The sequence below is a fragment of the Salminus brasiliensis genome, chromosome 4 (assembly GCF_030463535.1).
Source record: "Salminus brasiliensis chromosome 4, fSalBra1.hap2, whole genome shotgun sequence".
NCBI classification, from domain to species: Eukaryota; Metazoa; Chordata; class Actinopteri; order Characiformes; family Bryconidae; genus Salminus; species Salminus brasiliensis.
In genome coordinates, this window is record NC_132881.1 from 20,900,696 (window position 1) to 21,044,353 (window position 143,658).

Genomic DNA, 143,658 nt, shown 5'->3' on the forward strand with positions numbered 1-143,658 from the left:
TATCCTTATCGACTCCGACCTGAACTAAAAAAAACCCCTGAAACAGCTCGAAACAGGCTGTTGTGGCTAAATCGCGCTGAGTGGTGGTTGGGTCTGGTTGGCAGCCGTTGGACAATCTGAATCTGAATGCCACGGTTTTGACAGCCATTGTTTGCGAAGACGTCCCTCTCAGCCATTTATTTAAAAGCATTAGGCAAGAAAGGCTCGTTTTTCGCATCGATAGCGTAAATGTCGTCTCTTTTCCTGAGTGTGTGGCGGTGTTGCATTGTCTGTAACCATCTTATAAGCCGAATTACGTAATTGGAGCGTCAGCCTGCTGCTGCTTTACTACGAGCGGAGCGGCGAGACCGCAACGGTCCCTATTGTTGTTGCCTGCGGGCTGTGACAGCGGAAAAACGCACACATCGCGGCTTCATTTCGGTGTCCGCCTCTTAGAAATCGCTGTGAAGCTTTTTACTGGGGCATTTTAAGGCGGGCATGAGATGTGGGGTCGTCTGTGTAGGGGAGGGTGTTTGAATAAGTTGTCCTCAGACAACCTCAGACGTTGACTGAGGCAAAGGAGAGCCTAAACGATGCCCTTGTAAATTAGCTTAGCATCTTGATGCACTTTCATTGAAAGCCGACGAGAATAACGACTCTACTTCGTTCGTCGTGTGTGTGTAAACTGCAGACTGTAGCATGGTGGCCTAAAAATCACCTTTTGGCCATTTCCTCATCATGACCTCGAGGTGGTCAATATGGGGTTGGAAATGTTCATCATCAGGTGGCTCCATGGGCCCACTTGTTATATCTACTCACATCTTCACTAAGTTTACTTTGTCAGAATTCATTAATGTGTGTGTCCATGTTAAAGAAAGTCATTATTGCTGTCCCCTTCCCCCCAACAGAAAATAAATTGGTGTTCCTACTCCTTTTTCAAGAACACAATGTCGCAGGGCCAGAACTTCCTGCCCAAGTTCCTGTTTGTCAGCAACCTCCTGAAGGCCGTGAAGATACGCGAACGCGTGCCCAACGATGTGGTGAAGCCCTCGTCCAGTGGTGGCCTGCTCCATCACCTGCGGGGCATGCACCGCTACACGCTGGAGATGATCCGCATGAGCCAGTTTCCGCAGGCCTTTGGGGAGGTTATCCAGGCAGCCATCTTGGACCGGGCCATGCAGACCTCCTTGGAACAGGAGAAGAGGCTCAACTGGTGCCGAGAGGTCAAGAAGCTGGTGCCACTTCGGACAAATGGTAATGTCTTCCTTTAGTTGATCTTGTAGAAACAAGCTTTGGCTGGCATGAGCATCTGCTCTGGTGGCTGTTTTCATTGTGTTGGTTGCTGTCAAACCAGCTCAGAGAAGATCATGTCTGTTCACTGACTATCAGTGTGATTCTTTGTTTAACACTGGTAATCTGGTCTGCCTTTGAAGCAAGGCACGTCTACAGAGCAAACTGCTCACATTTCAGATCCAAAAAGAAAGACTTTCAATAAGTCTGCATCTAATAAGGGTGTGTTTGTAAGTCACTTAGTGTGTCCTTGTCACTTGTGCAGATCTTTCAAGTAAAGAGGCTGTCTTTGTTTACCTTTCACAAATCCCTTTTTGCCTCATAAAGAAATGATGCCAATTTGTGGGCTACTAGGCCTAACCTATTCTCCTTTCCCTTGCAAAAGCCTGCTTACTACGCTTACAGTTCTATCTGTGGTAAATGGTGTTAAGAGCAGGACTGTCTTGCCGATGGTTTGTATACTAATTGGGGCAAGGCAAGATCCAGGAGTCTAATGTGGAGGTAAACTGTGTTGTTTTTTTTATTTATTTATTTTTTATTTATTTATTTTTTTCTGATGCGTAAGCATATTAGACCTGGAGGGGAAATCCTATACTGTCACACTGAGCCCCCTGAGCCCCCCCCTCGTTTTTTGGGTGTGATTTGATTTTAAGAGGCCCTGGTGATGCACTGTTCACGGTGAGCACTTTATGAGTTGAACATTTCTGCTGTTAACCTGAGGTCAAGCTACGCTGCTTGCATAGGATGAGTAATTTAACAAGAGGAAGCTTCTGCGTACTTGCCCTTTTTGCTCCATTGTACAGTCACTAATGTTACAGTAACCCCACCTGAAGAGAAGTGTCATGAAAGCTTGTGTTTTACAGAAAGTTGCAATGAGACGTAGGCCAACATGTACTGTTCACCACTATTTGTCATGACTGGAACTTTTCTTAATACGGTTCCAGTAATGGGGAGTCAATGGTGTTTGAATAGTTTTAAAGATGTTCTGAACATAAACATACATAAAATTCTTTAAACTTTTGTCTTTATGATTCTCGCATAGGCCTGTAGTTGACATTTCTGCTAGGTGACTCCTAAAAGCAGTTGTTTTTTATGCTTTAGAATGTATGTTACTGGCATAGAGATATGGACTTGGTGCGACTTCCTCTAAATGAATTTGAATGGAGGCCATTGGCTGCTGATTACTAGAATTCATCTCATCAGGTGACGCTGGGACATGGGTGAGGGAGAGCAGGACAATTCATACCAGTGTCCATGCCGCTGACTCATTATATTTTGTGTTCACGTCCTGAAGCTGCGACTGAAATGGCGATCCATGCTGATAAGGATGTGGTTGTGACCGAGGGTCTGGGTATTTCCAAAAATCTGTTCCATGCGTTTCATATCATTTTCTTTTTTTGCCTCAGCCATTAAACAAGCCACTATGATAATTGATTTATATGGCACAAGCCAAAATATAATATGCCCATTCACAGACACTTTTTATGATACGTGACATGTATCACGATGTTTAATTCTTCCTGCATTTCATACATCAGAATTCCTAGTCATGCCGTATTTAAAACAATATTGTCAAAAGCTGCACTGTCAAGTTCCACATATTTACAGTAAATCCAGTTAAATGAGACTAATGCTGTTTTTTTATGTCACATGCTGTTGCTTAAGTGTTATTCGCATACTGATGTACACAAAATGTTCAGGAAATTTGATCATAGTAACTAATATTATCATTATTTCCCACTCATCACCCTAGGCTAGTGAAACATGTTTAGAATAATATGAGTTGTTCCCATCAGGCGTGGTTAGAGTTCTAGTAAGGCGAACAACATTGGTTTATTGGGAAAATATAATTCTCATTTTACCCAATGTGACACTTTGTTGTCGTCTGTACTGTCATGTATCCTAAAGGGTGATTGTCTAGTCATGTAGAAAATTTCTCAGTCCTTCAAAAACATTTTTTTCTTGAAACAAAGGCCTGTTCCTCTTTGTTCACGTAAAGAACTAAAAAAAAAATGGTGAAAACGTGTTTAATTTGTTCGCAGTGGATTTTTAATTATCATATTAATAAGTAAGACGCTACCAACCATGTTAATACTTGTCTGATCTGCAAGCACTAGTTAAACAACCCCAGTTTATAGTGATCTTCACCTGCTCATCAACAGTATTGGTTGAATGCTACACAGTGAGGTTCCATAGACCTTAAGTTTAGTGAAAAATCCCTGTACGTTTGATACTTTGATCTTTGTGTTTGGCACTGGTGTAGTCTCTACCTTTTGATTTGAAAAGAAACTAGAGTCCCTCATCATCTTTTAACTGTTGGTTGTTGGTGAAGTTAGAAAAGGTACAGACATTCCTGTAGCATGAGGCTCCTCCTCTTTGGAAAGTCCAGCCATTCTGTAGCACAGCCCTGCTGTCTCAAGAGCAGACCAGGGGAAGAAAAAAGTTGAAGTGCTGGCCTTACGGCACTTAATCAGAGAATCGCGTACAAGGGAAATTCCTCCCTGTTGTGTTACATACTTGTTTTAGAGCAGCTTGTTACCAGGGTGCACACACACGCTCAAAAGTTGCACAACACTGAAAAAACCCTGGCCTTAAAATGGAATCTAGGGCTTAACTCTTCTGCTGTTAACAGGAGCTTGGTGTTTTGCATGTTAAAAGTGTTTAAATTGTCTGCAATTTATGCTACGTATGTATTTTCCTTTTGTCTGACCATGCTTTAACAGCAGATATGACTCAACCTTTGTGCCGTGTTTTGACTTTTTGAGCAATTAGTGGTTTCAGTAATGAAGCTAGTACCACTACATATGATTTGTTATAAATAATGGTACATTATTATCACCATTGAACAAGACTGTTTCATAGACTACTTATATCTGTGCTTTGTGTTTTATGTACATAATCACTATGCTCTTAATGTCATAAGAAGAAATAAGTATTTCATAGATACCTTTTTGGGTTTTTTTGTTTGTTTGTTTGTTTGTTTGGTTTTTTTTTAAGTGGAGGTTTTGATTTTCATACGAATTATCTTTACTGACCCCAGATGCCAAGGTCTTATTCTTCAAGTATTATTCTAATTCAGTCATAAATGATTTTTAGTACTTAAGCAAATCTAGTGCCAGGCCTTTTAATTGTTATACTAACTTGTATCACAATTGAAAGTGTAATACAGTAGTGCCCTATGGACTGTACACTCAATTTCACTGTAGGTAACCATGACAGGTGACACTTCTGTACTTGCAGAAAGTCATATTTCCTCTTTTAAGAGCTATATGGCCCCATGTAATGGATACCTCAAAAGCATCCTAACAGCTTGGTGGAAATTCCCCAGTTCATTTTTGTCTCTCTGCCTGACCAAACACCTAACCATTTCTCATATCTCTTGCGGCCTCTAAAATCTTTATTTCTTAGCCACAAAGCACAATGTACATTGATGGCTGTTATGGCTCATGTATACCTACAGGCCTGGTACCTTTTAAATGACTTCAAATTACTTCTTACCACTTCTTTGCTTATGAGCTACCTCTTTGGGTTTTTTAAAGGGGAAAAACACCCTTCTGAACTGGAGGTGGCCTACAAAAAGACAGCATTCAGACCGCTACCTCAAGTATGTTTGCAGTGCAAAGACTCTGCTGTGCTCTTTTTGCTGCCTTTGATTCTTATCAGATAAGTTGAAGGGTTGGCTGTGTTCCAGTTGTTTTTTTCTATGGTTGTAGGGTTCTAATGAATGGGTCAGTTTTATGGGATTGATGATTATTTTTAAATCTATAATTACCATCACAGAGGCCCCATAATCAGTAGTGTTCAGTGCATCCCTGCTCTGGCAAAGGCATATATTTGTTTAGATAGTATGACTTGTGACCCACTAATACAAGTTTACATCTGAGTCCAGAAATATGGTTGTAAGCTTTGGGTATTCAGATAATGGAAATTTGTTTTACTGTGTTTCTTTAGGCGATGGGAACTGCCTGCTTCATGCTGCCTCACAGTACATGTTGGGAGTGCAGGATACTGACCTGGTCCTGCGTAAAGCCCTTTATGCCGTGCTCAAAGAGACAGACACCAGTAATTTTAGAGCACGCTTTCAAACAGAGCTCCTACACTCCCAGGAGTTCACCCAGACTGGCCTACGCTACAGTACCAAGGTAGCTAATTGCACTCTCGCAGTATACATAAAACTGAGCAGCACTCTGTGAACTTCGAACCATTTACCTGAGAGCCAGAAAGTTGTCTGTTTTCAATCCCCCAATTGCACTGTAGATGTTTTCCTGGAGCACATAGTTTCATATACCAGGAGTGAAGTTATGGAGAAAAGTTCAAGAGAAATGCCTTTTTATCTTTCCAGAACTGGGAAGAGGAGTGGGAGAAGATAGTTGATATGGCATCTCCTGTGTCCAGCAGTAATGGCCTACAATTTGATTCCCTGGAAGACATTCACATCTTTGTGCTATCAAATATCCTGCGGAGGCCTATTATCGTCATTGCAGGTACATACTTTTCGCTGGGCTACTATTTTGCTGCAAGTGAATGAAGGAAAAAAGATTTCTAATTCTCGATCATTGAACTCAACAGATCAAGTGCTGAGGAGTATGAAGTCTGGTTCGTCCTTTTCACCACTCAACGTGGGTGGCATTTACCTGCCTCTTCACTGGCCCCCAGAAGAGTGTTACAAGTATCCTATAGTCCTCGGCTATGACTCTCAACACTTTGCCCCCCTCATAACTGTCAAAGACAGTGGCCCAGGTATATCCTGCAAACGCGTTCAGCCCTGTGGCTGGTGACTACATTTCTTTGCATGTTTGAATCATTTGTAATATGTTGTTCTCTCCCTTCAGAGTTTCGAGCAGTACCTCTGATAAATCCTGGTCGGGTAGGCTTTGAGGAGCTGCGTATACACTTCCTGACTGAGAAGGAACAGCAGCAAAAGGAGAGGCTGTTAAACGACTACCTGATGGTCATGGAGATCCCAGTCATTGGCCTGGGCTACGATCCCACACAGATGATCAGAGCAGCCAGGTATGAGACAGTGACATAGTTCTGTGGGAACCACTGGTCAATTTTGCTTAGACTGTAATTATATTTTATTTGAAATATACCAGTGACCATTCATTGATGTGTTGAAGTTGAGGTTTAGCGCTTTATCACTTTTAATGCTGAGGGTTCTAACCTTGGTCCATCAGTACCACTAACTTGCATTTTTTGGGGGTCAAAAGCCCCAAGGGCTGATCCAGCGAATCTGCTAAACAACCATTCCTGAGTTGGAGCAACAGAAAGTCAAATATGCTAAGCAGGGACACTGCAGCGCCAGACTGTCCACTGCTGACATGATACCCATAAACAATTTTGCAATCATTTTCTGTTTTACCTGATTTCTCCATTTAGGCTTGATGAGGGAAACCTACCTGAGGACATGAACCTTATGGAGGACTACCTGCAGCTGGTCACCCATGAGTACAAGCGCTGGCAGGAAGACAAGAAGTCTTTGTGGACTCCTCAGTCGCAGCGGCCTCCCCCGTTTTCCGTCTCTCAGCTGTCCCTCATCGAGATCCGCTGTGCCACACCTCGCTGCACCTTCTATGTTTCTGTGGACACGCAACCACACTGCCATGAGTGCTTTGAGAAACGTCAGGCTGGCAGGAAGCTGGAGGCTGTGGCTAACCCTGCCAATTCGTCTTCAGACACTGAGGGCTGCGGTAGATCAGCAACTTCAGACCGATCTGTGATACCCAGCCCTCGCTCTGCTCCGCCTCCACCTCCAACAGCCCCGAGCCTAAGCCTGTACAGTGAGACCCATGCCATGAAGTGCAAAACAACTGATTGCCTGTTCACACTCAGCGTGGAGCATGATGGCCTGTGTGAGCGCTGTTTCGCTGCTCGCCAGAGCCGTTTAGCCGGCAACGGGCCGCCCCAAGGACCCTCCCATCATGGCTGGGCACACACCCAGTGGGGGGTGATTGGTGGCAGGGAGCGAGAGAAGGAAAGAGAGCGCGAGAGAGAAAGGGACAGCGAGCGCTGCAGTGTGTGCCGACAGGAGGCCTTCCGGACATTCAATGGCCTCTGCCCGCCCTGCATGCAGAGGACAGCGGTATCTGAGCGGGGTGACTCTCAGCAGCCGGAGCCGAGGATCGAAGGCTCTGTGTGGACGCCGATGAGGGATCCAGAGCGTTCTGGCACAGCTGTCCATGGCTGGCAGACACAGACAGCGCGGCAGTGCAAGCGCTCTGGCTGCCAGTTTTTCGGGACACCGGAGAAGCTGGGATTCTGCACCATATGTTACGTGGACTATCAGACCAATCACCGTAAGTGGGACCACGGACAGTAATGTTGCTTAGAATGAATTAGAGCTTTACCATGATGTACACGGTTACTTGACCACTATCGCAAAGCAAATGCAACAAGGCAGAAGAGAGGTCATCAATCCATTTTGGATGTGATAAAATGAAACCATTCAAACTATGCCACGGTATTCTGTACTGCTGCAAGCAGAATTTTGTGGAAGTATATTGCCATCATAGTGAACCATCATAATGACTGTAACACCCCTAGCCAATAAAACCCTAAAACAAAAGCAAGGCTGTGGTAACATGTTTTATTGTAAGTTGTAACAGGGGAGCCTTGGTGAGTGCTAAAATAAATAGTACTGTTAGAGTATATTTGATTTTATTTAACTTGTTCATGCAGAGGCAGCTCCTGCGGTGGTGCAGCCCAGACACACTTCGGAGGCAGGCTTCCAGAACCTCCGGTGCCGGGGCCAGGGCTGTGGTGCAGTGGGCAAGGCCATGCTGGAGGGCTACTGCAACAAGTGCTATGTGAAGGAGCAAAGTGCCAGACTTAACCAAGCTGCTAGCAGAGGCTCCAGTTCCCCTCCTCTTGTCACAGTGAGTCACCCTACTGTACACCACTGCTTTTTGGTTAAGCTTGAGATTTGTAATTAAGAATAAGGTATTGTCCAAAACTTAGCTTTATACAGAAGATGAACTTTCAAGTGGAGCTACGACTAACAGCAGTAGTACTTGCTACCATAGTTTTCTTTCATTAGGCATGGTATCATGATAAAGATAATTGGAGTCACATGTGTTGGGCTCAGGCAAATCACTAAAATGTGCAAGAAACGCTAATGTAATACTTGGCATGTGAATGTTCTAAATATTATAAACCTTTGCCTGATCACATTTTCTCCCCCCCACCCCCTTTCTTGCCACACAGCGGGCCTCGAAACCCCGTCCACCGGCAACACTCAACCAGGCTCAGTGCCGGCGCAGTGGCTGTAAAAACCTGTCGCCTGGTTGCACTGACCTGTGCCCAGACTGCCTGAGCCGTGGGCAGCGTGAGGGCAGACGCGCACAGGCGCCCAAAGAGAAGAGCAAGCAGCGCTGTCGGACGCAGGGCTGTGACCACTACGCCAACCAGGAGAAGCAAGGCTACTGCAATGAGTGTGACCACTTCAAACAAATCTACCGAGGCTGACCGAAGACAATATTCAGTCCAAAAACAAAAGGGACTAAAACCTTGCACATTAATGGGCAAAAAAAGGAATCCTGCGGCTAACTCGCCCAGCTGTTTCTGGGTGGGGTTGAAGAACCTGCCGGTGCTGTTGAACTGGTGATTACCTCTCAAGCAAAGTTTTGATCATTTTTGTATCATGTGTATAGGACCAAGGTTGGGGGTGTTGACATAAGAAAACTGATGATACACTGGCATCCAGTCACATACATCTGTGGTATTTCTGATTTCTATTGAACAGGGTAGTAGATTGTAAACAATTTATACATTGCCAACGAAATTAGGCGAGAGCGACTTCAAAGAATTCTTGATTTTCATTTATTTTGTTTTGTTTTTTTACCTGCTTTTTTCTTGATTGTGAGCTGACAATACAGCGCAATTTGACCAAAGTTACTTAAAGAATGATTATGACCAAGCCAATGTACATCGCCACTGTGGACTGCAGTAAGCCAGTGGGGCCTGTAGAAAATACAGGAGAAATAGCTACAGGGTTACAAAGGTCTGACAGACAGCATTTGGTAGTTTATTTGATACTTCATAGGTTAAGTGCCAATGAGAGTTTTGCAAAGCAGTGCTCCAGTTTTATTTCCTGCTGCGCCATTTGATGTCTGCTGGCAGTACGGACCTGTTGCCTTTTGAGATTGATTTTTATTTAGTTGATTTCTTTTGTCGTCATTGATCACGTTGCGTGTCCTGCTCGCTCTTGAAATGATTATTCACCTGATTTTGCCTTGCTAGACTTCGTTCAGTATCTTTTTTACTTGCTATGGCACTGGACTATGTTGGATGTGTTCTAACATTTTTGCGTAGCTTAAAAGAAAAAAAAAAAATCCGAAGTGCAATAACATTGGTTTTCCACCACACCTCCTTAAACGAGAGCATGTGACCACTCACAAAAGAAGCAGTCAAAATAACGATGAGGGGAAATGCCACACCAAAAAAAAAAGTGCAAAGGAAATGTCAATAAGCAGGAACCATAAGTGAAGTGAAATCCCCATTAGGAATAACATGGAGTATTTAACCAAAAAAAAAAAAAAAAAGGAAAAAAAAAAAAAAAAAAGTCATCCGAAGGTAAACACACCTGTGTGTTGTGCACACCCTCACTAAATCTGTGAATATCCGTCTGCTTTTTCTCGCTTTCTCTCTCTTTCGCTCTCTCTCTATCTCTATCTTTGCAGGGGTGCTTAATTCCCTTGGCTGTGCTTCTCTGCTACATTCACACAATGCCTCTATTGCGTCTATTTGACTATGGCTCTCAACGCTCGCAATAGGTATGAGCATGGAAAAGTCATTGGCTACTGTGGCTTTGCTGAGAAAAGAACTTCTGTGTAATACATTCCCATTCCTGATGTCTAATATTGTGGTAACACAACTTGTGGTGAGACATGAGAAATAGAACCATGTGGGCCCATACGCAGACATATGCTTTAGTCAAACGATGCATTTGAGAACTATTTGCAGTCAGATCGTGAGTAGGAATCTGAGTGTCTGCTCATCTACTACTGGATCTGAATTCAGTTCAGATGATCACAAATTTGCACAATACTTAATAAGCTGCTCTGTAATTAGTTGAGGTACGTCTGACTTCTGACATAGTGACATTCCAACTATAGACCTAGATGACTAAATGAATTTGTGCGAACTTTCATATAGAGTATTGTATGAAAACTTTTTTTTGTTTGTTTTTGTTTTTTTGGGAGGTGAGGGAGTTGTTTGGTATTTATTCACAGCAAACATTATCTGTATTGTGTTTGAAGAATTATTTATATGTTGTTCTGAAATAAATTATTTTTATTAGGAAAATATACATTTGCTGTTTCTTGCTATTCCTTATAGTGTTTTAAGGGGATATTCTGTAGCATTGTTCTTTTTATCAAATGCTGCTTTTTACTCTAATTATACATCTGGTGAGTGTGGCTCCTTTCTTAATTCATCAGTCCACAGCACCTGGTTCCAAAATGCTTCTGGCTTTTGCATATTTCAGATGTTGGACCATGTTATTCTGCTAGAAAGAAAACATGGTTTCAAGATTAGCCTGATCGTGGTTCAAACTAAACGTACCTAACTTACCATAACTAAATTTTCCAATTATACAAAAGTGCACTGCATAAGCCCAGTTCTATTAGCACTGACCTAGAGATACATTCTGCGCCCATAATAAAATTAGTAATTCCTACAATACAGAAGGCTTTGGCAAAAGGAAGCCTTTTCTTAAGAACCCCTAACTCTGGAATAACCTCTTCTCTGAGTGCTGTGAGTGATGCCAGTGTTTTGAGGTGCTCCCGTGTCTGTGTTACCTTCTCGCTCTCCTTTTAGTTAGGCTATGTTGGTTAGATTGTGCCAGTCGCTAGCCACACTCTGGAATGGCTTAAATTCTCTGTACTCTATAAATCCATGCAGAACTAATTCTGTCTCTTAACTTTTTTCCAAGCAAACGACTGCCCACCTGAACGGCCTGACACTGATGGAAGACTGACCGTCTCGCCACACGCCATTACAGACTACACTGAAGTTTAAATGGACTATGAATGTTTTAATTGCTGCTATTAATATTTTTATTCTTACTCATCATTACTTTTATATTTTATATATATTATTCTTACCACAACTTTGATTATATCAGCACACTTGAGTATAAGACTGTTGTGGTGTGGTGCTGTGGTGGTGCAGTGACCTAATAATTTAAAAGTGGCTTCGACCAGATGAGCATGGCCCCCCCCAAAGTTTCCTTCTCCAGGTTTAAGAGAGTTTTTCCTTGCCACCGTCACCTTTGGCTTGCTCACTGGGGGTTTTATGTTCTGTGTGCTTTTGTTGTTTATTTCTGTAAGGCTGCCTTGTGACACTGGTTGTAAAAAAAAGTACGGTACAAATACACTTTGATTGATGAGTAATTGGTTAAGAGCAGGAAAGGAAAACTCTATTAGCCCAAATTGATGTGGGGCTTTACTTTTTTGGCAAAACAACTGGTATTAAGGCACATGGTATGCTTGTTTTTACAGTATTTTTTGTAGTCATATACTATATGACTACAGTATTACTTTAACTTACTGCAAAGATAAAAATACACTATTATAGGTCTTAATTACTCATTCACTGTTTTGAGTACTATTTTGGGTCCACAACATATTGATGTTATATGTGTACAGACAGTACAATCAATAAAAACAACACAGCCAAAAAAAAAAAAAAACAATTACATCAAACAACTGCCATGCTCAAATATATATTATCTGTATACTTATGTATGCTACTGCAGCAACATTAGATACAAGTCGATTTATTTAAAATATATAAACTATAATCTATGCATCCTCCATCCCCTTTGTCCTGCTCAGGAACACAGTGGGTCCGGAGTCTACCCAGAATCATCAGGTACAGGAGGGCACTGAGTTATTGATGACTGGGTTGTGAGTTTGATACCTGGGCTGGCCAACCTGCCACTGTTAGGCCTAATCCCAGGCTTTTGGACCTGTGTGGTGTGAACATACTCTACCTGCTGTGCTAATTAAAATATAATATGTAGATGTATAATTTGAGATTTGATTAACTCACTCATCCATACAAATAATATACTTACATTAACAGGCATCATTTAATTAAGCTTAGTGTAAAAGATGGTATATTCTGCTCTCATTAAGCCTAGATAATCTGCTGTTAGCTCTGCTGGCCTGGTCTACTCTAATGAGGGCAGAATATAGTCTAGTCATAATGGATACACTTTTTAATTAGTGAAAGCCTGAGTGGCAGCTGTAGTTGCAAACTTTATCAGTTTTCAAATTCAATGTAAGATGAAAATGTGTAAAAAACCTCAAGTGTTCATGGTAGCTATGCATGTTTCTAGCATGTATGGCAATATTTATAGTCAGACGTTAAACAGAGGTTATTTGCTATAACATTAGTAATCACTTTAACAGCTGACACCAACATTGTCAATAGTTTGAGATTGCCCCCAGCAAAAGCAATCTAGCCAGGTGAGAATGAAACAGAACAGGGAAATGCCATGAAAAAGGTTTCATTTTAGGTTTGATGGGTGTCTTTACTGTAACGTGTCCAAAAAAATGTCATAAGTGATGACAGTAATATGTCTGAAGACATTCTGAAAAGCAGAGGAAGTCAGAGTCACGACAAACTGGAAGGTGGCCGAGCTTGTGTCACTTGCCTCAGGAAGTTTTGTGACCGCGAATTACAGCACATATCCTTTGTGATTTTTTTCCCTCTTCTCTTTGGCATTTCTGTCGGTAATTTATGTCACTCTTTCTAACAATTCGATTCTGAAAGTCGGCCCACGGATCCAAGTTGTTAAAAAAAAAAAAAAAACACACACAAAAAAAGCAGGCAGCCCCCCTTCCCATGCGACCAAGAGCTTGCCACTGACTCACAGCTGGAAGGAAAGTCTGTATCAGAAGGCGTGTGTGAGAGAGGGAGGGGATATTTGTTGTGAGGGAGAGGTGACATTTTGAAGGTGAGGGGGAAGAACCGGCAGCTACGTGGGCGACTTGCAGCCCACAACCTGCCTAAACTCTCAAAATAACACAGCATGCAAAGCAAGATATGCTAACGCAGCTAACATGCTACTGCACTGCCACGTCCGGTACCAGTCAAGAGATCATACACACATCCTTGTGAAATGATATCCTTCTTTACCTTTACGTTTTTCCGCTGTTTAACACTCAGTACATAAAATGATTAAAAGACACAAATGCTTAAATTATCCAGTAACAAGAAACATATTTAAGCCCCTGCCCACTTACATTGAAGTTATAAGGAGTGTTTCAGCTTTTTCTATGAGGCACAATACAAACAGCCAGTCAGAACAGTCATTTATGTATTTCATTAGCTTGAGTTTAATACATTTTTTAGGATAGAACAGCAGCAAAAAGGGTGGCATGGTGGCACAGCAGGCCGTATGTGTGCTGCACTGCTACAGGGGTTTCCTCCCACCTTACAAATACACACATGGAAGGTGATTTGGCTATGCTGAATTGTCTGTGAGAATGGATGGTGCCCTGTCCAGGGGGTATTCATGTGCTATTCCTTGTGCCCAGTGATTCCAGGTATTCATAGAAAAGCAACGGGATGCTCTGGAGCAGCCACACATGAGGCTAAGGTCACCATGTCCAATGCTAAGTTTCAGCTAGAGCGCTATAAAGTCCACCAGCATTGGTCTGTGAAGCAGTGGAACTTTGTTGTAGGCTGATGGCACTCCATCCAGTACCTTTGGAATGAGTTTGAGTGGCGTTTGTGATTCAGAACAAATAATCCGTACCTTGACCTCACTAATGCTCTTGTGGCTGAGAGCAATGTCCTGGCATGTAGTGTTTATTTTAGAGGAAATGTTGGACAAACTGGTGTCTGCATAGCTTTTTACGTATAGGGCTGGTTTCCAGGCAGATTAAGCCAAAACCTTTTTAAATCTAATGATTTTTAGAATAAAAAGCATTTCCAACCACGATTCACATTTGACACAGCAATTTAGCCTTAGGTTTAGGGACAGTGCTTGCCCAGAGTACCGGCCCATACTGTATGCACAATGTTTTGACAGCTTCTCCAGAAACCCATGTAAATACTGAAAGAATGTAATTGTAAGATGAGATAAAGTGTCATTCCCCAGTTCTCTATAACATTCATGACACATTTCATATGCACGCGTCACAGGCCAGGGAAAGACCTTTTAGTTTTCCATAGACCAGTTCTTACTAAGTTCAGTGGACATTCCCTATCAACAATATAATTCAGAACAGATTCCTATTCATTCCTTATTTATAACCAGGCCTGGTGCTCTGCTGTGTCATTCCCCAAATACTGGGAAAGGAAAAAACGTTAAGACTAAAATGAACACTCAGGTGTTAAAATATGACTATGAAAATATGAATGAATTATTAATGGTAAGAGGAAGTTTAAATAGTAATCTGCTTTAGTAATTACAGAGAAATGTTAGACACCATGTTCAATGCATTACATGAGTTTAGGGGTAGATCATGAATGAAAAAAATTATTATTAGCCATTTTCTCACAAAAAATATCTAACTTGACTGCTAAATGAACTAAAGATACACAGTTTGGCAGTGAGCGAAAACCTTTTATGAATGTAATAAAGACCTCTTATAGCTCCGATATTTATTCTTGAACATTATAAATAAAAATATGAATAAATACAAAATACTACTGTAAATGTTTGATACACACTATTGAAAAGTTTTCATTTAAACATTGTTACAGCAACTAAAAGAACAGTTACATATTTCAATATTGCTGCGAGTTTACTGTTCGCTGACATCAAATCATGAAAGAAATAACACATGGGTGGCTTGTTGTCCAATTATCTAATTGACCTTCTCTCAGCCATGTAAGACATTCCACATTAGGTGTAGTGTTTAAAGTATTAATTATTTTTAGACCCACTGACACCATTCTCTGTGGGCCTTTCTGGATTGTATCAGACAGGTTCCTAAATCAGAAAGCCCCTTAGAGGAAGCAGAGTGTGCCCAACAAAAGTGAAAAATAAAACCTAAACCCAGGTTGGATACCACAGGGTTTTAATGCCCAGTGATGCGCAATCACTGAGTGTGTGGAATAGAAAGGGAATTCCATAAGTATTACTATTTAGTGATATTCTCTTTGTCTACCATATCTGATGAGTCAGGAAAAGTTCCAAAGTTGATCTGATCACTCATGGTGCATTCCAGGAAAATCTTTACTCAACACTTCCAGTCAGGGTCTTAAAACACTGGGCAACTAAAGGAATATATAGGTTTTAGGAGAAACTTCTCTGAGAAACTTTGGAGTAATAGAAAAAATGGTCTAAAAAGTTGTTTACTGAGTTGACAGTTACATAACGCCAAGTATGACACTTATGAATTTTTTATGACAGAAAAAAATTCAGGTATCCATATATATTTTAATTACTAATATAAGTTAATTAGGTCAATTCATTAGTTTCAAGACTTGAGCAATTGAGATATCTCAGCAGTGTGTGGAAAGCACCTGAGGTCTAAAGTTCATGGTGCTGTTTCATGATAAGAAAGTGAAAGAAAAGACCCCATCCATACCCTAACCAAGTACTTACTGCTGTTACAGTAAGTCCACACACACACATCCTCATGTTCTCTTAATCCCTCTGGAACAAAAAAATGTAATTACATAAAATATATAAATAACAAAGCAAGATCACTATCGGACAGATCAAAACCGAAAGTTTCTCACGTGCTGAGCAGCCTTGAGAGTGAGGATGGGAATAGGAGTGATTTGCGTGCGGGTATCTGATCCGGGGCCCTTCTAGTAGTCTTAGGGGCTGCGCTGACTCATCCTCTATTGAGCAAGCCGGATCCCGTAAATTTAACCAGCATTTCATTCTGATTCAAGAAGGGCAGCATGCACAGAGTAGTGGGGGTTGTCCCCAGCGAATACGGCACTTTTAGAGCTGAGATCGAGTCAAATGAAGCTTGGCTGAGAACCCCCACGGTATGAGTGAGTGAACTCCAGTACAGCTAAAGTGGGGGAGTGCACTTGGGGAACATTTAAGCCCTTGAAGGGGAACCACTTGTAAGTTTTGTTTTTTTTTGGCCAACTTTTCAGCAAGTTACCTTTTGACTCACAGTCCCAACAGCCAGACATTAGAAGCCTTTGAAGAATGGCAACAACGGTAGAGTTCCCTGGTAGACTTTAGCACTGCCACTAAAGCCCTATATATATATATATATATATATATATATATATATAAAACTCACAGCTTCATTTACAGCTATACATCTCTGAAATGGACCTTTACATTTAGGCACCTTCTGTGTCAGACAGGATGTGGCCTGACAACTCACTGATAAAGTGTAAAACAGCCATTCCATCTTATGTGATGAGCAGCTTATCAAGATGAAGCTAAACTATTAGGAGCCAATGGATTTTCTAGGGGCACCTTTGCAAGAGTATAAAAGGAAATCACAGGAAAAAAGAATGTTAAGGTTCCTCTTGGAGAAAAAACCTTGTGCTTTGCTAACGGTGCTACAAAGATGCCAACTTGTTTGATCATTTTTGAGAATCAAAAAAAAAAAAATCCAGTCATGAGAGGACCAGAAAGTATGCTAATTAATCGCAACTTCAGCAAAATAGCAGATAAAAACCTAGTGTTTAAAAGTGGTATTAAAAAATCATGTTTTTCTTGATGCAAGAAAGAAAAGCTCTACATGGAGCCCTACAGCATGAACAACTCTGTTTTGAGCTTTTCATATTGATTCTCCTTATTTGTGATGACATCATGGCCAGACACCTTTGATGATATCATACACCCTGACAGGTTTGTGTGTCATGGCACTTTAGGAGATGAGATGCTGCCATCTTGTGGCAACATAAGTACTGACACTGACAAGCATTTACATGAGATTTGCACTGTTTTTGTTTACAAAAAGGATTCAAAGTAACACAAGACATACAGAACGCTAAAGTGAGACAGAAAAAGGTGCTGCAGAGAAATATCTGGAGCTGAGAAGAGAGGGTTCATGTAGAAAAATTCTATTTTTAAAGCACTGACACGCGGCTGTGAGCAGAGATGTGTACTTAAAATATTAAATATGTTTCTGAAAACACTGAAAACACTTTCCCTCCACATGAAATTCTCATCACAGACAAGCAAATTAATATTCAGCGTATTTTGTCTCTTTGGAGTCGGTTTAGGAGTCAATACCAATTTCAAGTTTTATTTATTGGCTTGGGGAAGGGTGGGTAAGTCATTCAGTGAGCACAAGTGTTTGTTCAGCATTCAACTATTAAACGTACTTGTGCCAGTGTGCGCAGAAGGGGAGCTCAAAAGTAGCACGCAATGCAACAAAAGTCAGGGAAGTGAGCAGGTATCTGTCCTAGGCTTTAAGTCAGTTAGGCCCAGCTGTACTATCTCTTTTGTTAATTTTACTTATGTTTATTTTTAGATCTCTGTAATGCTCAAACAAATTTGCAAGTACATTTTAATGTAAACTTTAATATTTTAACAGACATTCATTAGAACTTTTTCACTGAATTGTTTGATCTCTGATACTGTGGTAAATTACGTTTCCAGTACAAAAACTGGTTAGTTGCCAAGTTAATTTAGAACATTTCTATTGGTCTATTCATCCAGAATGACTTGCACAGTGTACAGAGCAGCTGCAGGGTTGAAACCATGGAGAAAACGAAAAAAAAAAAAAAAAATGGAGATCCATGGTTTTCATTGGGCAGTAGCATTATATATATATATATATATATATATATATATATAACATATATATTATATTCATTCATTACACACAGACTGATATAGTTCAAGTGTTTATTTATTTTAATTTTGATGGTTACAACTGACAACTAATGAAACCCCAAATTCTTAGAAAAAATTGAATATTACTTAAGACCAATACAAAAAAAGGATTTTTTGAAATGTTGGTCAAATTAAAAGTATGAACATGAAAAGTATGAGCATGTACACCACTCAATACTTAGTTGGGGCTCCTTAAGCCTGGATTACTGCTGCAATGCGGCGTGGCATGGAGTCGATCAGTCTGTGGACCTGCTCAGGTGTTATAAGAGCCCAGGTTGCTCTGATAGTGGCCCTCAGCTCTTCTTCATTGTTGGGTCTGGCGTATCGCATCTTCCTCTTCACAATACCCCAAAGAAAATCTTAAGGTCAGGCGAGTTTGCTGGCCAATTAAGAACAGGATATCATGGTCCTTAAACCAGGTACTGGTAGCTTTGGCACTGTGAGCAGGTGCCAAGTCCTGTTGGAAAATAAAATCTGCATCTCCAAAAAGTTGGTCAGCAGCAGGAAGCATGAAGTGCTCTAAAACTTCCTGGTGGATGGCTGCGTTGACCTTGGACCTCAGAAAACACAGTGGACCAACACAGTGGTGAGACGCTTCTGATGCTGACTCTTGTTCAAGAGTGGCTTGACACAAGAAATGTGATAGCTGAAACCCATGTCTTGCATACGTCTGTGCATTCTGGTTCTTGAAACACTGATTCCAGCTGCAGTCCACTCTTTGTGAATCACCCCCACATTTTTTAATAGGTGTTGTTTCACAATCCTCTCCAGGGTGCGGTTATCCCTATTGCTTGTGCACTTTTTTCTACCACATCTTTTCCTTCTCTATGCCTCTCTATTAATGTGCTTGGACACAGAGCTCTGTGAACAGCCAGCCTCTTTAGCAACAACCTTTTGTGTCTTGCCCTCCTTGTGCAAGGTGTCAATGGTTGTCTTTTGGACAACTGTCAAGTCAGCAGTCTTCCCCATGATTGTGTAGCCAACAATTTTCTGAGATACTGAATTTGAGGTTTTAGTTGTCAGTTACAACCATCAAAATTAAAAGAAATAAACACTTTAAATATATCGGTCTGTGTGTATTGAATGAATATAATATAAAAAGTTTACATTTTTGAATGGAATTAATGAAATAAATCAACTTTTTCATGATATTCTAATTTTATGACCAGCACCTGTATATATAATCTGTCCAGCAGACAAAGAACCACTGCTGGCCTGTGGAGGTAGTGCCGACACACATACACGTATATACACATACACACAGAATGTTTTAATGAATATGCCCCACAGGCATTAAATATACACTCCTGTAAAAAATTTTTTTTACATATTTGAACATATGGACATTTAATCTTCATTTGAACAACACTGAGAGATATACTAAGACTTAACCTCTTGAGACCCTGCTTACTCATATGGTGCCATCATATTTCTGCTTCTTTGCACCATGATAATTACTTTTTTAAAACTTTAATCCTTTTGTGAGGACATTGTTTTTTTGCAAAAACAACTTCTTATACAAAGACTAAGTTTAGTTTTTATACTTGTTATGTCCTACTAATCCCAAATAGCTATGAAAAATGCAAAAAAAAAAAACATAGAAATGAAAAATGCACACCAAGCAAACTAAAGGTCTCGGGAGATTAACACATACAACTGCAGAAATATTTTATAAACATCATTGGTAAAATGTCATTGATTAAAATGCACAATTCTTGTGAGGAAGCAGTTTGGATACCCTATGTCCCATTAGCTGGTATTTCCCCCTTTGGCTAAAATAACCACAATTAAATGTTTCCCATATCCATCCCCTAGTCTTTAACATCAACTGGGAGAAAGACTTTCCTACTCCTCAATGCAGAACTCCCTTCCCAGAATCATCTGAAGAGAGTTCTTTGAATCTGGCCATGGCGGTTTAAATATTATATTATATCAGAGGAGACTTAAGGAAAACGTAAGACCATCTGTTCAAAAACTGAAGCTGAAAGATCACATAGCTGAAAGAATTCTACATTGAGGAGTGGGAAACACTTTCTTCCAGTTGGTGTCAAAGACTGGTGGATGGATATGGGAAATGTCTATTAAAGTTATTTCAGCAAAAGGGGGGAAATGTAAGTTATTAGGTCATAGGATGTCCAAACTATTAATTACATTTTACCAATGACATTTTAAGACATTTCTTCAGTTGTGTGTTAAGTGTTAAGACATATTACATCTCCCAAAATTGTTCAAATGAAGACCAAATGTCAATTTATTAAAAACTTAATTTTCATAAGGTGTCCTAATTGTTTTTATATAGCTGTATATTCAAACAACCAACTGTCTCTCTTTCTCACTCAGAACAATCTACAGGACCCTAACCAGTCTGGCTTCAAAGCAGCACACTCTACTGAAACTGCTTTCATTGCAGTTACAGAGAAACTCCTAAAGTTAAAAGCTGCCAAACTGTCATCGGTTCTGATCTTTCTCAACCTCTCCGCAGCTTTTTACAGAGTGGACCAAAAGATCCTCCTGTCTATCCTTGCCGGCCTTGGAATTGCCTGCTCTGCATGACGATGGTTTGCATCGTACCTGCAGGGACGCTCATACCAAGTAACATGGCAGGGGGACACGTCCGCTCCTTGTTGTCTCTCCACTGGCTTTCCACAAGGCTCGGTTCTTTTGCTCTACACTAGCTCTCTTGGTAAAGTGATATCCTCTCATAGATTCTCTTACCACTGTTACACCGATGACACTCAACTCATCCTTTCTTTCCCACCGTCTGACACACAGGTCTCCACCCGCATCTCAGCGTGCCTCGCTGACGTCTCTTCTTGGATGGTGGCTCACCACCTCAAACTTAACCCCAGCAAGATGGAGCTGCTGTACCAAAAACGATCTTGCCGTCTCCTTTGAGAACTCACTGGTCACTCATTTACATTTACATTTACGGCATTTAGCAGACGCTCTTATCCAGAGCGACTTACAAGGTTACTCATATTACAGAGGTGGGCCAATGTAGTGTTAGGAGTCTTGCCCAAGGACTCTTATTGGTGTAGCGCAGCACAGTCACCCAGACCGGAATCGAACCCTGGTCTCCCACATGGTGTTGTTGTAACGCAATGATAGGTGGTGGTGTTATCTGTTGCGCTACTCCTTCTACAGAAGCTCAAAGCCTTGGTGTGGTCATGGATGATCAGTTATCATTCTCAGTCATGTTGCAAAAGTAACTCAGTCATGCAGATTTCTCCTGTACAACATCCAGAAAATAGTACGGCTCGGCTTGATACGCCATCCCTCAAAATCCACGGAAGACAAGCGTCCAGGCTTTTTTTCTGTCCTGGCACCAAAGTGGTGGAACGAACTTCCCCTGGGTGTCTGAACGGCAGAGTCACTCGCTTGCTTGTGCGAATAGTAGAGTGGTCACCTTATTGACTTGTGTTTAGTAGTGTCTAAACTGAATTTTTAGCCTATTCAAACTAGCTGAGTTTATTCTTAAGTAAATAGCAAAGCACTTTTGTAAGTTGCTCTGGATAAGAATGTCTGCTAAATGCCTTAAATGTAAATGTTCAACAGAGTCTCATCCTTGTACGTGTTAAACCCTTATTAATCATCCGTTTCACCAAACTGATCCATTAAGCAGTCCCCCTGTTTGGTTTGGGTGTGTGTGTTGTTGTTGTCGTCCAGGTGGAGTGAGCGCAGCTGGCAGAGTGTGTGCAGGTGGCTGAGGTCGCAGAGGGCGGTTGTCAGACAGATGGAGTTTGAGCAGACCGGCCTGAGCGCTAAACACCAACACCAGCTTCTGTAAACCCTGCAGACCCTCCACCTGCACCATCTCATTATGCTGGATGCATCTGGACATATATAAATGCACAGATACAAAGAGCCACACAAAGGCTGTGTCCAGAACCACACACTCCTGCGTATGGATGAATGTGTTACTAATGGTGATGTTTACACACTGTTTAGTACCTTAGTGTGCAGTTTAAGACACAGTCGTAGTCTCACACTTAGACTGAACGGCTATTTTACTACTACCACAATCAGCTCCATTCTGGTTAGCCAACCACAAATCCCATGTCCATGTTCCTTAAAAATAATAGCACAAATTTAAAGAAATTACACTGCAAAATAAAGGATTAGTTAGCAAATGAGGCCTGAAATCCTGCTGAATGTAAGAATGTAGAATGGAATGCTGCCCACCTCCTATTAACTCTGTGGTGCTACACTCTTCACAGCAGTAGTTATGAACTATTTGGATCCCTTTCATATGGGACCACTACAGAGCTTTGAGGTTGGTCAGTCTGCTGAGCTGAAGCTCACTTGTTGGAAATGTTGTTCTAGCCAGGTGCAGAACCTCACGCAGGGCTTCACTACAGGGGCTGGGAAGCGGGAGGAAAACAGGTATACTCAGTACAAACAATCCTAGAGCCAGGATAATATGGGGTTATGCTGCCACCTTGTGTACAGAACAAGATATGCTGTAAAATCTGAAAATAATAGTTTATGGAACTGCTATGTTTTCTATTGTTCTGGTGTGTGTAGGCACAGATTTATGTATATGTGTGTGTGTGTGTGTGTGTGTGTGTGTGTGTGTGTGTGTGCACGTTCAGTACCTGCTGTTGCTTCTGTTCTGTTGGCCTTCAGCTTTTGGGCAGAAGCCACCAGATTTTGTTTTAAAATATCCTGGTATTTCAAAGCATTAATGATGCCATGCACCCTAACAAGGTTCCTAGGGCCTTTGGAAGAGAAACAGGCCCACAGCATCACTGATCCTCCCCCATATTTCACAGTGGGCATGAGGTGCTTTTCTGCATACTCAGCTCTTGTGTTACGCCAGACCCACTTAGAGCATTTGTTGCCAAAAAGCTCCATCTTAGTTTCATCTGACCAAAGCACACGGTCCCAGTTGAAGTTCCAGTACTGCTTAGCAAACTCCAAACGTTTGCGTTTATGATTGTGAGTGAGAAAAGGTTTTTTCCGTGCATGCCTCCCAAACAGCTTGTTGGCATGCAGATAGCACCTGATGGTTGTTTTGGAGACTTTGTGACCCCAAGAAGCTACTATTTGTTGCAATTCTGTAACAGTGAGCTTTGGAGACCTTTTTATTTCTCATCCTCCTCACTGTGCGTGGTGGCAAAATAAACTTGCGTCCTCGTCCAGGCTTGTTTACCACTGTTCCAGTTGTTTTAAACTTCTTAATAATTCCTCTGACAGTAGATATGGACAGGTGTAGGTGAGTGGCTATTTTCTTGTAGCCATTGCCTGACTTGTGGAGGTCAACACACATCTGCCTTACTTGAATGGTATGTTCCTTTGTCTTTCCCATGTTGAAAAGAAATGGCCTCTGTGTCACGTCATATTTATACCCCAGGGAAACAGGAAGTTGTGAATTACTAATTAAATGTTCCTACATACTCTGATCAACTTCGTAAACTACTGTAGAATTGACAGAAATACTTTAATTACATTTATTTCCTAAGAAATGTTAGGGGTGCCAATAATTATGGAACAGGTGATTTTATGAAGAATAATTATTTCTTAGTCAGGGATTTTTTTCCCCTTAAAATTCACTTGAGTTAAAGGTTGGATTTTACTCTTTTTTCCATCGTGGTCCTATATTATTTAGAAAAAAACTCAATTTATTAGAAGCTAAAGAACACATCTTAACCAGGGGTGCCAATAATTATGGAGGGCACTGTATATACTCACAAATGATAATTACATTACAAACCTAGTGAGCAACTTACTGTGAAATAAGATAAAGTGCCTATACAATGTATTGAAACTCTTAGATGTTTTGCTCTTTTATTGCATTCATATATGAAATCATGGTCAATATAATTTGGCTTTAAATGATGATGAACAGAGGTCCAGAGAACTGGTGCTAGTAGTTAGTGAAATGGAGATCACCTGAGTGCAGTGAATGTGTCTCAAGTGACTGTATAAAGAAAGTCTGAAAGGTCCAGTTACTGGTTGATCAGTATTTCTGCCTAGCAATACACCATGAACACTCCAGGCAACAAAGAGAAAAGGTTACTAAGCAGTATAATGGATGGATACAATGTGAATGCAAGTTGGAAAAAAGGTAAGTCCTGTTTTCTTTTACACCACCTACAGCACCTTACAAAAGTATTCTTGGTTTTAAATCTCGAATGTAAGTAATGCTTCTGCACAAAATAGTTTAAGTTGGTAAAATAAAATGAGAAAAAATATATAGATGTAACTATTAAAAAATGTGTATATGTATTCACCCACTTGGCTATGAAGCCCCTAAATATTTCTGGTACAACCAATTACCTTCAGAGGTCACATGCTTAGTGAAATGAAAACCACCTGTGTGCTGTCCAAGTGTCACATTTCTGAAAGGCCCCAAAAACTGCAACACCATTATGCAAGAGGCACCACTAACCAAAAAACACCATGAAGACCAAGGAGATCTCCAAACAAGTCAGGGACAACGTTGTAGAGAAGTACACGTCAGGGTTGGGTAGAAAAGGAATCTCTTATGATCCCCCAGAGCACCATCAAACCCATTATCATCAAATGGAAAGAACATGGTACCACAACAAACCTTCCAAGAGAGGGACGCCCACCAAAACTCTCAGACTGGATATTTTCTCGTATCTTATTGAAGCAGTAAAATTTATTTCTTAACACCTGAATGTCATTTTTAGATGCATATTGCATTGTGACTAATATCAATAACATAAACTAACTGTAACACCATACTATGACTAGGGAGAAGTGGTGGCTTAGCAGAGCACAGGGCTGTTGATGACAAGTGTTTGATACCTGCGCTTGGCAAGCTGCCACTTTTAGGCCTTCTTGAGCTCTCTGCTCCACAGGCGCCACAGCAATGGCTGCCCACTGCTCAGGGCACATGTGCTCACAGTCACTGTGTGTTTGATCACTAGTGTGTATGTGTCTCTGCACTGCATGGACTCTGTCCAACCCAAATGGTAAATATGGTTGTCTTGTTTATTTTAGAATCTGCTTACAGTATTTAAAGACCCGGGTTCAGCAGCCTTCGCTTATAATTTTCATCTTTGCGTTATAAAACAGAATCATCAGTCCCAGTTTATTTAATTTGAACTGTGTGCTGGTTTATGCATAATTACGCTGTACACGCTAAACTCATGCACAAATATACAAATTACTGTTTCACTCATTTCTAATTAAATTACTCAGTTAGTCTCATTTAAAAAAGGGCAAATTATGCATAATATTATGAACAGCTCTGACATTTATATGGGGTTTAACAATTTTGTCCAATAGGTCATTTGCAACAAATTGATATTCTGCTCTAAAATGTGCAGAAAAAGCCTTATTTAAGTCTGTTTTCTGTAAAGAATATGTTCACCCCTCAAAGTTTGGGCACCCCTGATAATGTTGATGATTATTTTCTTTATAAATCATTGCTTGTTCGGATCAGCAATTTCAGTAAAATATATCATATAGCAGACAAACACAGTGATATTTGTGAAGTGAAATTAAGTTTATAGGATTTACACAAAATGTGCAATAATTATTTAAACTAAATTAGGCTTTGCACAAGAAGAGGCTGTATGTGAGAGTAATGCGGAAGAAGCCTTTTCTGCGCAAACGGCACAAACAGAGGCGCTAGAAGTATGCTAAAGCACATTTGAACAAGCCAGCTTCATTTTGAAATAAGGTGCTGTGGACCGACAAACCCAGACAAACTGTTGCTACCCACAGTAAAATTTGGTGGCGGTTCCATCATGCTGTGGGGCTGTGTGGCCAGTGCAGGTACTGGGAATCTTGTTAAAGTTGAGGGTCGCATGGATTCCAGTCAATAATCAACAGATTGTTGAGAACAATGTTCAAGAATCAATGACAAAGCTGAAGTTGCGCCGGGGCTGGATACTTCAACAAGACAACGACCCCAAACACTGCTCTAAATCTAAAGGCATTCATGCAGAGGAACAAGTTAATCTGCTATATGATATATTTAGTTGAAATTGCTGATCCCAACAACCAAAGATTTATAAAGGAAAATAATCAAAATTACCAGGGGTGCCCAAACTTTTTTATATCACTGTATATATAAAAAGTCAACAACCTGGGGTGTCCAAACCTCTGTATATAACTGTAGAGTATCTTTACAGCAAATTGCCGTTGGCATTTTCACCTAAAGCATAAAGAAATGTTAATGTTGATGAAAGCAACCCAAATTTCTCTTTTGAACATTTTTTTCCCTTTATTTTGTCGTTTGAAGTGAATGTTTTTCAGAAAAGTTAAACATCTCAGCAGTAAAAACATTGTTAGTATTGCAATTTATCTCAAAGGAAATGCCAGTACAAAAACTAGGAACCCTAAACCCCCTAAATAAACTTATCACACAGCATCTTTCTATACATATTGTGGCGGTCATGCAAAACCTCAAAAAAAGGAAAGAAAGAAAAAAAAAAAGTCAGTGTAAAATTATTTTAATCCAAGTCATTTTTAAGCATTTCTATTGGTCCATTTATCTTGACATTCTGGCACAATGTAAAGAACAACAGCCAGATTCCAAATAGGTCAAAAAGTGAAAAACTGCAAAAGGTACTTGTGCAACAGCAACAATGTATAGGTTTTCTAATTATGTCAAAAAGGCAGTTGCTTCAACAACATTAAAAACATTCATCAGTTCATTAACAATCTCACAACCTCAGACACACAGTCTATACAGCATTTGAAGACAAAAAGAGCACTTTGGTGATGCAAGTCAGAGAGAAACCACCATTATTAATGACCTTGGATGACCTGGGGCCAATATAAGAATCTTAATGGTGTGCCGAGTTGATATGTTTCTAAAATGTACTTGTATTTTTAGTACACATAGCACTTGCTGGTAATAATGTTATTCTTTGTAGGCAGACATGAATATTCTATCCACCAGAAAGAAAGAGGCCTATACATCAACTACATAATTAGTTAGTATTTAGCCAGTTACTCAGGTGAGTACACTCAAAGGTCTCAACCCAGACCTTGCTCAAAACTGAAATGCCAGCATGTTGAGATGTTTTATCCCCACAAACTAAATTGAAGTTTCTTAAAAACCCCAATCAGGAATTGCAGACAAAAAAAAAAAAAAAGTTTTTGGTACAGGGACAATGTAGTGCTTCAAATGTAGGCCTCACAAAGTCTATAATACTGCAAATATCTTAGCAATGCTCTCGTTTAGTAAACTCAGATGCGATCTTCGGCAGATTGTGGACCTGTTGTGACAAATTCTTAATTGGGGCTTTTAATAACGTCATATAGTCAAAGTATAAAGCCTTGGAAGATGTTTTTGGAAGGCGACACTCAAACGGTGTGATCTACAGAGAGATGTTTTTCTTAGGATGAAGTGTAGATGTATTTGGTCTTTTCCAGACCAGTGAGGTAGTCTTCATAGTTGGGGAGGCAGCAGAAGAGAATTCCACAGCCCATCATGAGGATGGTGGCTCCCCACCCAAAGCCATACGCCCAGGTATAGTCGTAGTGGCCTTCGAAGATGCTCTCATTGAACTTCACTGGATAGATGATGAGCGCGATGATCTGGAGGATTACTGTAATGACATAAGTGGTGTGGTCAGTTGGTCAGGTGAACTTTTTAACCTCATCACTATCTGAGGCATGTGTTGCATACAGTCAATTCCTATGGATAATCATTTTGTATTTAGAGGAGAACAGAAAATCCATTAACTCTAAATCCCCCATTATAAAATAAAATGGGGGTTTAGGACTTCTATTATGAATGTATTTTTAAATACTGAAAATTACTCTATACTGGTAATCCACCATAAGCTACAGACAGAGATTAGGTTGAAAAATGCTGGAGTATTCTTTAAACTATAAGCCCTCATGTGTGAGCCCACACCTAAGTAAAGGCATAAAAACTGTAGATTTATACAGTACAACAATAGGAAGGACACAAGACAAAATAAAGATTTTCTAATTCCTGCAGTGTCTCAAAGGAAACTCCATTGAAAAAACACTTCCTAAATGGATTTGGCCTTTAATAAGTAGTATAGACTGGTTAGCAGAGTTGAGTTCTACACCACAGGGGAAAGGGAATTTTAATTAAAATTGTAGATGTTTCTGCAACACGTTGTAAATAAGTTAAAGCATTGTTCTGTTTTACCAAATCTACTGCTGACGCACTATATGAACAACCGTATTGAGTCACACCTCCTAATTATTGATTTCATGTGTATAATTCCCAATGTTACAGGTGTCTACAATCAAGCCCCTAGCCATTTAGTGTGCCTTTACAATTATTAGTGAAAGAATGGGTTGTTCTGCAGAGCTGAATTTAAGCATGATACTGTTGCATGGTAAGTCAGTTCTTTCCATATTTCACAATCAACTGAGTGGTCTTACTGAAAACTGCAAGTGTGCGCATATGATCACTAATAACAGCCACACATCCGTCACCGCAGGGGAGGGCTGTCACTTGGCAGAAAGTCTGGGGTGTTTGCGTGAGTAAGCGCCTCACCCTGCTTGGGCGTGTAGCTGAAATTCTTTCACATAGACGTGTGGCTAAACAAAAGATTAGACACAGAGTAATGTCTCTTCCAGATCTCCTGCTGGCTCCAAAACACAACTCCAAAGTCCCATAAAAAACTAAAGATGCCTTTAGGAAGCCGGTACATTAAATGTAGCAAATCAGATTAAGCCAGGTCTACAATTCAGCCTGATAAGAGATAGAGCAACAGTCAGAGTATGCCAAGAGGGCAGGTGTCTTATTTTACCAGGCCTGACTCCCATGCCTGTGTGTAGGCCGGTGAGAAGTGCGCGTATGTGTGTTTGTGCCTGTGGGGGTGGGGTGCTGTTTTCACTTGCTCTATCTGCCTGTCTGCTCTCTATGCTCCCACATGAATCACTTAACAATCCACTCCCAGGCCTCCATAGCAACAGCATTACAAAAGCTCAGGGCGGTGCTTTAAGGTGCACAACTCACGTAAATTACTCCGAAAAAGCTTCAGGCTAGTCTGTGGCGTTCAGGCATGCACTGACAAAAGCTTATGCTACCACTTTCTCTTCATGTCCTTCACTTGAGATATACTGAGAGTTTGGAAACTCTAACTTACATGTAGTTTGCCTTTAATTACATAGAATTGTCCAACAACAAAGCGGATCAGCTAAGGCAAGATATTTGGCGTAAATAAACTAAAGACGGAATCCCACCTTTAAAGGTGCACGTATTTGTCACTGTACACTGTACAGCGAAATGTGTCCTCCGCATTTAACCCATCTGGTAGTGAACACACACTTACACACACACACACACACACACGTGTTAGGGGCAGTGAGTACACACACACCCAGAACGGTGGGCAGCCAACTCCAGCGCCTGGGGAGCAGAGAGGGTAAAGGGCCTTGCTCATGGGCCCAACAGTGGCAGCTTGCCAAGCCCGGGAATCGAACCCACAACCCTGTTATCGATATCCCGGTGCTCTAACCGCTGAGCCACCACTGCTAAGATTTCTGCTAATACTATGTAGCCATATACATGATTTTTAAGGACACTAATGTGTTTTATGGTCACATAAGCAAGTCTATTTAAGTTTACTTAAAAACTTGCCATGGTTTCAGGCAAGTGTGTGATTTAAACATGGTTTATACAATGCTAATGTTTGAAGCTTCCATTACTTGTTAGCCCCATATCATCAGCACAAACCTAAAGGAGCAGAACATGTATGCATGTTTATTAATGTGCAGATGTCGGTGCCTTTTCAATCATACATTAATAAGGGACTTGGTTGTGGTTTACTGTAGGCCCACATCAAATTGTACTGAATTTGCCTCTTGAGAACATGCATTTTAAAATCATAGAGGCTCTTACCGGCAACGATGAGGAGGAGTCCAATGAACGGCAGAAGAGGAATGTTGAGAGTGCAGCAGAGCGCGACACAAGAGATGATGAAGGCTACAATGAGGATGATTAGGCCGATGATCATTAGCGCAGCAACAGCCTGGGCCCATGCTAAGGGAGACAAAAGCGTTTAAATGTAGGATCAACAATTACTGCTCTAAATGTAATTAGTCAAATTGTTTTTTTGCAAAACAGTTAAAGTAATGTTTTCTACCTGCAATTGTTAAGTGATTGGGTGTATATAAAGAGCCTTTTCAAAAGCTTTGCATTTTAATTACTAAGGATGCAGCACATGTAATGTATTAACAGTATCACATTGTCATTTTTAGCAGTGTTAATAGATAAACACTGTAAACAACATCTGTCACAATCTTCATGTTGTTCTTTCAAATATAAAAAAAAAAAATGCATAAATATTTTTTCCCCATTTCATCAATGTCACCCACCACTAACCCGAGGTCACGCCACAAAAAAAAAAGAAGAAGAAAAAAGGTAGTGACATGATTAATCAGACTACAGTGACTTGTTATGGCAGGGCAGGGTGAATCTGGTTGTGCGTTCTGATTGTAGGTTGGCTCTCAGCTCTGCCGCCTGTGACTCAGGATGACGACACGTGAGAAAGAGAAAGAACACTGAGCATCTGAGAACATTAGTTCCACCCTATGATCGTCACCTCCACTTTCACCCTATGATCTTTTCTGAGGAAAAGACAAGGCAAACACAAACAAGGACCTGACTGATAATACTGGTTGTACATTAATTAAAACTGGGACAGCAGCAGCTTTTCACAACTTCACAGCGATGAAGCTTCCTCAGCACTGGGTGATACCCGGCAAGCCTGTAGGGTGTGTTTAGGTTTGGCTAGAGCATATCACCACACCCTGCCAAAGAACTTTGGGAAACAAAGGGTGTGACGGATGTCAGCCCTTCACATTTAAATGATTAACTCTGAGTATGGGTTTTACATACAATACAAACCTAGTTATTTTTTTTTTTATAAAAGCCATTAAATCACAGGGAAATGTTTTTAGAGGTCACGCATTCAGTTTGGGCTGGTCAGCTGTTGCTGCAGCTTCAACTTAAGACAAATATGGGTGACCTGAGAAACCCATTGACAGGCAATTTATTTTATTTATTTATTTTTGAGTATGTGTTTTAAATGACTAACTGACAAAATGGCTGACTATACCTTGAGGCAAATTGTTAGGCATGCACACACTCATCTGTGTACGACATAAACTAACAGGCCTAGCTACCGGTTGAACAAGTTCTCTGGCACACAGGAAAGAGGGTCTGAATCTTCACTGAAATACTTGCGTTTCTTGAATTGATTAGAAAGTAACTTGACAAAATGAACAATTCTATCAGCAGCATAAAAAAGTACAGTTTGGACGCCACACATCAAAATTCGGGTTAAATAAACGGTGTTTACAGTGTATGTGGACTATATATATGTATATAGTATAATATGCTATAACATTAAAAACATAACATTTTCATATGAAACGTCCGGACAACCTCACGGCTACAAATGACGAGTTTGTTTTCTAGCTATCTAGCTAATAGCTAGCTAGCAAAACATTCGACATGTTTATTAGTAGCCATGTATTTTAAGATGTATGGTCATTTCTAAACCTATTTTAGTTTTTAATATCTTAAGTAATTTCATTTGAATTGAATGTAACAAAAAGTTACATCTAATAATAAGTAAAACAATTATATAAGTTTTATATCAAGTCTGCCTGATACACTAAAATGAAACATTTAGAGCGCAGTTTGCTTGTCAAATTATTTTACATTTTATTCGCAATCTAAATGTTAAGTAAATAAATAAAAAACTGTGTGTGTGGTTTGAGCTATGCTAGCTGGCTCTACACCTCCGTCCTGCAGTGACTTCGTTAGCGCTAGGGGGTTCTACTCGTTGAGCCATGGTCCCATAGCCCACACCCTTTTCAAGGTGTATGGCAGCCTTCCGTTCACTGACATATAAGGTAAGTAATACCGAAGTTTACCCAGTCAAAACTGTTGAATACCGTAGCGGTCTCGCCGTAAGTTAGTAGTAACTAGCTAGTAGCTAACTTACAGTACTCCATAAGCGACTTGCAGGTCCAGTTGTCGTTTCGGCCTCGGCACTGCTCCCACATACTTGCGTAGTGGGACTTGGCGTTCTCGTCCTCGACCCATCCGGACTGCGCGGCGATGGCGATTATGTCAAAAATAACGGCGAAGAGCAGAAGTAGTGGTAGAATCCACCGGCATCGTGGATAAGCAATTCCGCAGCGAAACATTTCTGAAAGGAAGAGTAGTGTACGCTCACCGCCCGGAATTCAAAGTCCTTTCTGCGGCTCTCCCAACACAGCCAGACTCTAAACTATAGGACCGAGGAGCTCCACCCACGTGAAACCTGAGCAGGGCAGGAGCCAGTGTGGGAACTCCCCTGTTAGGAGGGGCGTTTTTCCGTTTCTTCCAAATGTTTATATCCAATACATGTCCAAATGTTTGTGGACGCCTGATTATCCAACGCTTAGAGCTTCTGTTCTAGGAAGGTTTTATTCTAGAGCTGAACAGAGAGTCTAGAAGAGTTGAATGATTTCTCTGCTCTAACATAACAACTACACAGGTGAGCTGAATCAGTTTACAGAACTGAGCAGCTCTCCAGTCCCGCACTAGAACTTAGAAAATTGCTGTGAGGATTTCATTGCATTCAGCCACGATTAGATACTGATGCTGGGTGATTAGTTCTGCACGACAAACACTACTCCTGCTCACCTCAAATGTACTGGAGCTTCATCATAGTTCCACTGCTTCACAGCCTAGTGCCACACAGGCATTTGACATGGAGAGCTCGGGCTTATGTGCAGGTGCCCCAGAGCGTCCCATTGTATTAGTGGTTTTCAATGGACTAAATACATGCTGTGTGTTCAGCTGAACACCTGCATAAAAACATATAATAAGTAACGATAATCTTTACAGTGGCAGTAACAGGTACCACGGGTAGTGATCTCTCCAACACAAAAATAGCCATTTCTTTTACATCACAAAAACACTTTGGTTTGCTTTGGGAAACACTGATATCTACCATTGCACACAGAACACAAAATGTTTTAAAAGAAGTGCAGGAGTGCCAATATTTTCAATCATGACTATACACATATATAGCTTTATGGTATGTCTAATAAAAAATATGTTTTAGGTCAAACCTTTTTGTAAAGAAGTGTCACAGCCATCAGGCAACAAATGTGGAATTATTTAATGCAAATAACTGTCTGTGAAGTGGCGTTTAGGGCATGACACACACTCCTATAACCACCACTGTGTGCAAATCCTTCTCCAGAACAAAGAATTTCATACCAAACCACTCTGAATTTTAAACATTTATTAATGCAGAACTGTAGAAACAACTTTGTGATTGGACTCAGCAGGCCTGTCTGGTTGCTTCTGTAGTATAAATCTGTACTATGAGGTAGTTTATGCTAGTGGTGAGACAAATATTTGTGATAAGTTGGAAGGTTTTTACCTTATCAAAGCTTATTAGCTTTGAGTGAAACATATTATTGCAAATAATATTAGGCCTAGCTAAAATAATCACCAAAAAAGGTTAAAGGTTTCTATGCATAACAAAGCATTGCGTAGTGCGAAGCCTGTAGTTTCACAGTGTAAAACTGCATTCTGTTGTTTCCTCACTCTTAATAACTGAGCTATGAACTCACTATGCTAGAACAATATTCCCTGCTGAAGACTGGTGAGCAGGGTGTGACTGACCCACCCTGTTACTAACTTTCATCAACACTGCAGAGCTTTAGTTTCTCATTACTGTGGTTACTGTGAATACTAGCCTTCCTCAAATACAGCTTTAAAACTGGTTAAGACAACACACTGACCGTTATACGAATCTATTCTAGTAGAAGAAGTAACAAAAGAACAGGGAGATATGGATGAAAAGGTGGTGAAAATCTGTGAGACCGGAGTGAAATCTGCATTGTTCTAACTTACACAACCTACACAACCAGACAGACTTGATTTTCACACAGCAGTGATGGCTGTGCTGCATCATTGCTGCTTTGGAACAACCCTTCCGTTTTGTGCATCATGTGTTAGGAAGAATGCCATAGTCATCAAAGACATCATATTTTGTACTACATGAGTATCTTTGTTTAATCTCACCTGTAAACTTGATGGTACTGAGTCCTTCAGAAACAGTTCAGTCAGGATTTTAGCACAGCACTACAAGCATACTAGTTAGAACCAAGCTGAGCCGAATGTAGCACACTCCTAAATGGTAGATCAGCACGCCCTCTATCAATTAGGCTGTGTTTGGGGAAGCTGGGCCCTGAACACTGATGAAGCTGCGGTTTTGGGAAGCAGCCTTTGTGTTTGCGCATGCGGTGTTATCGTTTACGGCGCTGACCGATCTGTGCTGCACATGTTCTGCGCATTAACGATTTTTGTACAAATTCTTCTTTAAAAATGACAGAGGGGGAACACTTAAATCTAGAGGGCAAGGACCGTTTCGTATTATTATTATTATTATTATTATTATTATTGTTATTATTATTATTGTTGTTGTTGTTTAAATACAACTAATTACAGGCATATGGGATACACATGCATTTCGAACAAAATTAATTAAACAATACAGTTTAAAATGGCTGAACAAACCATTATTGTAAATTATTATTATTACTATTATTATTATAAGTAGTAGTAGTACAAAAAAGAATGCAGACTCAAATTTACTTGCATTTAAACTGTATTAAAACATTACATAGCCTATTAAATTGTCTATCTAGTTATCATTAAATATAGGGGGGGAAATGTGGTTGATTGGCACCGTTTTCACTCATTGTATATATTCAGCATACAGTACATATAATAACCAAACAGGCAACAAATTAAAGGTGAACATCTTAAATGAACAGCCAAACAGTTGACAGCAATTCTAAACCCCTTGCTCTATATTAAATTTTTCCTTTATGTTATTGTATGAGTGTCTCAATTACATAAAAAATCTAAGTTCATACATACATACAATTTTCAGGTTCAAACCCAGAGTTATTTACAAATATGTTCCATATTTGTGACAGCTCCCCATGGTGTTTCTGTATAGAATTATATATATACAGTCATGCCTGAAAGTATTCATACCCCTGGCAAAGTTTGACTTAAATTTACTTTTATTTAACCAGAAGTTATATTTTTGCCTTGAAACGACACAGGCATCTCCCAGGAGATAACACGATGATGTACAAGAGGCATCATTGTGGGAAAAAGTATTTCTCAGCTTTTATACACATTTGAACAAAAAGTGGCATGTCCAAAATTATTCATACCCTTTGAAAACTGTCACAGTATATGGGAAAATCCAAAGTTCTATACCATTCCAAATAGTCCAAGCTGTTTTAAAGCATCCTAATTACCCTGATTCATTGGGAACAGCTGTTTTAATCAACTCAACAGGAGAAAAACAGCAGCTCTCTGCAGTTGGTTTGTGGACAGTCATGGCTAAGACAAAGGAGCTCACTAAGGACCTGCGGCTGTGCATTGTGGCCGCTCACAAGTCAGGAAAGGGCTATAAAGCCATATCAAAATGTTTTCAAGTTCCAGTGGCTACAGTGCAAAGTATTATTAAAAAATACAAGAAGTTCCGCACTGTGGAAAATCTCAGAAGATGTGGTCGGAAGCCAAAAGTGACACCTGTGCTGGCCAGGAGAATAGTGAGAGAGGTGAAGAAAAATCCAAGGATCACCACCAAGGCCATCCTGGTGAATCTGGACTCTGCTGGTGGCGACATCTCAAGGCAGACAGTTCAACGGACACTGCACACTGCTGGGTTCCACGGATGCAGGCCAAGGAGGACACCACTTCTCCAGAAAAGGCACACAAAAGCCTGCTTGACTTTTGCAAATGCTCATCTGGACAAAGAAGAAGACTTCTGGTGTTCTGTTTTATGGTCAGATGAAACAAAAATTGAATTGTTTGGCCACAATGATGTGTGCACCATTTGGCGTAAAAAAGGAGAAGCCTTCAACCCTAAGAACACCATCCCCACTGTCAAACATGGTGGTGGGAACCTAATGTTTTGGGGGTGTTTTTCAGCCAATGGACCAGGGAACTTGATCGCAGTAAATGGCACCATGAAAAAAGAGCAATACATCAAGATTCTCAAAAACAACATCAGGCAGTCTGCAGAGAAACTTGGCCTTGGGAACCGGTGGACATTTCAGCACGACAACGACCCAAAACACACAGCCAAAGTGGTGAAGAAATGGTTAGCAGACAAAAACATTAATGTTTTGCAGTGGCCCAGCCAGAGTCCTGACTTGAATCCAATTGAGAATCTGTGGAGGGAGCTAAAGATCAGGGTGATGGCAAGGAGACCCTCGAACCTCAAAGAGTTGGAGCTCATCACTAAAGATGAATGGGCAAAAATACCAGTGGAGACATGCAAAAAGCTGGTCAGCAATTACAGGAAGCGTTTGATTGCTGTGATAGCCAATAAAGGCTTTTCTATTAATTATTGAGAAGGGTATGAATAATTTTGGACATGCCACTTTTTGTTCAAATGTGTATAAAAGCTGAGAAATATTTTTTCCCACAATGATGCCTCTTGTACATCATTGTGTTATCTCCTGGGAGATGCCTGTGTCATTTCCAGGCAAAAATATAACTTCTGGTTAAATAAAAGTAAATTTAAGTCAAACTTTGACAGGGGTATGAATACTTTCGGGCATGACTGTGTGTATATATATATTAATTATGTCATATAATTCTACATAAATTACTTCCCATACAAATAACACATGAAGTTCAGTGGCAATTTTGCAAAACTTATGCACCTTATACACACCAAAATCGGTTGCAGAAAGGCTGACGGTGAGTAAACAACAAAAGCATGTAACTGCAATGGGTTTGGGAATACTTTATTTATTAGATGTATTTTTTCAAATAAACTATTTGACATACATAATGAATCAATTACAAACTTCTGGGAATAAATACAGATAATTAAATAACCGTTGTTTGCACACTTTCTTTGCACATTAGCTGCATATACATCCATGCAGTAGAAGTAAAACCCGACAACTGAAGTTAAACAACGTAAACAATGTCTGCCAACAGTGTTGATAATTCGTGTACATTCATCTTAAATACAATTAATTGTTTACTAATTACGATGTTACTCAAAAGCTCCAAAAACCAACCCATTTGTTTCTGCTCCATCGGCAGCGCCTCCTAGCGTCTGGAAAACACCGTGCAACGTCACGCTGCCCGACATTTCTAATTTATTAAGAAATCCACCAATTTACAGGAATGGACATTTAAAAGTTGGTAAACTGCTAATATTATAAAACCGTTGACTGAAGAATAAAGGTTTGTATAAAAATTATTTACGCCACCGGAAAAAAGAAACTATCAACTTCCGCCCGCCATGTTGCAGTGATACAGCGAGTTTCGAGAGATTTGAAGTTGCGGTTTCAGTCCAGCTCTGATCAAACATGCTTTCCACGCAGCAATTTGGAGATAATGGGAAAATGAAGGAATATCACTACACGGGACCTGTAGAGCACAAGTTTTCTCCTTATGCCTTTAACGGAGGGTAAGAGATGCCGAGAGTGGACTGAATACCGGTATTTCTGTTCGCTGGGCTCAGTCTCAGAACTGGGTTTAGTGTGAAGCTTTTTGAGAGAGAGAGAAAGCTAGAGATTTTAACAAATCCAATTGGTGAAAGGTTTAAATAAGTAGCTAAAAGGTACCATACGCTAATGATAGCGAGTCGAGTTCGTTGAGAACTGGATCTGTTATTGTAGCTAGAGATAGCTAACTAGTGTTTCTGCTACAAATAATGGAAGCTAGCTAGCTAATATCCACTGTTAGCTTCAGTGTGTGTGTGGCAGATAATTCTTAGTCAGCCTAATTTCTGCACTGCAAAACAGCAAGAGCAAACTTCAGATACCAAACGTGTCTTGGCCCGTTTGCAGCCTGTGTGATAAGTTTGAAATGGAGTGAAATTTAATCATTAGCTAAGCAGATCGCTTCATAGCCATAGCCATAGCTTCTTAGCCAGCTAGCTAAGTTAGCTAACTAACTCTGTTTTGAATGTTGTTTAATGAAGGTTTACATTTGTTGATCGTTCAGTTTGATTCCTAGTTAGATGTAGCTATTAGCTATATGGAGGCGTTCAGTCAGAACCACATAACGTTAGGTAACCATTTAAACTTGTACCGCAGGTTTGCGGTAGCTGTTCTCAGCTTGACAGATAGATAACTAGTGCTAGCTAACTTGACAACGATAGCTTGAAGTTCTGCAGATTCATCTTTCGTTTTTTTTTTATTAGGGGCAACTTATAGTCTTATACTGTTCTCCCTTGTATTTAGTATCTTACTTCATATTATAAACTTTGTGTTTGCAGAACTGTGCTGGCGGTGGCTGGTGAGGACTTCGCCCTTGTGGCTTCAGACACACGTTTAAGTGAGGGCTATTCAATCCATAGCCGCGATTCCCCAAAATGTTATAAACTGTAAGTGAGCCCAGTTTTTGTCCTTGCTTATTACACAGAACAATATTTTGTGCAATGGAAAAACGCCTAATATTCCTTTGGTCCACTTTCACAGGACGGACACGACAGTGATCGGCTGCAGTGGATTCCATGGTGACTGTTTGACGCTGACCAAAATCATTGATGCAAGACTGAAGGTAGGATCACTTTCACCTTCAGAACTGTGACTGGTGTGATTTAAAGGCATCAATCCATGAGTTTCACCACTTACCTTACCTAAACTTTTACTCCTTACATGGTTCTCAATGATGGGGGCTCCGATTAAGTTTAATGATTTAGCAAGGGATAACGGTTGGCTTTGACCAATGCAAGATATCTATAGGTTTGTTCAAGCTCTTTTTTTCTATATTAGGCAGCATGTAAACAGTCTACTGTGAAGGCTAGCCGACTAAACCAGAGCATCTTCAACATCAGACAGGCAGCTTTATATTCTCCTCAGTATTGGATAGGTGGTGCTACTGTTATGACTGTTGGTCTATATGGAACCATGGCAACTCAAAGATCGATCCTTGTGTTTAATTGGTTTTGTCAATTTTCTGTGCAAACTACAGTCAATGAAATTGTAATGTAACAAAATACATTACCGAAGGATGTTTGCCCAGTGTTAAGTTTTGGTTTATTGATTTTTAGTTGGAAGTTGGAACTTAAGATCTTAATTTGGTGTTATTTTATGTACCTGTTGGCTTCCCCAAGTTCCCCATAATCTGCTAATATGGATGATATAGAAAGGTCTTTTCTGCACCTCTCTGTGTGAGTTAAGAGAGAACTCTTTGGGCAGCTTTTTTCTTGTCTCCTTAGCTCAGCTATAGCTCTCTGCCATATATGTTTGTTGGCAGGTGAGGGGAAATTTGTCACATTACACCAAGCAGTCATGTATAAATGCACATTCCCTAAAAAGTTTTTATTTTTGTTTTGTTTTTTTTTTTTGCAACATTTGACAAACAAGTTATCTGCTTAGAAAAATATTACTGACAATTTCACTTTTCATAGCCTATATTGTTTTGTTTTTTTTAAAGCTACATAAAATGGTTGTAAATTGTGCCAAAAAATGATGTGTAGTCTCTCTTATTTATTTGTTTATTTTACAGATGTACAAGCATGCAAATAACAAGAACATGACGAGCGGAGCCATTGCAGCCATGCTGTCAACAATTCTGTATGGAAGGCGTTTTTTCCCGTACTACGTTTACAACATAATTGGTGGCCTTGATGAGGAAGGTAAGCTCATGGTGGTCATGGTTTGATCGTCAGCTTTAAAAATCCTAGCTCTAATACACAAGTTTTTTTGTGTGTGTTTGTTTTAATCTTGTCCTTTTCTCATTCAAGGCCGTGGTGCAGTATACAGTTTTGATCCAGTTGGATCTTATCAGAGGGACTCTTACATAGCTGGGGGATCAGCAAGTGCAATGCTGCAGCCCCTGCTTGATAACCAGGTAAAACAAGAACTTGGTTAACACACGAAAGAAAATCTTTCTAAAACAGGTCATGTAATTTAGGGCATTCCCTTGAAGTCACTGGTGGTGTTGTGGCCGTGATGTGATGAACACTGGTCCTTTGAAGTGACTGCCGATGTTAGTTCAGTGACAACAGAGCTTAGAGAATCATCACGTCTGTCTTTGTGTAAAATTCTTAACGTTTGTAAAAACTGTTTGTCTGCAGACATGTATAGATGAATCAAGCTCTTTTAGCCATTGCTTCGTGCAGCTACATTGTAGCTGTGCAATATATTGTTTCAATTTGTATAGATAAAAATGTAATACATTGACAGAAAGCAAATGAGCAAGTTTGTTTGAGATTCCTTAATAACTGTGCACGTGTATGTGATTATTTATGCATGCAGTTTGCAAAGTGTTGACATAATAAGTATAAGTGTTGCATATAAGCTTCCATTGCTTGTTGTTTATAGAGCCTGCAAGACTAAAGATCCTACAGTTTAGGGCTCCAACATGTCTTAGGTGATGGACTGGGTTTTGTAGATGTAGGGCTATGTAGAACAGTTGAAAAGAAAAAAAAACAGCACAGTTGAAAGAAATCATGTTAACAGTATTGTTTGAAGCTTTTGGAAGTACTAGCTATTTACCTATACCTATATTATTATAATGATAATTACTATATACTAATTAACTAACTATATACTGTAATAACAATAACTTTTCAACAGCTGATGTTCACCAGGTCACTCTTGCTGAGTGCTGCCCCTCTATAGTTGATGTCAGCTATTCTAATTTCCCCTGTTATTACGTTAACTTATAAATGTCATAAGTAGTGTAGTAATTGATTTACTATTTAGTCTGCATAACCCTTTAGACTTCTCTAGGTGTTTTTAGCGTGTGTAATTACAGACCTGAGTAGACTTGAATTGACTTGTCTGTTGCTTTATCTGATAAATGCAAATAACACCCACATAGACACACAGCTGTTGACTGTGTACTGCGTTTCATTGAATTTGCAAAGTGCCACTCAATACCATACACCAATAGCATTTGTCTAGTTGATTGACAGTGACAAACTTTATTCATACAGCTTTGAAGCGTCAGTTAAATTTCACTTGTCCCTCTATCAATCGGCACATTTTTTCCAGCTGTAACATTCTAAATACATAAACTGCAAATATGTTTGTCTTACTCAGATTGGATTCAAGAACATGGAGAACGTGCAGCACGTGCCTCTGACCCTAGATAAGGCTGTGCAGCTGGTGAAGGACGTGTTCATTTCTGCTGCGGAGCGAGACGTCTACACTGGAGATGCTCTAAAAATCTGCATCATCACCAAGGAGGGCACCCGGGAAGAGCTGCTGCCGCTCAGGAAAGACTGAGGAGCCTTCTCTTCCATGCCAAAACTAGTCCACTTCGGTTTCCCTCAAATTTTCGTGCTCTGGATTCTTCATTCTGCTGTTCTTTTTATATTCTTACAAGAATAAAAAATACTAAATAGAGAGTCTCAGGGTATTGTCTCATGTTTGCTTATGTGTGTGTGTGTGTGTGTGTATGAATATATGTATGTCAGACTAGAGGTGTGGTATATTTATTAATTAAATAGTGGTTTAATGTTAATTCGGCATGTTTTTATTGATTATAAGGTGGCTGCAGGTTTTCATTCCAATCCAGCAGAAGTGCACCAGGTTTCACAAGTCCTGATTGATTAGAGTCTTGGCTGGTTAAAGCCGTTATATAATATAAATGGTAGTTTTAACCATATTATTTCAATGTATTTTTGAGATTTTGTTTCATTTTACTGGACAACAATGTTAAAAATAGGAAATCTCAGTCATGAGCAATAATTAATAATTACGCTTCATCTAAACAATAACGCGCGTTCCCATGGTTACAAAATCGCTCTGTAACTAAAGCAAGCTATCCATAAACACTAGCTAGTGTGTGCAGAGTAAACCCTGTTTTAAACGGTCAACAAAAAGTCCCTTCTGAAGTCCTATGTGAAAAGGCAGCTTTCTGAAGAATGGACAACTGTGATTTAGACAAGCTCTCAGTGAACGGCGCCCAACTCTGCCCTTCTTTCAAGCCAGACATAACACTTTATACAGCGACTGTTCCGAGCAGCATAAACAGCGTGAAGCTCGATCTGCTCACAAGCGACAGTGGAGCTTCGTGTAAAATCGTAAGTATACTAATGTAAACCTAATAAGAAGTGTTTTAGTCGCAGTTACAGCTGACTTCACCAGCACTAACTCTCTATACGCTATGTTCGAGTTATTTGGTGATGGGTCAAGGACAGTGAACCTGAGTGACGGTTTAAACCGAATAGACATTGAGGTGATAGCTGAGGACGGCACAGGAAAGACCTACAGCATCGAGCTGACCAAACTGTCGGCCAGTGAGGCGAGCCTGAGAGCTCTGGCCGTAGAAGAGCATCACCAACTTCACCCTGTGTTTTCTCCAGACCTTTACGAGTACTCGTGTAAGTGTTTCCCGAGGTGACAAATCCAGGTCCTGAAAGTAGCTAAATCAATTCTGGTGTTTTTCTGCATTTTTTAAAAATAAAAACATAGTTGGTATATTTACCAGATTACCTAGATAAATCAGTTGGTCTGTTTAGGCGCGGTGAGTTTTGACTGTCACGTCGTCACCATCCAAGCCCAAGCGCCTGACCACAACATGCAGGTCACGGTGAAGGAGGCCTGCAGCTCCGGCTCTGTGCCTTTAAACGTTGGAGACACGTTGGTCACTGTGCAGGTCACGTCGCCAGATGGCACCAACTTACAAGTAAGCAACAGAATAAAGCTCATCCTAACTAGTAAAGAGAATTTTGAACCTGAACTTGAGTGTTCTTATGGAAGCTCATTCCCACCTATTAATTATTTGTATAATTTTTTTTGTCATAATTATGAGGGTCTAACAAAGTCACTCAAAATATCAAGAAAGTATCCCGAAATAATGACATTGCAATTAGAAAAGATTAGAAAAAAGATCTTTTTTTGTGTATACATTACATGTGTAATGCAAGGGCATGCCCTCTACTGGTTGAAAAACTACAAATATAACTTTCATCTTCCTCTTCTATCTGCTTTGGAGTCATCTACTATATATATTTTAATTCTATCCATATTTAATTCATATTTTCTTTCCTAGTTTAAAATAAAATCAGCTCTAAAACCCTTTTGGATCAGCTTGTGGTATGATAACTGATGCTAGTTAAAACCTGTGTTTATGTCAGTTGTCATAAAAGGCTTTGGCGTCTGAGGTGTCTTGTAGCCTCATAAACACTGTCCTTCAGGAAAATGACAGTTAATTCTGTACTATTAAGTGCCTAAAATACAAGGTACAATTGTAAATACACTGCAGTCCATAAGTTATTGTACAATACTATTTCTTTTGTTTTATAGGTAATGGCCAGAAAATTAAAGTACTGTCAGTACTAATACACGGCTATACTGCCCTATATATTCTAATATGTATATTTTAAAATTAACCATATTTCAGATGTACATTTCTAGTTTGCTTTGACAAAAAATAAAGTAAAATGGGTTCTAATACCATTTTAGATAAATAGATAAAATAAAATTTTACTATATATTTATGTATAGATAATTGAACTGTTGGTGGTTTGTTTTTTTTGGACAGCTGAATGTCACTGCATGCACACAAAGGCTAAATAATGGCAAACAGCAAAAATGCCACTGTCCAGTTCCTTGTAGGTTGCTCTGTTAGGTTGCTGTGTGCTGGCTGATGATGACTTTTCATGTTTTCAGGTGTATACAATAACGATTACTCGGGAACACATTCCTTTTCCAGTCACCTTCTGTGATGTGAAAGACCAGATGATGTTTGAATGTCCTGTATCTTTAAATGCCTTTTACAGGCCTGTGTCAATAAATCAAAGGTAGGAAAACCTGTAATGACACAATTTGGTAAGTAGACAGTAAAATATGACAAACTACATCAGTACTCAATAAATGCATTACTATAAGGCTATGGTTGCTATGGTTAAGTACAGGTGTAAAAGATTATTCCACGAACAATACAACAACTTTAATTCAACATTTAATTAAACAGTGCTTTGATCATAGGTGTGTATATTGAGTATTTTACAGTGTCTCAGTTTGACATGTTTTCATGCAGTGACCCGAAGGCCATCTTCTCATCTCCATATATTGACATGCTGACGCAGAGATCAAAGGTTCATCCGTTTACTGAGTGTCCACTGGGGGACTCATGGAAAGTTGCAGAGACTGAGCTTGACAAAAGGATGTCCAGCGCATTGGTCAACTGTTTCTTTGCACATCGTGGTATGAATACCATAGTTGAAAAAAAAAAACCTCTGCAAAACTGTAAAACTGCAAGTGAAACATGTTCAGTGAAGCAGTGCTGACAGTGTGAATAATTTGCTCAAGGAAATTAAATGATAATTTAGCAAATTGTTGTGTAGGTTGTAAAAGTGTGCTGAAACTTGGAGAGATCGGAGCACATGCAAATGATTGTCCTTACAAGCCACCACTTGCCCTGAATACAAAGGCCAGTATTAAATATTTACATATTAGATGCAGACATATTTACAAGCATTTGACATTAAATTAAATCTGTTTTGTCTTAATTCCTCTGGCATCCGTCTACTTCTAAATAGGATGTCACTGAAACAAACTGGTACAGAAAACATTTCACATCTTCAAGTTCCTGGGAAATTGAGACAAAGCACTCTCTTCAGGTGGGGCAGAGGTATTTTTCACATCACTCTTAAAAGAAACACTCCTAAAACCAAAGGTGCTTCAAGTGGAGCTATGACATAACTAAATTTTGGAAGAAAGAGCACGCCTGGGACTCCTTCTCCTGGCCCTCAAGCCGCTAATATACCCTCGCTTCTCAGTTTAACTCTGTGTTGAACAAATGTTGCACCCACCTCCACCCCGTCTACTTCCATCACTCACCAGTGGGGGGCAGGGATCCTACTTCTTGCGCTGACCATAGGAAAACCGACCCGACTCCAAGCCACAAATATATTCCCTCCCGCCCTCTTGTTCCATTTCAGGGTGTGGTCTGCCCTAGCAAAATGGTTCTTTGAGCGATGACCTAGAGTGATGATGTGTAATCTCTAGTACCAACTTGGTTCTTTATGGAACCAAAAGTAGTTCTTTCTCATAGCTCTTTTCGACCAAATAAACCTTTCAGGATTCTTAGACCCTTGCTTCTATCCAGCAAACCCCAAGGAACCAGTTGAAGCACCTTTAGTTTTCAGTGTGTTTTCGGGACATTTCCAGCTGTTTCAAGTTAACATACAATCAGGACATATCTTGTTGTTCTTTTAGGTTCAGAACTGGGAGAAAAGACTCCAGACAGCTGTAGGCGAGGGCAATGTAGACGACTTGTGCAGTCATGCTCAGAACTTTGTGAGGTTGTACAAAGAACGGATTCCCAAAGCTGGTATGATGCTTTTCAGAGTCACCAAGTCAAACTAGCACACTTATAAAAGTAGAGAACCACTTTTGGATCCTTAAAGATCCTTTCTATGGAGAATGACCCACAACCCAAATACTACTTGCTTTGTGGTGGCCTTATGGGGTCTTGGCCCTTGAAGAAAAGGGGGGAAAGAGGTTAACAAAGTATGCTGAGACAGGTGGACTATAGTCTGTATACAACTACAAAGTGCTCCTATATGGAAAATGGAGCTGATCTAATGGGCAGAGTTCATTCCAATCCAGGGGTGGTCATATTCTGATATGACTGTGTATTTGATTTTATAATAGACTTTTATCTTGGTCTGTTTTGTCTGTTTTATTTCTGTCTCTAACATGAGAAGGTTGTTGTGTTAGATAGCAATACAAATTTAAATACACCAGTATTCACATACTCATGAGGCTTCAGATGTTTTAAATGCTGCAATGCCTTACCTTTGACATATACATTTGTCACAATGCACCAGTCATTGCGCCCATGAAACATTCACCTAGCTCTTTGTGTGTGTGTTTGTGTTTCCAGTGAAATATTGCTTTTAAATTATGCAGGTGACATTATGCAGCATGAGACAGGTCAGACTCCTCTGGATTGTTTGAAACAAGCAGCCATCCACTATGCTACTGCAATCAAATTTAAGCCTCAAGATTCCCAACTGCATTGCCTGCTTGGAAACACTCTAGAGGAATACTATTACGCTTCAGAAATGTATGGCCTAAAAATGAAGGTAAATGAAAAGCCAGCTATAATTTTCTAGTTGATATGAGACAATTAGACACATGATGTGGCATGACATTTCTCTCTTAAAAGATTAAAATCAGTCTAAAACAACACTTCCAGGTTCCAGGTTTGTTAAGTACATCTGTGTTGTGTCTTCACTAGTTAACCATTTTATCAGGTACACCTACAATACAGCAGCAGTTTTTTTTCAGTTTACAGTTACTGATTTTAATACATTTGTTACATTATTAGCCGATGAGTCAAATCATGTGTGCTTCAGCAGAAAAATGAACAAACAATGCTGAAATTCAGCCCCCCAGGACTGGAGTAGAGGATATATATAAACTGTGCAGAACCTACAAAGTCCACTTATATTAATATGCAAAAGTTGTGGCACCCCTGTACAAATTATATGTGTAAATAACTCATATTCTCTGCAGACATTTTTACGCATAATTTAATGCACAGTTATTGTGTATTTGCTTGAATAGAAATCCAAGACCCAGGGGTTTCTGCATTGTGCCACAAGTAGCTTAAGCCAACAACTTTCTTCTGACTATTATTGGGTGCACATGAAAAAGGGCCAGTGCATCAGATGTTCTTACATGGTAACGGATTACCCCCTAGGAAGAAGGTGACCAGGATCTTAGTGAAGCCCAAGCAACCGGGAGGCAGGATGAGATCCTGGCCATCTGCAAGCTTCATGGCTTCTTAGGAACACCTACGGTAGAGAATCAGCTGAAAGCCCTTGACAAGGAGTTCCAGTTGCTGAAAGAGCAGGGCCAGTCAGGAAAGGCTGATTATATCCAGACCCTCTTCATCTGGCTGTCCAAAACAGCTAGAAAGGTACCTTTGCCACACCACTTTTGTCATATTAAAATGTAGACACACAATACTGTGTTCCAGAACTAATCATCTGAACTCCGCTGAAGAACAACAATGCACTTTTACAGTGTTGACTGCATTACTGCAGCATTTTTTCTGTTGGCTGTACTGTTACAGGAATAAGTTTTGTCAGTTTTGTCTGGCTACAGTAGGGTTCACAGGGTTGACTGTTGTTACATCAGTTACAGTGTTCCCTACTGTTACAGCAGTCACAGTGTTGACTATTGTCACATCATAGTGTTTCCTACTGTTACATCAGTCACAGTGTTGACTATTGTTACAGCAGTCACAGTGTTCCTTACTGTTACAGCAGTCACAGTGTTCCTTACTGTTACATCAGTCACAGTGTTCCCTACTGTTACAGCATTCACAGTGTTGACTATTGTTACTGTGAGCAGGCAGCATGTACTGTCAGCCACCAGCAGGGAGCCTGGCCAGCAAAGTATGAAAACTGGTGGGGTTGGAGCAAAGAACTCCAAGCCCCAGAATCCCCAGCAGTAATCAACGCTGACCAGACCCATCTGTGTGGCACGGTATAAATACGCCCAGCCAAACACAACTCCCTGTTGCACCTTTGTAGAGGGGTGAATGATAACAGTGGGTTTAAGTTGTGAACAGCAAAAGGCTGAAGTTAAAAGAGAAAAGCATTTGAGTTGTTGTCTTTTGTTTGAGTAAACATCACTCCTGTTTTTTCCTTTGTTTTCCTGCCGTTTTCTGTGTTGCTTATGCACTGTGTGCAGTGTTTATACTGCAACCTCTTACAGCTGTGGTGGCACAGTGGAAATACACTGGTCTCCCACTACCAGGGTTGGGAGTTCAAGCACACACCATAAGAGGGATAGTTTCTATTAATAATAATAAAACAAAATTTAACTGCACTTGAGTCCAAACCCCACAACACACCGTAACAGTTACAGCAGTCACAGTGTTGACTATTGTTACAGCAGTCACAGTGTTCCCTACCATTACAGCAGTTACAGTGTTGACTACAGTAAACTGCAGCCACTGCAGTCATAGTGTTGACTATTGTTGTTGACTAAATGTCACTGTGTTGAAAGTCCCTTGAGAGTCCCTTGTTGCAGCAGTAACAGTGTTGACTGTACTTTTATAGGTCAGCAAGGCTGGAGTGTGTGATAAGGAGAGCTGGCTGGACAGAGCCTTTCTGAAGTACATGGATGCCTGGTCTCTGAGTCCAGAGAAGTGGGAACTGAACCTTCATGTGGGCCGTCTGCTGCTCTTACAGGGGAGGAGCAGAGAGGCAATGCAGCATTTATACACTGCACTGGCCATCACACCCTCCCAGGCAACAATTAGGTCAGCCCTGTTCCTTTCTATACACTAAATTTCTAGTTTAATAGGTACCACTATTGTGTATCTACATTTATTGGTCATTTAAAACAAACTCTTGCCATATAAGGTGATTTACAATTACTCACTGGAAAGGGACCACCATAGGATCCCCTTGTGAGTCTTCGTTCCTCCCAAGGTTACCTCTCTCTAACTTTGATGTGATTTTCCTTTCCACTGTCGCCTTTGGCTTGCAGTGTATTTGGCACAGCAGCACTGTGTTCCCCTGTGTGTATAAACCAAATAAGGTTTATACAAAACCCAAGCATTATTTATCCCAGGTTCTACACAGGCTTGGCTGTCCTGGAGCAGCATGAAGCTTCAGTGGAAGATGAGAAGCATGCGATTTTGTTCCTCCAGCAAGGCCTGGAGCATGTTATGGGCCAGTACTTCACCCATCCAGACCAAGACATGTAAGGGATATAAGCATTTCAGTCTTTCTAAATAGATTTAAATAAGGTATTTGCAGCTAACCTCATTTTCCTCCACAGAGGACAGATGCAGAATGTTGGATATGCTCTGTCCACCGTGAATGTCCAGTTTCTAAGAGGTTGTCTAAGTCTGGGAGCACTGCTGTCCAAACATTTCAACTCAGAGCAAATAATAAGTCCAGTAATGGTATATCACATGTAAGTAGCAGCAACAGGTATGAAATATACAAGTAATACAGGGTTAAAGTTGTTCATGCTTTTTTAATTGGTTCCTTTTCGCACCTGCCCATCAAATGCTAGAAAAGTATTACTGGAACCAAGTGTTTTGTTTACCCAAAAGTGGGACTGTAGCATGACTTCATAAACCATATAATCAATTTTAAATAACGCACCATCAGTGTTTCTTCTAAACTCTAAAGTCTTTATGTTCTAAGATCAGTTAGAATATAAACATGCTCATCTAGTCTTTAGAGGACACTCTACACTTAGGATATTGGAAAAAACAGAGATTTTGATATTTTGTTGTTCTGCGATATATATTGTGAGGTATTACTTTACTTGAATGGTTCATCATAGATGCTTTGTAGATGCTCAGCTGACAGTCAGCTAACAATCAACTGAATATATATTAAATGCAACTGAGCTCTCTATTCAATGTAACCTTGCATCTAAACTCAATCCTAACCTTAACCATACCCTTGAATCAACCCTAAATCCTAAACCTAACCTTAAACGTAAACCTATAATCTAACCCTAAACCTAACCATAAAAGTTAAGGATATGGTTAGGGGTTAGGTGTAGGGTCACATTGAATAGATTTAATCATTTACATTTAACTTAGAGTTCAGTTGCATTTAATACATATTCAGTTAAATGTTAGTTGAATGTCAGATGAGAATCTATGCTGCATCTACAATGGTCCAGCCAAGTAAAGTGCTTCCTATTGCGATATTAAAAATACAGTAATTTTCACAATTTTCAACAGATTCTTTGTTGTGCGGCCCTACATCAGCCTAAAAGTAAAATTAGGCAAAAAAAAAAAAAAAAAAAAAAAAAAAAAAAAATATATATATATATATAGTAACTTTAGCAATCGATTTTCCAGTTTAAAGAACTTCAGACATTCAGTACTGCACTATAGAATACGGTGTAAGATGACAAACAACATATTTAACACTGGTCTTAGATTTGAGGGTCCCTTTTAATTAAATCAGTGAAAGCAGTGAATGTATGTACTGTTATGCAAAACAGTACAGTGCTGTTTTAGAGCACTGCATTAAACTTTGGCTTAAAAGTATTGCTCAGATGTGCACAATATTCCTAAATGTAGTTAAGCCATTAAACTACACATATAAACTAATTTTAAATAGGCTTCCCTATGTGGTTTCTGACTCTGTATAATATACTGTTATCTATAAACTTGGAGAACAGTACATCAGATGATGAAAAATAGTAGGAGCAGCTACTATTGGCTACAAGGCACTCACAACATGTCATTCTGTGTCAGAAAGTCAGGAATCACACCTTCACACACCACTTGCTTTACCTGGTTCATTGCTCATCTATTGCCTTTTCCCTCTGCAGTGTTGCTGTGTTAGCTGCACGAGCCGTTAGCATGTGTGTTGGTCAGGGTGAGGTGACTCAGCAGCTGGAGTGGGTGTTACTTGATGCCCACTTTGCTTTGCTTCAAGTCCTCATGCAGCAGCAGAACGTGATCAGGCAGGCGTGGATTGCTCACAGATGCCAGGCCCTTGGTGCTCTGATACGGCTCTCTTGCATTGCCCCCTGCAGAGAGCTCCTGGACATACAGGAGAGGGTGAGTTCACATTTTTTCACCTGTATTTTATCTACTAAAACATACAAACCAGAAACCTTTATAAATACTTCCTTAAACCTTGTCCTAATATTTAGCAGCCATGGGCTTTCATGCGTTTTCATGTAGCCGCTTCCTCAGTTTGTATTGTAATTAACAAAAATGAAGGAATAGTGGAGGTCAAGTTGAGGTCTGGAAGACAAAGATAATAGGAATACTCTGGAGTGGCGGTGCACTGTTGTACTGTGCAACGACACCTGCACTAATATGACCTTCAAGAGGCATCAGGAGAAAGCCTTTCCTTGTGTCCTCGCCACAAAATTCAGTATCTGACATTTTCAAATGAAAACAAGAGGATGAATTTTACTGCAGGATAATGATTCTAAATGCATAAAATAGACACAAAATCCCAAATGGATTATCTCAAGAGTCTTAGTCTGGTGTTTGAGCTGGGTAAAAAAAAAAAACTTGGATACTTACCAAACTGGGTGTTACCTCTGTACTGTACTGGCTGTGCCTTTTTTCCTTTATTGTTATTTTAAAACTGCTACATTTTAAAAAATAATAAAGAAACTTAAACACTCTACCTTCATGCCGTGATCTTTTACTTGCTTAGCAATTCACAGTAACTGAATTTTTGACAGAGGGTGCCCAATCAGGTGCATTTTATTTAAGATGCAATTAGCCTGCATCTTTGTCATATCATAAGTCCTGAGGGACACCCATGTGCAGTGTTGACAATATTTGGGTTACACTGTTTTAATGCATTAGGATTTGTACCTGTTTCTTCTCTAGACAAACCAAATGATGATAACTCAACAATAGACAACAATAGTCATGGTCATCAAACCTTGACTCAGCCTTGACTATTCAATACACTGCTTAAGAGGCTTTTTCATGGAATTCTTTCCATGCAGGTGTGTGAGGTGGGGGTGATGACCACACCCCGCAGCAGTACCGCGCTATACCTGCTAGGCCTGACCCAGCTGGCCCAGTACGACAATGACCCAAGCTCAGTGCAAGGTCAAGCAGCCATAGCAGATGCTTGCCTCAGTTTCCAGGCCAGCATTGCACTGGAGGGACTACCTTTAACTGGAGACCCCCCTGAGCAACTCACCAGTATGCAAACTTTGTTACCTTATCTTTTAAAAGTGGGCTAATGCATTTAATACAAATATAAACTATGGAAACTGCTAATGTTGCAATGGTAAATATATAATCAATGAAATATATATAGGTTTGTCATGATGTTTTGATGTTTGAATCATTTTAACTAGTGATGTATTGTTTAACAGAGTCTTTTTTTTAAATGTCCACTTGTGTGAATGAGTTCATTTTTCATGTTTCCTTCAGAGCAGAAGTGGTGGCAGGACCACTTGGCTAAAGAGAAGGAGAAAAGAGATAGTCAGGGCAGCATTAAAGCCACAGAAGTGACTAGACCATTTGAGGCCAGAGAAGATGAGAGAGCCACTGGGAGACGCAGAGGTGCTCCAGAACGAGGCAGGTCTACAACCGTAACCAAAGACGCTGCATCTGCCCCAGCCCGCAGGGTCAAGACTGCCCCAGCAGCCAAACAGAGCGGCCACACATCAAGGTTACCCTTCCAGATGCTGTTCTGTTAAGCATATGTACCAATGACAGAAAAACAGTTCACGTAACTGACATAGTGACCCGAGTGAAATTCACTGGTATTACTCCCCACTCTTTCTAACCAATCTTTCTTATGTGATGACAATTTTGACAAGTACAGGAGTCATTCGGCAACAGATATTCCCTTTATATTAGACTACAAGTAATGACACACTCTCGACAAAGCGTGTTACGTTGTAAAGTAACATCAAATACATTTCCTTATGGGGTTTTTGAACACTTTGACATATTCTATAAAATTTGACAGGAGAATGCACAACATATAGCTTTCAAGATACCATTACTACTGTTATTGTGCCACACTGTACTTTTATCAAGTTATGTGAACTGTGTTTCTGTCATTTGCACATAACATCTTAAAAACCTGATGTTATGTTATTTTTTATTCAACACAAAATATATAATGTATCTGACTAATATTTGTCTATTTATCTCATTTAGTATCAGAGGGACAGCTGCTAAGACTGAAGGTCGAGCGAAGAGCACAGGCAAAGTTAAAGTTTGCACTTCTCCTAGCAAGAGCAACCAGGTGTGCAGCCCTCCACAGTCTGACCCAGCAGGTTTGTCCACATGTGAATGTACTGTGTTTGTTAACTTCAAGTTTGTGCATGTGTACTAATTCTTATTTTTATTACTGTGACAGTAGAATACGTTTTGGGTGTGTCTTGCTATCAGTAGACTGTAGTTAAGTACAGTGTGTCTGGTGCTCTGGGAATTTGTGCCCATCCTTATGATTTCTGGTTTGATAGATGAGTAATGAAATGTTGAATCTGAGCGTCATGTGTGTTTTGCAGTTGCTTGTTTGCATTAAGGACAGGGCCGGTCATACAACTATGGTGTTTTGTGTCAGGGGTACACATTTTAGCTGACAAATGCATGTGTGTGGGAGGGGTTTTCAGTGTCAGGAGGCTATAGACTACTTACTGCATTTTAAATGTAAAGCAAACTCTGTTAACAGAGTACACCAACAATTATTTATTGTTTATCATGATATCTACTGCTTTATACACTTACTGAACACTTTATTAGAAGCACTGTTTTTTGCAGCAGTGTTTGCCTACATGTAGCAAAATATGCAGTACTTATCTAATCTTAAGATTACACTTCATGAAAGTCAATCTGCTGAAGAGAAAGCTTCAGAAAGCTAGTAGTGAAAGCTTTGAATTTCTGCTAAACCATGCTGTAATACTGCCTCTGCTTTATCTACTCTGACCAGTATAACGCTGTTTAAAACCCAAATGTTTGTATCTTGGTCATGTAATGTGCATTTCAGCAGCATCAGGAAAAGAGGAGAGTGAGCCCAGTGGAACATCCACTCCAGCCATTCTAAATGTGAAGTCCCATGCTCCACGGCTAGGATTAGCCAGAGTCCTGTCCCGTTCTCCAGATACTCACCAGCAGGCCTGCAGGTTCTACGAGGCGGTCATTGCCATAGCTCCTGAGGTCAGATTCAAATTTACAACCAAAAAACAACTTTAATTAATCGCTACCAATTCTGCAAAGAAAAGTGCTAAAATATCCAACCAGAGTCAAAATAAATAAATAATTAGAAGCTCAATATTGACATGGTATGATCCATGTCCATGATGAGTGTATGTAGACTTCTGACCACAACTGTAGCCAATACCACCACAGCATACCACCAGTTAACAGCAACTGTAATATCCCACTTCTCTTAAAATGTGTTGTTAAATAGTCACTGTGAGACATACTGTTATAAATAAAGAACAGACAAATATCAGGTTGAAGATGCAACATTAACTGCATAGTGTCAGAAATCACATAAGTGCAAAGAAGCAAGTATTTTGGCTCTCACAGCTGACACTCATGCTTGTTCACACAAACACATCTCAGGTTCACGATGCATACATTGAGCTGGCGAACCTGCTGGTGAAGAGCGACCCTCTGGCCGCTGTGGACGTTTACAGCCGCTTTCCATTAAAGCCTGTTAATAAACAGACGTTCGACGACGCCTTCATAACTGGGGAGATTGTTCGAATCCTCATGAAGCAAGAGTTGTATGACCACCCACAGCTGGTTCCTAACCTGATTGCCTATGGGAAAGTCATGGGGCTCAGTAAGTTTCTTGACACATCATTGAATTTCCCCACTGTGGGACTAATAAAGGATTATCTTATGCATTTCTGTGTGTGCACTGTGCTGCTCAAAGGCCCTTACCCCTTTTTATTATATCTTTTTTTAATTGCACGTATGTCTCCTTTTAAAGGCTGCCTTGAAAAGTACATTGTCATACTGGATGGAAAGTTCATGACCAACCTTCTGAAGACTGTTTACGCAGGAATTCACAACAAATCAGTGGATGATGAGGATCTCCAACAGTTTTTCAAGTTTAAGTGCTGGATATGAACAGAGTAATGGTCGTAGGCTTCCATTCAGCTATATTTATTTATAAGTAGAGTATGGAAAATGTCTAAATGCATTTAAACAGCAAAACAGAATATTTTTTTTCAAAGAAGAATGCTACAAAAGCTACAAAGTAAAATGTCTTATTGTCTAAAATGTTTTATTTGAATATTTTAAGAGGTCAGAAGGTCATTTTAAGTTGGTTTAAGTTAAGTTTAAATTGTATGTCTTTTCTATGTGATTTTTTATGTGAAGACATCAAATCTTTTGACAATCTAAAACTTTTAAACACATTTACAGTTATAACATCACAATAAAGTCTAACGTGGTTATAAATCAACATTGTATACATATATTTTTAAATTACCTGGTTGTTGATGACAGGGTGACCCGGGTGTGTTTACACTTTTATCTTTATATAAATTAAAGAAATCTATTGATCCCCATAAAATTACCCTTTCCTCTAAGGAAATCAGGTCAGAAACCATTAAATATTATTTCATATAATATAATTTAATATATTCAATAATATTTGCTGGCAACCACTTACATATTAATTGAACAGAGCTCTTGTCATTTTAAATCCCTTCTTTCCTTCCTCAACTGCTGATTAGTCAAGTCAAGTCAAATTTATTTGTATAGCGCTTTTTACAACTGTTGTTGTCACAAAGCAGCTTTACATAATCAGTATTATTAGCATCTTTAAGTTTCTGGATAAGCTTTATGAGGGTGGTATTTTATTTCCAGTTGTTACTCTAAAATCTTTCTCTCTCCTGAAACGCTTACTCTACCACTTTAGGCTTTAAAATACTTAGAACCTTTTAAAGGCTCAAATTCAAAAAATGAGAAGTGTGTGTTAGTGAAGAAAATTAACTTACCAGATGTCTCCAAGTTAATGATGTGTAAAACGCCATTTAATATTTCCAAAACAAATGAAACAGAACATCATTTGAAAGAACAGAGACACTGCTCTGCTAAACAGTATTTAAGTATGCCTGCACATTAAAAAGTTCATATTTGAGTGGGAAGCACACTTACAGCAGAACTATATACAGGTTTGGAGCTGCAGGCTATTCACTCAGACTCTGTTCAGCTTGGTGACAATGAGGACTCGCACAGACTGATCGAATGAAGAACACACACACAGGCCCTGCTTGTCAGGACTCCAGTCCAAGCTGGCAATGGGTTGTGTGGACAGGGTAACGTTTTGCAGGAGGTTAAGTGTTCCAGCTACTCCTCTGTCCACTCCATCTTCATCTTTTTCACTTCTCTTGGCTGGATACTCACTGCAACAACAAGACAATTGAAGCATTTATGCATTAAAACATTTATAAATAAGTGTGTATATATTACACACACACACACACACACACACACACACACATACACACACAATACTGTAATATTTCACTTACTATTTCCATAAGTGCAGGTTGCCTGCTCCACCTGCTGTCATGAAAATGTCTCGGTTCTGAGGCAAATGTCTTACTTGCCATATTGTAGACTTATGAGCCTGAAGGAAAAAAAGCAAAAGATTAAATGAGTGTGCAGTTGAGTGGTTAGATCACAGTGAACTGACAGCTTCTTCTAATGCTTTAAATGTAGACTTCTTGGCTAATATTATGTAAATGTAGTAAATTACATAAATGAGTATTTCCATACATAACTTAAACAGAAAACAGAAGCTATCCACTGACAGACACAGTGCACTACACTACATTTAGGTTAGCCAAAACAGTCGACTTCAAATACCTTTTCAGAAATGGAAGCAAAGCCTTTGGTTGGGTGCTGGGTTCTCATGTCAAACACGTGGAATTTGCCCTCTAAAGATGTTGCCACCAGTTTGTTCATATGGATATCCTTCCTGTCAAATTCAACACTGCACACCTATTAAATGCAGAAAAGAATGATAAATATTTCTTTAGAAATATTTAAATTGTTAGACATATTTTAATTTTGAATGTAAGCTGAGGTAAGTTTCAATATATTTGTTTAAATCAAAATCTAAAGAATCTAAATTCCAGAGCAAACAAAACAACAACAAGAAACAACAGCACTTTCCTGCTAAATTAATGCTTGGTTATTCTGGTTGACTTCCAGTTGTAAAGTCTTAACTAGATAAGAATCGTTTTTTGGGGAATTGTCAGCTGACGACGATTCCAGAGCTTAGCAACTTTTTGACTCTTCAAACCGCTGAGTGCAAACACTCAACAACTAAAGGCTTCTCTAAAAAGCTGGCTAACAATGTGGAAATAAAGCTAACTGGTGCCTACAAAGCTGGGGAAAACCATAAACAGATGTTCTTTGTTCACTGTCAGAAATGGTTAAAGGGATTGGTGGTAGTCAAGGCAAGATCCGGATGATCCAGAAAACTGAGCACTGCTCATATGCTGATCAGAAACACAAAATAAAGCCCCTATTTGACAAAGGACTGGTCATCATCTACACAGAGGAGTTACCAGAAGGAAACCTTCCTGCAACAGCTTCACAGACGTCAAAATAAAAAAAAACAACATCCAGATAAGCCAAGGACTTTTATAAAAACTGCTGTGGACTGATAAAGTCAAAATAGAACACTTTGGCCACAATCACCAAAGGTATGTTTGAGCATAAATCAGCATTTTATAAAACATAATCCTGCTCTCTCAGTTCCCATATACAGTATTGAAAATCTGTGGTTAGATGTTAAACCTGGTGTGTATGCAAGATAACACAAGAGTTAGACAGTGCTGTTATACTGTGATCTCATGAGTTATGTTCGTAGAGCAGTTTTAGTTTGTTATTAATAGTGAAAAGTAAAGGTTGTAGTGCTGTTCTTTCACACTCAATGTGATCTATAGCACCAGGTGTCAACACAAACAAAGAAACATCATACGATGCCCATTTGGGACAAAACAAAAAGCAAACACTTAAATGCATGAGCAGAAAAGACAACTCTAACAGTTATAGAAACATGCACCCACTTACCCCATTTTTAATGTTTTTCTCCCATCGCAGAGACATATTTCGCAGGTCAAAGAGCTTGATGTCACCATTGTCATAACCAGCACACACACAGCGGTCCTGATCATTGAAAGCATGACCTTTTAACATAAAATAAATACATGAAAATCCAAATTCAAAGTCAAGCAAGTTCTGTGATTGTTGGCATACTTTTCATATGTTAACTGGATATAATGTAAATGCACACCAAAGGCAACTGTCCAACAATCTCTCTTTGTTTCTCCTTCAACCGGCTCCATGTTTGCCACAGGGGTGTCTTTTTGTCTTGGGTCCCACACCTTTACTGTACCTATAAAAACAAGTCCCAAAAATATATACACTTGGTCACAAATTGCAGTCTTCGCATGATACAAAACACATCCATTTGTATTGAGAGTCTTGACAGCAGTAGCATCCATACCGTCTCTGCTTCCTGTAACGATTTCTGGAGCACCATCTCCAATACCTAACCCTCCGACTCCATCAATGGTGTTCACTATTTCCTTATGCGCTTTCACTGAGTACACAGGGACCTCTGGTGCTTCTAGATTCCTGGAGAAACACTCAAAGTTCAGTTAGCTTGTCTCTGAAACCTCAAACTGGGAATTAGAACATAGAAAACATTATTCATACCACACATGAAGATTTCCATCAAAGTCCCCTGTGGCTAAATGCCTCTGCTGGAAAGATGTGGCTCCAAAAGTCCCACATTTTATGGGCTTGGTTTTCTCTATCTTAGAACACAGAAGCAGTTTTAAAAGTTTTAAAATATGCTGAAATGTACTACTACATTACTACTAAGGCTACATGCAGGTTTATTTAGGACTAAAGAGGACTGAGATACATAGTGAGCACAATAAGACTTTTAAAAGTATCAGTATTTCTATTAGATGACTAGCCAGTCTGCTAGCATTTGGAGTAGACTACTGAGGGAGAATATCACACCCCTTATTTCATTCCTCAAAATAAATTCCCTACACCATCATCACTAATGTAGGAAAAATGACCAGTTATCAATCGGAATCAGGACAATACTCGTGTACATAGCTACATCCAATTGGCTCTTACACAGCAGCAACACACACGTCTAACTAGTGACCAAACAAGCCAACGGTCACAGCGTCCATTTCAGCATGTCGTGCAGCTGACGCTCGAAGCTCATTCCTTAGGTGTGTGCGGACTTGGAAGCATAAACCACTGGGTTCAACTTCTTTGCGGCACGATTAGCTAGCTAGCTATATAATAGAAAAACGCAAAGTCAGAGAAGTGTGTAACTTAGTGAGCCTTTCCTGTAGTCGCTGTTACTTCCTGTTGCTATGACAACCAGGCACCAAGAGTGTTCTAGAAATAGCTTCGGAAGCTAACTTTAGCTAGCCGTCGGTCATCCAACCAGCCCCAGATATCACTAGAAACATCAGCTATATAACTGACATGATTCACCTCTTTTACAAGCTGGACGTCCCCGTGCTGCACCTCGTATATCTGCATAACACCCGTTCCTCTCGCAAAGTTGCCCATACACACAAACTTGGCACTGCATGGAATCCATTTGCTGTCGAAAACGGTGTAGTTCAAACTCTTCTGGATATGAGCGATAATCTGCGGCTTCTCCAGTGGCGCTGACATCTCGGCCAAAAACAGTTTCGAGACAAAATGACACCAAACTACAGAAACGTTGAAATCTTCTCAAATTCACAACTCCACTCTGAGGTCCCCTTCAACACAGAGCAGAGCTGTTCACGGTGCTGCCTGATCGCTCGGCAACGATCAATTATTATTACTAAGACCTCAGCGAAGGCAAGGCAGGTCTGAATACATATAGCTACGTTAATTACATTATTTATCGTATTTATTATGATATTACGATGATTTCTTCCAGTTGCCTTAATTCCGATGTTTATTAGTTTGGTTTGATCTCGTTGGTCAGTCCAGTCAAGGGTCCTTTGAGTGGAGCGGTAGAGACCGCGTGTTGAAGATAAACAGTCCTTCATATGAATTCGGCACATTTTCATTAAATTGGAGGAACAAACACCCTGGAAATTCACAATGGAACCTGCAGAGAACACAATATCCGAGCCGTCTACCACTATGGACTGTGAAGGCAACGCGGACGGTTTCGAGAAAGTAAAATCAAAAAAGAGCCAAAAACGCAAACGAGCTGCTGGTGAGGCTGACATGGAGAGCGAAGAGGCCGTGGCACCCAAGAGACCACAGTTTCCACCCATTTCGGGGGATAAACTCAAGGTACAATTGACCATGAACGTGGAATGTATTAAACTCCCATGTTCGTGTTTAATATCACATAACTGTCTGAAGACGTAGCTGACTTTAAAGACCACCACGTGTCGTTCCACGCATGCGCGAGACCCAGCTGATTCCCAGAGTGAACGCCTGTCTGTCTAAGTTTTTGACTAGCTGTGTAAGTTAAATGGGATCTCCACGGGACTACGTGTATGGCTGAGCAGTGAACAGAGTCTCGAAATCTGTACAGTGGATTTCAGAATTTTAAGAGTTGTTTAATGTAGTATAGGAGGTAACACACTTGTCTTCAACCTGACCGACTGGGGGTCTACGACACAAAGGGATTATTTTTTTTACTATACAACTACTGTGCACTAGTTCACTACTAGTGAACCTTTGTGTTCTGGTTTTATTATTATTATTATTATTATTATTATTATTATTATTATTATTATTATTATGTAATCAATAATATTCTCATAGTTTTTGATTGCAACACCCTACATATCATAGCTGTGAATGTATTTAAAATGGCACTTCTGCTAAATGTCAAATACTAAAAAACAGTGTCTGAGACACCATACAGTGTATTCATAATGATTTTATGTAATATGTCTTGTGAGGAGGTCTTTACATTTTGAAAATCCATGACATTTGGGATTTTCCTTCCAAATTTTTCTTCAATTTTCATATCCTCATATTCATCATTTTCATCTTTCATGTTCTTCAGCTGAATGGGTATGACTGTGATTTCTAAATTTACAGAATGCCTGGTCTTTGCATTCAATTGGTTTCCTCTATATTGGTCACAGTGTGTTATGTGTTTATGTAAACAGCACGTAACATGTGCTGTTTACATACAACAACATGTAAATGTATGTGGTGTTTACTGTCATTACAGTAATTTTGGTGGACACATTTCAAGAATGTGTACATTCTCTAGATGGCAGTTTGCATAACACAGAACAGTCACAGACTCATTTCTAGAATTCAGATTTTTGGATTGTTTTAATGGGCATCATGTCTTTGGCTTCCCAGTTTGTGCCTGTGTGCTCATGATATTGTTCTGGTTTGTTTGTTTTTCAGGGAGGTGCTGATGATATGAGGAAAATAGCTGTTCCTTCTCACCGCTACACACCTCTGAAGGAAAACTGGCTTAAAATATTTACTCCCATTGTTGAGAACCTGCAACTTCAAGTCAGATTTAACCTCAAAACAAGAAATGTTGAGATTAAAGTAAGGGCAGAGAATTGCATTAAATGACATTGTGAAAGAGCTTTGAACTGAAAAACTCTTCACTGATGTTCTTTTTCATTTGCTTGTTTATTACAGACCTGTAAGGAAACACAAGATATTGGTGCTCTGACAAAAGCAGCAGACTTTGTAAAGGCATTTGTTTTGGGATTTCAAGTGGAGGTGGGTATTTAGGCACAGTATTTTAAAAGTTATATTTAATTAGCTGTTCTATTCATGTTCTTCATGAATTACCAAATGTGTGAACATTTCTCTTTCTCTTTATATGAACAATAATCTTATAGGATGCACTTGCACTCATCAGACTGGATGAACTGTTTTTGGAAACGTTCGATGTCACAGATGGTAAGTCTCATTTCACAAGTGATATGCATTTTCTCATTAGTAAATGTCACATTCATAATGTATACTTATTTTGTGTTCTTTTCAGTGAAGCCTCTCAAAGGAGATCACTTGTGTAGAGCTGTTGGTAGAATAGCGGGCAAAGGAGGAAAAACAAAATTCACCATCGAAAATGTCACCAAAACTAGGATTGTCCTTGCAGACACGTGAGTGTAGTCAGAAAATTCCAATTGTTCACCTTTTTTCCACAAATATGGCTTATATAGGCTAACAGATATTTACCATTTATTTTTGCAGGAAGGTTCATATATTGGGATCTTTTCAGAATATAAAAATGGCACGGACAGCTATATGCAATCTCATTTTGGGTAAGTAAAGTCAAAGGCAGACCAATGGTTTCCAACCCTACTCCTTGAGTTACCTTACTGCAGATTCTGGATCCAACTAGTCACTGCTTTCAGAAGTCTGTAATTGGCGGTATGAGATTTGGATTTAAATTGTAGAACGGCAGCTCTCCAGGAGGAGGGTTGGAGACGACAGAGGTAGACGTGTGTGCAAGATAGGAGTTGGGTGATGAAATTGATGGGACCAACTGGATTGTTTTCTTTCACCTCAACAGGGAGCCCACCATCAAAGGTGTATGGGAACATTCGAGCGGTTGCCAGTCGTGCAGCTGAGAGATTCTAACATGGAGCCTCAAACGCTGGTTGGATTTCTTTGATCTTTAACCTGTGATGCAGCTCATGGACTGGTACAGAAATGTGGCAAATTATAGACTTGCAGGAATACTGGCCTGAAATACTGATTCCTACAGTTCTGACTAGAACTGTTAAGTCCTCAGAAGACTCATTTTTTGATTATGTGATGGAGCACTGATTTGCTATGAATATCACTAAAGAATATTGCTCAAAAAATAAAACACATACCATTGGAAATGAGGCAACTCATGAATGCAGTAAGACGTGATATTTTAAAGGTTTATTTTCATACAGTATCAAGTCTATGTATACCCACAGTAGGCAATATAATGCAGCATGCAGAGTGAATGTCCCTCACCTAAAACGTGGTGAGCACAGAGGCTGACTCATGAGTGAAATACCCATTCCATCGAAGTGGAGCTGGAGTGAAATTTACTTATATCCCATACAAAGGATGGATGTTTTACTATTAAATAAAGAAAACCACCCACAGCCCTTATATAAGGTCTTTGCTTGACTGAATAAACCTCAAGTCAGTCTGCTGCCACTCTGCTAATTTAATCTAAGGATTTCAACAAAAGTTAACTAACTTCTCAAGATCACCAGTTATACTGAGGTTAACTAAACATAGGCAACATCCATGACTTTTAGATATGATATTAACATCACAACCTAAGTGTAAACAGTCAGTGCTGTAAATCTGAAAACATGCAGAAAGTAAAACGTGCATGCAAGCACTGGAGAAGCTCCAAGGGTTTCATGACGCACAAAGAGTTGCAATTAAAGAAAGATGGAGATGCAAAGAATGGGTCAGTGAGGCAAAACCCTTTCAGCCAAACTAATTCTCATGCTGAAATCCTAGGGCCACAGTGCTTGTTTTTTGGTGTGTCATTTTAAAATTCCAGTACACAATTCCTCCAGGCAGCACTGTCCCAAATAAATACAGTACTTCATTTACTGGATATAATTAAAGCTTTTGTTTTTTGAACAGGACTGATACTATCTGCAATGAATGAAGTAGATATTTCCAATGCGTTAGAACATGCACACAGATAGGAGCACTAAATTGGCCCTCATAACATACAGAGCTTTAAATGATGTTAACAGGAGTTGCCTTAAAGAAGCAGATGTTTAAGTAAACTGTGAACACAGCTGTTTTCTTGGCATCTGTTTCTGTTGGACTTTCACAAGAGATAAATAGTTACTCTGCAATAATATAAATATTTATAAATAAACATTCTATCACAATTAAAAATGGTATTGTGGAACATGATTAAATGCAAGAATGACAAACATCGCATATCAAAGTGTAAAATGGAAAAAAATTAAATGTTTTCACAAAAAAAAAAATGCATCAAACCAGTTTCCCCAAATAATAATGATAGGCAGTATTTGTCAAGTTTGTCAATTCCATGTTCTGCTTGGCACGTCATAACCAACTGAGATTTTGAATATTTCCCTCCTTTGAAAACAATCTATATACTTGTTTAGAAAAAAAGACAAAATAAATATTTCCAAAAAATAAATAAACATTACGAAACAAACAAAATGAACAAGCCAACCCGTCTTTCCTTCTCCAGATAGAGATGCTCTTAGCCGTTCTTCAGTCATTAAAGTGCTACACCAGGTTATTGAGAGGATTCAAGTTCAATAACACTTACACATTGGCTTCAACAGGCTCGTGTTAGCAAAAAGGTAGCTTCACAGAGTAAATACTTCTGTTGAAATATAGAGAGCATTTGCTGGATATCTTGAGCAGATCATCAAAGATGGAAAGGAAAGCGCGTGTTGTGGGGGCAGGGAGCTGACTGGACATTCACACGTCCACTACCATCTTTTTGTGTATGTCGAGACCACCAACAACCTGAAAAGAAAACAAAAGACATACCAAAGTCTTATTACCCATACTGAATAACTTGAGCGTAAGCCTACTGGTTAAAGACCGTTTTGTCATGTGTTGAAATACAAGTTGCCAAAGCATTGGCCAAAGAAAAAAGGAAGGAATGGTTCTGCAAAACGCACAGTTGTCCCATTTTTTACATCAGCAAAGATTTATGTTTTGCACTGGAGACAAGAGTCTAATTCCAGTTAGCCCTGTATAATTGTGAGACTAAATCAACAGACACTTGCCTAAAACAGCATTAAATTATTAATTGATCTAAAATGGTGCTTTTTAAACAGCATTGCATTTAGCATCTATGAAACAAAAGTATAGAAATACTTAAATAAAGGCTATAGGATGGCTACTACTACTTTACTTTTGTAGATACATGGTCATCAATCGGTTTGAGGCAAGTAGTCTGCATGGTGCTCGAATTCAAAACTAAAGAACCAAACTTCACACTAAGCATATTTTAAGGTAAGGTGGAAAGTTTGTAAATGTAATTTTTGGCGGAACATCTCTTCATTTCAGAATTAGCTTGCGTACAACGTTTAGCCAGGTCTGGCTACATAGCAAAGGAGATACTTACAGCACAGAACTCTTCAAAAGATATTCTCCCATCGCCATCCTTGTCTGCATTGATGATGGTCTTATCTACAATCTGCTGCAGTTGTGTGTCCTTTAAGTTGTTTCCCACCATCATCTTCAATACTTGGAATAGTTCCCCATTTGAAATATAACCGTCCTTATCCATGTCATAGATCCTGAATGCAACTGAAGATATTCAGAAAGTGATTTAGATTTAAGCAGAGAGCACTTTTGGGCTACAAAAAGCAGAAACAGTCACAAGAACTGGTGTGGGACTCACATCGGAGCTTCTGTTCCTTATCCCCCTTTACGCTGAACTGCGAGACACCTTCTATAAACTCTGTAAAACAGAAGATGGTTAAAAGCAAATAGAGGCAAAAAGGTTTTAAATGTAGAACTATGTTTTGCCTGCTGGGGTGGATTTCATGGTGGATTTTCATTTATAAACAGGGTTTTTAATTAGCTACCCTAAAACACTTGACTATTTAATCTTCTATTACTGTCCTAATCAGCTAATTAAGGTCTGAGCAACCCTACCATATACTCTAAAAGAGCAACTTTAAAGAAAAATGTCACTTTCAATAAAAGTCAGTGTAAAAGGCTTTTATAACAGTCATATTGGGCTATAAATGTGCTGTGTACTTTAGGAGAATGTACTGTATGTTGTGCATGTGATATTATTCATTATATATAAACTGTAAAAAGAAATCAGTCAATATATGGTTCTGCCTCACCTTTAAAGTCCACTTCCCCATTGCCATCGGTGTCAAATATATCAATAACCCTCTGCACCAGTGGATTCTGCTGCAGCTCAGGCAAGGACATGAACTCCTCCACACTCAATGATCCAGAGTTATCTAGGTCGAGTTTCTTAAATCTCTTTCCTAGCCTCTTAATCTCATCAGCATCGACTAGAGTGAAGAAAAGGCAGAGAGAAAAGAAGAGGGGAGGGAAAAAAATAAACAAACTTGTAGCAAACCAACAACCCTTCCCCTCATCTATACCCACTTGAATGGTAACTAGAGTGACCAAAGCTGCTGCATGTAAACACCTTAATGGAATCCTCCTGAGAAAACCAGCATCCTAATGAATATCTAATGGTACATTAAACACAGTAGCCACTTACATCCTGCAGTCTGATCCTTTCTTCCAAAAGGCACTGCGCTTTCTGTTTTAAACAGAGGCTTCCCCACTGCATTACACCTCCAAGTCATGCTGCTCCCCGTTCTATCACACAATACTACTGATGGGCTTTGGAATAACATAATTCCATAATTGACTATAAGCTTATTCATACTGTCCTATAATCCTTTCCAGTCACCTCTGAACTCCAATCAGTTCTAGGAAGAATGTGTCTATCAATCTTTAAGTGAGTCTTCAAAGGGAGAAAAGCAGCACATGGGGGTAGCAACAGCAAACAGAAAAGAGTAAAACATTATGCATGTGTAGTAATGGTTTTACTGCATGTCATTCAACACTACACAAACAATATGGGATTAATGTGGGTTTGGACAGATACACCAATCAAACTAACGATTATCTCTTTACAACTGTGCCTTTGCCTTTGGCAACTGTGTCTTGTGGAGTTCATGCCTCAACGGGTCAGAGCTGTTGTGACCACTCAAGGAAGACCTACAAAATAATAGGCAGCTGATTGTAAATGTTATGACAGATCCGTCTTATTTTGATAGATGTACTTTGCAGCAGAGTGGCTCTAACTACCTCAGAATAGCATTTTTGCAAATGCCCACAACATAAAATTCAAACTCAAAATTATTTTTATACATCAACTTAAAAAAAAGAGCAACCACAAAGCACTGAAATGTCTTTGTACATTTTAAGATGAATTCATACAATCTTCTAATTTCAGACTCATTGGAAACAAAACCTAATTTAACCAGCAGTGCGAACATCCTGGCAGGTTGTCTCTGGGTCAAACAGCATGTGGTGTGCTTTCATTCAGACTTGCATTTAAACTATCAAATCCTAAGTGCTGTTTGCAATCAAAGTGCAACATTTTAAATAGTCCAATTCTGCACCCATTTCCTCCAGCATGACAAATGTCCTCAAGAAACAGACAGCACTGACATCTTCAGAAAATGTTGGATCAGAGGACAAAAACAAATCTAATCTCTAACAAATCTAACATGAAGAACTGCTTGTAGACTGATGTTCCAGTTTATTAGTGGAACAAGTTTATTGTTTTGATTGTAGCAGCTTCTTCTTTTCAATGTAGCTTTTTGTTTTATTTTTGTTAAATTTAATTTTGGTCTGTCAAAGCACAAACAATAGGGTTTCAGAGGTTAAAATATGCTAATAAAAATTACTGTAAAGAATGTGGCATCGAAATCAGTCATAACGAAAATCGTGATCTGTACAGCAACACAACTCAAGCAGAGCAGATCACATGATAAAAGTGACCACATGCAGCTTAACTAAGACCAGTGGCCAGTATATATATATATATATATATATATATATATATATATGAACAACCGCAGACGTTGCAGAGTTTTTGTTCACTGTAATGTACAAATGACAGCTGAGCAAACTCCACATGAAAAAACGCTCAGTGCTTAATTACTTTTAAATTATACCACGCCACCGGCAGTACTGGAGTGCTTATACGCAAAAAACACAGTATGTGAGGTGCCTTTGTGCAAACCTCGCAAGCTTTGTTTCAAGCTTTTCCATTACCATTAGAACAAGTGCCTAGCCAAGTCTTATACCAGACATACAAGTATTTAGTTAATAGGTAATTCAGTTATTTTTTTGCTCTGTGATAATGATCAAATGTAATGATTATATACTGTAAAACACTTGCATGAAACATAACACGGACAAGGTCCATTACAATACATGGTGAACAAAATGCTGCATAAAAAAAATAATAAAAACTCTAAACACACTCATGTACATAGAACGTGTACATGCCTGGCTATTAGTCAGAGGAACAAATAAATGCAAGTTTCACTATAGTTTTAAAAAGCTTCACTGTGTTGTGCATATCAACACTGTCTCAGGGGAATACCCCACATTAACCTTGTCAGCTCTTGCTTGTGGTGAAATCAGCACCAGCGAATCACAGGTTGTAGCGCAGCAATAATTACAGTCTAAAACAACAACAATTATGGCACTCAGTGACTTGGCAATTGTGAATGGTCAACACTTCCATTCCATTAGTATAATGCTCTGTATTATTGCTTCATGGCGAAGTGGAAAAATAAGTAATGCTTGATTCCAGCAGTGCTCCTGCAGTGTTTAAATAGGGCAGAAATTAAAACTCTTAGTTCTCACAAATGGCTAGCCAGGATAGGACAGAAAAAAGGCCACTCTCGATGAGTCACGAGAACTGCAACCTCTCTTTTAAACCGCTTCAGCTTTTCTAGGCAGCAAGCAGCATCAGCGTCCAGAGAGAACAGTCTTCCTTCATGTCACGGCTTTCCCAACATCATTAAAGCCATTACTAAAATGGCCCTGTCTGAAGAGCCGAATGCCGACACCATTACGTTAATGAATGTAGGTTAGGCAACAGCGGGAACGACTGTATTTTTAACTGTGTGGTCATGAGAAAGCCCCGTCCTTGTTGCCCTGATCCTCAGGGCCTGCAGGGAAACCCTTAGCAACAAGGGACTCCAGCAAAGCAGGATATTTTCAGCAGCCACAGACAGCCCAGGATGGTTTTAGGCACTGCTGTGTGCTTGTATAGGTCACCCCTTGTCACTTATGCTTTCATCAAGTAAGCCACTGGTGTGAGTAGAGAGAAAAACCCAGATCATTACTCACATACAGGGTTTCTTTTAGATGTCAGTCACAAAACGAGTTACTAAACTAATCTTTACCAGTGCACAGACTAGCATTTAAAATCAAAAACAGTTACACCTAAATAGAAAAACAAAAAACAAAAAAACTCCCCACAACTAGCAGAAATGGAGGCCCTGCAAAATCGTCTGACAATGCTGCGCATCTTCTGGCAGTTCAGCGCTATCTAGACTATGTTAATTGCATCTATATGGGTCATGTCTATATATATGCATTTGCACTCATCAGAGGAAGAACATGTAATTAAGTATCATCTTGCAATTGTGTACCTAATAGCATGCTGCATGTTGTTTCAAATTAAAAATAAAGTTTTGTTTGTTTGTGTTTTTTTTTTTTATTTAGTAAATCAGCACCTCTTAATGTACTTAACATGCCAATGTCTTCACAGCCAGTCCTACACAAGTACAGAATATGTAAACACTGGTAATTTACTGTGGTGATCAACATATGGAAGTGCAGTGGACTCCTGGGTCCAGGCACATACAAAGAAGGTTTGCCAGGGATTAAGCCAATCTTGAGCTGGCAGCTTTTCACACAGACAGGTCTGCATGCGTGTGACCGAGCGGCTGTCTGTGCTGTTGACAGGCTAAACAGCTGCACTGAGGAAGTCAGAGTGTGCGTGTCTATCTGTGTAAAGGACTTCGGAGCTGGAAATGTCACACTGCCCAAGTCCCAAGGTCTGCTGCAGGTCAGGGTTTTACACCTGTTTATCTCTTTTCTTTCCAGAAACCATCCAATTAATGTCCATTCCAAAAGACAAAGACAAGAGTTTTAAAGTACAGTTACCCGAACACCAAGCAGTGTCGTCTGCATTCTTGAATTAGAAAGTGTGCAAGCAGTTTTCAGCTCAGAGGCAATATGAAAAAGTAAAGGAAGAGTATATTATTTATTTATTCGTTACTTACTTTTCTGATTAACATTTTTGAAGTTTTACATAACCTGCATTGTGCCTTATTTAAAAAGGCTGTTAAGCTTAGACTGAAATCAGGAATTGGGGCAGATTCAGACTTCTGTTAATGAACTGTGTATGGGCTATTTAAAGCCGGATCCAGTTCTGATCCCTGTGTTTTGTGCTCTGTGCTCTTCTATGTGACCATAGAAACTCCATAAACAGACATATGGTTTACAGTCGTAGTAATATCTGCATCACCCGAGTTCTGACCGTCTGAGCTAGCCACCTTTGCTCTAGACATGGTCATGTACAATATGATCAAGCGACAGATCTAGCGTTTTATTCTCAAGTCTTGACTGAGAATAAAAAATTAAAAAAAAAACACTTGCAAAAAAATGCTCAGTTTGGCCACCATTTCTGGTTTAAAACTACAGGAAGCCACTGCACGCACATTAGAGCATTATGAAATTTTATCACATTAAAAACAGTAGATTTTTTTTTTCTTTCACATAGTCAAAAGGTCTGTAGTCAAAACAGTCAAAAAACGAAGTGATTTTGTTGCAGCATTTAGGTAACCTGCAGCCAAACCATCATGAAAGTCAAAACACACACAAAAGGTTATTTTGAAAATAAGGACAAAAAGCAAATGTGTCACCTTACATGCATACCAAAAATTAAGTGATTTTACTTTTGTATTAATTGACAGAATTGCCTAGTGTGTGTGGCTGTATCTATGAAAACACAAAAATGTTACAATCACCACAATTTATTTTATCTCCCAGTCCAAGCTCAGTGTTGGGTATTCAGTATTTATCAGATATAATGCAAAAACATTAACTATGGGCAATGCTTTGAGATACCTAGATCTTTGACAAGGCTACATTGATGGACTGTTTGATTTCTCCACTCCAATAAGTCTACATACATTTTACACTAGTTTACATACGACAGATTTATCTTCAGAAACACAAGAAAATTCAAATTAATTGTCTTTTATATGAGCATTTGAGAACACTCAATAAGCATAGCCCTTTAAATTTTTTAACTTATCAACAATTCCTGTTCCCCATTTACAAACATTACTGGGTGCGTGCGCATCCAGGGGACAAAAGCGCTTTGGAAACATACACACGTGGACAAAATTGTTGGTACCCCTCAATTAATGAAAGAAAAACCCACAATGGTCACAGAAATAACTTGATCTGACAAAAGTAATAATGAATTAAAAATCTATAAAAAAAGAAAAAATGAAAATACGACATTGATTTTAAACCATGCTTCAACAGAATTATTTTAAAAAGTAAACTCGTTAAACAGGCCTGGACAAAAATGATGGTACCCCTGAAAATAATGTGACCAAAGGGACATGTTAAATCAAGGTGTGTCCACTAATTAGCATCACAGGTGTCTACAATCTTGTAATCAGTCAGTGGGCCTATATATAGGGCTACAGGTAGTCACTGTGCTGTAAGGTGACATGGTATGTACCACACTCAACATGGACCAAAGGAAGCAGAATTGTCTCAGGAGATCAGAAAGAAAATTATAGACAAGCATGTTAAAAGGTAAAAGGTTATAAGACCATCTCCAAGCAGCTTGATGTTCCTGTGACTACAGTTGCACATATTATTCAGAAATTTAAGATCCATGGGACGGTAGCCAACCTCCCTGGACATGGCCGCAAGAGGAAAATTGATGACAAATCAAAGAGACAGATAATACGAATGGTAACAAAAGAGCCCAGAAAAACTTCTAAAGAGATTTAAAGGTGAACTTCAAGCTCAAGGAACATCAGTGTCAGATCGCACCATCTGTCGTTGTTTGAGCCAAAGTGGACTTCATGGGAGACGACCAAGGAGGACACCATTGTTAAAAACAAATCATAAAAAAGCCAGACTGGAATTTGCCAAACTACATGTTGACAAGCGCCAAAGCTTCTGGGAGAATGTCCTATGGACAGATGAGACAAAAATGGAACTTTTTGCCAAGGCACATTAGCTCTATGTTCACAGACGGGAAAATGAAGCATATCAAGAAAAGAGCACTATCCCTACTATGAAACATGGAGGAGGCTGTTATGTTCTGGGGCTGCTTTGCTGCATCTGGCACAGGGTGTCTTGAATCTGTGCAGGGTACAATGACCCAAGACTATCAAGGGATTCTATAAAGAAATGTGCTGCCCAGTGCAACAGCTAAAAACACCCAAGAATGGCTAAGAGGAAAACATTGGACTATTCTGAAGTGGCCTTCTATGAGCCCTGACCTAAATCTTATTGAGAATCTTTGGAAGGAGCTGAAACATGCCATCTGGAAAAGGCACCCTTCAAACCAGAAACAACTGGAGACAGTTTGCTCATGAGGAGTGGGCCAAAATACCTGCTGAGAGGTGCAGAAGTCTCATTGACAGTTACAGGATCGTGTGATTGCCTCATAAGGTTGTGCAACAGAATATTAAGTTAAGGGTACCATTATTTTTGTCCAGGCCTGTTTAATGAGTTTATTTAAAAAAAAATATTTCTGTTGAGGCATGATTGAAATGCAATGTCTGACTTTCATTGGTTAATTTTCATGGAATATTTTGATTATTTTTACTTTTGTCAGATTCAACTTATTTCTGTGATCATTGTGGGTTTTTCTTTCATTAACCGAGGGGTACCAACAATTTTGTCCATGTGTGTAGCTGGTCACTAGCTTGTAATGTTAGTCAACTGTTGTAATCAACATAGATTTTGCACTGTTTGGAAATTCTTGCTGACTAGATAATAAAATACAGAGTTTAATTTTTTATCTTCTAGGCAAAGGGATGTGATCTCCTCGACAAATTAAACTTTACTAAATAGTATATACTTCCATCCACCCTCTCTGCGGTTGGTACAGCTTACTGCACAACAACTTTGTCACTATTGCTCTCTAGCGTAAAGATCGCACATTCTGATGATGTTGGACAGAAACCAGTCTACAGCTCACTATCACTTGCACCTAGGCGTGGGCAATGTGATGTCAGTTTATCGAATAGTGATTAATTTTGTTATTGGGATACACAATATTCTTTTATGATAAATTTCTGCATAACAAAATATTGCCATAAACATTGTATTGATATAAAAAAAAAAAAAAAAAGAGTAATTTTTTTTATTATTTTTTTTATCTGCTCGTCATGTGCATGTTCGTTATGTCCAGGATATCAAGGGCCCTCAACACTTGATTATCTTTATATTTATCAGGACAAATGAACATGCTATTGGAGGGTTTTATAGAGTAAGTTTTAGTAACTGCTTCCCACTGAAATGAATGACATAAGGCTGTGTGAGGATGGCTCCAAGCACCAATGTGTTAAATATAGGCTAAGGCTGAGATCAATAATTCAAATCTACATGTACACAATACCACACAGATTACATAAGAATTACACGTCTTGCATCAGACAATGTGCTACTGTCACATGAATATATGTTTATTGTAAGACCTATAACTGACAGTCGTGTCAGTCGTGTGTGTGTGTGTAAGCCTAACAGAAAGTAATAATGGTATTCATGAGTTCAAAGGGGGAGGGGGGAAGCAAGTGGTTGTAACAAATGGTAATACTTACAGTGTGAGCACATCTCCAGGGGATAACTTGCTTCATTTCCCTACAGACAAAAAGAAACAGGATTTATACATTACACAACTCCTATCATATCACTTCTCTTCAGCCAGACTTTATGCTTGATGATCTGGGCTGGAGGAAGACAGCTGGGTGACATTGTGCCATATTGCACGTATCATAAATGAGTCTACTAAGATTACATCGGAACGCTTAGTATTTCACAATACAGAGAATCGGGCCAAAACAATTAATTCATTATCTAACATCGCTACTGTGTTGATAGCACTGTAAGTGACTGGCTTTATGCCGCCAAAACCCTTTCATAGAATGCATACATTCTACATGTGACCTCCAGTTTTAGCAACTTAGAGAACGCGGTCGACACATCGGTGATACTCATCTGAGCTTCTTAGTTACATATTAAAAAGATAAAAAAGCACAGATTAAACAGGGTGACTCATAGGAGGTGTGTTGGCTCACATTCCCGTAACTCATTACTCTCACTTACTGTTTTTCACGGCATAAAGTTAATTAGAAGACGAATGTGCTCATATCTGCACAAGGCTTTAATGAGATAAAAGCCACCAGTGGCATTTGAACATCTAACTATAAGAAAAAAACATCACACAGAATCCACTACTGTGGAACTGTATGACACTTTTAAAATGACCTTTATACTTTATCTTATGCACCAAGGATAAAAGCTGAACACCATAAAGAGTTGCATGTATTGACAAACTCTTTCACTTTTCACACACAATTTTCTTAAGTAAATGAATATGATTATCAGGGTAAAGAAAACGCCCTGAAAAACTTCACTTCTACACAGTGTACAGAACACCAGTGGGCTACTTCTGCACTTTGATTTATTATTTACTATGCTTTGTATTGCAGCATAGAGGCTCAAAGGCCAACATGCTACCAGGATAAATATTGTAACACATCCAATATATACTGAATCTGTTTCATATGCAATGTCTTCTATGAGATATCTGGGGTTTAACTTGCATCATGGAATATGGGTTTTCTGACAATTTACTCAATTCCTTAACATTATACCTCACCAGTTAAGTTTATTAACTTATTAACACAAGACATCCCAGAACGGCAAGTAAACAAGTGACAGAAAACAAGCAAATTACAATTTGCTATTTTTTTTTATTTATTGGAATGAGTTTTATATTAAAGACAATTCTTTTGTCCCCCACAACTGGGTCCATAAAATCCAAGCCACTGCTTCAGTCACACCTCATCAACAACCAGTCAAATAAAGTACTGTATATCACTATGTATTTCTCATTTTGGTCCCTGGAACAATGCCCACACTTTGCCTTATCTACTATGTAACATAACAGTTTTGCATTAAATTACATGTTTAAAACAGTGAAAGCAGTAAATTATGCCAGTCATGGGTTCTCCAGGACTATGACTGATAACTACTGACATAACACACACACACAAAAGCAAACATACAGAAGAGGAATGTTATTCAGACATTTCTATACAGTTACAGACTGGCCATACTTCAGATTAGGACAATGACTGGATAATGGCATTTAACATCTCAGCTCTGCTGGATAAACGCTGGCTGTGCAGCGTGGGCTCAATGGAACATACCATCCAATGTGTAAAGTGGGGTGGAACTGCTGCTGTTTGCAGAGGAGACTGATCTGATCCCCCGCACTGCTCCTCCATCAACTACTGCAGTCAGTCACCCACTGCCCACTTCTGAGCCAGCCTTGGGAATTTACCCAGATTGATGCTTAATGTCTAAGGCTGCAGCTGCAAGCCATCTTAAAGAAAGAACTGAGCATTTACACAATTTCCCCCCTTAAAGTCTTCTTCCTCAAGCCTGCTTCCTGCTTTTATTGTCAAATTATTGATTTAAAGAGTAACTATGCTGTCCAGAGGATTCAGTCATCCAGTTAGCTGGGAGGCTGCTGGTTCAGATTTTATGTTAAAGACCAGGTGATTTTAGAGTGGGATCTGGCCCTTCTGGATACTGCTGTGATCTTGAGCATGGCATTTAACACTCATTTGTTGTAACATTCAATCATTCAGAAAAAGTGCCTAATGTAATTTCCCTTAAAAAATACAAACAGCATCAAAACACATAACATTAATCATATTAGGAGAATTATAACGATGACCACCTTTTGTTCCTTATTGTCAAGCTTAATTACGCACCAGGGTGAGAGCTCCCTCTGGTTAATGAGATCTTTACCCAGGTGGTTAAGTGTCAGCGTAATGCTGATACTGTTCCAAAGTGGTGTTCATTTTCCTGTGCTGAAGGCTCCTCGAGCAACACTGGTTCCTTTAGGTCTGATATGGGTGGTCTTTTTTGGGCAAAATGTCTGGCCTATTTCGGCAGTTATCCAACATTTCCCAACAGTAAGGAATCATCTCAAGCCCTTACATGTGGTTCAAGATCATTCCACTGCACCATAACCCTAAATACCTCCAAAATCTTCAATACATATAAAAATAATAATTCTATTTTAACTGACACAAATCCATATTCATAACTTTAATACTTGTGACATTTTGCTGATGTTTATTTCTGAGCGGCTTACATTTGAATTGTGTTACACGGGTTGGCAAAAACAGCATTAGGAGTCGTGCCCTCTTGCACTTTTAGTGGTGCTGCCTGGTTTTCCCAGTGGGTGAATTGAAGAACAGTCTGCCAAAGGGAAGATGGCGTTTCCCATCATGCTACACCAACAGGTAACACTGTACATAATGTGTTAACATCACAGAGAAGAAGAGAGTTTGTTTCTGTTTGATAACTTGCAGGCTAACTGTTCTTATGGTTTTACAGTTCCTGCTATAGGATTAATAAATCAACTCATACCCTACCCTACAATCCAAAGTGCTTGTACACTCTAAGCAAAAAGGCTTCTGTATAATATTGAAAAGTGGTCCTTTGGCTTGGAACCACAAGGGAACCCTTTTGTGTGATTTAACAATATTATTGATGAATCAATTAAGCAGGCAAAACCCCAGTTAAGCACTTAGTTTCATTCTATTGGTGCACTGGTAAATCATAGTTAGATTAATGAATGAGTAAATCATAAAGAGCAGCACATCTCATTTTTTGGCGAACAGATTTACCCTCATAGAGATGGGCAGTATCCTTTGGTGGATGGAACCTACTAAGATGTACTGGTGCACATGCACCTCAGGACTGTTAACCCTGTTGCTCTTTTCCATTTATACAAATGAGACTGCTGCTCTTTACAGTAATGACAGTCTGTCGCAGCGTGCTGATGACTGTGACCTCAATGGTCGTCTGTTGAAAGGTACAACTTTAGTCAGGTTCTGGTGCTGCAACATTGGTAAGCAGAGTGGGAACGAGAAAGTAACAATATTTAATTGCTAAAAAAAATAATTATCAATATCAAATTAATAGTATTGTTACGGATATTTTTTATAATTACAAGGTTTGTGCAGCTTTATGTTTCAAAAACATGGCAAAAATATCACCATACATACAGACATTTTCACGATACACGATATGTATAACAACGTTGTGACATTTTAAAACATAGCTATCAATAAATAAATAAACAATCATTTAGAAAAATCCTGCTTTTGTTGGAGTAACTGTCTCTACTGTCCAGGGAAGCTAGATTTTAAAGCATTGTTGTGCTTTGATTGCATTGAAAAGTGTTAGTGAGGTCAGGATGTTGGATGATCATCCCACCTCATCAAGACTCCCTAACTCATCCCAAAAGTATTGAATGGAGAACCAACAATCATTCCTGAGAACACAGTTCCACTACATTTTCATTCAGCAACAAATGCAGCAAGAGACTGAGGTCGTCATGTGGTCAGTGATGCCAGGTCTAAACGGTGATATGTCTCACTTCCACTCGTGATCAGACCACTCGAGACAGATGGTAATGAACAGGTCCTATGTGTCACTGCATTTGCAGTAAAGCCCAAATAATACCTGCGTCTCAAGACCGTATTCTTATGCAAGTGTTGCGTTCTTTATCTTGCATTATATTATCATAAAAAGATTACTATGTTAAAATTTAAGATTACTAAGTTAGTCCAGGTGCATGGTCTGCAAACTAGATATGTAAACCCTGTTTTGAAAAGCACAGGATCATTTTAGACTCTGCTTTTTTTCAAAAATACGTACAAGTGCGCCCTTATCAGAGTACAGCTATAAATAGGCAATAGAGGGAGTTTTAAACATTTGCTCTATTCAGGTCAATGAACTGAATTCCAAATGAAAGCTAAAGCTGCGCTAAAAGAATTTAAGTCTGTGGAACGGAATGCAGGATGGTTTTTGCTAATAAATAATAAAAAATTATATATTTTACATTTACATTTATATATATATATATATATATATATATATATATATATATATATATATATATATATATATATATATATAAATAAACTATTCCAAATCCCAAACACATAGCACTGAAAATGAATAAAACATAAGACTGCCTTTCCCGGATGAGTCCTCCTCATAAACGAACTAGCTTATTTAATGAGCTGAACATCGCCTGGGAAGACTAAGAGGCGAAACAATCAGTGCAGCTCATAAATAATGGATTCTTCATTCAGAGTCAATTAGACTAAACAAAATATGCTTTGAACATTCAATACTCAAGCAAGATGTGTGGGCCAGCCCACTTACAGTGCATAACCTTAGTCATAAATAAAAAAATCTCATTATGTTTACAAACAGATATATAAAGCCTAAAAATGTGTTATTAGCCTGTCTGGATTTATAGGTTATTATGACTGCCACACTTATGTACCTAATGAACAGAATATGCCAAGCTTTGAAATAAATGAATGCTCTTAGTAGTATGGTGTCTTGGAAACCACTTCATGGTTTCTAGCTGCAACAGGCTGAGAACAAGCCCTCTCCAGTAATGAGCTTCTCCTCCTTGTGAACAGATGTTCCCATTCAACTGGCAGCAAGTGGATTCGATATAACATAATAGTGTATGTTGTGGATAAAGCCTGATGAAAACAAAACAATGCAGTGTTCAATTACTGACAATGAACTAAAGAGACTGAAGCACCTGAAGCAAACAGGAATAAAAAATACTGCTTGTATAGCAGAAATGGTTCTACATTTAAGTGGCTTCTGTACCACCTCATGAAAACTGAAATGATCAAATACAAGGACAGTTTGCTCACAGGATGGACACTAAGTGGACAACTGCAATTTTATGTGTCAATCAACAAGTGTTAAAACATCAGTGATTGAGCAACTGCTGCTGAAAGGGCAGAGGATGGATTTTTTTCTCTGTGGTTTTGGATCCATAGCCTACTTGATAAGCTAGCTTTTGCTGAGCTACCTCAGCCACAGCTCCACCAACTAGTAAAACTAAAATGTAGTAAAAAATAAGAATAATGTATGCTGTATGTTTTCCAGCTCTGGTTTAAGACAGGAAATAAACACAGGTTAAAAGCATGAGCTGCATTTTTGTCTAAACTGCTTACCAGTTACCAGCCCTGGTAGAACTTGCTCCAGTGCTCTTTATATACCAAATGTGGGATATATATAATAATATGATATGCTCCTTAATGGAGCACACTAATATGTTAATTTCAAGCAAGAGGCAAGTGCAATACAAATTCACCCAAATCAAAACAACAAAATGACTGAATGCTTGTTTAAACCTAAAGTTGGCCCAATCGGATTCTTCTCCCCTAATAATAATGGTATGACTTCTTCCGGAGGTAATTCAGAGCACAACCTTCTGATGCTTTTAAGTTTTAAGTTGACTTGTATGTGGATTATACCTGACCAAAATGACTTATTTTAATTAAAGTAACATTTTTTAAAATGTATCATAAGATTACCTAAATCCAACTGGTCTCTCACAGGACACACCCATTTTATATATAGCGTTCATTTGCTTCTTCTTCTCCTCTCTCCCTCTCTCCCCCTCTCTCCCCCTCTCCCCCCCTCTCCCCCTCTCTCCCTCTCTCCCCCTCTCTCCCTCTCTCCCTCTCTCCTGCTGTCAGTTTTCTGCAAAGTCACAAGACTCTCCTCATCCAGAAAAAGACATGAGCTGCTTGGGCACAGAACTGTTTCATTATAACCCCCTGAAGACCTTGAGGAGCCCAGGAGAGTAGAGACCTAATTCATGCTTGTCCTTTAATGAGCATGTTTTCTAGTAAGATCATAATAAAGACTATTTTAATCAAAAGGCTTAAAGCTACATTCAGAACACAGTAGGCTGAGTAGCAAGCCATACACTACACAACACTTATGTTCCCAACATATGTTTCTGGTTGGGAAATATGTACCCCTTTTTCAATAACAAGTACATTTTAGTCAGCTGGCACACTTTCTTCTAGGTGTTGAACAGGCAATGGACTAACACTGCTTTCACACAGCTTTTGTTCTCTGCCTGACAGGAGTAATGTGTGTTCAGGCGTACAAATAGTTAGCTAGACATACAGACACACAAAGATAAACAGACAAACATGCAGGTCTATAGACAGACATACATTATTTATTTATATATATATATATATATATATATATATATATATATATATATATATGTAAATAAATAAATAAATAAATAGAGACAGATAGACAAAGACAATCTTCTAAATCTTTGCCACTGAGCAAAGAGCACACCAGTCATCTGCACACATACAGTAGCTACACTACAGGCCTTCGCGTCTCCCAACTGAACTGCATCGACGGATACTGAGTTTGCACTGTTGATACTGAAAGACTAACTGCTGATTAATTCAGCCAGTGACTAAATCCAACGCAATATTGCATTCCTTTGCATTAACGGCCCTAACAAAGTCCCTTTTTCAACATGATGTATAAATCCACGTGTATCTAGCTAGCTAGCTAAATGAGACACGACTTTTCACCAAACCAAAACACAGGCAGCAGCCGAGCTGCCCTCTGGGCCACACTGAGGAGGAAGACTGGTGGAATGAGGACCTGAGACAACGGAGGAAAATAGCGAAGAGATTCCTCTGCAACAGCTACAACACTGCTCGCTTTCTGCATTTCTAAGCCACACTTGTAGGTACAGTCGCCTCCAGCCCTGCCCTCACTCTCGGAAACGTTAGGCGGGCTTGCAGCTTTACATTAAACCGGCCCCTCGTTAAGAAACCGGCGACAAACCGCGTTTTCTCACCATTTTGTTGCCTGCGCGACAGAACTCCGCTTCGAAAACGGGCAGCAGTAAATGACTGCAGAAGAGGAGGTCAATCAGTCTGTTCTTCTTCAAGCAAATGTTGGTTTTGTAAGCAGAGGAGTGTGAGGGAAAGACCCTGCTGTGTGTTTTCTGTGGGTTTTACTGCAGAGTGTGAGCGTCCAGCCAGCAGGGAGAGGAGGGGCTACGACACACAACATCCGGGTACAGCGGTGACAAAACAAACATTTTCATGAAGACATAAAATGTGGAGGTTTATTGTCATTATTTATTAGAACTAAATCTACTTTGTCTTCACATATTGATTTGGACTTTCGGTCATTGTTCACTATTTCTGTTTTGCATGGATTTCTACTGATGTCTAACACAACACAAAACAGGACTGTTTTATAAACAAGAGTGAACCAGCAGACATGGTGAGCACAGCAATGGCATCCACCTTTTTTATCCAGCGTTTTACCAGCCGTATTAATGGTAAAACTAAAATTCTCTGTGAATCTCTGTAGCTTTGTCAAATTCCCATTTAATACTAAGGATGTATACTTTACTAGTAATAATACTATATATACAATGCGTTACGATTGATTTACATGGAATCTAATTTATCGTATTTTATTTTTACTAGTAAAAAGTAAAAAACGTTTCTACAAATATTTTAGACGAGTAATTAGATTTAGATGAGTAGAAAAAAGCAGTGCATGTCGCCATTATGCCGTAAGGTAAAAAAACAGCTACATTTAGGATAATTTAAAACATTTGAAACGTCTATGAGACTAAACTAGAGATAGAGACTAAACATATTTATTATTTCTTTATTATTTATTATTTAGAGACTAAACTTATGACTATGTTTGGTATTTTGTCGCCATCTGCTGGAAACCTTCATAATTTCACAGATTCACTCTACACCGTTTGATAAAAGGGTCCTTAACAGGTACAATACAGGTCCAGGTTTGGTGTATATTTGTATGGTTTTCACCATACAAAAACAATTAAAATAATAAAAAATAAATAAATAAAATGAGTCAAATTGTATTAAGTCAATGCAACTGAAAACAGCAAACAAAACAACAACAAAATCAAGCAGCCCACTGGCTGTTCAGTACCTTTTTCCTAAGGGCAACAAAAATGTCTGAAATGATCACACATGCATAAAACCTTCCCTTGTATGACAACATACACAATGTTTAATTAGGTATGTTTTCCATATTGCACAGTTTTGAAAAAACATTGTCTAACTGATAACAAGAAAAACAGTAATCATTTATTATTAGTGTCTCATCTTTAGAGTACAAGGTAGTTAAAAATCTTAAAAAGTAAAGTCTATCAATCTATACTCAAACTTTCACTATAAATGTAAACATTTAGAGGATTGTCACATATATTGCATAAAAACTGTAAACACACATCAAGTAAACCTCGTTTTAGTTTTTTCTTTCAGTGCTCCTCAAGTAAATCCAATTAATGGCATCTGCCAAGAACACCAGATTGACAGTTACCTGGAAACTGAGGCTACTCCTCAGAGGTAGAGAAAATTAGACCACAGACTGAGCAAACATGGAAACAACAAAGAGGGTAAAGTGCCTTGAACAGGATGAACTGTTTCATTTTTTTTTTGTTTTTTCTTTTTAGAACCACTGAACCACTATAAACCAACAAACCCTTCAGAATCCAGGAACATAACACCTCCTTTAGACAGGGCAATGCTACACAGGAATCATTACATTTCATGTACGTCTCACTTTATCATATGTACTATGTTTAGACAGATCTCACTCTCTCTTTTTGTTTGAGGCAGAGTGGCAGGTCTCTGGTTCCTCACAGCTTTGCTTCACAATGCGTCTGAAGACCATTTTCTCACAGAAACATCTCTTTATTGATCCACATGAGGGTGCGTGTCTCATTCGGTTTGCACTCATACTCAATGCTGTTGAAGCTGTTTCCCCATTGGCAGTGGTCTCTCTTGTTGTAGTTGTAGAATTTCACCTGCCACACAGTCTCAAAAAGGCCAGCCTCAGTGAACTGTAGATAGCAAAAGAGTAGAAAAACAAAGAACAATTTCTCAGTTTGGAAATATTTAGTTACAAATTCCTTAAAAAGACACAGCAGTTCTCTTTACCTGTATGCTGACTTGGACAGGCTGTCTCTCTCCACTTTTGGTGTGAGCCACTCCTTCCGTGTCATACATTCCTGAGTACATCACAGACTGGGGGTCTTTGGACTGCTGGTCCAAGGGAAATGTTACTCCACCGACGGTCATGGACCTGAAGGTTCAGACATTTGAAGGCAGCGTGTTAATTAAAAAAAAAGTTGAAGAATTCTGTAGGCAAGAATATCACAATGATCATTGCATAAGATGTGTAATTCACCTTATTCAGCTCCTCCCATTTTTAAGAAAGAGACTCTTCCACATTTGACTTTTAGCTTCCTGTTCATGCTGTTTGCTATTACAAAACAGTGGGTGTTTGTCAACATCAAGAACAAGAGAAACTGACTTCTTGGGAACAACATTTTTTGACAAGTTGAAAGACCTCACAATTAATACCTGATGTTATGTTGTGCTCCACTGGCTCTATATTGGCACATAGTGCTTGGACACTTGGAAGTGATTGACACTTGTGATAAAATAATAGCTTGTGGTCTTGGATGCTAACAACGATTATTTACACAAATCAACCTTTTTGCCCATTGTTGCAAAACTACTGAAGACATTATCTTAGTCCTGATTGGCTCATAAAATTCAATACTGAATTTGTGGGTTGGCGGAATACTAGAGCTGCCGCTGGGCTGTTTTTAGGGGGAGAGGGTAGATTCACAGCATTCTCTGATGACAAAAGGAAAAACTCATTAAATCTACACAAATCCCATGGCCAAATTCATCATTTAAAACTATAAAGCTCAAACTATTTCACATGGGGTCCAAATTTATCATCAACTTTTACAGGACTGCTGATACACAACTGGGTTAACATATTTGCTTTTAAATTGAATTTAACTTCTACTCAGTGAAAAGCCAATGTCAACACAGTAACCTTGGAAGTTCAAAGACAAAACTCAAGACTGGGCCCTTGTTTCTTTAGCACACAGAAACGCGGGGAGAAAAAATGCTATATTATAAAAATATTTTATAATTATAATAATTAATATTTTTCTATGTATTAATTAGGGTTGTTATGGGTTCGCAGGTTTAAGAATAGTGGTTGCATTTTGTCTACTTTCATATGTATACGTCCTTACACCAGATGCTCTCATCCCATTTTTGATGCTACATCAGCACAGAAACACACCGGAGCTCCTTCTGTAGGCTTCTCCACTTGACTGGGATATGAACTTTACAGCACCTGTAGCTCAGGTCAGCATCCACGTTGTAAACACATCTAGACAAACGTAGCTTACTAACATCGGAACCATATCATTTTGTGGCTCAAGTGGCTTGATAATATCATATTGTGACTCCCACCACTGATGTATTGAGCCCCTAAGCTGAAAGGGTTGTTGTTAGCTTGACCCCAAAAATATATATTGAGGCCATCCAAAAATGTATTGAGGCTGCAAAATAACAAAATAGGCCACCAAATTATGTTGAAATCACAAGATATTATACTGAGGCCGTAAGATAACGTATCGAGGTCGCAAAAGAACATTTTAAGCCCACAAAATATATATTGAGGCCACAAGATAACATATCAAGGTCGCAAATAACATTATTTTGTGTGAGGCCACAAGACAAGATATTGAGGCCATGGGATAATACACTGAATCATATGCTAATACATTGAGGCTGCAAAATAATATGCTGAGGACATAAATTAATATACTGAGCCCGCAAGATAATATAGCATCCACAAAACACCGTGATCTCGTGGTCTTTATACATTATTTCGTGGCTACTTCAGGGGCTCTGTTCCAATGTGAACAACTGGGTTCTTTTAAAAGACTTGCAATAATGGACATTTTTACCTTCCTGCCACATGTATGAACAAAGACCAAGCAGCAGCGCTATTATCATAGCTGTAACATGGTTGACAGTCTTAATCGTCTGTGGATTTGAATGTTAATGTACACACAATCTGGAGTCTCCCTCTCCCTCTCCTACAGCTGTAGCAGATATAACCACAGTGGAAACTAAATGCCATTCAGAACATATTATAACATATTTCCAGTGCCCCAATCTTAGATTTTATGCGAATAAAGTGAAAAGCTCTTTGTTAAAGTGTAAGTTCTGGTGTAAACCAAGGCTAAACGCTCGGTGACCAAAGTAGAGACAAACAAAATGAGTAATTCTCACTGAGGAGGAAATGCTACAATATCGCGATACTCACGTCGCCTCCACGGCGCCGGGTTTAACCACCACTTCGATCTTATATTTCGTGCCCGTCAGTAATTTTATTGTCCGGCTCTGTCCGAACCTCGTCCCGTCCGTCTTGAAGAAAACTGGCCCGTTGTTGGGAGTGGTTCTGAGGGACACTCCGACCTTAATGAGCTGTGGGAGGTTTGCCATGGTTCCAGAGGATGCTGCTTTTGAGAAGACCAGGTGTGAGAAGAAGGAGGTCGAGAATAACAGGCTGAAAAACGAGGTCAGGAAAAAAAAAGCCTGTGACGTTACGAGCGTAAAAACACGGCGCACAACCAACACACAGTCCTGATGCAATTTCTACTCTTCCTGTTCATAATCCCTCTGCACAACCCGTAATCTCTCCCGGGCTCGTGTGCCAATCTAATGAGATAAGAGACCGGACGCTTAACCTCCACCGTTAAGTATGCAATTTCTGACCTGAACACAGCCTGTAGATCAAACTCGGGTCTCCTGTGCTATTCTCTTCACCGTTATATTCAGCTTTACTGACCGCAAACGCTGGATTTTAGAGTTTCAATGGCGCGTGGAGTGGTAGTTTCCTTCATTCCTAGAAATAACAAGCATTAAAAACAGCAGTCCTGTGATAGTCCTTGTCCTGTTTCTGCCCTTTATGTGTTAAAAGGCTTTTGTGGAACCATAACATACCAAACTTGTTTTATTTCTTGAGTCATTTCAAATGGTGCAAATCTTTGACTCTCTTCAACTTCTAGTAGAAACCTCGTAGAAACCCTTCTCTGGACAGTAGAGACAAATGGAGGATAAACTATTGTAAATACCCTTGATTTAGGAAGAAACAATGAATGAGCAGGTGCCACCCAATACTTTTGTCCATATCGTGTATACATACGTTAGTTCTACAGAGAACATCATTCTGCACAATTAGTAGCTTAATTTAACAAAAAATTAGCAAAGCATTGGGAAAATATGTGACTTGTGTAAAAGTAATGGCACATTAAATATGTTAGGTTTATTTCACTGCATGTTACATTCAGAAAATACAAATGAATTTTGTATAAATATTGGCAAAAACTATTATATTTGTGTATTTTCTCTAAGAGAATGTACTCCCTAATGTAATTTTCACTCTACAGCAAAAGTTGGGTCAATTACACATTTGATTAATTTTCTAAATGTGAATAAGAATAAATCTTATGGAGAACATTAACATAAATGCACATTTTAGACACAAATCATATTCATTTTCTGAATTTAACAGACATTTGTGGACAATAAAATGGATGTTTTTTTTAAATATAGAGAAAAGTAACAGTAATTCTTATACTTTTTATTTTTATTTGCTCTTAGAAATGTTTTCATGGGGCCCCTTTCCCCGCCCCCTGGCTTTTAGTTGCTGAACTGCAGGCGAAACCCACTCAAAGAAGCACTATGTGAGTCTGGTTACTGGTTACTTGTTAATTTGTAGGTCAGGTTACTCATTAATTTGCAAGCGAGTTCATGTAGTACCTAAATTACAGAGATTTTTAAGGATTGGGGATAAAGTGGGATGGTGGTCATCCAACATGCTGACCTCACTAACATTCTTGTCCCAATACGTTTGTCCGTATGGTGTAGCACTTGCCACAACAGATTGTTAAAATGTCCATAGACAGACACCAAAGAACCTTAGCCTCTTGGAAAAGTACAGCTCTGGCTTTTCTTGTACACTGCATGGGTGTCAGAACAGTCCAGTAGGTCATCCAAATGAACCCTGTACTTGTGACAGGGGTGGTGTGGATGTCCTGAAGTCAATCACCATCTTCTAGGTTTTATTGACATTTAGCTGCAGTTGGTTCAATTTCCATCCTTCACCAGCTTCCTCTATTTGTCATCCTGTCCATGTCTGATATACTCCACAATGGTAAAAAGAGAATTTCTGAAGAAATGGAGAAGAAGAACAGAAATGGAGCTAGTACAGTCCCTCAGAGAGCCCCACTGCTAAATATAACCTGCAGCCAAACAAACTTGGGTCGACGAGTTAGACAGTCCATTGTCCATGAGATGATGGGTTCATCCACCTGCATCAGTTGAAGTTCTCCTTTAGCAGTATAGGTTGTTGAATCCACCAACCTAAACCTGATCATCACAGTGCTGCCTGTGGATCCAAGTGGGTCCAGCAGGTAGAAGACCACATCATCCATACTGATGCCATACTGCTATGCAAACTGCAAAGCGTAATGATTCTGCTGATTTTGACCATGGTCTCAGCACCAACCTCCCCAGTGTCTACATTGGGGAAGATGGAGAAATGGGCAGTTGTGGCTCAGTAGTGGAAGCACCGGGTTATTGTTGACAGAGTTCTGGATTCCACTCCTTGGTCCACCAAGCTGCCAATGTTGGGCCCCTGATAAAGGCCCTTAACCCTTTCTGCACTTCAGCCGCGTGTGCTCGCTTTCGACTGTGTGTGCGCGCATGCTCACTAGCGTGTATGTATTTGGTCACTGCACGGATGGCTTAAAGACAGAAGTCAAATTCCATCATTGTCCAACACAAATGGTGAATGTGGTTTTCTTTGTCTTTGATGGCAGAGAAACTGGACGATAGTAGTTCCTTGCTGTCTTGCCTTTTCTTGGGAACAGGATTTTTACTGACTGCAGCTTAGATCATAGATGATTCACTGAATTATTCCGTCAGTTGCTTCTTCGCCTGATCAGCAGTCAGTGTTAGTGTTGCTGGACTGCTCAGCAGGTTGGGGGTAGTTGTTTGTCACAGTCAGTGGCTGTTGGTAGTCAATGAGTGTGAATGTTTGAGGTGGAGGAGGGAGGTACGGTAAATGGTTCCTCATGTTGTTGTGCAGATGACAATGGAGCAGAAGAGAGGTCATTATCAAACATTAAACAGAACTGGTTTTACCCAATCACAGTTGTTCTTCACTAACTTTGGTCTGTATTGGCTGATTTTTTATTATTCAGGCAAATCCCAAAAAGATCTGTTAATCTCCAAAGTACTCCAAAGTTTCTTATAGGTCCCTCTATTACATGGTTTCAGGCCACCATAAGCTAAATACATCTTTGGTGCATAAACAGTGTGCGCACTACATTTTTAAAATATGCTAGACTTTTGCTATGGGGATCAGCCTTTAGAGTCATTACCAAGTGAATACCAATGTGAGGTCAAATGAGCTCTGTATAGTAGCCGTTTACAGTGGCTCCTAGTTGTGGTCCTTAAAGACACCATACTCCGCACCTTTTTCCTTCCAAATGGAGTTAATAAACAAAATTGATAGTCCGTAACTGAGAAACAATGGAATACTGAGAGTGAATCATGTCAAATGGTTTCAGGTACTATTGGGCAAAATGTGTCACCATAACATTTAACAGTCATTAAAGTAATCATGTTTTATTTATAGGTAAAATGAGATGTGTGACATGTTAAAAAATACAGTAACAAATCACAATGACCAAAAGAGGGCACCCCAGTTCCTACTCTGTCAGAAGAGCAGTCTTTGCGGAAACATGCATGATTCATCATCAAGTGTTTGAGCAGACACGTAAAAACACACTAACTCTCTTTAGAAGCCTTTAGTTATAGAAACAAAACAAAGTAAATTAGACATGAAGCATTATCACTATTACAGGCAAGATGCCTCATGTCTAACTTACAGAAATTCCCCTTTGCCCTTTAAATACATGAAAAAACAGATCTCACTAAGAAACTGCCTTTGACTCACTGCAATAAACTTTAGTTGTCTTTTTTTTTAAATCTGTGTTTAAATATCATGGCCGCCATATGTGAAGACTTGCCACTATGTGACTTGTTTGCTGTGTGGGCTGAAAATATACAACAGCAAAGCTAACCATAAAAAAGTGTGACTCATGTTCACACAACGACTTCCTATTTGTCGACAGGGAATACAGTTATTATGCAAGCAGACATAAAAGCCACTGTTTAATGCCTCCGTCTTCACACTTGCCACACCTAGCAGTCAGTAAGCAGCTGAACACAGCTAGTGGCCATGGAACCCAGCACCATTCGGGAAGGATACCTGGTGAAAAAGGTAAGAATGTGCAGCTGATAATCTTTAAGGCTATTACAATTTTTAGTTTTAGTTAACAGTAGGTGGCTCTGTACAATACACTCACCTTGGACAGATGAACAGAGTAATGTTTTTGAGGAAAACAGATAGATAGATTAAGTGTGGTTACAGTGTATAGATTGATATTGATAGATTGATAGATAGATGGCATACATATTATTCAAACATTTCTACACACATGTATACAGTTGTGGTTGGAAGTTCACATACCATGAATGTCATCTCAATATTGGGCTTTTAGCGAGTTGTTCTTTTCTTGGGGCAGAATACACCATTAATAGAAAAGCAAACAAAAATTTAGTGCACAAGTTGTCATTTTTGGGGGTTGTTTTGAAATTAACACAAGATCAAAGGTCCCCTCTTGCTAAAGGACATTTACCAAATATGAGTTTTAAAAAATCTCCAAACACTTCAAAGAAATTATTGAAAGCCCTATATGTCTGTGCTGAGTGCATGTAAACCTCCACAACAAAAGGTTATGAGTTAATTGCATAGCACAAAAGTGAAAATTAAAAAACTATTAATTTCAAACTAAATTTTGGATGACCCTAGTGGACCAACGGGGTCACTGTCTGACTGTTTGACTATTATTGAAATGTGCACTTGTGGCTGAGACAAATAGCAGGTGGTATGGTTGGCAAGGATGTGGGCCCCATTTCTCACCCTCCGTGGGGCTAAGAGAAAGGATCAAAAGAGAAAACACACACATTAAAACACATCATGGATCTCACAAAAAACACAGGACTGTGCGAGTCAGCTTGGGCTGTCTTTTGTGTGGAAATTTTCACTTTGCAGTATAAACATGAGACCATTAACTTCACCAGAATGTAACCTGCAATTATATGTTGACATGTCTATCCCCAATTTAGATCACGAATGATCACTTTGTAAAAGTCACATTGTAAGGTAACAATGGAACATTAGTTAACTTGGATGTTATAATGTTAGCATTATTAGCATGCATGGTTGTTAAGCAGTTTGGTAGAAGTGGATTATTATTGTTGTTAGCTGTAAAATAAATGTTTTTAATAGTAGTAGTAGTACCAATAATAGTTCTAACAGTTGTTATTATTCATTATAGTACTAGTAGTACTAATAGCATGTTTCATGCTATAGAGAACCCTATAGACAAGCAAAGAACAAGTTATTAACATATTTAAATAATGTAGTATTCTTTCTCTAAAACCAGCTAATTTAATCATTGTAAAGCTATTTACAGCATAGATGCATATAAATCAGCATATGTTGTGTTTTAAAAACTGGTTTGCTCGTCAACCAGAGCCAGATAAGCATAGAGCAGCACATGCCGGAACTCATTCTGGTTTACAGTGTTTTTAGCAATAGAACACAGAACACAAAATTATGAAGTAGCTTTTGCAGAGTGCAAAATCTTTCAAGTTATGAATTATTGTTTGTATAAAAGTCTTCATTTAACCCATTAATGCAGCAAGGGTTATTACACACTAAGGCATATTATTCAATAACTACAGGGACCTCTATACTGGTGGGTCTATTCTTTGGTAAAAGTTTTGGCTCATCCACAGGCCATAGGCTTTTTAAGGGGTCATTGTAGTCCAAAGAACTAGCTATTGTTTTCTATGCTGGGTTGTATGAACAAAACAATAAGATTTCAAGTAGATTTCTCACTTTTCCTCTGAGAGATGAACAGTTAGACAGAATGAAGGCGTGCCTAGAGCGCTTTTCCCCTTTTTGCTGGTATTCAGAGTCATGAAGACAAAGCAGCAACTTCCCCCTCAAACCACCACTAAAAATGACTTGGGTGGTGGTGAATCTTTGTGCATTTGTTAGATGAGTAGAACATGAGTAACTCAGTGTGCTGAGGTCATAAGGGAGTGATATTTGGGTGTGAAACACAACTTTTTTCTATTACATGTGATAAACAACAAACAGCTACAATTACATATATATATTGCATGTTTAATTTGAACAGGATAAAACATTTTAAGTGTTTTCTTAAGTGTTGTAGTTATTCTATTCTGTATTGGTTCAAGCACAGCAAAGAAATACAAGACATGGTTATTTTAAAGGAATGATTCCAAAGAATTGTCCTGCCTTTACCCTCAACATTAGAAAGTGAAAATGAAGATTTCTCATAGCCAAAAGCAGAACTTGGCCTGGCCAAACAGTAACTAACTCAATTTCTAAATGTTGGCAGTTGTGGCTGTGTTGGAGTTGATGTACGTAAAGCAACTTTAACATCTGAAAAAGATCATTATAAAAAAGGTTTAATTATAACAACAGTCCCTATTGAACAACAACTAAATCATTATCCAATGGTCTATTACTGTTTAATAGTTTAAACTAATTACATATACTAATGATAATAATACTTGTGCTAATAAAAATGCTGATACTTAAAGTATTACCCATTTACTTTGTGATATTTATATGATTTTTTTTTTGAATGGTAGAAATATATTCCCCAAGATAAGGTTATTACCCAAATGAGCATGTAAAGCTTTTCCTTAGTGGCATAAAATAATTATGAATAACTTTGTTGCACATGTCTACATATTTTTAATAATGAAACTGTTCTTTATAGTCTTACTTGTTTTATTATTGACATGAGCATCCATTATTATTAGTTGGCCATTATTAACTGATTAAAATTTATATAGACTGAAGCACCTTATTAATCAACCAATTGAGTGGCAGCAGTGCAGTTCATAAAATCAGACATGATAAGGGTCAGCAGTTACAGGTAATGTTCACATCAACTATCAGAATACAGATAATTGTATAATGATCTCTTTATAATTTCTATAACTGATGAACTTTTGGGATTTTCAGAATGACAGTCTGAAATTTCCTAAGAATGGTGTAATAAAGAAAAAAACCCCAATGAGCAATAGTTCTGTAGACGGAAACGCCTTGTTAATGAGGGGTCAATAGGAATGTTGGACTGTTTTGAGCTGACCAAAAGACCAAGTAAACTCAGATAATCATTCTAAACATTTGTGCTGAGCAGAAAAGCATCTAAGAATGGATAATACGTCAAACCTTGATATGGATGGCCTCCAACAGTGGAAGACCAGGTTTCACTGTTGTCAGCCCAAAACAAAAAGCTGAGGCTGCAGTGGGCACTGACTCACCAAAACTGACAACTGACAATGTTCTAATGAGTAGATGACTGACATAGATGGCATAATGGACTGTGTCACAAAGCAAAAGTCATCTCACACTGGGTTTATGAACATGACAATGAATTAATTTTTTTTAGCATTGCCAGACAAAAATGACCAGAATCTTAAAGAAATGATCCAACATCTTGCAAAATGCATGTCATGCAGAATGTATCATTACATACACCCTTATCATAACAGTATATATGGGTTTTGTACATATAAGCATATTTCATATTACTTATTACTCTTAAATAAAGACTAAAACATTTATAAAAAAAAGGATTTAAAAAACTTGTATAGTGATTTATATGCTTATTCCTATATGCTTAATGATTGAAACAGTAGCATTTATTAATGCATACATAACAATAACAAATAGGAATAACTATCATTCACATATTATTTTGTCTTCATTCCTTTAGGGTACGGTGCTAAATTCATGGAAGGCAGTGTGGGTGGTCTTAGCAGATGATGGAATAGAGTTTTATAAGAAGAAGACAGACAGCAGTCCAAAGGGCATGATTCCATTAAAAGGAGCCACACTGACCAGCCCGTGCCAGGACTTCAACAAGAGAATGGTAATACACTTTGCAGATATAAGAATGACAAAAACAAGAATATATATATATATAATTCTTGCTCCTATTTTTGTTTTACAACCCTAGGTCACAACAGTATTGTGATATAATTATTTCAATGTAAGTTAATGTAGTAGGATTTTGTTCCAATTCAAATGATGTAGAACAATAAAAATAGAAAAAGCAAAATATCTGTTAATTAACAAAACTGAATGGAGCAATTTCACACTCAAACCCCAGGGCAGTTCTAAGACACTCTTTCTGGTAATGTTTGGCCTTTGTGTCATTCACACAAGCAGGCCTTAAATGTTTGTAGAAACATTTTAGAAACACCACCTTTCCTGTGGCAGAATAGGGTTTAAGTCCCTGCCTGGACAAACACACCAAACTACACCAATAAGAATTCTGAAATGCTCCAAACTGACTTGGAATAAAAAAAAAAATGTTCTAAATAACAGTGTCATAATAGTATATAGTATTTTATTGGGGTTCTCACATTCATACTTTCCATGATTGTTCCAGTAAACAGAAATGTGGTGTCCTCAGCATACAAGAAAATTTCTGAATCACTCAAAACACAATTTTATGACTTTTCTCTATCTAAATCTGAAAACCCAACTGTATACTAGCTGTGTTACAGAATCGTTGTGCTTTACTAGCCATGCAATATCACCTTTGTGCAGAAGCAACCATGCACACAGACAGGGTTGATTTTTGGCCCTTATCTCTAGAATCAAGTACATGCATGTGGCACTTGTTTTTTTTTTAACAGAAAGGTGCAACAGGAGTGCAATTATTTTAGCCTCTATATTTCTTAGTAATATATAAACTTCTTTTTCACATAATACTATAATGTTTACACTGATTACAATGATTACTATGTCTTTTCCTTGGAACTGTAGTGAGGTTGTAGTTAAAAGAAGCCTGGACTCAACAGTGGGTCATGACCATTTAAACAAAGCCTGGTTAATCTCAGCAGACAAACTGTATTAATACAGACAGCATTTGTAGTCCAGGTTTGCAGTAAAAATCTATTTGCAGAGTTGTTTTCTTGTTCTTTTAACAGCTTGTGTTCAAGCTGAGCACGAGTAAGAAACAGGACCATTTTTTCCAAGCAACTCACCTGGAAGAGAGAGAGATGTGGGTCAAAGACATCAAAAGAGCCATCACGTGTTTGCAGGGAGGGAAGAGGTTTGCCAGGAAGTCCACCAGGAGGTCTATTCGATTACCTGAAACAGTTAATCTGAGGTACAATCCTACAATGGGAAGAGGCTACATTTGTATGTGCTCTACAAATCCTTCAGTACAGTAGGAAATGCAGTTGTTGCATTTTCTGAAACATAGAAAGATACAATATATTGTGGTGCTACTATTGTTACTTTACTGGATTTGGGGATACTCTGGGGATGTACATATAAAACACTGTATTTTGAAATGAAATAGTGAAAATGTTCCACCACTCCACTGTTGTTGAGCATGAGTACTAGAAAAGAAACCTAAATAGTGGTAAGTCACACATCTCTTTTCTTGAAAAAGAGACTTTAGTTGAATACCACCTGAAATAAACAAGAACTGAAACTGGCTATAAAAAAGGACTGGTTGAAAAAAGGAAAATGTTGAAAGCAAGGCATATGTTTACAGTATAATAATAACAAATTCTAAAGTTTACTGCACAATACTGTCTAATGTTTATAGTGGAATAATAACTATTGCTAATGTTTCAAGTACAATAATGTCATATGCCAGTGCTTAAAGTATAATTGTTACTTATGCTAATGATTAAAGTGCAAGAAATACTAATGCTAATGTTTATGGCACAATAATGACTAATACAAAAATTTTTATTAAATTATTGACAATAACTGCAATGCTATTTTTGCAGTACAAGAATTACTAATGCTAATGCTTATAAATATAATAAATGCTAACCCTTTTTTAAAGTACACTATTTACTAATGGTAATTATAGAGCAATGTTATGTATACTGTAGTACACTATTTTCTAATGATAATGGTGATTTACTCTACAGAAATTATGTTCGATAAAATATCTAAAATACTAATGCTCACCCATATCCCATTATGAAAGTTGAAATGTATACTTCACCATCTGTAATCATTTACAAACACAAACAAATTAATTAATGAATAGAAATGACTGTGCCAACACGTAACAGTATAATACAACATACTAAATAAATAGTGCTCATAAAGTAACTACAAAAATAAATGTAGTCAAGTATGATATTCACTTAATTAAACAGTGACAATGTTATCTCTGGCATAAGAGACAATGTGATACTAAAATATGTTATATGCTTCTCTTCTAAGCGAACTCTATGTTTTGATGAAAGACCAAGACACAGGAATTAAAGAGATGAAGTTGGAAAAGGACAAAAAGCTCTTCAACCACTGCTTCACTGGTAAGACACATCAGACATAATGATCAGTCAATCCAATCAGTGCACAGTCTAAACACCCACTTAGGCTGATTTTAGTGTGCCTGTGGCGAAATTGTCGAAGCAGTGTAGAGAAATTAAGCCTGCAGCATTGATCATTCAAACTGGGAGGTCAATGACTTAACCTCTTAATGTATTATGCTTATAACTACATTATAATACATAACGTATTAGTACTAAATATGTAACAACTGAATATTAAGCCTATAATTCAAGGAGGGAATTCATGGACCGGTCGTCTTTAAAACCTTATGCAGGCCAAAGTCATTGCTTCCTCTATATGATATAACATCAACATTACAGTATTTGTTCTGCTTCTGTGCTGATAAATGATCTCTAAACTCTCCTGACAGGCAACACTGTCATTGATTGGCTGATCTCTCAGGGGAAGGTCAGGAACCGGGCAGAAGGTCTGATGCTGGCTACAGGCCTGCTGAATGAGGGGTTCCTGCAGCCTGCTGGAGAGGTTTCCAAAGAGGCCGCTGAGAGTGGAGCTGAATCAGTGGCACTGGACCAGCCTGATGCACTTTACTACTTTGTGAGTATCACTTTTTTCCCTGACTTAAACCAGGAAAACAGCAACACTTGTGTTTAGAGTAACCAGCGGGTCTGCATGAGTTACTCAATTATTAGATTTCTTTTCTAAATAAATACAAATATCTGCAAATGTTTGTTTTTGACCACAACATGGAAGATATCAGTGCCATGAAATATCTTTTTAATGTTGCATTTATTGTATGATTCTGCTGAATCTGTGCATAAACACTGAACAGTATAGTAACAGTAGAGTGTCTTCCATTGTTCCCCTCTAAGGCTTAGTAATGCTGTGTTAAAACTTCACTTCACACCTTATAAATTGAAAAGCTCTTTTGAAAAAAAAATAAATTACTTGATAGTACAAAAATAGTCTTCAAGATCAAGGCTGACATTTGGGCCCAAATTCAATGCAAATTCACAGATAAAATTGCTTTAAAGCATAATTTCTTGCTTTGAGCCACCACTAATGGACATGCATTTCTGGACAAGCTGAGATACACAGAACCGTCACTGAAAATGAAAGAGGTTTATAGAGACACTATTCTCCTATACAAGTCAGTGAAGCATCGCAGCAGAGCAGCTGTTATTTTAAGATAAAATACTACATAGTGCTTTAACACTATAAAAATGACTAAAAGCTTGGACTTGTAATGTAAGCTTCATCTTACCCCATTAGTCTGTACCTTTACTCTTTCCTGCTGTTTCCCAGAAATCTCATCTTTATATTTCATTTGTTTGTTACTTCATGTCCTTGGTCATTTTAGGCACAATCAATTTCACAATCATGTTGTGTGATGTCATGACTTTTGCACAACTATTAAGCCAATCAAATCCCGTTGGATATAATCATGCCCCACCCACAGTGATTTTCTGCCTTGCTGTCCTGTTTCATTCAAATATATGTCACATTATAAAAGAAAAATATGTTCTGGTTTATAATTCACATAATTCGCTAATTAAAAAAAAAACTACAAATAACTTCAATTCAGTAAACTCTACATTTTTACATCTGCACACACACACACACACACACACAAGGTGTGTCCACCTTTACTCTAGCAAACTCCACTTTTCGAATGTTCACAAATGCCAAAACTGTTACAAGTGAGGTAAACCGATCAGACAATGCCATTTTGTTACCTGCTACCAGCTGTAGCACTGCACTGCATGTTTTGCTAATAATTTGATTAATCATAGAGCAAAGCCCCTGCATTTACACATGTACTTGTAACTCTTTGTATGTCTATTGTTTGCTAAATTAGCCCGTGGTAAAACTGTTAGATCTGTATGTGCACATGGCACCGAAGGCAAGAACATTAAAACCTTTTTTTTGCATCAAGCGTTAGCAGGAGTCAGATGTGAGTGTTAGCAGGTGTCAGGTGTGAGTGTTAACCGGTGTCATATGCTTCATTTGAAAAGGTTTAGCAAGGTTTCCAACTCTTATTCACTGGCTGTAAAACTCACACAATTAGTTCTAATATCACACTCTCATGCCACACTTGCCATTTCTCACATATTTTAACAGCCCTTCGTTTCCCTCCAAAACAACTTCTAGATGAATTTGACTCCTGATAAAGTTTCTACAGCTGCTGCTCTGGAGTTCACTAATTAAACACTGACAAGCAATGGCAGCCTTCTGAAGGAGTGAAGGAGAGCACTCCCTCTCCCCACACACATCTTTAAAAGACTTAAATATACAAGCAAAACATATGGTAGATTATGGCATGCATATGCATGCATTATTTGTTTAAGTCTTTTATATCTGTGTTCCAGAGGCATCAGTTATTGTTTTGCATCCTTCTCTTGTCCACAAACTTTTGTGAGGTTTAAAGTGCTTGTAAAGTATATGCAGTGATGGTTTCTGTTTTTAGCACCAAAGGCAGAGCATGAGTGTAAGCAGATGTTGTAACATGCAGACAATCAGTCAGGCTGCTTTTTGAATGATGCACAATAGTGGGTAACCAATCAGAGCAGAGGTCAGGCACAGTAATAAACACTTAGAGGTTAGAAAATGATCACAAAAGAAAACAAAGAAAGTGGAGGATATGGGCCCATTAGTGGATGTTCACAGCCTGTCTGACCTGCTGACAATAAAAATGTGGTCAACACAACAATAAATGTACACCTGATTCTTGCTTACTCACATCTTCACAGTGCTTACTTAATAATGTAAGTTATACAGAGACATTTGTTATATGAGTACCAAAACTTTACCAACATTTATTTTTATGTTTGTATTTATTTATTTAGCTAGAGTAAATATGTACTATATGTTGCAGGCAGTTTTAGATCAATCACTGTTAAGGAGTTGAAAAAGAGACTGCTTTTGTATCTGCAGGCTGACAGTGGCTTCTTCTGTGAGGGCTACTCTAGTGACGAGGATGTGATTGTGAAGCAAGAGTTCAGAGGGGCCATAGTCAAACAAGGCTGTCTGCTTAAACAAGTGAGTATTTCATTGGCTGTGGTAAACTGTGGCTTGCAACCCAATGGTGAGTTGCAGTTTGGGGACAAGTGGGTTGGAGGAAACAAGGAAGTTGTGAGTAGGTTGTTTTTTTCAACATGAGAACAGAGCTAACTGAAGCAATCTAATTATAATGGTTGTGCGCAAGTAGTAGAGTATGGTGGTACTTGAGAGAAGGCGTGCAGGGCCACTGAATTTATAGCTTTTGTTTTTTGCTTATCATAAGCTGCCAACTACTGGTACACTCTTAAAAATAAAGGTGCTTTAAATAGCTCTTTGAGATGTCATAGAAGGACCACTTTTGGTTTCATATAAAAAAATGTAATGGAGATACATGTGCATGTGAATGACTTAATGTAAAGGCTCTTTACCAATTTTAAAGTTCATCACACTCAAACATCTCTATTACAAACATACTTCTTTATGGAATGGATCTCAAAGAACCTTGCATTGTATGAAAAGCTTTTATGGATTTTATGAACCACCTTATTTTTTAAAGAGTGTAGCATGTACACAATACTCAAAATGTATTTGTGCCATGCTGCACCACTTCTGGCTTTAACCAAGCTTACTCTAACATTATTAACCAAGAATGAGTGCAGTACATAATTAGCTACCTGACATCATGAATCAGAAGGCATCTGAGTAAGACATGTAATGTCCATCTAATATTCATGTGTTTAATCTAAATACAGGACAATTATTTTAGCAAATAAGTGTTTTATTAAGATTATTATTTGTTCCACAGTCTCACGAAGTATATAGCTTACAGTAAATGCCTCTGCATGCTTCTTAATTTAAAAATCATTTTTATTCTTCTTCTGAATTCATACATTGCTAATTCTCTTCTACTAGCTAGGACTCACCCTATCACATGATCTTCTTGAACTACCAATGTTGGGACCAACTCTTAGACAGTTGTGCCACTTGGGAGCTTCCATGTTTCATTATATTGTCACTATATATTTTATTTGTTAAAGAAGGAACAACACAGTCATGTGAAAATCTATTTTAATAAATTTAAACATATGGGCATTTGATCTTCATTTAAACAACATTACAAGATGAAGGTAACATAACTAAACCAATAAAATGGATGAAATGTCTTTTAAAAATGATCTGTAAAATGTAAGTAATTGAAATGCAATTTTCTATAAAAATGTTAGCACACCCTCTGCCCTAACAGGTGGTGTTTCCCCCCCTGGCAGAAATAAGTTCAGTTAGATGTTACCTAGAATGCTCTACTAGTCTCTGACATCAACTGGGAGAAAGTTTTTCCCTCTCCTCCATGCAGAATTCTTTTAACTATGTGACCTTTCAGCTTTAGTTTTTAGACAGATGGTCTCACATTTTCACATTTTATCAGTGCCTTCTGATACAATAGAGAAAGTGCAGAAAAGTATCCTCAAACTGTGGCATTCCCACCTCCATGCTTTACAGTTGATATAGGTTATTGTGCTCAAATTCTGTATATGGTTTACATCAACAATGTCTTCTGTTACTGTGTCCAAATAATTCAACTTTGGATTAATTTGTCTAAAGCAAATGGACTTGGTCTATGTGTTCTCTGGTTGGGGCAGTGGTGGCTTTGTGGTTAGAGCCCAGTTATTGATGACAGGGTTGTGGGTTGATATCTGGGGCCTACAGATGCCACAGTAATGGCTGCCCACCGCTCTGATCATGTGTGCTCACTGTCACTGTGTGTGTCTGATCACCAGTGTGTATGTGTGTGTTCAATGCATGGATGGGTTGAAGACAGAGAATGAGGTTGTCTGGAAAACTTTAGTCTTGCTTGTTTTTTTTTTTCACAACAAATGTGTGTGGTCTCTTTCTGATGGTAGATGCAGCTGTGGTAATAGGTACCTGTAGATCCTGAAATTACATTTTAGGATTGTTGGAGATAATACACATTTTGTAGTCTGCTGGTGGACTTGCTAGGACGGCCTGGCCTGGTCATGTTGGCAGTTGCACATCTTAATTATTCTGCGGACAGTTAAACAGCTGATGTCTAATTGCTCTGAGATCTTTTAAAATTTCTTCCTAGACATATGCATCTACAACCTTCTTTCTAAAGGCCTCAGAAACTATTTTGGATCTCACCATGGTAATAACAGGACAAAAAGCAAATCTATATAGCAATAGATTTAAATAAGAAAATAAGTTTTCTCATTACATTAGCTAGAAACAGAAGGAATAAGAGAAGCTGTGGTTATTGACTGCTATACTCAAGTTTCTACATCTATATCCATCTATATCCATCAAAGGGGAAGAGTGAACTTTCATTTTCAACAGGGCCACCGAAGAAAAAACTGGAAGGTGAGAAAGTTTATCCTGAGGGATGATCCTGCGTACATCCACTACTATGACCCTGCTAAGGTTAGAAATGGCCTGTCACTGGTATTTATTTAGAAAAGTCTAATCATTCAGAACATTGTAAACTCTGTCTCTATCTGTTTTTCTTAAGGGTGAGGACGATCCTCTTGGCTCGATTCATTTGCGTGCATCCGTCGTAACTGCTGTGGATTACGTGCCAGATGGTAAGAGACTGGTGATTTTAGTCATTAATCAGTTACCATTCATCGCTCACCATTCATTGCAATAAACCTAAATGATATCATCGAAACACTTTGAAGCATGTCATAGTTTCAACCCAATCCCTGTCTGCTTTTGCCACGGACAATAAAACCTGTTGGTAACTCATATTTTTAATAGATGTTATTAGACAAGTCCTTCAGCTGGGGTTTTCAATGCTTCCCCTATTCCTTTACACAATGAACCATTACCTTGACTGTGGTAATGCAATGCATGCTGCAGATGTGGCATCACATATGGCTAATTAACTGTTCATAAAATACACTCCTCTGTTTGATGAAATGCTGCAGCTAAAAGGCATGATGTGGAGGGGAATCTGTTCGAAATCATCACTTCAGATGAGGTACACTACTACCTGCAGGCGGCTACAGATGAAGAGCGCAACGACTGGATCAAAGCCATTCAAGTGGTGGCAAAGTCTGGAAAATAACTGTTAAAGACTAAGGCCATGGCCCAGAACTGTCCTGACAAAGAACACCTAATCATTTTAAAGTCTCCTGTAATTCCTTTCAGATGTACAGAAAGAAAATGCTAATACAAATCGACCAAAGTAGATTGTGTGTAATTCTGTCTGCCTATGAAATATTGCCTTTTTAATATCATGCGAATAACTTATAACAATATATTTTTTATTTTAGTCCAATATTGGAGACAGAGAGTGTATTATTAATATTATATCATGGCATGTTGGATAATTGACTTCTGGTGGAAATCCCTGTATTTTTTAATTTTGCAAAATATAAACAAATTATTGCAGTGTCACTTTTTGCCAATATTGTACAGCTACACCCTAAATGACAGGGGAGAGGGGAGGACAGAGGATATGGGGTTTATTTATCAACAATGCTATTTATATGATACAGTTTGAGGGATAAGGTATTAGTGGAAACTGTTTAAAAAATCAACTGAGTCCAGCAACTTCCTGTTTCTATTTCCACATGCATCATTTCCTGTCTGTGAATCTTTCTGCCACTGTGTGGTTAGCCTCACACTCACTGTCGACTATGCTTGTTAGTCATTGTCTGAAGATTAGACATGACCAGTTCTTTTTGCCTTGGCTTATCAAGCACACACACACGCTGGCCTTGTTTATGGCACCGCAGACTTTTCTTTCATTAAAATGACGCTCATTGTCCACAGCGTTTTGGTAATACTTTGTCTAAAGGGTCTCTGTTCATAAACCTTGATGTAATTATGAAATAAAAAAGCAGCAATTGAGTATGTATGAACAACTTGTGTTAGTGTTGGAAAGATTGTGTAAGACTTCCGGTGTATGCTGACATGGTACCAATGTTGTGTCATTGTACTTTTATAGTGAGATCTCCCTGGTGACCAATTGCAGGACTGCGCACTGCAACACAGACACACAAAGACACAACACAGAAACAGCAGGCAGATGAAATGAATATTATGGATGCGAGTCATAACAGTATGCTTTAAGTAAGCTAAACATTTCTAGCCCTGTGTTCAAATGCATTCTGACGTCATAGCACACTGACGAAAAGCCCACAGAAAACTAAAGCTATATCAACACCTACTGGTAAAAATATATATTTTCTGTAATTACTACCTTCAAGTCAACATGATTTGGATTGGAATGAATCCTAAATAGGTGCAAACCATACATCATTGTGATTAGAACCTAATTTTATCCATTGGAATTTGATTGGGTGTTGAGAATTGGGCTTGTGAAAACAAGCATGAGCTACACTCCTAAAAATAAAATGCTTCAAATGCTTCTTTGAATGATGCCAGAAAGGAACCACAATTGGTTTCACAAAGAAAAATGTTTGTTATAGAGATGTGTGAGTATGAAGTATCATTGTATTAATATATGTTCTATTTCAGAATGTCCCTAAAAATATATTTTCCGCACCCTTAGCAGCAAGGCTTATTACACACTAAGGTGTATTATCATGTAACTTCAGGGACATCTGTACAAACTGGTGGGCCAACCTTTGGCAATAGAACTTTTTTGCTGTCGGCAGGCCAAAGAGTTAAGGCAACTAAAGCTTATTAACCACCAACATCATTATTCTGGAATGCCCTGTAACGCCATCATCAAACACAAAGCAAACAAACGCTCTTCAACAGTGACTGATTAACTTTTTATATTTACTTTTATATTAACTTCCTATATTTTGGAACCCCTGAATACCCTGCACAATCCACTTCTCAGGGAACTACTAATGTGACTTAAAAGCATCTATGGAGTCAGAACTGGGCACTAGTCAACCTTCGAAGTACTCGCCCCCTGCTACAACACGTCAGCACCAGCACTGGATGAGAGGGATAAAATACTAATGGAGGAGAAGGAAAAGGCAGAGGTCAAGGCTTTCATTACAGGAGTTAAGCCATATTTATTTGATCTGGTGCATGCAGCCATGAACAGGGATAGTGTTAAGTGTTTTCCTTACAATGATGGGTGAAAGTGGTATGAGGGGGAGGGAAAACATGCTGTGATATTACTAATAATCTAATTGATTTGCTTCTTGAATACTTCTACTGTTTACAACTGCCCTTAATTTCCAATAACTACAAAACATACCTGACAAGCATGAAGCATGTTTATCAACAAACAATGTAGTTACTGTACTGCAATCATTAAACAAGATTACTTTCTTTTTCTGAATGTTTTAATAACAACTGCTAAATATCCCAAAAGTGTTGTTTTCCACTGTTTCTCTGAAAAAATGCACTAAATGACTGCTAGAGAGCTGCAGCAGTAGAATAGAGGGAATATCAGTTCTATTTTTTTCAGCATAAAACAGAGACTACCCTCAGCCCATTCAGCCACAAAATGTAGCCAAACAGAGGTATATAATGTAGACAAATATATACTAACTAATAACTTTGCTAAGTTCAGCTTGTTTTCATCCTAATCTGCCAAGTCACTTCCCTTCTGTCTTCCAAATTACCACAGTCAAATGGCTGTAATAAGGTTATAACTGTAGTAAGGAAATAACAAGTAACTTGTTTTTAAAATGTTCTTTACACCTTCCAGGCACGTCAAAGAAAGATCTCACTCTTGAGACTACTGCACACTGAACCAGGACATGAGCAGATATGTTTGTAACAGATGTAGTAATGGTTACATTTTTCATTTTGGCCAGAGTGTCTCCTTTAACAAATGTTTCCTTTTACTATTAGGCTACTTACATTCAACTGAAACTGAATTTTAGAGGACACACAGCTAATATGTACTCATAGGACCAATATGAGTAGTCTAACTACTATTTAACTATTTAGATGTCCACCAGTGATCAGTGATGGGACCAGGAGGGGTTAAGCATGGGCCCCATGCGGGTTGTACACTGTACATGGGGCCTTTTGGGACACAAAAGTATGTACAAACCCACTCAGAGCCCATGTCCACCTGGAACCCATATAGCCACCCACGTGAGCCCCACATTAACATGTTTGCTAGGTAACCTAAGGTTCATGGAGGACACTTTCAAAATGGCTTATATCTACTAATTAGAAGCCTTGATCTTTCTTCTGTAGTTCACTGTTTGGTCACAAAATATAATACTACTGTCAACATTGTGTAAGTATCAAAGCATTGGTCCATCTATCTCAAACCTAAATACCTGTATTGATGGCTTTAGTTCTAAGCTATTATCTGTTAGGAAAAGATTTATCACATTTGTCATTCAGATATTGTAGCGATCCAAAGACCATATGACCCTTGTCTTGGGTTGAGCCAGTTTTTCACAGTTCCCTTTTTCATCTGAACCCATTACCCAGTCTAATGGCTGTAAAAAGATTTCCAGGTTTCTGGAAGTAACATGAGCTGTCTAGCTTCCTTCTGCTTTTACCAACTAGGAGAACAACAACCTACTACAAATCATACTAGTAACAATCTAAAGGCTGTATGACCCTTAGAAAATCATCCTTAGTTGAGCCATATTCTTATAGTTCCCTTTTGCACAATTTTTTGGACTCATATTTTTGTAAGCAACAGGAAGCTCCCTCTTTGCACAGAAAGGTTGAGGAGGTGTTGCTGGACTAATAATGGATTAACCTTCTCATGACGCCCATATTTCTTCATGACTCTGATTGACCCTGGTCAATGTGAAGTCAGTCTGTGAGTTAATTCTTTCAGTCACTTCTTTAAAGCTTAACTGACACAAAGCTGTTAATGGGAACTTACGCACATACTTTATGTGACTACTAAGGTGGTGTCAATATACCACAAGGCTCCCCATGCAATCTTTAACACTGATTTCTCACCTTCTCAGTGTCTGACTGTTCCTGCCATTTAACTTGTTAGGTTTTAAATGAACTCCTGAAAGATCCGAGGCAACACAAATCTCAACTGAGGATAAAATTGAAATATCTATAAAAGGTATCTCAAGGTACAGCACATATCATAGTTAATAAAAAAAATTATATAAAAGGGAAGATGAAGATTTTATGGGGTTTTACATTATAACCCAATCAAATCAAACCCTATTCATTAAGTGCCACAATGTTTTTCATGTAATTTAAACATAATTTTAAAGGGGGGTTCTCAACACAAGAGGGCAGTATATGTCACAAATTGCAATGCATTTAAGGGAACCAGATCAGTTTTAACTAATAATCATTTGTGATCCATGGGGTTAAAAGGGTTGACAACTATTTACTGATGACCTGCTGATTTCCTGTTTTGAATACTGTACCATAAATGACCTACATTTAACTGATCACAGACTTGACAGATTCATGCCAGTTTTGTCATTAATATGGTCCACATTTTTGCCAAAGACACCTCTGAGCTTAGATACTGCCAAATACAATGGATGGATACCGTCATACAAATGATTCACAATACTCAAAAGCTAGCACTATTCTACTCCAGAATGTCAGCGAAATCAAAGTAAGACATTTAAGTGCAAAATTAGTGCTTAAGAAATGGATCTTAGACAGTGAGCTATTTGGCTGTTCAGACACCCAGGGGATATTTTTTCCAAAAGTCTAGGTCAATGAAAATGGGTCAACCTGAGTCCTACTTGAAGCTCGAAGAGCTCTTGGTACTGATTGGGTTTTGCCATCAAGTATGGAGGGGCTGGTCCATTTTTAGCTTTGTAAGCCAATGTTAGACCTCCATGACCAAGTCAGCTTTGAATTAAAACTGGTCACCCATGAGAATACCAAGATTTCATGCTTCCGTAGCTGGACTGACCAGGGACTTCTTAAAGGAGATGGCAGGTTTGAAATAAGGACCTGTAGTTCCAATGATGTATGGCAGCAATCTGCTGGGGAAAGGATCATTGTGTGTCATGAGTGTCTTTAGCATAGTATTCATATTAGAACTTATGAGAGGACAAAACTATACCAAAAGAGTCAGAGCATAACAGTTAATACAGATCTATTTTTTTATTTGCTTGATGGGCTAATTTAAAAATGCTGCCCACTGTCAGGCCCTTGTCATTGTTGTTTCCTGTTAATTTGTGTAGATTCGTGTCCATGTGTTGCACCTGGTACTGGGAGCATTTAAGGAGCTGGCTGACAACTCCTAGGTGCTGTGAATTGATTCTCCATGAGTCGGTGGCGGGTTCATGTTGGCAAGTGTTCTGATGTGGTTCGAGCGATATCCTAGTCTGGTTCTAGGAAGCGCAGTACGTCACTTCCAGCTCATGCTACTTGGTGACCCCAGCTCATGAGGCAGGCATACTCAGGTGGGCTTGCCTCGTTATCTAGTCAGGCAGCTGGCTCTCCAGCTACACCATTTGCTTACACAGAATGCTACTCTGGTTCTCTGTTCTAGTTACCCCTGTATCCCAAGCTAGGCTTGAGGCTTTCATTTGTTCCCTTCTTTAGTTTACCTAATTATTGTATCCTGCTGCTCCCGGCTCCTCCCAGTCCCAGGTTTGTTGTTTTCGCCATTTAGTTTGTCACATTCTGTTTTGTTTCCCATTCTGGCCCTTAGATTTACTGCACTTTGCTTTTCATTGCACCTTGTTTGTACGCCTTTTGTGTTTAATAAATGATCTTGCTTAGTTTCATCTCTGCGAGTGTTCCTCCCGTCTTGTCTGGCCGTAAACGCCATGACACTCTCATGTTAAACTGTTCATGTTACTCATTTTGTGTGTGATTTACTAAAGGAGGCCTTTCCTCACTCCACCAGTTTTCCGTAATCTACATTTTAAAATTCAGAGATTTTGCTCCGTAGAGACAGGAGCAAAAAATAAAATGTCAGCTCTGCTGTAAAAAGTAACTGTTTATTGGATATTATCTTAACATGCCTGTCTGCAATTTTCCTGTTCTTGCATCCAGTAGATAACCATCTTTTTCCAATTTGATCAAGGTACCACTGCCTTTGTATGGAATTTTAAATTGGACATACTTGAAAATGAACACTCATAGCAAGCCACTGTTTTACCAGGCTCTGACACAAAAGGCCCCAGGTCACAATGCCTTCGAACATCTTATCAAATTTTGTGTGCTTATTTCTCAAGTCTATTTCTGCTCTCACCCTGTATTCCAACTGAAGATGAAGAATGTACAATGAGATTATTTAGCTCTTGCATTTCCTTATTTTCCGGTACCAAGAGCACTGATTAGTTTCCAATTTCTGACGGCAGCCCCATTATTGCAGAATATAATTAATGCAGAATATAATTATAAATGATAATAGCTTGCCTATTATTGCTCTAGAGACAGGACTTTTGAGAGCTCGTGGCTACAGTACATACAGTACTTTACATAAACACGACTCTACATTTACAATTTTGTTCATGAAATGGAATTTCAAAGGTTTAACGTCACTCAGATTTGACCACATTTAGTTCCGACCTAGCAATGTGATTGGCTGACAAACATTCTACAAATGACATTTTGATGACTTTTGATATTGGCTCTCCAAATGCATCTCTGTAAGTATCAGTCTGCCTTTTTCACCTGTAACCTAGCAATGGCCACGAAGCTGCTAAACAAACCACCAGTAACAGTAAGAGCCTTTTGAAAAAAACATAACTTATAATGAACTTATACTGTATCCGATAAACATGCAAAGCAACCAAGTGGCAATGACAAACCCAAACACTCCAATTACAAACAAGGTCTGTCTCTTTACACTGCCAGCTGTAGAGCAAGGTAGAGGGTTGGACAGGCTGTTTCTGCGTTTGAAGCCTTGTGCTGATGTTTCACCTCAATAACGAGACTACAGTGACATTTTAAATCAACCTTTACTTTGCCTACAAGCGCAACACACTATTGTGTATTATGGTACAGAACAATATCCCATCATTTATTGTGTATAATTGCCTAATTAGCCCTTAGACGTCCAGGGATCTTGTAAAGTCTTGCGGAAGTATTTTATTTCAATTTCATAATTACATGATAAGTTACATGCTCTGATAAGTTACATACTTCTTGCAGTCAACAAGAATCTAAAGAATGTTTTTTATTCCGCCAAGGTGGGGGGTGGGGGGGCACTCAAAAGTAGATGATCAATAGATGCTTTAGACAAGATCATCAGGGCCCAATTCTCCAATCCTGGTCCTGGAGAGTTCAGATGCAACATACCTGCCTCAACCATTTAGATTCTTCTGAAAGTCTCCATTACCTAGATCAGGTATGTTGGAGGATTGAAGCTAAACTGTGCAGGAATTAGGGTTTACCAGAATCAGGATAGAAATTCTCTAATCCTCATAGAAATGTGCCAAAACTCAGAAGCAAAATATTATTATTGCAAAATTTACAATTCTAACTGACAATTCTAGTAATCTAAAAATGATTTTTTTTGTATTTAACTTTTATCACTTTTTCTGTTTTGCTTACATGTTAGTTTTGTTGTTATATTTAAATCATTTTTTACTTTATTTTACATGTATTTCAGATTTTATCCCCAATTCGGGATCTGAACCAGTGTGCCATATTCCGTTGAACCATAATATATTTAAAACTTTACTTAAATATATTTAGAAAATACTTAAAAACAACAAAAACAACAAAAAAAAGAGTTATAATATAATGTTCAGAACCTTGGGACTGTTTCAATTCAACTTTAAATTATTCAGTAGTGCAGATTGTACTGAGCATTGTGTGACTCTTGTCCAAAGTCACTGAACAAAGTTATATTATGGTATTACAGATCTTATGTAAATTGATTTTAGGCAAAGTTTGCAATATAACCAAAGACATACCAACTTCATACCAATATCACACCAAAAGTTCTTGTCAGGAAAAACTGAATACTTTCATAAGCCAATAGAATACTTTTTAAAGACTTTACAGCTAAATTGAACATTAAGTTTGTGACATTTAAAAAGGGATTTGTATAGAAAACTACTGATCTGTGTAATGATCTGTGATGACTGCTAATGTCTCCACCATGTGGAGGCTGTACTTTAGGTTGGCTAACTCTCCCTGTGAGTTATTTCTTACAGCCACCTAGAGGGAGATTAAAATAATGAAGTTCTGAATTCTGTGACTTACACACACACCACAGTAATCAAACACACTTTTAAATAGTTACCTTTGTGTTGCACTAGGGAGGAAATCTGCAGTTTTGCGAACACAGATTAGTCTTGCTATTTTGAGACACGAGCTTTCAAAATGTGCATCTTGTGTCTAGCATTGACAAAGAGTCCAATAATGCTACCGCCTGCACTAAGAGATTCATTAACTATTAAAGCCACTTGCTTCATGTAGGCTGTTATTATTACTTCATTAGAAAGGCAATTGCCATGCACCAAGCTGGTACATGCAGTGCAGAAGAACTTAACTGCAACTAATATTTTTTGAGATACAAAAGTATGTCTGTAAGACTGACAGAAACACAAATATTAAAGGATAATGTTTCTATGCTAAGCCTTGATCTGAGGAATCAGCCTCCCATGCTATGGGCTACATCTGCGTAATCATTATTGTATCCGGGCTGTATTAATAGGATTATAATGCATATAGGTCTGAGCCCTTGAGACTTTCTAGAGTCTAGAGTGTGATAGTTGTACTGCTGTAGGTAAGACAATCTCACAGTGAACATGTTTAGCTAAACATTAGAACAATCCAATTGAGATAAGAACCTTACCTTAAAAAGTCACAAAACACTAAAACAGTGAATTCACACATACAAATGTGTGCTAATACATATCATGTGATCATGTGATGTGTTTTTTAACCATTCTGGTTACTGGGTAAGCAGGAAATAATTAAAAGATTTTTAAAACAGAAACAGGATATGTGCATAGATTTGGTTATTCACATTAGTTATGCCCCATATTACCAAATAAGCCGTTCTAACCCTTCAAACCAAACTCTAACTATCACACCCACAAGAAAAACAAACAAAAATTGTCACATGGAGAACTAACCAAATAGACTAAAAAGTAAAAGCAAGAACATAAGTAAATTACTGTGATATACTTGGACCGTAAGACTGCCTGATCTCAGCCAAAAAGGAGAAAAAGGGGGCCCATATGCAAATATATTGACATGTATTGCGTTTTAGTGTGTGGCTAGACTTTTTTCCCAAGTAGAGAACAAAGGCAACATCTTTATTCAGCATGTCTAGCTAAAAGTGTACAAAAAGCAAGCATAGTGTAATGTGTGGCTGAGAAAATAGAATCTTTGGGCGATAAACCAAAAAGAGCAACCAGAGGACATGGTTCAATTTTTGAATTGAGAATAAAAGAGAAGCAGCTGAACACAGTCTACCAGAAGGATTTTAAAGTAGGACAAGACCAAAACATTTGAGAAAGGTGACTGGAGCTTGGCAACACCGATTACAAAGATTTGGGTTAAGCTTAGCCAGTTAATCCTTTACCCAGAAAACTTGATGAACCAACTTTAACTGAAAAAGACTGTGTTTAGCACAAATTGAAGACAGAAAAGGTGCCAAAATTAGCTCCAAATACATTAGGAAGAGTTTCAAATGGAGTTGGCAGTGATAATCTTTTTCACTTTCAAAATGTTTGAAAGCTGCATGTTTCTTATTCACATGTTGTGTTTTTGTAAGAGAATATTCTGGGGCACTATTTATTTTAAAATGATATCTCTTGTAGATGATTCTTTAACGAACTTTTTGCAGAAGTGTTTTATATAGCACCATAATGGGTTTCACTAGAGAGAGAGATGTTTTTAGTACTACATGGAACCCTTTTAGCTGAACTATCTAATCTGCTCATTTGGACATCTTTATCAGAAATTGCTTTAACACGCAGGGTTTAGCTTGCTCCTTTCTCATAGTTTTAAAATGTGGCATAGGTGGTGGATAATGTCCATCCAGAGTTCCAAAATGCTTATTGAATTGAATTATATTGAATTGAACTGATTGCCTTTATTGTCCTTGCACAAAGTACACGGAAATCAGATTGCTGTCCTGGGGAAAGAAGTAACAGCGTAGTTAAACTAATAACATAACATTTTATTTGTTTAACCTTTTTTCTTATGTTAATTAATGCTACTGGATCTGAAATATTCCAGTGTGGCCGATATGCACAAATAGAGGAAAATAGGAATGGTGTTGTTTTCTTAAGAGTCCACTGGGCTCTTAAGCCCCCTGAAACCCCTAAAAGCATTTTTCTTTTTTTCTATATCTGCAGGAATCTGATGTCCCCTCTGCCTGTCAGCCTGTTGTGGATAGTGATGCCTTTATGGAGTGCCTATTATTCACAGAAAATAAATTCCTGTCAGGCCCATTATTAGCATTAGACACTTGATACTCAGCATTGCTAAATACTGGCCCATCATGAACAACACATCCCATACAGAATTGGTTGCAAATATCAAGATGTTAACTGGAAACAGATGGCACTATGATGTCATATCACTGTTTCCACATCTACAGGCAATTTCAGGCTAAAACCAAATCACTCCCTGTATCACATGAGTGCAGTTCAGTATACCTCTATTCTATGGGTTTGTTGGTGTCTCCCATTATGACCAACCTATTCATGGAAAAAATGGAGAAAATGTCCCTGAACACCTTACCCAGAATAATACATCTTAAAAATAAAGCACTGACAGCACTGTTGATGTGTCAGATATTTTGAATATCTGCTGAATGAATGCAATATATGCAAGTGCGATATGGTGCAGCAATATTCAATCAAATTAATTCCTTTAATTTGCTATAAAAAGGAAATGTGTGCCACCAACACTAGATACAAAGACAACCACAACACTATTTGACTTCTACCTTTAACCCAGCAATGCAGTGAACACACACATGTGTGGAGCAGTGTCAGCAGAGAGGGCCTTGCTTAGGTGCTCTAACCCCTGAGCCACCACTACCCTGTATGTTCCAGTATTACTCCATAGAGTTTCAGGTATCCACTTCCTGTTGATATTTTAGTGATAAAAATATATTGATGTTGTTCCTTGTCTTACATAACTTGGAATTGCATTTTCTCTTGTTTGAGTACCACTATCTCAGCTGAATAAACTACATATCTAGGATATGAGGAATTAGCATTTAAGGCCCAAACAGCTTTAGTATGATCTCATCATGAAAGCATGGAGAGACAATTCTTTTGAGGCCCAATTCTTTTGCAAGTCTTAATGTGAGACAGATCAGGCAGTGCCCAAATGGCAGAGATCCCAAGGATTATGTTAAAAGGCATACAAAAGTGCTCTAAACATATCTGTCTGCCAAAAATTGACAGTCTAACCAATCCTTCACCCATTAACTATGTTGCTGGACAAGGTGGGAGTGGGAGGGGGGTTCTTCTCCGAGATTGTCAAATGACTCGACCTTGAATGCGAAGACAATTCTACAATTCTGGAAACGACTGTTGAACTCAACAGCAAAACAAATACACCCCCCCACAAAAGTTCACAAATGGGACAAACAGGACTGACCTATTTCTGTTAAATAGCAAAAATGACAATGTTACCCATCTATCAAGCAGGAACAAAGCAACATCCTTATCCCTTTTCATGCCTTTCAATGTTCGGAGGTCTCTCTATGTGCATACATGTCTTCGCCCTCACCTGATCTAAGAACTTTTTGTTCAGCGTTTGTTTGGCAAATCTTTTCATTTTTGGCTGTTTCTTGGCTATTTCTTCTTGACATTGCGCATATTTCAACATATAGCTAGCACATGCCAGATACACCCTTGCCCCTCCTCTACCTGCCCTGTGCATGAGCACAAAAGCTCTGTATTGTTGATTGGCTGGAATAGTGTTCTGTGGATTGCCTCAAACCACTTTCCACTCTGCTTCAGAAGCCCCACCCCACAAATTCTTGTCAGACCAATAGACAGCAAACACAAACACGGCATCCAAAACACAATGTACAAACAGAGCATCCAAAACACACCAGCTACCAGCCATGTCTATCATCACTATGATGGTATTACTAATCCTACTATTTTAGCATATATCACGCAAACGCTAACAAACCAAAGAGATAGTGAACCATAAGGAAACCTTTGCTACATTTTACAAAAAGTGTATTGAATTGAAATCATATACAGCACCTTTAAATGTTGGAACCAAAAATGTAACACACTTTTTGCATTAATTGTAATCGAAATGTACATTTCAAATTACAATTACAATTACCAAGATATCCATGCTTACTTAATGAACCATTAAATGTAACTCATCAGCCTTTTTGAACTGGTGCTCATTCAGGTTATAATTCAATTCAGGTTAATTCAGAATTTATTTAAATAGCGCTGTTAACAACAATCGCTTTACAGAGATCCAGGTTCCCAAATTTAATGAGCAAGCACCACAATGGAGGTGGTAGCGACAGTGGCAAGGAAAAACTCCCTCATACTAAGAGGAAGAAACCTAGGGAGAAACCAAGACTCAGTCAGAGGAACCCATCTGCCTTAGGTCGACCCGCATAGCACTACCACAGCACAGAACTAGACAGATAGATAATAAAGAGCTAAAGCCAATGTATGAACAGTTTATGTGTGAGTGGGTGCTAGACAGAGAGATAATGAAGAGCTATAGCTAATGTAAAAACAGGTAATGGAGTATGAGTGTGAGTAGGTGCTGGACAGAGAGATAATGAAGAGCTAAAGCTAATGTAAGAACAGGTTATGAAGTAAGAGTGTGAGTAGGTGCTGGACAGAGAGATAATGAAGAGCTAAAGCTAGTGTAGAAACAGGTTATAAAGTATGAGTGTGAGTAGATGCTGGACAGATAGATAATGAAGAGCTATAGCTAATGTAAGATCAATTTATGAAGTATGAGTGTGAGTAGGCTCTGGACAGATAGATAATATAGAGCTATAGATAATGTAAGAACAGGTTATGAAGTATGAGTGTGAGTAGGTGCTGGACAGATAGATAATGAAGAGCTATAGCTAATGTAGGAACAGGTTATGAAGTATGAGTGTGAGTAGGTGCTGGATAGATAGGCAATGAAGAGCTAGAGTTAATGTAGGAACAGGTTATGAAGTATGAGTGTGAGTAGGTGCTGGACAGAGAGATAATGAAGAGCTATAGCTAATGTAGGAACAGGTTATGAAGTATGAGTGTGAGTAGGTGCTGGACAGAGAGATAATGAAGAGCGATAGCTAATGTAAGAACAGGTTATGAAGTATTAATGTGAGTAAGTGCTGGACATACATCAGTGTTAATGTTAAAGTCCATGCTGATTAAGTATGTGCATGTATAGCAGTGGAGTGTGGTAGGAGTGAATCATTGCAGAAATCTAGAGCAGAACCGTAACACAGCAGGTCAGTGGAGAGCCAGGCTGAGTGAACATCAGGGCACAGCAGGAGGAACAGGGCATCACAGCACATGCAAAAGAGATAGAGAGAGAACAGAAAGGAATGAAAGAAAGAAAAAAGAGGGTTAGGCGACTTGTGTCAAAAGCTCTGCTAAGTAGAGTGACAGGCCTGATTCTGGAACATGGATGAATGGACACCTCCAGACTGGACGACAGGGCATCTCAGTACATGTAAAAGAGAGAGAGAGAGAGAAAGGGCTTAGGACGGTTGTGTTGGAACTCTGCTGAGTAGTGGGACAGGCCTGATACCAAGACGCAGGAAATGAACAAAAAAAGGGCAACCCCAGGCAGGCAGCTCAGGACATGAGGGCAAAGATAAGATAAGATTAAAGCAAGGTTTATGTTTAGTAAGTGATCTGTAGCAGAAATTGTTTGAGAGACAACCACAATAATAGTAATAAAAAGCCTGTAATCAGAGCAGGACAGAACATAGAACTGGTAAGTTATCCAAAAGCTTGTGTGAGGAGAAGTTTTTAATCTAGAAAAAGATTTTAAAGTCTTTAAAGACTGAGAGTGTGTCTGAGTTCAGTATATTAACAGAGAGGTTGTTCCAAAGTTTATAAAAGAATGCTCTTCCTCCCGCATTGTTTTTTCTAATACGTGGAACTGATAATAGGCCAGCATCTTGCGAGCGGAGTGTATGTGGAAGGTTGTAAGGTGTAAGAAGTTCCTCCAGATAATGTGGGTCAGACCATTGAGAGATTCCTATGCTATTTTCTAATCTATACAATATTTAACGGGTAACCAGTGTAAGGCTGAAAGAATTGGACTAATATGATCAAATTTCCTAGCTCTAGTTAGTACCCTGGCAGCGGCATTCTGAACAAGCTGGAGCTTATGAAGCAATTCACCTGGACTTCCAGCCAGCAGCGCATTGAAAGCAAAATTGAGATTGACCATGTACAGATTCCACTGAAGCTCATGTTCAGATGACTGATCTACTGGATGTGAGCTTTTGCACACGTTAGCATTAAATTGCTATTGCTATTGCTATTAATACTAGCTGGCTTGCTCATTCATACTGAAGTACGTAAACATAAATAGTATGTATCCTCAAACTGTGTTGGCCTTCTTGATGCTTTTTGAAAGATTTTGAATGTTACAACTACTACTACACCCATGTCAGTGCAGTGCATCATATTCTCATGTAAACAGCAGCTAGGTGAGAACAATTTTGCCACCAAATTAGCAACATGGCAGTGTTTAAATACTAAGCTGCTCCTACATTTAGTCCTATGTCCTTACTTTAAGTATATAAGAGATGTTTGGGTGATGCGATCTCAGAAAGTAAAAAAAATGTGTGGTTATACAGACTGGGTTTTTTTTTTTGTCAAAACAGCAAAACAGCAACAACAGCAACAATAGAGGGAAGAAACAACTTTGGTTTCCTGTATATGGAGTCTCAGAGACCTCAGAGCTCCTTTGTATTTAAACCAAACCACACAATATGACAAAAACTTAAATATCCTAAACAGCCTGCACAAAAACACAAGTAGTGCAAAGCAATAGATTCAGTCAAGAGCAATTTTATAGAATTATATATAATTCTGTAAACTTGATCCATGATCGCATGATGCAATGTGAAAAGTGTGAAAACTCCTCGGACTAAGTTAGCTACTGTCCAAAGTTAGTTACACACAATTTCACAAACCATGCTTTTAAAAAATAATACATCAACTAGATTTTTCATTAAACATCTGATATTTTTTTTGTTAATTATTATCATTATATTGTAAGTCACAACCATGAATACAATGAACATGCATCTTCAATAGGAAAAAAACAAGAATTTTGTGCCCAAGTTTTATTTTTAGTTTATTTGTTAAATATTTTTCTAAAATCAACACAGGCTCACACATGTATATACAGCACATCTAATATTTGATTAAACATACCTTGGAATATGCAACTTGACCATGCTGAATTGGTAGAGTTCAATTAAATTTGTTGGTGGCACAGACCACATATTTTCATTAAGGTTGAGGTCAGAAATATCTGCAAACATCAGCACAGTAAAACAGAAACACATTTGTTATACATGCATAGATACATAGGTTGTTTTTGTTTGTTTTCCAGCAGTCTGTCTTTTTAAAACCATGAAAAGTGCCTGACTTAATGCCCCTGTTTATTATTTTAAAAGGTCTGTGCCATGGGTCAGACATAGCTCAGTACACACAACAGCAAGGCATTCAGATCGATTATGTTTGATCTGTGAAGGCCAGTGAAAGCCTTCCTTATGGTGCTATGAAATATAAATAGAGCAGGGAGTGTGGGGTGGATTAGCACACTGCACTGAAATTGAAGTGCCTTGGGTCAGTGGGTTAAGAAAGTAAATAATTCCACTGAAAGTGCTGCATTTGAACCCACTGTTGGTGAAACTATTCATGCTTTTATATTGTTAGTCAGTAGTCAGTAAAATGCATATGCAGTACATTACTATATTACAGTAAATGCAAGTCAGATTTATTTGTATAGCACTTTTTACAACTTAATGTCACAAAACAGCTTCACAGAAATCCAGAAATAAGTCAAGAGCAACAAAACACACACCTAAGTTTGTAGGTCTTTCTTAGGTACATTGAGAGGCTTTGTCCCCAATGAACTCATTCAACTCTGTGTAATAAATTCAGCATTAAGACATCCCTTCTTTAAAAATAAGTTTGTACTTTGTAACACTAAATGGTTAAACCTATGGCAGTTTACTGAGAGAATTTATTCTTGACAAACAAATATTAAACTGATCTAAAACGGGACTTTGTTTTTGGACAACAACTTGAAATGCTTAAATAAATCCTCAGCTAAAGAGCTCAAAGAAGATTTTCCCAAAATGTCTTGGATTAGTTGAGGCAAAGCCCAGATCTAAATCCAAATAAAGTGCTTTTGGGGACCCTGAGGAGGATTAGTATATTCAAAAATCACATAGTTAAAGCAGTGTGAAATGAAATGTGCCAATGTGCCCTGCTAATTGATGTTAGAGACCAAATAACCCCGCCCCTCTCTCTCTCTCTCACACACACAATTCTTCAGGAAAGGAAACCATACACAGAAGTTTACATACACTGCCCCTATCTGCCACTATTAATATTACCACTATTAACTATTATTACTCTCATTACTCTGACCATCACTTCCATGACTATATTAAATTCTGGTTGGACCGGTAGGTGGCAGCTGGTTTGACGAAGGTAGAGGGGACTTCAGCGGGCAATCTTCCAGCAGGTCGGGCCGGGTGGCCATTTACTCAGAGAAGGTAAAAAGAGAGGGTTAATTCTGAGAGGAATTTTATGGAGAGCAGAGAATGTTGAGCAGTATTAGATTATGTCTGACGACTCCGGCAGGTCTGACTACAACAGCCTAATTAAAAGGAGAGAGCCAGAAGGTAACACGGACACGGGAGCACCCTAAAAAACGCCTGCATCTATCTGCTTCACCGTCAACATCCTACCAAAATTATTTATATTTGCTAAATGTCAGAATAATGAGAGAGGATTTTTTAAAGGCAATTTTTATTACTTTCTTCAAAGTCAAAAGTTTAAATACATTTCATTAGTATTTGGTACTATTGCCCTTAAACTGTATGACTTGGGTCAAACGTTTTGGATATCCTTCCACGAGCTTCTCACAATAGTTGGCAGGAATCCTGGCCCATTCCTCCTGACAGAACTGGTGTAACTGAGCCATGTTTATAGGCTGCCTTGCTCGCACATGCCTTTTCAGCTTTGCCCTTAAATTTTCAATAGGATTGAGATCAGGGCTTTGTGATGACCACTGCAAAGCATTGACTTTGTTCTAATTAAGCCACTTTGTAACCAGTTTGGCAGTATGCTTCAGGTCATTATCCATTTGGAAGACCTGTTTGCGCCCAAGCTTTAACTTGCTGATGTCTTGAGATGTTGCTTCAGTATTTCCACATAATGTTCTTTCCTCATGATGCCATCTATTTTGTGAAGTGCATCAGTCCCTCCTGCAGCGAAACAACCACACAACATGATGCTGCCACCCCCCGTGTTTCACAGTTGGGATGGTGTTCTCAGGCTTGCAAGCTTCCCCCTTTTTCTTCCAAATGTAACAATGGTCATTATGGCCAAACAGTTCGATTTTAGTTTAGGCAGTTATCTTTCAATATCACTCTACTCCTGCAAACTGGTCACTTTTATAGTCAAGGGTACATGTTTGAAAATTGCACTGATTCCAGTAACTTAATCTCGAAAAATCTCGAAAGAGAGGAGTGTGTATCAGCATTAGGGTTAAGCTAACACAGTGGCAAATAACATGAAATGTGAAAAAGGCTTTTTAAATTGTGAAAATGACGCTTTCTGTCTATGTCCCCATCATTTTAGCTTGCCCGGTGCTCCAGGTCAGTTTAAGTCAGTTTTTAAAAATTAAGTCACAAATTAAGTCAGTCTGCTATCAAAATATTTTTAGCAGTGAAAGGATAAATATATACACCAAGACAGACAAAGCCTTAATGAGGAAATAACAGATTACAGATAACTACTTTAAACAGTACAAGTATATAAAAACTCCATAATTTAGAAAAAAGAGTAAATGTAATTGGTTACTTATACCTCTGTGAACTGGTAACAAGGTCATGGACACTCAAGGCTTGCTGCAATTGCCTTGATGCAATTATTGGAGGCCCTACCTTACAGGACTTAAGAGAAGTCTTGGTGCCAGCTTCAAATGTCTTGTGGGATCCATGACTTGGCAGACCACAGCTACACTATATTGCCAAAAGTATTTGCTTGCCTGACTTTGCACGCAAATCCACTTGAGTGGCATCCTATTCTCAATTATAGGGTTCACTATGTTGTTGGGTCACCCATTACAACTATAACCGCTTCAACTCTTCTGGGAAGACTTTCCACAAGGTTTAGGGCGTTTATGGGAATTTTTTACCATTCTTCCAGAAGCGCGTTTGTAAGGTCAGACATTGATGTTGGACCAGAAGGCCTGGCCCGCAGTCTCTGCTCTAATTTATCCCAAAGGTGTTCTATCGGGTTGAGGTGCAGGCCAGATTCTGGTTCATATACACCAAACTGGCCTTGTTGCACAGATTGCATCCTATCACGGTACCATGATGGAATTTACTGAACTCCTGAGAGCGACCCATTCTTTCACAAATGTTTGTAGAAGCAGTCTGCATGCCTAGGTGTTTGGTTTTTTACACCTGTCCCATGGAATTGGTTGGAAAACCTGAATTCAATGATGGGTAAGTAAATACTTTCGTCAATTTAGTGTATTTTGGCGGCACCAGAGGGACCTACATAATATTAGGCTGCTGGTTTTGATAATGATTAGTGTGTACTGACACCTGGGATAGAGTTGTAGGCATTTACCTTTTGTTTGCCATATCATTATTTAATTGCTTTTTTTAAAATATTTTGTTTATATCCCAGCTAACATGTCCATGTGAGGCCTGAATGGATAGCCCAACTAGGAACTAGAATGTTGGCCTCACATATGGTGATGGGACCCAGAGGGGTTAAACATGGGCCCCATCTGGGCTGTACACTGCACGGCCTAGATGGGACTCATGTGAGATTAAGGTGGGCTGTAATGATGGGGTCCATTTGGGTAGCCCATCTGGATCTCCTAGCCCACATACCACCCATTTGAGCCCCACATCAGCATGTTGGCTGATGTTATTATGAAGTTTAGGCAAAGTCATTTATGTTGACTAATGATATGTTGGTATTTTTTCACCTCTGTTGAGTTTGTATAGTGACTAACCCTGAAGGCTCATAGCAAAGAGTATTTTCCATCACCATGTTTTGAGGCCACAGATGGTAAGAGTTTCAGTCACAAAATGTCTCAACTGGCTAGTGTTTAATATTAAGTAATGTGTCATCTGAAGTTAGACCTCTGGGAAAGACATCGGTAAATAGGTTTGGAAATTGGAACTGAAAATTCACATTCAGTGAAAATTATGAAAGGAAAAACAGGAATTGCTCCATTGGAGACTGGGAAAGTCAATGTAGGACGGGGTCATACTGTGTCAGTAGAAAAGACACATTTGGAAGTCCAATGTGTCTCTTATGTTGTGGGGAGTATTGTGCTGGCACAGTTTGGGTCCACATGTCCCTTTAGAGGTAATAGTCACTGCAAATCAAATGAAAGGTGAAAGCGATTGATCCAATCCAATGATGAAAGTTTTTTTAGATGACAGTGCCCGTGGAAGAATGATGTTTCAGGTCTTAAATTAAAGTTCCAAGTTCCCCAATGACTGCAGACAGTAAGTAAGTGTTTTACTAGTCTGCAGTACTAGTGCTAGTCTGATTGAACTGTTATACAGTTTAGCATGTATTAAATTGTTAACATTTATTGACATTTATTATGTTGAGAAACCCTGGGTCTGGTCATTCAAGTGGATGTCAATTTGACATGTGTCACATACTTAAAAATTGTTGTGAACTAGGGATGTTTCTTATGTCAGTAGTGTTCCCTGGTGGCAGTGATAATACACCCTGCCACAGAGCACACATTGTTCGGGAATAATTTGAAGAACATGATGAAGAGTTCAAGATGTTGCCTTGGCCTCCAAGTTTCCCAGATCTCAATCCAATCAAATATCTGTGGAATGTGTTGGAACAACAAGTACGATCCATGACAGCTGTACCTTGCAACTTGCAGGACTTAAAGGATCTGCTGCTAACGTTTTGGTGCCAGATACCACAGAGCACCTACAGAGGTCTTGTGGAGTCTATGCCTTTGCAAGCAAGCAAAGGATCCACAACATATTAGGCAGGTGGTAATTTCACACACACACACACACACACACACACACACACACACAGAGATATGTAAGGCATACATTTAAAAATTAAACATTCATTAAACAAGCAAAAGAAAAATAGCTAAGAACAGCTAATCTTAACTTGTTTGGGCTATGACCTGTTCACAATCCTTATTATGAAAAGACATGTGATTTTCACAGCTTTATAAATACACTCTCTAAATATTGTCCCAACAAACAGCAGCCAATTGATCCCCACTAGGCTATAGCAAAGGGTTTGAGGTTGCTGTTCCCTCATTTCCTAATGTAATTACCACAATTAATGTAATTGTGGGCAGATGAAGTTAAAATAGTACCTTTTAGCCACAATGAACAAAGATGTATTCGAAGAGAAAGGATGCAGACTTTAAATGAATAAAAACACCTCTCCGACTGTTAAGCACAAGCATTGATTGTTTATGCGTTGTGTTGCAGCCAGTGGCATTTCACTGGTAGAGAAAAAAAAATGAAATAAGGATAATTATCTTGAGGACATCGTAAAACTCACAGTAGACTACCTTAAAAGTGAAAGCCATTTTTAAAAATCTGTGGATAGACCTCATTTACCAGCAGTTAATGGCAGTATTACAGAGTTAGTTTCCCATCAGTTTAAATAGTCTCATTTGCTGAACCATCATGACAATGTACATGACCCCATATCAAAAATATAAAAAAGTGTGTTTTTTTTTTACCTCTAAAGAGCTCTCAAAATGAGGTCTCCTCTAGAGAAACAGAAAATGAAAGGCAATGTGAGTCTCCTAGCTGCACAGATTGCTGTACAAAACTGATACGCCTCCACTCTCCCTCAGACTACACTGAGCTGTCTATTTCAGATGCAGACACAGACATTAACAGCTGCATGCATCTTTATAACAAATATATGAAATCTGGCAGTTCAAGTGATGGCGTTGATAGAAGTCTATTAACAAGAAAGCAACTGTTTAATACAGTAATAGAAATACTAGCTGTGAACAGAGATGTTGATATACAACCCAGTAGGAATGTAAGCAGTATCATGTGAAGAGCCTTCATTCAGCAATGAAAAGAAAAGCCCTGTCCTATTAAACCTGACTAATGGTACCAATTTTGAGCTGTACTTTTTCCTTTATACTTTTTATGCCATAAGATGAAAACATTAATCGGCTCAAGCACTGAGGTATAATCAACGGCCAAACTTTGTAGAGGCAAGGTTTGAAAGATCAAGGAGAGATTTAGTCATTTAGTAATTTATTTCTGAGAGTAAAACGAAAAGCTCTTTTGGAATCAGAAGATATACTATACGGCTCCTGCTTCACTGATTCTGACATTTATTTTTCAGTTGTTAGCTAAACCTTTCCAGCTACTACATTTCCAGTGGCAGTCATGGCTTTATGTTGGCCTGCTGCTGAGGAAGATGAAGAGCAGGACTGTTGAGGAAGAAGAGAAGCAGCTCTAGACGGAAATAAGGAGTAGCATTCCTGAGAAAGTTGAAGAGCAGGAGTGCTGGGGAAGATGAAGAGTATATTCGTTGAGGAAGATGAGGAGCAGCACTGCAGAAGAAGATGGATTTTTGATTCAATTCTTCCACATGAAATAGGGCAGCCTTACAGAGACTGGCAACTAGAAAAAAAGACCAAAATACTAAAAATGTCAACTGAGGATTTTCCTTTCTCACACTGTTTCTACCAAGTTAGAGAGATTTGGCATTTCAGGATTTGGATCAGCTCGCAAATTACAAAGGTCACATTCACTCTGCTCTTGATGGACTGCCTCAGTGAAAAACAAGTGGCAGTTGTGGCTTTTGACAAGGTCATTTATTCCCTGTAGATCACTTCTGATATGCCCGTGTGGCATAATGAAGCAAACAGAGCACTAAGATTGGTTCAGAACTCCCAGCAGATTGGTTCAAAAGGTCAAATTGGTTTGAGCCAGTATAACTAAATTATACATGCATGTACTTAATGTTTTTTTATTGGCTGGCAACTAAAAATGTTCAGATGTGTTTGAAGAGGTCTATGCTTCTGTTTTGCTGGATAATCTCAGAAATCCCATGCCTGTCATAGGCTGAGGAGTAAGGAAGTTCAGGTGATGTTAGGTGGGCACTGCTCTTTTTTACTTTTTCAGGACGCCAGTGTTGCCAGTCTGGAATGTGTTTAGTCGCGGAAATCTGAAGCAGAAGCTGTCATTAAATTCATGCAGAGGCCATTTTGAAGGGGAAGAGTGTTAAATGCGTAAGAAATGGCAAGTGTGGGATGAGAATGTTAAAGTAGAGCTAGTTGCACAAGGCCATTGCATGAGAATTTGGCAGCCCTGCTCTTACATCTTACTAAATCATTTGAATCTCATTTTCACACCTCTGAGACAAATTGTGGGTATTGCGTAATAATCTCATTCTCGCTTGAGGGCCTGAGCCAGTTATCTTGTTCCCACACCTGAGTAAGTCCATAATTCAATTATCTTATTCCTAAATCTTACTAGGTCTTGAGATTCACTAGTCTTATTTTCAATCTCACATTTACTTCTTACTATGTCTTTATTAATCTCAGTCTTACATCTTTCTAGGTCATGAGGATGACTCGATTATCTCAAGTATAAGTAAGTAATGGCAATGATAGTTAATTAGTTTCCATGCATTACTGTCATGGGAATGTCTTACTAATTGTAATGATCACGTTTTACTAAGTCACAACTTAATTATATCATACCCATGTCTTACTAAGTCATAGCCATGCATTAAAATCTACTTCCCATGCCTTAGTAAATTGAAGCCATGCATTGTTTTTATTAAGAAAGGACATCATCAGTCGGAAACTTGACTGCCAACTTTAACTTAATTTAGGAATATCTGTGTCAAGATTTGTTTCAGTCTAATTAGTGCCTACACATCAATGGAAACAACTTACAAGAAAGAACAGGAATTTCTAGATATGGCTAACTATTAATCAGTACTAATTTGCACTTTTAATTTTGGTTGGATTGGAGCATAACACAGCATCAAAGGACGGCATAGTTTGCCGATGTAAGTGAAACATGCGACTCCCACATTAAATGAGATCTGTGACTGAGCCATTTCAAAGAGTACCGAATTCTATGACATAATTCCATTTTAATGGACTGTTTTAACCTACAAATAAATTTTGTTGTAAATTCTACAAAAGCAGGTATAAAAGAGAAAGATGAGTCACTTCTTTTTCATTAATGTCTCCCATTCACTGAGTTCACAATAGACAGCAGTAAACAAAAATGCACACTAAAAAATGAGCAGTGTTCCCAAGTCTGGACGCTGTTATTTAATGATAATGTATGCCATTAAAAGATAGATCTATGGAGACGATCTTTGCTCATTTTGCCCATCTGTGGTGTGGCTTAATAAACCTGATAAAATCAGACCCTTTTGTATTAAACTAAATGGTGAGAAATGGCTATTCAAGAAAAGGCTTTACTGCTTTAGCTCGGTATGAGAGGCGTCTGAGGTTATTGCTTTATTTCTCACTGTTTTCCTCCCCGTTGGGCTGCTAATCATTAAGTGTGAAAGCTCTGAACATGACAGTGTTAGGTCAGGCATCGCTTGTGCAGAGTGATAGCAATTGGAGAGAGCGAGTCTTATGCACCGGAGCGGTTCATTGAGTCAGTCAGGCCGTCCCTCTGAGCCTCGCTGCAGAGGACAAGGCCGAAACCTGCCTGGCAGCCCAGTCCCACCTTCAGAAGAAATGTTCTTAGGGAGGTACAGTAATAATGCATGCAAAAGTTTCAGGGAACAAGAGTGGTGACATCTGGCTTAGGCTTAAATTAGGCTTTTAAAGTCAGGCTAGAATCTATGAAATCTGCATACAAAACACATGTGAGACTATGCCTTTGAATAGACTATGTTTTCATGGCTATTGTCGACTTGCATCCCAAGTGTAACCAAATAAGATCAGATTTTACTTTTCTTTCTTAAAAAAATCATTAAACACATGCTTACTTTCCATTTTACTTCCTGCAAATAAGGGCCTCTTATCTGGATCATTTCGCCCTGGGAACGTGGGGGTTCTACAGTGTGGTGGAACAATAGATGGTTTTCACATTTCAATAAAAGCTCTGCCAGAAAATGTGAAGAATCCTGTAGTATTCTGTAATAGCCATGCAATGTGAACAGAAGTGGAGTTAGAGTAAGTACATTATCAGAGAGGGCAATTTAATGCACAGGCTTACCCGGGCTTAGAGTACTTAGAATGTTTGATTAAATTTAATCATTTAAAATAAAAACTTAAAAATATTTGCTCTCCACTCACCCACACACATACACCAATGATTATCTGCAAATGTTGATTTAAGGTCAGTTCAGATCGGTGGTTGTCAGATGCAAATGAACTTGCTTTCCATTAAAAAAGTATTTTATAACAATAAAATAAACCTTAAATGTGTTGCGTAGATTCATGCACAGGGCAGGAAAGTCAATTCATTGGTCATGCCAGACCACTATGGGTGCTAGTCAGCTGCCATTTTTGTGTTTAACAACTAAAACTGAAATTGATCATAATCTACATTTTTTTGGATGTGCTTGTGTTTATTGTCCTGTTGGAAGGTTTAATAATGTCCAAGCGTTCTCACAAAAGGCATGACATGTTCTCCTAAAAATTCCTAATTTCTACTCTGTAGAAAAAAGAAGTGCAAGTCGTAAATGTCAAATAAATTGTCTTCTCATGTTCCTAATCTCTTTTTTCTGTTTTTAGTTTCAGTGCAGGTGTGGCAGACATCATCAAAGCTGCAGCAGCTTTTATACCATCTGTGCTCTGTCCTCAGGCATGTAGCTTTTTAAAGAAAACAGCTTTAATGGACATTGCCCATAGACAGAACTGTCTGTAGGGTTTCTGTTTTTTGTACAATATGTGCACCCATTTGAATACAAATCAGAATATTCAAACATGCAGTATGAACAATATTAAAAAAGAGCAATATTATTAAAAGATCATTAAAATATGGTTCCAGATACAATTATTGTCAAGACAGTATGTTTGTAGCATATTTGGTGTGTGTGCAATATCCACATTTAAATGCCACCAAGTGAAATATTACAGGAAGATGACAAAAGTCTACACCTAACAACTTTTGAAGTGAAATAATACACTAAAAAAAACACATCCCCCACCTACCAGTTAAGGTTGCTGTGGCCATTTATGATCTCCCTCCATGCTACATCTTTAATCATACATTGCCCTTTCCCACCCACCTTTAGCCAATCTTAGCCACAACCACTGACTAGACCTTTTAGCTACTTGCATGGATCCTCTAAAACCAAATTTAACCAGCAAAGACATAGCAGACGTCACTACAAAACCCCTAAAACCTTCCTATTTTTTGGTAAGAGCTGCTTTTCATTAAGAAGGCTCTAATTGTAAAAAAAGACATATTTAAACTGCACTTACATTTACCAAGAGCACACCAGTACAAAATGAGTAACAGAGGCAGGTTTGCTGAATCACTCTGTATTAGCTGAAGTTTAAGGATGAGCTGTATGTTGTGGGAAAGACAGATTTCCTGATTCTCTTTTCAATGTACAACTTATTTAGAGAACCAGTGAAGACCAAAAATGCATGTAAGGAAGAAGAAAGGGAGAAAAAAACAACAAACGAACAACTTTTAACAAAGTCCTATTTTAGGTTTGTAAGATATTCCATTGATTCTATGCATTATAATGTTTTGTTTGCATAAAGATGGGCCAACCATCTGAGTTAATGCATTTGTATTTATTAATTTATTTTTAAATAGAGTGATGGAAATATTATTTATTCATAAAATTGATGCAAATGTAAATAATCAATTGTGCTTGAAGTCAGGAAAATATGGCTTTACTTGTCCATTTGGGGGTTTCTCTGTTCTTGGATTAAAATGTGTTGGAAAAGGGCTGGCACCCGTACACCAGCAGAATCTGGCTTAAATTTCTTGGCAGTATGAAATGCCCTGGAGCAGGAGTGGAGAACTGAAGACTATAGTTCAGCACAGTTTGGTAATTTCTCTGCTGTAAAACACCTAGTATATTTGACAGTTAACTGATGTGTTGAATCAGGAATGTTTGAGCGGGAAATCACTCGACTGTGCTCAATTCAGAGCGCTCACACGGCTTCTCATAATAAATAACTTGCCTTGATAATAACAAAGAAGTGCAGAGTATTAAGCACTGTTTCACAGATCATCCTGGCATTCTGACATTGTCTAGATTAAACATTTTTAACTGGCTTTGGGTGGATCTTCTCATTAAAGCTAATCAGATTGTGGATTTAAGATGTTCAAGGTTTTAACACAAAATTCGTTATCTGAAGCTGTGCAGGCGTAAAGAGACACTGACTGCAACTTTTAACCAAAGCTTGCAGTTGCATATCTGAATCTCTTGTTGGGAGGTGCTGTGCCATGATACGTTTTTGTTACATCAAGTTTCTGCATTTCGGACTTGCTCAACGTCAACACACACTTCTGGGATTCTCTAGTGTAAGTCAGAGACGACCTCTCCATCTGCACAAGTGTATCCTGTCCAGAGGGTCCCCTCTCTGTCTGTCTTCCACCCTGGCCTGACTGTGAGAGTGTCTGTACAGCCCTCGGCACATTGACATTGGACAGTTGTCTCAAGGAGGATTGGCTGGAGTGGGTGGAATGAGATTGTCCAGTCATTCTTCCATTCAGTCTTAGAGATGGTTTTATCATTCATTCACTGTCATTAACCTCATATGACAGGTCAGCTGTATGAAGGGGCCAGAAAAAACAAAGAATGAACTGTGAATGAACATTCAATCAAAGAACGTAGTTCTATGAATAAAATCTATTACATTAGGAGGCGCTGTGGCAAGATACGTGTGAGTTTATTGTATTATTGAAAAAACAAAACACAAAATAAATATGGCAATTACCAAACAAAGAAATACAAAATAAAACTGTTTCGAAATAAAATAAAGCAGAGAAGCACATGAAGGGATGTGAAAATAGACAAAAGACTGACACAAGATCCAAGACTAGAAACATTTACTTTGTAAAAATAAATGAATAAATAAATCAATTATATTGATGTAATATTTTTGGAATGTGAAATTTAATGTGATAGACCTAAATCAAAACAGAACATCATAGTTTACAAAGTTTATACACAGTATTTTAATGTTTTTTATGGTTCTGTATAGAACCACCACTTTAACAAAGAACCATTGAAAACTCCCTTTCCTCCTGTAGTTAGCGGTATTTTGGTTATATCCCTAACACTGAGCTGCCAGTTTGTTAGGTGCACCTGCCACATTAGTGCACATTGTGAGTTTCTGACTACAGCCCATCTGTTTTTGTACAATGTATCAACCTCTATTTACCCCAACAAGCAATGGAAAGGGACCGCCATAAGACCAATACTAATTACATATTACTTTTGGTAATAGACCATTTTTAGGTCAGCACAGCTTTGCTAATTCATGGGTCAGCTAGCAGTAAAATGCTTTGATGACTCTGGTCACATAAAATTAAAAGTTTTTATATCCTTTTTTACTTTAAATGCCTCAGTTCTGAAGTACTTATATTGACCTGATGCTTTTTTATTCAGTTTCGTTACTTAACAGCACACACTGAAGCTTCTTAGCGTGGAGGAATTTGTTTAAAAGATGCATTCCATTAAACTCTCATCTACAAAAGCTCATCTCTCAGACGTGGAACATTACCAGAAACCCGTGAGTAGCAGACCTTGAAGCAACAGTAACAGTACAGCATGAATGAGTAAACACATTCATTGCACACATTAGCACATTGGTATGCTAATGTGTATGACATCTTACTTGACCCTGTGTAATTACCCTCTCATGGAGGTTATCATCAAGCCATTAAAGTCTTGAATTTGTAGCAAAAGCACCCTTTTGCACTGTTCTCTGAATGGCATTACTGTGCATTAGCACACGTGAACTGTGACTGCAATATGACCTATCTTGAACAAGATTCCAGACTGGTTTAAGAAATAGAAATGAAAATGAACAGATGTAAGTGAAAAGACTTTGCTTTGCTATGAACAGTAAACAAACAAACAAACTAAAGATGCATTAGCACCCCCATTCTGTACTAACTAAAATAAACTGAAATATATAAAAAATAATAAAATATTTTAGCAATTTTAGCAGAAAAACATGGCAGAAACAGGCAAGCACTGCTAGGTGTTTTAAGATGACTGATTTAATACTGAAGGGAAAAAAAAAACTTTAAAATGTTAACCATCTAGGCCAGATTTCTATGTGCTTTGCTTTGGTGGTGTTTTGTAATGTTAGCAAGTTTTGTTGTGTAGCCCAAAATCACAGCATATAGATAGACACATATCTCCCAATTAGTACACAGCAGTGTGATATTTTGTGAATCTTTAGAGGATTTGTCTAAAAATGTCTATAATCTTGAGATTGGAAACTCTTTCATCTCAGCGAAGTAATGAATATCATTGATTATAGATTATGTTATCACATCTTCATTTAGTATATTCATTTACAAAAAGCAATGAAATCACTGTATTGTTAGTTACTTGAATATATGGAGCATAGTAGCAGAGAGCATTGTGTTTTCAGCCTGTTAAATGTTCTTACAGAATTTTTAAACTTCACATATCTAAAAAGTTGTATGATCAAAGCATGATTTACACCATGAAATGTGGTTCATTATAAGTAACTGCTAGTATTGAAAGGACAGTTATGAAGGGTATTTTGTATTTGTATTATTTATATATAACATACTTTATATATAACATACCCATACTAATCACCTATGTATGCTGTGAGTATGTGTGTGAATCCTGGCATTATCCCTGGCTTGAACAACTGTCCCAGTCCAGCCCTGCCCTTGAGCATCTTACTCCCAGACGGCCTCCAGTTACCAAAATCCATTCCTAATGGACTGTTCAATACTTTTGGAACAGTCAGTATAACTAACAATGACTGAATTTGGTGACTATAGCCACATTATAGCATTTCCAGCTTATTTGATCGCTGCCATTTTATGATTCTTGGATAAAATAAGGCCCACTGGGTTTAATATAAATGTTTTCTCAACATAAAAAGTGTGCAGCATCAGACAGATAACAGGGCCTTTTTGTTGGCTTGTTCTCAACAGAAATGGTGATTTTGCTGACAGCAGACCTTGGTCCTGATTTTGCAGAACACAGTAGTCGCAAGGGTTGGATAGTAATGGAATACATGTAGCAGCATTACAAAATTAGGATACAAAAAGTTACAGAGAAAAAGTAAGCAATTAGACTTCAAGTGCATTTAAACATAGGGTGAATACTAGCAATGATTGCATGATAGTAGGGGTGTCAAACATATTGCCCTATAAAGGTTCTACTTAGGCCCGCCAAATGAATTCAGAATCCATGTTCTCAACTGTGACTATTTTACTGAATTTAGCCATTAGTTAAAAGAAATCCACTTTCCCTAAACTGTACCTGACTATACTGACACAGACCTATAGGTACGAACAGGAAGAAAAACAAACGGAATAGCACAACCATTCAGAATCTCTATTGATGCTGGAGATGTGACAACAGACAGTCTAACTCTGAGGCAGAACCAACCAGAATCTCTTTTTCAGCAGGGCGTGGGACAACAGAGTCAAACTTGGAGACAATATCAATCAGAATCACCATTTTAGAGAGGAGCCGGACATCTCCCAAACAGTGAAACCGGCGAGAGTACTGAATCATAAAATCTTATCTTTTATGTGTTTTTTTTTTTTTTTACACATTTTATGCTCCACAGTGTGTGGAAGTTACTAAATGCCCATCATAGTATTTTGGCTCCATTTGAGACCATTCTTGTACAGAAGCTTTGTATAGAATTCTTCTTCTATGGGGTTGCTGAAAGACGTCTTAATTTTTAAAAGTGTTTGATTTATGAATATTTGAATGCATGGCCAAGACAATTCATCCAAAAGCTGAAAGTAATCAAATTACATTACTTTAATATAGTAATACTGGATTAGGTTATGATTACATTTTTAAATAGGTAAAAAGTTCTCTGTACCTTCCCAACCCTGACAGCCATACATGACAAGACATTTGCTAACTTTCTCTGAATTCTCTCCAGGACAATCACCATGGCAGGTCATGCCCATTGGCAACAGGTCAAAGGTTCGTGTTTTTTTCCTGATTTGCTTTTATTAACAATCTGAAATTGCTTCATCTAATCACATCCCTGACTCTAATGCCATCAGACAGAAAAAGAAGACTGAGCACAGGGTCAGCCAAGCTGCAGTGCCCTTGGAGGAGATGGGGATTAGCCATCTTGCTCCAGGGTACAGTGTTGATAATGAAATGGTACTTGTGCTGACTTGCTTGTGATTCATTTGCACCTTATTCACACATGCCACGTGTGTCTGAGGCAACCTGATCTGTGGTCTTAGCATTCCTGGGACCCAAGCACCACAACCACATCTACATCCTTGACAAAGGTAACATTAAACTCACACCCCCCTAATTCCAAATCCATGCTCACAATCATTATGTTCACACAGTAGCTCTTCTGTGATGTTTGCTTACTTAAGTTATAGACAAAAGATGCTGCTCTACACATACTTGAGGCAAAGTCATCAATGATGGCATTATAAGGATGCTCCCAAAATAGAGCATTAATTAGGTCACTGCATTGTGGGTTTGGCAGGATGGTACACAAAATGTTAACATATGAATCGAAAGAGGTAGTGATAAAGCTCTGCTATACCAATACAATTCATTTACCTGCTGCTGTTGCTGCTTCACTTGCATTGTTTTCTGCCATTTGTTACAGATTTTTCAGATGTAAGAGAACTTCTTTTCATTTTATAATGCATTGTGGGACAATAGTGTCCACGGAAGCCATACTCAGAAACACACTGGTTCTTAGTATGCACTGTGGAACTCTGACACTTTTATCTACACATACTACATACACAAAATATAGTTAGTATCAGTAATTAGTATGCATTTGGGATGTATCCTTATGTGTAGAGCTTATAATTTCTGTACCTATGTAATTAGAAGAAGAACAGAAGAAGTATAGTATATTTCAGATTCTCTCAAGAACACAGCTAGCATAGGCCTACTTTAATTCTGGCAGTAACAAATCAGTAACAAAAAGTGCTTTTGTATAATTTTTAAACCATCATTACGCAGTTGCATTAGTCATCCATCGCAACGCAACTTTAAAAGTGAGCCCCCACACTGTTTGATCCAGGATGTTTGCTGCAGAGTCCAACCTGTGTTGGCTTTGTGTGACCTCCTCAAGTGGTTGAGTGCACCTGTTAAACGACTTGAATCACTCACCTAAGAGCCATTCAGAAGTAAAGGTTGTTGGCTCATGGCCACCAGCATGAACAGGTACTTGACCTGAACGTCTTCATAATGAACATGGTTTTCTGTGACTTAAAACTAGCCATACGTGCAAACACACACGTGCACAAACCAATAGCTATTTCACTTGGAGCCATGGACGGCAAAAAAATATGTTCCAGTGTATTCGCTGTACCAAACCCAAGGCAATTCTTAATGGGCTAAAACACCTCACAAAGAAAAATGCAGGACATAAACAAGTTCCCTCTGCTATTAAGCGACGGGCCCACTTTCCCACAATTCCCACTGATCAAAACTAATGCCTTAATAAGAATGGCCTCCCGGGAAGTGTCTGTTGAAAGGAACGAAGCAGTGACTGTTTGTTTTCTGTTGAGAAGAAACAGAGAAGCGCTACTTTACTGACATTCTGTAAAGCGCTATCCCTCAGGTGTAGAAATTAATAGACTGTTTAGACAGACAGTAATGCTGACAATTCCATTTGTCCGAGAGGAACGGTCAGGAGTCGTAAAACCTGACACTTCTGTGAAACCACAACCTCATTGCGTGGTGTAAACTGAAATGTTTTAAATGGTCTCCTGTGTGAAGACCATTTACCAGCTAAAGGGTAATAAAACCATGTAACCATTTATTTGGGGATTATGACAGACTCTCTGGTGATTTATGGGAGACATTTTGCATTGTATTATTATTTATCACACGTCCTGTCTCGTCAGTATAAACTTTGATGCCTTTGGCCTACGTGTCATTTTATGGATATGGATTTGAAAGGACTAGGATGGCCTTTCTGCCACTGACCTTTTCAAATGCAGTGCTGCAGTCTTGTGAATGTGGTATTTCCTTACCAAGTAGCACTAAACAGCTGCCTCACATATTGTAATCTGTGCAAATGAAAAGGGTTAGAAAGCATGTGAACGCATGTAAAGATGTTGCATGAGTTTGTTCTGTGTTGTTTGCCAGTTTTATCAGCCCCTGCTGAAAGCAGACTCATTTGGAAAAGGCCTGGATGAAAACCCAGATCAATACATTTCACTGCTGGTTCCTTCAGCTCATCTGCAGTGGCGCTGTTTGCCAGCGGGGGAAAACTCGTGACAAGAAGTTCATCATTCTGGGTTGGGGATTAGAAGGGCTGAAACATGTGGATATGGAGTGTTTACACAGGAAATATTTATTTATTTATTTGCTTGCTTACTTATTTATCTGTCCTCTCACCCGAACCTCTCTGCTCCTCCAACAGCATCGCTCTTGTTGGCATGTACAAATTAATTCTGACAAGCAGTACATCTACTCAGGGTTCACTGGAGGTGTTTTAGGTCCGTTTTCCGGTCTCTGCAGTGTAGCGGACTCAGTAACATTATGGTGCTGTTTAAAATGTTAATGAAAAATATGCCAACTTAAAAATAACAGTTCCTGGCTTGGCCTGAGCCTGAGCTGGGTTCTACCAGCAAGCTATAAAAATGCCTTCCATAGTTTTCATTGACAAATGTGGTTCTTTAGTGAACCATCTATTGAAAGCTTCTTTAGGGAACCAGAAATGGGATCATGAACCCTTTTCAGAACATTTGCTCACAATACACAATAACTATAAACAATAAACTAGACAGCAGATGAAGGCTACAGTAATTAACTTTGATTTATCACACTAGTTTGTGTGCTAAGATAATGTGAAAGAAAATCCTGATATTTATGAATGTTTTAGTTCATTATTAATTTAATTTTGGGTTTAGATGTGGATTAGGTTGGTTAGGTGTAAATTAAGGTTAGGCTGAGGTGTAGATTAAGGTGTAGGTTAAGGTTAGGTTTAAGTGTAGATTAAGGTGTTGGTTAGGGTTAGGTTCAGGTATAGATTAGAGTGTAGGTTAAGGTTTTTTTAGGTGTAGATTAAGTTGTTGGTTGAGGTTAGTTTTAGGTGTAGAATAAGATTAGATTTAGATGTATGTAACGGTTAGGTTTAGGTGTAGATTAAGGTGTTGGTTGAGGTTAGGTTTAGGTGTAGATTAAGGTTAGATTTAGATGTTGATTAAGGTTAGGTTTAGGTGTAGATTAAAGTGTTGATTAAGGTTAGGTTTAGGTGTAGATTAAAATGTTGATTAAGGTTAGGATAAGACTCTCCGCCGTAGGTGTAGGTCAAGATTAGGTTTAGGTGTAGATTAAGGTTTTGGATAAGGCTAGGTGTGGATGCAGATTAAGGTGTTGGAAACGGTTAAATTTAGGTGTAGATTAAGATGTTGGGTAAGGTTAGGTGTAGTTATATATTAAGGTGTTGGGTAAGGTTAGGTGTAGGTGTAGATTAAGGTGTTGGATATGGTTAAGTGTAGGTATAGATTAAGATGTTGGGTAAGGTTTGATGTAGTTGTAGATTAGGGTGTTGAGTAAGGTTAGGTGTAGTTGTAGATTAAAGTGTTGGGTAAGATTAGGTGTCGATTCTCAGTTGTAAATCTACTCTAGACGAGTTGCCTGTATTCCTTTCTTTCGCTGCTAGAGGTCACATTTCCTCTGAATGTAGCAATGGGTCGATTTACAAGACGATAAAAATAACTAACATGAACGTTTTTGCTGTGAGATCAGGCTGACATCATTTTCACAGTCACTGCTCCAGCTCTGTGACTGTAGCCTGGAGCTGTACTTTGCCATTGTTTTTGTTAGTTTGCTGTCTGCGTATTAAGCACTACGTCACATGTGAGCACTGTCCAGTGTAATCAGCAGAAGGTGAAGACTTTAAAAGAAATGTAGACTTTAAAAGAAAAGTGACATTTAGCCCATTTCAGCAGGGTTGGTACCCACATACATTCTGGCACAGAACTATTTGAACTACGCTGTCAATAGTCAATCCTATTAACTTAAAAAACTGAGGAAAGGCAATAAGTCATCCGGTAACTGTCCTGGACATCCATGCTAATAGTGCATGCTTTTCAGGGTTATATAACAGACCCTGCCAGAGGGGTCTTGAGCTGCTAATGTAAGCAGAGAAATGGTATTAAAGTCTCAGATAAGTGTTTCTAATTCGCTAATTCCGATTAGCACATTTTAAAGGCATTTGGAGTGGAACGAGGCCAAGTAAGGCCTTTAGTAGGAGAAGAGGCTGTCCTGCTGCACTCACCACATGTCAGACAAAAATGTCATCCTCCCATCAGCTATTGGTGGCAGTTTGTCATTGTAAATGGGAATGCTCCCACCCCTGAAACTCTGGCAAGAGCAATCTTTACTGTCACACTGCTGTAAGTGTCCTGAACTGAGAGCCAACCGATACTGATGGCTTCAGCTAATGCTGAAAAAACTGCGGTACCTATGAAATAATGCTTTACATGAATCACCCTCATTGTCATTTGCTCCTTCACTGTTAGTGAGAATGCCTTAATGTCATTCTTAATTTGTACTGATGATGAGTTGCATTATGAGACCACAGACCTATAAACACTTTTTGTGCCCTATCTGCTTTACATCACCTGCTTCGGGGGCACATTTAAATTAAAATATCCGGCCAACACAAGAGTACAATAACACTGGAAAGAGCCCACATGTGTGTGTGTCTGTCAGATAAAAATGAACATTTCCTGTAAACATATCCATATTTTGTATTTCCAGCCTTGTAAATTCACATCAGAAGAACACTGCTCATCATACATTATGTAATTTGGTTTTCTTTTGCATAAAGAACAAGAGGGTTTGGCAATATTTATAGTACGGTGCAACCAGAGACCACACTCTTATTCAACCCTTCAAAAAAAAACCCTCAAAAATATTTAAACACACAGAGAAAATGGGACCCGTATCATCCGTCTCAGACCTGGTAGACCACCAAAACAGTTTTTATCTTTGAGAGAGTGGAGAAAATCGAGTCTCACTCTTGCTTCAGATCTGAAAGAAATCCAAACATGTTTATGCCCATCCAGACAGCTCTACACTGTGGGTCTGAAGGGATGTGGGGCTAATCAATAAGCTTTTACTGAGCTGAAGCTGCTAGTGTTCTCAGAACAATGGACTGTTAGTAGAAAATGGTCAGACTGAAAAACTGAAAAACTGTTGAAAAAATCTGCCTTGCTTTCTGGTAGGTTTTAGATCCACTGTGACCATGACCAAGAAGCCTCAGATAAGAAGATGAATGAATAAATGTTTTCTGTGTTTTTTATGTCTGATTTTTGCACAGTTCCGTATATGATGGTAAGATCAACAAAACGTTGAAAGCACTAGTAATTACATGTAAAATAAATAATAAGGCTTCTGGTTTTTCAGACCAGATTTGGCTTTTCAGGAAAAGTGATTATTTGTGACCATTACTGTAATGACCACATGAAATCAGGCAATGTAGAATGACCCCCACTTTTTTCACTTGCCACAGCAAATGTATGCTATGACTCTGACAATGTGTTTCTGACTTTACTGTACTGCACTGGTTGTTCAAAACAATATAAACATTTTATCTACAGATGACATCACTCATGTCAAATACACCACAGACAGCCAATTCATACCAGAAAGATTTATCGTACATTTTGCATTGGCTTTAGAGATGAAAGTTGTTTAGGGAGATTATCTACTTTTAGATTAGTTCCCTCATGTTTAAGTGCCCATAAAAACAAAAGTGGAATGCACAGCTTGGCTGCATGGCTTTATTAAAGTATAGAGGTTTATTTTGAATTTGCCATAATCTGTCAAGTATGTATCCAAAATTAGGCAAAATATGTCTGAATCCATAACAGATAAACACAGTCCATAAGTATTTGGACAGCAACACAATTTTTGAAATATTGCCACTGTAAACCACCACAACATATTTTAAGTAAAACAGTCAACATGTGATTAAAGTGTAGACTGTCAGCTTTAATTCAAAGGGGTTCAAACGGCATTACCATTCAAACATAATTAGACAGTTAACTAATAAGCAGTTTCATTGCCAGGTGTGGCCTATTCCCTCAAAAATATACATTTACATTTAAGGCATTTAGCAGACGCTCTTATCCAGAGTGCTTTGCTATTTACTTAAGAATAACCTCAGCTAGTTTGAATAGGCTAATAAAGATAAAAAAAAGATACCTCTAAGTTTAGACACTACTAAACACAGGTCAATAAGCTGACCACTCGCCCAATACTCGCCCATACTATTCACCCAAGTATTCTCGGAAGAGGTGGGTCTTCAGTCTGCGTTTGAAGACAGCGAGCGACTCTGCTGTTCGGACACCCAGGGGAAGCTCGTTCCACCACTTTGGGGGGGGGTTCTCCAATTTAGTAATTATCTCCCATCACTTGATTCTAACAGTACTGAAAGAATGAAGGCTTGTATGTGCATCTTTTACAAACTGCCACTACTAACACATTATTAGTAGAGAATACACTTGGAAGAGAACAACCAGCCTTAGATGGCTGTGACATCATGAGGGACTGAACTGGGGATCTGCTGATGGTAAAACAAATGGTTACATAGCTGAAGCCACATAAACCTTGTTTTGGTGATTTATTTATTTATTTATTTAGTACAGAGGGCACATAAGAACCACACTTAAATTTATCTGAACACTTTTTTAAAGGTCAGTATCCTCAGATGTTTTCCCCTCAGAGATGTCTAAGATATAATGTCTGTGTTGTGATGGCTTGTGAGTGTGTATGGAGTTTCCTTGTTTTGGCCTTGTATGTCTTTAGGAGGTTTAGTTTACACTTGCTGCTATATTTGTAAGAACTTTCCAAGTTTTTTTCTCTGATATTTTGCATAAAAATCATTACTGGGTAGTGGAATTATACTGTTATTTTACTTCTCAAATTAGCCTTTTCACATGCAAATGACATAAAACAGCTGTGTTTTTTATTGCTAACATTATTAAATGCATGGCATTAATAAATTATAAAATATTCATATTAATACCTTGGGGTCATTCGCTGGGTACCTGCCTTTTGCTTACCGGGTCTTGTTTGGGCAACAGGCATTATCTATTGTTTATTGTGGCCATCTGTTCAGGTATAGTTGGGTCCATAAGTGTGTGTGTGCTGCTGTCATGGAACCTTCTCAAAATTACAGCTTTGCACTTTCAATGGAAGTCAGTGTACTTGGTGAGAAGCATTTCGCTTTTCTTCGGGGAGCAGCCTACTCCATTGGTCTGACTGATCGTGTTAAAAGTGCTGGCAGACCAGAACACTTTATTTGCAATGGCTTCAGTAGTTAACGGAACATTGTGCCCACCGGGCCACTGAATCACAGTCCAACTTGCAGATAAACAGGTAATGTTTTCTTCACTTGAAACAAAACAATGTGAAAACATACTGCACTACACATTTTATTTCATGCAATATGGAAAATAAAAAAGTTTATTACTTTTTCAGCATCACAAACAAAAACAGCTGCCATTCTGTTCATGGGACTTGCTTGCAGTATTTATGCAGGGTGACTTTTCCACACTTAGCACCAAGCACACCAAGTAATTTTCTGAGAAATTTGTGTTTTTACTGTGATAATATTAAATGGTTGATTTTATTAGAACGTTAACATGAGAAAAATGCTGAGTTAAGACAGCTATCCTGATCACATTACATCAAACAATCAAGGTGATGGGAGTGCGCTGCAACTCCAGCAAGATGAATTAGAACATTGGAAATTAGTCTGCAACAGTAAAATTGCTTACAAACTGCTTGAGACCTGGACTCAATTAGGACTTGCACAAAGAGAAATGATGTCAGATAGACACAAAGGTAATGACTTATGTGAAGCAAGCTAAATGCTCTAGATCTGCAATAGAAGTAGGGCCATCCATTTGACAATATCATTTCCACATTAAATTGGACTGGAGGCCACTGTAGGTAGCTAAAACCAGAGTTATATGATCCCCAGCTCCAAGATACTAACATGGCTGGACTGAAGATGGTGTACTTCCAATGGACACAAGCAGATTTCAGCTTAACTCTTAACAGCACTTTCAAGGGTTAAAAGATAAAGCACCACTTAAAAGGTGTCAGCGTGACATGGTGCATCCTCTTTCTGGAGAGTGTACTCATAAACGGTGTTACATCATGTGGCATGACCTCAGCATATTAAAGCTAGGATTGACCTCCAGGTGACAATCTGGAGAATCAGAGCTATAGCCAAGCTCTTCATACTGAAGGAAATGTACAAAGGAAAAGGAAAGGGTTTCAATCACAAGTCACACATGTTCTTCTTGTGAGGCCAATTATCACAGATAGGAGACATTGGATGTCGAAGACAAAGAAACGTTTCCTGTATTTTGGACAATCAACATTTTTATTCATGGCCCAATTTAATAAACTTATTATTTTACAAACAATTTAAAATGCACAGTAAGAATCCTGACACAGAGCTGCTGCCACTGATTTCCATTTCTAACAACTGCAGGAAACCCAGTGGGACATTTACTGGCCAGGTTGCATCCAGGACTATATATACATATATTACAAATATTATTATTGTGTATTGAAAAACATGTATCTTCAAAATGGCAATTCTACAAGTTATGAAATCAACATAAGCTAATAAACCAAATTTCTATCTGACATCAACTGATGTCAACTCGAAACCCTCAACAGCAAACTTTACACTTTACCTACTAGGAGGTCAATTTGAACAATCCACCAATTGCTCTATCCAACCCTGTCAAAGTCCATTATCTAACACACCTTTCTATAATCAGACACATGTTGGAATTCTGCATCCAGAACCTTACAGTGTGTTTTAGTGCAGTACAATATTTGTGATTTTGACTTGAACAGATACTTTAATGCATTGCAAAATCTGACATTAGAGAGTGGTGTACTTTTATTATGCTTCATGAGAAGTATTTTAGCCAGTGTGATTACCTCATGTTTAACGTTTTGAGAGCATTTTCCCCTAACTAATAAGTAGTAAGTAGTTCCACTCAGTCTGCATTTGGATACTGAATCTTTTTGCCTCTAAATTCAGTGTAGCCTGATTATGGATGAGAAACATAATAAGGCATTTTTTTAATTGCAAAGAAAGCTGTTTAGGCACCACATTGCCCAATGTTATTGGCTGCCGCCTGGCTTTGACTATCATTTTGCATGAATCCATTACAAATTTGGCAACTGTATTTTAATCAGCTAGTGGTATATTAACAAATAAAGTACAAATAAAAAACAGTCACTTGAAAATACCTGAATTATAAGAAATATGGTGTGGTCTTAGCTTTTATCCCAGAGCCCATTTGAAGAAACCTGCTGCTTCACTCTGTTTAAAAATATTTACTTTCTGTCACATTTAAAGTGGTTGATACAGGAACTCTGTCAAAAGCATTTGTGTATGAGCAGAGTATGCTTGAAGAAGCCGGGCAGCACGGCCTAAAGCGAGGCAGTTAAGTGCCTGTGCTTCCATGGTTTGCAGTGTTTTCTGACAGGTGTGAATGTAATAGAGGATAGACCCTCAGTAACTGGAGCCACTTGAGTAACGGATCATCCATCAAGAAATAAATACAACCACAGGCCACAATGGCTATCACATGTATGCAGTGCTAGACATGACATAGTGCACTCTATGCAGCGGAAGTATTCCTTACACACTGATTGTTTTGTGCTAAATAGTGTTTATAAATAAAATATGTAATTTGACCAACTGATGTCTGTCGTTGTACTGCAGGGAAGTGTGTAGTGTCAGGACCTTGTTGTCACGGTTTTTGGTTTTCCTTTCCAGTCCTGTCCATGTTTAAGCCCTTCTGTCTCAAGCCCAGTATTCTCCCAGTCCTTGGTTTGTTTTGCCCAGTGCTGTTTGGTTTGTCACGTTTGGTTTGGTTCATCTTTCTGTCCTGTAGATTGGGATCGGTGATATGGGGTTGTCCTCCTCACTTGCAGATTAACTAAATGCACATTATGCTCATTTTGAGGCAAACAACACCTCCCCAGCTACGAAACTCCCAGTAGACCAGGAGAGCTGCGCTCCATTCATTTCTGTGTCTCAGGTGGTCAGATCCTTCAAGGCAGTTAACCCACGCAAAACACCTGGTCCTGATGGCGTTCCCAGTCGGGCGCTAAGAGCATGTGCCATCCAGCTGGCTGAGGTTTTCACTGACATCTTTAACCTTTCCCTAAGACTGTCAGTGATTCCCACATGCTTCAAGAGAACCACAATTGTCCAGTTCCCAAGACACCGGCTATCACCTGCCTGAATGACTACCGCCCTGTTGCACTGACATCAACAGCTATGAAGTGCTTTGAGCGGCTGGTCAAAATCCTGATCTGTTCCTCGCTTCCAGCCACCATGGACCTCACCAATTTGCATGCCGCTCCAACAGATCCAAAGATGACGCTATTGCACTGACAGTGCACTCTGCCCTCACACACTTGGACAGGAAGAACACCTATATGAGAATGCTGTATATTTTTTACAGATTACAGCTCAGCATTCAACACCATCTCAACAACTCATCCCCAAGCTCACAGACTTGGGTTTGATCTCTCATCTGTGCAACTGGGTCCTGGACTTCCTAACAGGTAGACCCCAGGTGGTGAGAGTAGGAAACAGCTTCTCGTCCACGCTGACTCTGAGCACAGGAGCTCCTCAAGGCTGTGTCCTCAGCCCCCTCTTGTATTCCCTGTTTACACATGACTGTGTAGCCAGACACACATCCAACATCATCTTCAAGTTCGCTGATGACACCACCATCCTAGGCCTCATCACAGATGGAGACGAGACTGCCTACAGAGACGAGGTCAGCGCCCTGTCAGAGTGGTGCTACCACAACAACCTCAGTCTCAACATCAGCAAAACTAAGGAGATGATCGTGGACTACAGGAAGCTGTAGAGGGGTGGTCACTCTCCCTTATACATCAATGGAGCTGAAGTGGAGAGGGTCAGCAGTGTTAGGTTTCTCGGGGTACACCTCACCGATGACCTCTCCTGATCACTCCACACCAACAAAGCAGGGAGCTCTGCCCGTCAGCGCCTCTTCTTCCTGAGAAGGCTCAGGACGTTTGGTCTGCCTCCTGACATCCTTACCAACTTCTACAAATGCATCATAGAGAGCATCCTCACAGCCTGCATCACTTTCTGGTACGGCAGATGTACTGCCTACGACCACAAGGCCCTGAAGAGAGTGGTGTGGCCAGCAGAGTCCATCATAGGCAGCAAAGATTGCTTGTGAAAGCTAAAGGTCATATGACTAAAAGAATAAGAGACAATCAGTCTGTGATCAGCAGCCTGTTACCACGTTCAAGCATTAAAATAATTAGATTTATCAGACTGATTTTGTATTGGAAAAAAAATAATATAAAATGAACATAAAAAATATAAAACAATTTGTTTCTAGTGTTTCTTCATAGTGTTTGTTCACTGAGATCCAGAACAGAAAATGTGCATTTGTTTACATGCCCAGTGTACAGGAACTGTGATGTGTTCTGCATGGTCAGCTGTGTTTGTGAGGATGGAGATTAGTTCTACTACAGAACTAACTGCTTGTGGGGATGGAGATAGTTTTTGTTTTAAAACAATATTTTAAAACACAGTAATGTGGACATAATCTCTCTCTCTCTCTCTCTCTCTCTCTCTCTCTCTCTCTCTCTCTCTCAGCTGCAGTCTGTCATACCTGTTGTACAGGATTGATTGAGAACAGGATTGAAATTAGGTTTGATTAACACTCTTTGTGCAGGTTATCTGGGAATTTCCCCACTGCGGGACTAATAAAGGACTATCTTATCTTATCTTATCTTATCTTATCTTATCTGTTTTCTTGGCAGCTGCGGTACAAGTAGCCCAAAAAACACTGTGCAAAAACACATGCCAGTTTTCAACAATGGCTGACTAAATCTCTTTGCAAAGATAGTGGGTGGAGTTGTTTAGAGTATAATTCTAATTCTTTCCCTGATAAAGGCAGCAAGTGATGTAGAAGACGAAGTCAAATCTAAATGGCATTTTGAATATGATGTTTTCTCTCTTAGGCAATCCACAAAGAACTGACTGTTCTGTCTTGTCCCAAAAGCTTGTGCACAAGCAATGACAAAGGGATTTTCAACACGTCCCCTTTAGGTAATTAACTTCAGGAGACATTTCTAAAGAGACTGGACACAAAATAATTCTCTTAAATGAGGAAAAAAGTTCCCAAACTGAGAATGATTAAAAGACAGACACAGCCTGGGATACAAGACCTAACAGACAACCAAAAATGTCCCCTTCAGATAAGCAGCACTTTAGGCTTTAATCTTAGAGAAATAGGACACATTTCAAACTCCACTCTCACTTTAGATCAGTACTATGGGTCTGAAAGGGTGCTTGATCCAGAAGCCATTCCATCAAACAAAGAAACTGCTGCTATTCTCAGAACAATTACTGACCAACATCATTGAATTTGTCTAAGGTGGATGGTGAGAAGGAGAAAATCCACCAATTTCTAAAACTAAACTTTGGAGTAGAAAACCATTCCTGTAGATTTCTGCAGAACAACTGAAGCTGTAATTAAGGCAAAGAGTGGACATCTGGTATTTTATTTAGTTGGTCAGGCTTCTGTTTAATATTAAATATGTTTTACTAGTTTATTGGTCCCTAATATTTGCAGAGTGTATTTTATAATCTTGACAGATTGTTTGGAATGCCAGCAAGTATATGGGGCAAATAATAAATAATAACGTGGCTGTTCTTTTTCCTTTGGACCAGGGAAAGTAGTAATATCTGCTGAAGAACAGTCATCACATTACTGTACTGACCACTTGGAGTCAGGCAATGTGATATGTGATTTCACAAGAAGAAACAAAAAAACTACTTTCAATTGATGTAAATATTAAGTAATATTAAGTAAATA

The 143,658-nt window shown here is 38.8% G+C and overlaps 10 protein-coding genes across 11 annotated transcripts in view; 6 read left to right on the forward strand and 4 right to left on the reverse strand.

Annotated features, from left to right (window-relative positions):
* tnfaip3 (tumor necrosis factor, alpha-induced protein 3) overlaps nucleotides 1-10,570 on the forward strand; it is a 10,917-nt gene extending 347 nt beyond the window's left edge. Inside the window, exons 2-9 of one of the 2 annotated variants that reach the window (XM_072677595.1) lie at nucleotides 888-1,233; nucleotides 5,221-5,411; nucleotides 5,612-5,753; nucleotides 5,839-6,009; nucleotides 6,102-6,282; nucleotides 6,649-7,565; nucleotides 7,948-8,144; nucleotides 8,473-10,570. In XM_072677595.1, the coding sequence (XP_072533696.1) occupies nucleotides 927-1,233; nucleotides 5,221-5,411; nucleotides 5,612-5,753; nucleotides 5,839-6,009; nucleotides 6,102-6,282; nucleotides 6,649-7,565; nucleotides 7,948-8,144; nucleotides 8,473-8,733 (2,367 nt within the window). In that variant the 5' untranslated portion in view covers nucleotides 888-926 and the 3' untranslated portion in view covers nucleotides 8,734-10,570. The remainder of the gene's footprint in view (nucleotides 1-887; nucleotides 1,234-5,220; nucleotides 5,412-5,611; nucleotides 5,754-5,838; nucleotides 6,010-6,101; nucleotides 6,283-6,648; nucleotides 7,566-7,947; nucleotides 8,145-8,472) is intronic. The other variant, XM_072677594.1, reaches the window with a different exon arrangement.
* A 15,653-nt stretch (nucleotides 10,571-26,223) lies between these two features.
* perp (p53 apoptosis effector related to pmp22) lies at nucleotides 26,224-32,257 on the reverse strand. The gene is made up of 3 exons (XM_072677596.1): nucleotides 31,975-32,257; nucleotides 29,862-30,002; nucleotides 26,224-27,582 (listed from the first exon to the last, which is right to left on the reverse strand). Exons 1-3 carry the CDS (start codon nucleotides 32,177-32,179, stop codon nucleotides 27,371-27,373), a joined length of 558 nt encoding a protein of 185 aa, XP_072533697.1. The 5' UTR covers nucleotides 32,180-32,257; the 3' UTR covers nucleotides 26,224-27,370.
* Nucleotides 32,258-37,322: 5,065 nt separating this feature from the next.
* On the forward strand, nucleotides 37,323-41,385 carry psmb1 (proteasome 20S subunit beta 1). Its single transcript, XM_072676826.1, has 6 exons — nucleotides 37,323-37,488; nucleotides 38,302-38,409; nucleotides 38,504-38,585; nucleotides 39,537-39,666; nucleotides 39,775-39,881; nucleotides 41,078-41,385. The coding sequence occupies exons 1-6, from the start codon at nucleotides 37,388-37,390 to the stop codon at nucleotides 41,261-41,263; spliced, it is 714 nt and encodes a 237-aa protein (XP_072532927.1). The 5' UTR covers nucleotides 37,323-37,387; the 3' UTR covers nucleotides 41,264-41,385.
* A 483-nt stretch (nucleotides 41,386-41,868) lies between these two features.
* On the forward strand, nucleotides 41,869-44,680 carry LOC140554020 (uncharacterized). Its single transcript, XM_072676828.1, has 7 exons — nucleotides 41,869-42,063; nucleotides 42,156-42,363; nucleotides 42,502-42,668; nucleotides 43,655-43,785; nucleotides 44,025-44,191; nucleotides 44,332-44,417; nucleotides 44,527-44,680. Exons 1-7 carry the CDS (start codon nucleotides 41,905-41,907, stop codon nucleotides 44,638-44,640), a joined length of 1,032 nt encoding a protein of 343 aa, XP_072532929.1. The 5' UTR covers nucleotides 41,869-41,904; the 3' UTR covers nucleotides 44,641-44,680.
* Nucleotides 44,607-54,674, forward strand: LOC140554019 (uncharacterized). The gene is made up of 14 exons (XM_072676827.1): nucleotides 44,607-44,618; nucleotides 45,206-45,320; nucleotides 45,902-46,077; nucleotides 46,698-46,916; nucleotides 48,067-48,269; nucleotides 48,584-48,715; nucleotides 48,794-48,931; nucleotides 50,318-50,549; nucleotides 51,464-51,665; nucleotides 51,900-52,140; nucleotides 52,638-52,756; nucleotides 53,470-53,639; nucleotides 54,051-54,273; nucleotides 54,424-54,674. The coding sequence occupies exons 3-14, from the start codon at nucleotides 45,910-45,912 to the stop codon at nucleotides 54,561-54,563; spliced, it is 2,187 nt and encodes a 728-aa protein (XP_072532928.1). The 5' UTR covers nucleotides 44,607-44,618; nucleotides 45,206-45,320; nucleotides 45,902-45,909; the 3' UTR covers nucleotides 54,564-54,674.
* A 775-nt stretch (nucleotides 54,675-55,449) lies between these two features.
* On the reverse strand, nucleotides 55,450-59,285 carry dnaaf10 (dynein axonemal assembly factor 10). The gene is made up of 8 exons (XM_072676829.1): nucleotides 58,983-59,285; nucleotides 58,176-58,276; nucleotides 57,964-58,094; nucleotides 57,751-57,852; nucleotides 57,528-57,643; nucleotides 56,313-56,447; nucleotides 55,976-56,073; nucleotides 55,450-55,846 (listed from the first exon to the last, which is right to left on the reverse strand). Exons 1-8 carry the CDS (start codon nucleotides 59,166-59,168, stop codon nucleotides 55,639-55,641), a joined length of 1,077 nt encoding a protein of 358 aa, XP_072532930.1. The 5' UTR covers nucleotides 59,169-59,285; the 3' UTR covers nucleotides 55,450-55,638.
* A 199-nt stretch (nucleotides 59,286-59,484) lies between these two features.
* pno1 (partner of NOB1 homolog) lies at nucleotides 59,485-62,326 on the forward strand. Its single transcript, XM_072677597.1, has 7 exons — nucleotides 59,485-59,786; nucleotides 60,870-61,019; nucleotides 61,116-61,199; nucleotides 61,322-61,382; nucleotides 61,468-61,585; nucleotides 61,677-61,747; nucleotides 61,999-62,326. The coding sequence occupies exons 1-7, from the start codon at nucleotides 59,589-59,591 to the stop codon at nucleotides 62,064-62,066; spliced, it is 750 nt and encodes a 249-aa protein (XP_072533698.1). The 5' UTR covers nucleotides 59,485-59,588; the 3' UTR covers nucleotides 62,067-62,326.
* A 12-nt stretch (nucleotides 62,327-62,338) lies between these two features.
* Nucleotides 62,339-80,197, reverse strand: ppp3r1a (protein phosphatase 3, regulatory subunit B, alpha a). The gene is made up of 6 exons (XM_072677598.1): nucleotides 79,999-80,197; nucleotides 72,851-72,890; nucleotides 65,282-65,458; nucleotides 64,828-64,887; nucleotides 64,549-64,733; nucleotides 62,339-63,941 (listed from the first exon to the last, which is right to left on the reverse strand). The coding sequence occupies exons 1-6, from the start codon at nucleotides 79,999-80,001 to the stop codon at nucleotides 63,894-63,896; spliced, it is 513 nt and encodes a 170-aa protein (XP_072533699.1). The 5' UTR covers nucleotides 80,002-80,197; the 3' UTR covers nucleotides 62,339-63,893.
* A 988-nt stretch (nucleotides 80,198-81,185) lies between these two features.
* cnrip1b (cannabinoid receptor interacting protein 1b) lies at nucleotides 81,186-84,554 on the reverse strand. The gene is made up of 3 exons (XM_072676830.1): nucleotides 84,339-84,554; nucleotides 82,136-82,280; nucleotides 81,186-82,038 (listed from the first exon to the last, which is right to left on the reverse strand). Exons 1-3 carry the CDS (start codon nucleotides 84,515-84,517, stop codon nucleotides 81,874-81,876), a joined length of 489 nt encoding a protein of 162 aa, XP_072532931.1. The 5' UTR covers nucleotides 84,518-84,554; the 3' UTR covers nucleotides 81,186-81,873.
* Nucleotides 84,555-88,248: 3,694 nt separating this feature from the next.
* On the forward strand, nucleotides 88,249-100,731 carry plek (pleckstrin). Its single transcript, XM_072677599.1, has 9 exons — nucleotides 88,249-88,367; nucleotides 91,975-92,130; nucleotides 93,197-93,378; nucleotides 94,461-94,552; nucleotides 94,942-95,126; nucleotides 97,464-97,568; nucleotides 99,879-99,962; nucleotides 100,051-100,123; nucleotides 100,469-100,731. Exons 1-9 carry the CDS (start codon nucleotides 88,326-88,328, stop codon nucleotides 100,606-100,608), a joined length of 1,059 nt encoding a protein of 352 aa, XP_072533700.1. The 5' UTR covers nucleotides 88,249-88,325; the 3' UTR covers nucleotides 100,609-100,731.
* The last annotated feature ends 42,927 nt before the right edge of the window (nucleotides 100,732-143,658 follow it).

Bases quoted from the DNA above. Each gene is read 5' to 3' on its own strand.
- cnrip1b (XM_072676830.1), bottom strand. From the start codon at position 84,517: ATGGCAAACCTCCCACAGCTCATTAAGGTCGGAGTGTCCCTCAGAACC. The intron at 82,281-84,338 runs GTGAGTATCGCG...CTGAACCTTCAG, and splicing joins CCCGGCGCCGTGGAGGCGAC to GTCCATGACCGTCGGTGGAG. The intron at 82,039-82,135 runs GTAAAGAGAACT...TGCTATCTACAG, and splicing joins CTGTCCAAGTCAGCATACAG to TTCACTGAGGCTGGCCTTTT.
- LOC140554019 (XM_072676827.1), top strand. From the start codon at position 45,910: ATGCAGCATGAGACAGGTCAGACTCCTCTGGATTGTTTGAAACAAGCA. The intron at 46,078-46,697 runs GTAAATGAAAAG...ATTACCCCCTAG, and splicing joins TGTATGGCCTAAAAATGAAG to GAAGAAGGTGACCAGGATCT. The intron at 48,270-48,583 runs GTCAGCCCTGTT...TATTTATCCCAG, and splicing joins CCCTCCCAGGCAACAATTAG to GTTCTACACAGGCTTGGCTG.
- LOC140554020 (XM_072676828.1), top strand. From the start codon at position 41,905: ATGGACAACTGTGATTTAGACAAGCTCTCAGTGAACGGCGCCCAACTC. The intron at 42,669-43,654 runs GTAAGCAACAGA...TCATGTTTTCAG, and splicing joins CAGATGGCACCAACTTACAA to GTGTATACAATAACGATTAC. The intron at 44,418-44,526 runs GCCAGTATTAAA...ACTTCTAAATAG, and splicing joins CACTTGCCCTGAATACAAAG to GATGTCACTGAAACAAACTG.
- dnaaf10 (XM_072676829.1), bottom strand. From the start codon at position 59,168: ATGTCAGCGCCACTGGAGAAGCCGCAGATTATCGCTCATATCCAGAAG. The intron at 57,853-57,963 runs GTATGGATGCTA...TTGTTTTTATAG, and splicing joins CGTTACAGGAAGCAGAGACG to GTACAGTAAAGGTGTGGGAC. The intron at 56,448-57,527 runs GTAAGTGGGTGC...TGCATTTAATAG, and splicing joins AGAAAAACATTAAAAATGGG to GTGTGCAGTGTTGAATTTGA.
- plek (XM_072677599.1), top strand. From the start codon at position 88,326: ATGGAACCCAGCACCATTCGGGAAGGATACCTGGTGAAAAAG. The intron at 95,127-97,463 runs GTGAGTATCACT...TTGTATCTGCAG, and splicing joins CTGATGCACTTTACTACTTT to GCTGACAGTGGCTTCTTCTG. The intron at 100,124-100,468 runs GTAAGAGACTGG...GAAATGCTGCAG, and splicing joins TGTGGATTACGTGCCAGATG to CTAAAAGGCATGATGTGGAG.
- psmb1 (XM_072676826.1), top strand. From the start codon at position 37,388: ATGCTTTCCACGCAGCAATTTGGAGATAATGGGAAAATGAAGGAATAT. The intron at 38,586-39,536 runs GTAGGATCACTT...TTTATTTTACAG, and splicing joins TCATTGATGCAAGACTGAAG to ATGTACAAGCATGCAAATAA. The intron at 39,882-41,077 runs GTAAAACAAGAA...TGTCTTACTCAG, and splicing joins AGCCCCTGCTTGATAACCAG to ATTGGATTCAAGAACATGGA.
- perp (XM_072677596.1), bottom strand. From the start codon at position 32,179: ATGTTTCGCTGCGGAATTGCTTATCCACGATGCCGGTGGATTCTACCA. The intron at 30,003-31,974 runs GTAAGTTAGCTA...TGTCTCCCTTAG, and splicing joins CAAGTCGCTTATGGAGTACT to CATGGGCCCAGGCTGTTGCT. The intron at 27,583-29,861 runs GTAAGAGCCTCT...ATGTCATTACAG, and splicing joins ACTCCTCCTCATCGTTGCCG to TAATCCTCCAGATCATCGCG.
- pno1 (XM_072677597.1), top strand. From the start codon at position 59,589: ATGGAACCTGCAGAGAACACAATATCCGAGCCGTCTACCACTATGGAC. The intron at 59,787-60,869 runs GTACAATTGACC...TTTGTTTTTCAG, and splicing joins TTTCGGGGGATAAACTCAAG to GGAGGTGCTGATGATATGAG. The intron at 61,748-61,998 runs GTAAGTAAAGTC...TCACCTCAACAG, and splicing joins TATATGCAATCTCATTTTGG to GGAGCCCACCATCAAAGGTG.
- ppp3r1a (XM_072677598.1), bottom strand. The intron at 64,888-65,281 runs GTGAGGCAGAAC...TCTGTTTTACAG, and splicing joins TGGGGAAGTGGACTTTAAAG to AGTTTATAGAAGGTGTCTCG. The intron at 64,734-64,827 runs GTGAGTCCCACA...GAATATCTTCAG, and splicing joins TAAGGAACAGAAGCTCCGAT to TTGCATTCAGGATCTATGAC.